Source organism: Balaenoptera ricei, chromosome 16 (assembly GCF_028023285.1).
Source record: "Balaenoptera ricei isolate mBalRic1 chromosome 16, mBalRic1.hap2, whole genome shotgun sequence".
In the NCBI taxonomy this organism is placed as follows: Eukaryota; Metazoa; Chordata; class Mammalia; order Artiodactyla; family Balaenopteridae; genus Balaenoptera; species Balaenoptera ricei.
In genome coordinates, this window is record NC_082654.1 from 86,257,567 (window position 1) to 86,386,200 (window position 128,634).

At 51.6% G+C, this 128,634-nt stretch overlaps 1 protein-coding gene across 1 annotated transcript; it reads left to right on the plus strand.

Moving 5' to 3' along the window:
* The first annotated feature begins 12,894 nt into the window (after positions 1-12,894).
* LOC132350457 (myosin-8-like) lies at positions 12,895-119,264 on the plus strand. Its single transcript, XM_059899642.1, has 11 exons — positions 12,895-13,004; positions 110,998-111,032; positions 113,230-113,277; positions 113,451-113,575; positions 114,353-114,661; positions 114,742-114,945; positions 116,556-116,681; positions 116,991-117,164; positions 117,349-117,453; positions 118,014-118,109; positions 119,115-119,264. Exons 1-11 carry the CDS (start codon positions 12,895-12,897, stop codon positions 119,262-119,264), a joined length of 1,482 nt encoding a protein of 493 aa, XP_059755625.1.
* Positions 119,265-128,634: the final 9,370 nt, after the last annotated feature.

The following is a 128,634-nucleotide window of genomic DNA, read 5'->3' on the forward strand; positions in this document are numbered from 1 at the left end:
ACCCTAACCCTAACCCTAACCCTAACCCTAACCCTAACCCTAACCCTAACCCTAACCCTAACCCTAACCCTAACCCTAACCCTAACCCTAACCCTAACCCTAACCCTAACCCTAACCCTAACCCTAACCCTAACCCTAACCCTAACCCTAACCCTAACCCTAACCCTAACCCTAACCCTAACCCTAACCCTAACCCTAACCCTAACCCTAACCCTAACCCTAACCCTAACCCTAACCCTAACCCTAACCCTAACCCTAACCCTAACCCTAACCCTAACCCTAACCCTAACCCTAACCCTAACCCTAACCCTAACCCTAACCCTAACCCTAACCCTAACCCTAACCCTAACCCTAACCCTAACCCTAACCCTAACCCTAACCCTAACCCTAACCCTAACCCTAACCCTAACCCTAACCCTAACCCTAACCCTAACCCTAACCCTAACCCTAACCCTAACCCTAACCTAACCCTAACCCTAACCCTAACCCTAACCCTAACCCTAACCCTAACCCTAACCCTAACCCTAACCCTAACCCTAACCCTAACCCTAACCCTAACCTAACCCTAACCCTAACCCTAACCCTAACCCTAACCCTAACCCTAACCCTAACCCTAACCCTAACCCTAACCCTAACCCTAACCCTAACCCTAACCCTAACCCTAACCCTAACCCTAACCCTAACCCTAACCCTAACCCTAACCCTAACCCTAACCCTAACCCTAACCCTAACCCTAACCCTAACCCTAACCCTAACCCTAACCCTAACCCTAACCCTAACCCTAACCCTAACCCTAACCCTAACCCTAACCCTAACCCTAACCCTAACCCTAACCCTAACCCTAACCCTAACCCTAACCCTAACCCTAACCCTAACCCTAACCCTAACCCTAACCCTAACCCTAACCCTAACCCTAACCCTAACCCTAACCCTAACCCTAACCCTAACCCTAACCCTAACCCTAACCCTAACCCTAACCCTAACCCTAACCCTAACCCTAACCCTAACCCTAACCCTAACCCTAACCCTAACCCTAACCCTAACCCTAACCCTAACCCTAACCCTAACCCTAACCCTAACCCTAACCCTAACCCTAACCCTAACCCTAACCCTAACCCTAACCCTAACCCTAACCCTAACCCTAACCCTAACCCTAACCCTAACCCTAACCCTAACCCTAACCCTAACCCTAACCCTAACCCTAACCCTAACCCTAACCCTAACCCTAACCCTAACCCTAACCCTAACCCTAACCCTAACCCTAACCCTAACCCTAACCCTAACCCTAACCCTAACCCTAACCCTAACCCTAACCCTAACCCTAACCCTAACCCTAACCCTAACCCTAACCCTAACCCTAACCCTAACCCTAACCTAACCCTAACCCTAACCCTAACCCTAACCCTAACCCTAACCCTAACCCTAACCCTAACCCTAACCCTAACCCTAACCCTAACCCTAACCCTAACCCTAACCCTAACCCTAACCCTAACCCTAACCCTAACCCTAACCCTAACCCTAACCCTAACCCTAACCCTAACCCTAACCCTAACCCTAACCCTAACCCTAACCCTAACCCTAACCCTAACCCTAACCCTAACCCTAACCCTAACCCTAACCCTAACCCTAACCCTAACCCTAACCCTAACCCTAACCCTAACCCTAACCCTAACCCTAACCCTAACCCTAACCCTAACCCTAACCCTAACCCTAACCCTAACCCTAACCCTAACCCTAACCCTAACCCTAACCCTAACCCTAACCCTAACCCTAACCCTAACCCTAACCCTAACCCTAACCCTAACCCTAACCCTAACCCTAACCCTAACCTAACCCTAACCCTAACCCTAACCCTAACCCTAACCCTAACCCTAACCCTAACCCTAACCCTAACCCTAACCCTAACCCTAACCCTAACCCTAACCCTAACCCTAACCCTAACCTAACCCTAACCCTAACCCTAACCCTAACCCTAACCCTAACCCTAACCCTAACCCTAACCCTAACCCTAACCCTAACCCTAACCCTAACCCTAACCCTAACCCTAACCCTAACCCTAACCCTAACCCTAACCCTAACCCTAACCCTAACCCTAACCCTAACCCTAACCCTAACCCTAACCCTAACCCTAACCCTAACCCTAACCCTAACCCTAACCCTAACCCTAACCCTAACCCTAACCCTAACCCTAACCCTAACCCTAACCCTAACCCTAACCCTAACCCTAACCCTAACCCTAACCCTAACCCTAACCCTAACCCTAACCCTAACCCTAACCCTAACCTAACCCTAACCCTAACCCTAACCCTAACCCTAACCCTAACCCTAACCCTAACCCTAACCCTAACCCTAACCCTAACCCTAACCCTAACCCTAACCCTAACCCTAACCCTAACCCTAACCCTAACCCTAACCCTAACCCTAACCCTAACCCTAACCCTAACCCTAACCCTAACCCTAACCCTAACCCTAACCCTAACCCTAACCCTAACCCTAACCCTAACCCTAACCCTAACCCTAACCCTAACCCTAACCCTAACCCTAACCCTAACCCTAACCCTAACCCTAACCCTAACCCTAACCCTAACCCTAACCCTAACCCTAACCCTAACCCTAACCCTAACCCTAACCCTAACCCTAACCCTAACCCTAACCCTAACCCTAACCCTAACCCTAACCCTAACCCTAACCCTAACCCTAACCCTAACCCTAACCCTAACCCTAACCCTAACCCTAACCCTAACCCTAACCCTAACCCTAACCCTAACCCTAACCCTAACCCTAACCCTAACCCTAACCCTAACCCTAACCCTAACCCTAACCCTAACCCTAACCCTAACCCTAACCCTAACCCTAACCCTAACCCTAACCCTAACCCTAACCCTAACCCTAACCCTAACCCTAACCCTAACCCCTAACCCCTAACCCCTAACCCCTAACCCCTAACCCCTAACCCCTAACCCTAACCCCTAACCCCTAACCCCTAACCCTAACCCTAACCCTAACCCTAACCCTAACCCTAACCCTAACCCTAACCCTAACCCTAACCCTAACCCTAACCCTAACCCTAACCCTAACCCTAACCCTAACCCTAACCCAACACTAACCCTAACCCTAAACCTAAACCCTAACCCTAAACCCTAACCCTAACACTTAACCCTAACCCAACCCTAAGCCTAACCCTAACCCCTAGCCCTAGCCCTAGCCCTAACCCTGACCCTAACCCCTAACCCTTAACCCCTAACCCTAACCAAGTTCACAAGTAAACTTCTCGCCCACCTGGAGAGAGTGATTTAATTTTAAAGAGTAAAGACACAATCAGCTCAGTAATTGGCCATGGGGGCTGGAGGGGCCAAGGCTAACCTGAGCTGGAGGAACGTGGGTGCCTGCCTGGATGCTCAGAGGCCAAGGGCTGTCCTGAGACCTGCTTGGACACCCGTGCAGATGGAACAAAGGATCCGTCCAGTCCCAAGAGGGCCCCACCAGCCCTCACGAACGCAACACCAGACTTCCCTGGTGGCGCAGTGGTTAAGAATCCACCTGCCAATGCAGGGGACACGGGTTTGAGCCCTGGTCCGGGAAGATCCCACATGCTGTGGAGCAACTAAACCCGGGCACCACAACTACTGAGCCTGCGCTCTAGAACCCGCGAGCCCCAACTGCTGAAGCCCACGCGCTTAGAGCCTGTGCTCTGCAACAAGAGAAGCCACCGCAATGAGAAGCCCTCAAATTATGAAAAATGTTGTTAAGAGGATGGATGGGAAAGGTGCTATCTTTGGAGCAACAGAATCATATTTTTTTTCTGGTATATTCTGAAAAATAATTCTATTGATATCCACAGTTTTTAGTACCCAAAATGGATTTAGCCCTATATATTACATAAGTACATGTATATGCAATGTAATAAAATGCCTATAAACGTACTGAAAAAGTTCAAATGGAATTTGTTGATTTGAGAATTTTCAGAAATTTCCTTGCGGCCCAGTCACGTCAAGAGCTGGGGATTCGAATTCCCTCGCCATTTCCGGCTTCAAGCCCTCCCACCACACGCACAGTTAAGCTCTGGAATCGCGGAGCTGACGAGAAACGCCTGCCTCTCTCACAAACTCCAAACGTACATTCACCAGCCAGGGGCCCTCACCATCTCCAGGCTGGTCCCAACCCTGGTGGAATCACTTCCAGCCTTTCCTTCCCCAGTGGCACACTCCTCCCATGATGCCCCGGGGCACACCCTTCCCATGATGCCCGGGGCACACCCTTCCCATGATGCCCCGGGGCACACCCTTCCCATGATGCCCCGGGGCACACCCCTCCCATGATGCCCCGGGGCGCACCGGAAGCAACTCCTTACCTCTCTGGGAAATTGAAACCGCCTTTCTTCTCGGTAGTTACCGGCTGTTTCCTTGGAAGTCCACGGCTGCTGATTTTTTCACGAGTTTTCAATACTGTGATCCACCCACCCTCCCCGAACTAGATGGTAAGCTGTTTGAGAGAACCAACTTCTAATCCCCAATGCCTGGAACGGTGTCTTTATAAGCCTTTTGCTAAATGAAGAGCAGCTAAACGTTTTGTTTGACAGAGTGAAGCAAAGCTGAGTAGAAAAACAGCAGATAACAGAGCCAACGCTCAGCAGAGAATATGGAAGAATAGCGTTACCTTTATAATAACAGCTGGCATTTAAAACCCTAAATCCTTACCTTAGTTTGCAAGGCTCTAAGCATCTGGCCCCTAGCCGCTTCTGCCACTTCATTCCTTGCTACTGTATCCCTGGCTCCTTTCATCCCTGCCCTACTGGCCTTTATTCTGTTCCTGTGCAGGCAAGTTCCCCTCCCAGAGCCTTTGCATTTGTTTCTGCTGCCTGGAATACTGTGCCCCGTTGATATTCTCCTGGCTTGCTCTTCCTCTAAGTGCTCAAATACCATCTCTTTAGAGAAACTTATCCTGATTGATCCATTTCAAACCCACACAGCCACTGTTTCCTTATCCTAATTTTCCTTTCCTTCAGAGAATTTATCACTAATTGACATTTGATATCTGTTTGTTTGTTGTCTGTCCCCACATACACACACACTAGAATAGAGTTTCCATGAGGGCAGAGACTTTGCCTGTTCTGTTCCCTAGTGCTTAAAATCTTCCCAGCATGTAGTAAGCCCTCAATGAATGTTTGATGAATAAACAATTGAATACGTGCATGCTCCCTGTTACCGGCTCTGTGCATTACAGCTTCAAAATTAGCAATTCCATATGTGAATTTCATCACCATCCTGGTTTTGTGAGAGATCTCAAGCTGGTTCCATCTAGCCCCATCTTGGTCAAGTTTGAGGATTCTGCCATCATACCCCCAACCACCTTTTGGGTAGGGTGATAAATTTATCTGGGTTTGCCCAGGATTGTCCTGATTTTAAAACTGAAGTCTCAGGAATCTCTTCAATTCCAAGCAAATTAGGAAGGTTGGTCACCCTGCTTTGAGGTATCTAGGCTCCATCTTCCTCGTCTTGTTTTATTGTTGAGAGTGTGTGGAATGAGGGGGTGGGGGGTGGGGGGTGGCCGTGACTTAAGAGTGTTCTGGGCCACCTGGAGAGGAAATTGGCTATATGTAGTGGGTAGAATGGGAGGGCTGGATGGCCAGTAGTGAGGTTGTGGTCAGCTGATGGGCCTTACCAAACAGCAACAAAAAAGAGGTGAAAGAACAACATAGAAGATGCTGTCCTGGCTTCCAGAGCCCTCTGGCACAGGCAATGGTTGGTACATTCTCTAGAGAAAGTTCCTGGCTTCTAAGTCTCAGGCTCTGCTGTTGACATGGCCTCACCCACTCCATGTCACTTTCAAAAAGTAGCCTATCATGCATTTATTAACTCAGTTGTCACAAGAACCCCATGAGTTAGGTATTGTTATTATCCCCATTTTACAGATGAAGAAACTGAGGCTCAGAAAAGTAGAATAAGTTGTGCAAATTCAAATAGTTTAAATAGTGAAGTCAGGATTTGAACCTCAGTATTCTGACTCTCAAAGTCCACTCTTAGTCACTACATTCTCATGCAGCTCTTAACAATGTAAGTATGCATTTGGGCTATGCCTAGCCAAGGGCATAAAATCTTTTTTTTTTTTTAAGGCTATGTTGTTTCATACCCCAACAGTTGAAATTAAAAGTAATTGATCACACGTTTCTTAGTTCTAATGAGGCTTTAAGCACTGAAGAAACCAAAAAAACCAACAAAAAAAATACAACTACTAGACAAAAAAGGGCAAATGACATGGACCCTAAGTCTCACAGGCATCAGTCAAGATTATGAGGTCAGATAAGAAAGTCTCCAGTTTACTGGACAGACCTAACTGGTAGAATTTCTACTCTGAACACAATGTTCCCAGGCCATGCACACACTCTCTCCATGATATTTTCAGAGAAGGATGCCTCGTTTGCGTGTAATTCTGAGAAGCATGTATAATTCTGAGAGCGTTAGTGTCTTAACAGGATCTTGCAAAGCCAGAAACAGCTGTCTTGTAGTGAAAACACAAACTGGACTTGGATTCAAACTAGACTTGTTCTAGCTCCCATTCTGCCACTTACTAGCTGTATGACTAGTCACTTAATCTTGCCAAGCCTCAGTTTTCAAACCTGTAAAACTGATAAATCTATGTCCTCACTGATTGAAGGAAAATCAGTTTAAATATTTCTCTGGATAATCCCCCATCAACTTTTTCCTTTGCAAAATTGTAGTGTAGAAATGCCAGCAGTATGGAAGTTTATGTATTGCACTTGAAAGAGTTCTGAACTAGCGCTCTTGGATCTGAGAGTAGAATGGGAAGGGGGTCTGTCTAATGAATTAGCATTAATTAGGTAACCTGTCCAGAACCTCAGTTTCTGATTCTGTAACATCAGGGTTAGATTAGGTAATATTCAAGGTTCCCCTCTAGTTCTGGATCTAATATTCTCACTCAATATTTTTAATTAGGCGATTCAATATAAATTTGTATCATTCACTAATATACCTGTCCTGTGACTTTTGCCCAGAAATTTCTGTTTCTGGCTGGGGAACTTCTTGCTGCTTTTGGAAATTTCATCTATTACATAGCTCTTAGATAGTCGTAACGGGTAAGGGATGATCCTCCTATCAGCACAATTAACTGCCCTTTCTTCTCAAGTAGCCCTCTGCGGAATGAACTTGATTACACTTGTTTCCTGGGCCTCTCTATTTGGCCCTGCTGCTGCTTTCTCCATCCAAATCTGCATTTCCTCTGAATGCGCCTTATATAGTGATTGGTGGAGAGATTTGCTCCCAGGGAAATCAGGAAAACTTTTTCCTCCTCCTTAACACCTGCTCACTCCTTAATCCTTGCCTTCAAAGCTTCCACCCCCACCATCCTGCTGACATTAATGTCAGGATCACCTCTCTGACTGACCCAATGCCCTTTTCATGGTCCTCCTTTTCTCCATCTTCCCTGTAGAGCTTTTTACTATATCCTCTCTCTTGAAAATACCACCCTCTCGAAGATACCACCTCCCTTGACTTCTTCTGACACTAATAATGAAGTTCCCATCACTTTAGAGTTGACAAAATGATTTTGTAACAAGACTGGAGAAAACCCTCATCGACAGAACTCCTCTCAGGGTTGGGAGAGATGGAATGATGGTGTGGGGTGTGAGCTGGGGACTACAGGGCATAGTGGTGGGATAAAGATGAAGCTCCCAAGGGGAATATGTGAGTAAAAATAGGTGATCACCAAACTTGCTAAGGATAAAAGTGGTGTTCTTTACTTGAGGACTTTTATTTTGTTGAGTAACCAGATGAGTAGGCATGCAGGTCAATGGCAGAGCTAAAGGGCCCCATGTAACAGAGGAACAACTGAGTACCCGTAGGGGTCGGGCAGACACCTCAGGGGAAGAAAGGAAATCAACCACCTGCATCAGTGTGACGGAAAATGGACTTCGTGGAAGTCATTGCTGATGGAAACTGAATACTTTAGGGGATGTAATATAATCCTCTTCTAGTCTGCTCTACAAAATCTTCAGTAAAGCCTGCATTGCTCACTTATGTTTTTTGTGCTAGTGGATTATTTGCCACGGTCTGTGTCAAGGTTGATACAGATTGAAGCATAGTGTTTGGCACTGGCTGGAAAGAGACTGCCTGCGGAGACAGCCACATCTTGACAGTATCTCATTTGATCCCCACGCTATCCCCATGACTTGGGCAGAAACAAAATTATGTTTCTGATTTTGCAGCGGAAGGAGAAAACATCACAGCTGCGAAGACAGGTGATGGGACTTGCCATTTATGGCAGTAAATGACAGAAGTAAAATATGGATCCACTTGGCTCTTTTGACTCCAGCAAGATCTCACTCAGGTATTTGTTTACCTGAAGAATAACCTTTTTTTTTTCCACTCTTTTTGTCTTCATTTCCGCCTCTCACCTCCTCAACATGCAGCCTTTCTCTGAGAACCCAGCTTCCTTAATAAGTTCAACTATCAACTGCATACAGGTGACACCCTCATACTCACAGGCCTACATCTTCAGTCTTAATGTCTCCTGTATGTAAACTTTGAATCCTTATCTCTACCTACTTAGCTGGATATCACCATCATCTCAATCTCAATCTGTCCAAAATCTAAATTGCTATTCCCCCCCCTTCACTCTTCCTCCTGGGCAGGTATCATGCCCCTAGATTTCTAGGCTGCAATGAGGGCTGGATGAAAGGTAGGATCCTCTGATTCCTTTTTCCTCCTCAAACACGGCATCATCAAAGTCTTGTGGATCCTGCCTTCAGGGTATCCCTTGGGTTTTCTCTTTCCTTTTACATCTCATTTCTGTACTGCTTAATCAAGGCCCTCTTCATTTTACACCATGATTATTTTTATATTCAATGCAAATAGATATTACTTGCATGTTTAATATTATGTTGAGAGGATTGTAATATATTAATGTGGGATAGGGCCTCGAAAAATACATCTAGAGGACTTCCCAGTGGTCCAGTGGGTAAGACTCCGTGCTCCCAATGCAGGGGGCCCGGGTTCGATCCCTGGTCGGGGAGCTAGATCCCACGTGCATGCCACAACTAAAGATCCCGCATGCCACAAAGAGGATCTCACATGCCGCAACTAAGACCTGGAGCAGCCTAAATAAATAAATAAATGTTAAAAATAATAATAATAAGTCTAGAGCTCAGAGAGGTCTTAAATGAGAGAAACATATTCCTTTCACCTCCTGGGGTTCTCTTTTTGCCAGGCCTAAATGGGACAGTGAGGCAGACAACTTCAAGCCCACACAATACTCTTCTTGAACCTACGGGATGGACCCGGAGATACCAGAGGACAATCACTGGGAAAGCCAGCCCTCTGGTGCTATGGAGAATTTTAACACACATCTGAATTTATAGGGTCATCCAGGGGTTAATTCTAACTGCCCACCTACTCCCATAAATCATATCAGAGCCTGTATAATCATCTTGGCAAGTTGTACACCAAGATTTTCTAAATAGTTGCTAAGTGGTTCTAGGACCTCAGGTACTCCCTCTCCATTATATCCTACCATCAGTTCTATACTAATCTTCAGATATATGTGTGTGTCTACACACACACACACACACACGTTCACTTTTCTGCTTAAAACCTTGAAAGGTTCCCCAGTGATCTCAGAATAATGTCCTGACTCCTTCCATGGGCATTGGGAGCCTATCACAGACAAGCCCAGCCCACTTCTCCAGCCTCACCTCCGTGTTACCCCCAACCCTTCCATCCAGGCTTGCCCATTCCACCTTCCTGAAACACACCCTGGGAAGTCTTGTTTCTAACCACAATCCCTACGTTCCCTAAGCCTGGAACCTCCTCCCTGTACTCTTAAAATCTGCCTCCTTTAAGAGAGAGTAGAGGATAGAGGAAAAGGCGAGGCTTTGGAATCAGCAACCTGGGATTCCAATTCTGGCTCCATTGCCTACTAGCTGTGAAGCCTTTTGGTCAATCCCTTAACTCCCTTAGGCTTCAGTTCCCCATATGGACAATGGGAATAATAAGAATATAAACAGTATAACCCCCTAAGGCTTGCAGAGAAAAATAAACATAATAAAATATACAAACGTGCTATGTAAACTGGAAAGAACTACAAAAAGCATTATTATTATTTTTTATTATTATTATTATTATCTCCACAGTCACCATCCCCTTCAGATCTCTCCTCCAAAGCAGTATCATTATCATTAATAACAATTCGAGAATATTTTACATACACAACATACCTTACGGGTTTTAAATACCTTGTCCATACATCTAGTCCACTGTGCATCTCACTCATCTTGGCACTTAACCTTGGAAAAGTAATTTATCTTTTCGTGTCTATGTACTCTCTTCCCATGTCCATTATCACCTGCTTTGGAGCAATGTCCCTATTTCATATCTCCTTTCCCCATTGCCAGCACTCAAAAGTGATGAGCTTGCAAAAGTGAAAGTTTATAGGCATTGGCTCTAGAGCCAGAGAGGATTTGAATCCCATTTCTGCCACTTACTAGTTATGTGGCCTTAGGCAGTTTATTTAAACTCTCAGTGGCCCAAATTTCTTCAGCCATAAAATGGGAATGATGTTAGCACCTACCCCACAAAATTATTATGATGCTTAAGTGAGCCGATATGGATAAAGCCTGGCACGTAGTGAGTTCTTAATAAATATAAACTATTACTATTAAGTGAGACTGAGTCTGATTCCATTCTTTTCTGCCTTATCACTTCAGCCCTCTTTCAACACAGATTCCCCATGAATCGTCCTTATTCATTTATACACAGGAACAAAATCTACTGAGCATCTGTTACATACAAAACACTGTCCCTTGGATAAAAGCAGCTGTGTTTATGCCTGATCACTCTCTGTTGCTTTCTCCTGGGCCAAATGGTACTAAGAATGAGACAAGTTCTCTGTGGATTGCAGCCTTCAGCCTTCTCCTCTTGTTTTCTCAAGCAGGGAGTAAGATGGTGTTCCAACATCAGATCACCAGGTACAAAAAAGTTCTTCATATTTTTTTACTGAAAGCCTTCTCAGGCCCCTTAACATGCTAGTATTTATGGTGAATCTCCAGCAACAGGGAATAGAGTTGGCCACATTTCCTGAACTCATTTAGCCACGGGAACTTTTATTTCACAGTTTCTCTCAGAATCAGCATTCTGTCAAATCTACTTTGGAAAATGCTACGTGGAAGTCCTATTCCTATCTGTTTCTCCTTTGTCCACAATTTCATTTTGACTAATGCAAACTGTCCTTGGAAATGCCTCACCTATATGAGACTACCCACTGGAAGACTAGAGAATCTTTTTTTCTTTTGAATTGAAGTATAGTTGATTTACAATATTGTGTTAGTTTCAGGTTTACGGAAAAGTGACTCAGTTTTATTGTTTTCAGATTATATTCCATTATAGGTTATTACAAAATATTGAGTATAATTCAGTACACATTGATCATATACAACATAAACAAGTCAGGCTGTATTGCTGTAAATGGCTCCAACTTCTAAAATGTATGGTAATTCCTACATAGTCAAACATTACTTATGTTTCAGCCAAAAAACAACCCCGAGCAACCATAAGACTTGTCACAAAGACCACGTATTTCCATTAGGACTTCTAGAACTTCCCATGGAACTTATGACTCCTTTTTTTTGTTTGTTTTTTCCTTTAGCTTGCTCATCTGTTTCCCATTCTATAGCAGATTAGAAAAAGGAAGATTGGGCTCACAGAGGCAAACACACTAACCACAGACAGAATACAGCTGAGTGCCTTGCCGTGAAGGTGTAGATATAAAAACTAGAAAGGTGACACAAAAATTCATTGCAACCTAGGAACAATTAGTGCAGGGTAACATCCGCGAAGAAACTATAATATCCCTGACGACTTTATTACATCACCTCCCAGGCCCCTGAGTGATCAAGGAAAAGTTGAAGTCTATTCAAGATACTAGATTAAATAAATCAAGATAATATATAATACATTTTAGAAAGTTTTCCATCTACAATGGATTTTTTAACAAAATAAATTAGTGGCTAAGAGTAGATGGGTTAGATGGACCTAGAGATTATCACACTAAGTGAAGTAAGCCAGACAAAGACAAATATACGATATTGCTTATATGTGGAATCTAAAAAAAAAAAAAATGATAGAAATGAACTTATTTACAAAACAGAAGTAGACCTACACATATAGAAAACAAATTTATGGTTACCTAATGGGAAACGGAGGTGGGGGATAAATTAGGAGTTTGGGATTAACACATACACACTACTATATATAAAATAGAAAAACAACAAGGACCTACTGTATAGCACAGGGAACTATACTCAGTATTTTGTAATAAGCTATAAGGGAAATGAATCTGAAAAAGAATATATAGATATATATGTGTGTGTGTGTGTGTGCGTGTGTGTGTGTGTATATATATATATATATATATATATATATATATATATATATATATATACACATACATGAATCTCTTTGCTGTACACCTGAAACTAACACAACATTGTAAATCAAATATACTTCAATTAAAAAATAATGTTTAAAAAAAAAGAATGGTTGTGTTAAATGGCCAATCTTATGTTTTCCGGAGATTTCTGAGAAGAGGCGCACACCATCTCATGTTTACGATGCTCGGTAAAGGAGACGTACTTAGTATCCATGCTATTGATCATCCATCGCTTGACAATTCACCCTGTGGCTCTGCCCTTCACTGACCTTCTTGGCACACTCTGCCCCAGTTCTGCTCGGCCTCTAGGACTCTCTAAGTCTCAAAGATCTGTGTCCAACGTCAAAATCCCTACGCAGCTAACTTGGCATTATACAGCCTCCGCTGGTCATTTATCCAAGTAACTTAACAAGAGTGAAAGATCAGGGCTACGATGCATTTACATCTAAGGAGTAAATGGTGATCCCCCAATACAGCCACGTTAGAGTGCTGGGCTTGCGCATTTGGGAGTATAAAGGGAGGTGGGGGCCACACTTTCGAAACTGCTTCGACCACAGCATCGCAAGGTAAGTGCTCACAAGTGCCCGCTTTTTTGCTCCATGTAGCTGTGATTATACCTGATCAGGTTACCTGGAGAGGAGAGAAGGCAACACAGCAGCCTTTGCTGAGGGCCTACTAAGCGTAAGGAACTGTGTTAAGGGCAATATGGGAGACAAGATGGCGAGGCCTTTCAAGAAGCTTCTACAAAGAGTAAAAAGACAAGAATATAAGCAATTATGACACCAAAAAAAAAAAAAAAAAACTAACCTGCAGGATATAAAGCTGAATATAATACGTGCTTACCCCTCTAATTGTTTAGGTCAGTATTATAATTGCAGTTAGCAAATAAACATGCTAATTTGTGATATCTCTTCTGTGATTGCCTTGAAGTATTATTTGAAATTTTTGTGGTTGGTTATGTAAAATTTTTCTTATGTCAGGATTTCTGGGAGATGATTGCGGGAAGAAATTCTCCCACGCATTTGATCCATCTCAGAATGCATCCTCGTTTGCTTATTAATGACCAGTGTCCAGACTGCTCATTCATGGCATGCCTTGTGGACGTCGGGCTGGGTCGTGTCTGACACTGCAGGAGCGTCCCTCAGAGGGGTTCTGTAGCTCTAGGAGCTTGCGATGCTTCGATTTCTGGCCACCATCTTCACCAGAATACCTTCTGTCAGACATTCACAGGGTTAAGAGAAACCTTGGGGATTTTCTGGTCCATCTGTCTCATTTACAGAAGGAAACCAAAGCTCAAGGAAATTACAACAGCTACTTTACAGAGCTGGCGTTAGAAAACCGAGGTTCTCCCTCCAAGTGTGATTTCGTTTAAACCAAGGATTCAGAATATGACACTTAATCATTTAATCTTTTCCTGAGAAAGTTGTGAGAAATTTAGGATATAGCTGGAGATTATTAGAGACTCATAAAAGGAAGAGACCAAGAATACACGACCAAAGTAGGAAAGCAAGTGTTGAAATGTCTCTTCCTGCCTAAATGGTATTTCACGACATGTTCCCCAGGTTCCATAAAAGTACTGTGTGGTAAATGGGAAGTTTAAGTTAAATTTGATATTGAAAATTATTCACACTCTTACGGTATCCTGAGATCATCATGTAGGTTATCAACTTCTGGACTGAGATTTCTTAGTCCCAAATAAGTTATCAGCTACCCTACCTTCATCTTCTCCAAGAGAATATAGGATATTTAAGAGCGTGCCCTTCCTAGACCTCTTAAAGAAGTCTTGCCCATAATTCACAACTTTTCTCTCATTGCCAAAGAATTCAACTTCTGGTCTAAAAGCATCCAAGTTACAATCCGGATCATTCCCCTCCCTCCTTCCTTTCTTTTTTGACCCCTCACGGCCCCCTACCCTCAGCCGGAAGCATCATCTCTCTATGTCCCCATAACACTTCATTTAGACGCTTACAGAATTTGTATCATTCTTCCTTGTTCAAAGATTTATTTGAGGGCTTCCCTGGTGGCGCAGGGGTTGAGAATCTGCCTGCCAATGCAGGGGACACGGGTTCGAGCCCTGGTCTGGGAAGATCCCACATGCCACGGAGCAACTGGGCCCGTGAGCCACAATTACTGAGCCTGCGCGTCTGGAGCCTGTGCTCTGCAACAAGAGAGGCCGCGATGGTGAGAGGCCCGCGCACCGCGATGAAGAGTGGCCCCCGCTTGCCGCAACTAGAGAAAGCCCTTGCACAGAAACGAAGACCCAACACAGCCAAAAATAAATAAATAAATAAATAAATAAATAAATAAATAAATAAATAAATAAATAAAAGAACGTGAATTAAAAAAAAAAAAAAAAAGATTTATTTGAGCATTTCTCTTAACTGTTCCTAAATTTTGCATTCCTTTAGGGTAGAGAGTGTCTTTATCCTTTTTTATACCCCCTTAAGGAGCTGACATGGTACTTTGCACACACAGAAGATACCCAAAAAAAATGTTAATCAGTGCTGTAATTACCCAATTATTTAAAGAATGATGACTTAACCGAAGGGAAAAATGGAAAATGTATTTCCATCCCACACCATCCACTGTGTACTATTTAAATGTAGCTAAACTTAGAAAAGTACAATTTCTAGATTTATTTAAACTCTTCATAGTTCATTTGTTCTTTGTTTTGTTTAGTTTTGATTTCTGGACTCACTCTCTCAGAAGCCACTTCATTCCTGAAGGACACTAACCATTGCTTTGGAAACCAAGAAGGTAAGAGTCACTTTCATCTTCATTGGGAATACAATAATTGAAATTAGCAAACAGTGTTTTACACATTCTCATTCTTGCCACACTCATAGGAATCTGAAACTGATGAAATTAAAATCCATTACTTAAGTATTTCTAAAGGCAGATTACAAAATATGCAGCTAAGGAAGCAGGGCTTCCCAAATTTGCTCATCACACTAACAGGAATAAAACACACTGCAGAACTTTGACACACAAGCTCCAGGTCAATATACTTAGGTTGGCCCCAAACATGATGTTCGTAGGCTCAAGATTCAGTCTTCACACAAGTCTAACTTTGCTGTTTTTTGAGCAGAGGCCGCACCCATGAATCCCCTCAGCTGTGTCTTTACTCACAAATGATGCTGAGAGAATAAGGAGAAATGGATTCAAACCTATGTCCACTGTAGTAATAAAAAAAAATTACTCCCCTACCTCAAGATTTGTGTTTATTGGAAGTAATTCTAGATGAATTAGGACCAAGGAAACCAAAGTATAATTAAGTCATGACCACACCATTGCTGACAAGATGCAGTAGCTGAGAAATTCCCAGGAGAGGGCTGAAAGTTGAGAGCAGTGTCATAGCGCACTGACAGCAGTAAGAGGGGTTGGGGAACACTCAGAAGGTGGTGCTGGAGGTCAGGGAGACTGGGATGGCCATCCCCATTGGAAGACCCCTAAAGACAGGAACAGAGGGGATGGTTGGAGGGACACAGCTGTGTAGGGCTGGAAGCAGGTCAAGCTCTCAAAACCAAGAAGCAGATAATTAGGGGACTTTCTGGGGGTAGAGTTTCCAGGGACACCATGAGTCATGCCAAGAGAGTTGGATGAGACCTAACAAGGGAAAGTTTTATCAGCCAAGAATACATGGTTTTAGCCCTGGGTCCCAGAGTACAGTGGTATAAATATGGGGACAAGATCTGACTTAGCAACCGGACGCACACAGCGTGCGTTGAGGGGCTTTGCTTGACAGTGAGTGGTGAGCCATCGGTGTGAGGAGGCTGCCAGAGGGCAGTCACCACCTCGGGCATGACACCTAGGTCAGGAGAGGTGAGGGCACATGCTGATGGAGGACAACATGTGGTCTGGATGTCACACTTAAGAGATTAACAGGAGTGAGCTCACTGTGATGGTAAAGGAGATGCAGAAGCACATCACGGAAGAAACAGATGAAGACAGCACTGGGGCTACTTAGCCTGGAAAAGAAAAAGCTAAGGAGGGACTTCCCTGGAGGTCCAGTGGTTAAGACTTCGCCTTCCAGGCTCAATCCCTGGTCGGGGAGCTAAGATCCTACATGCCTTGCAGCCAAAAAACCAAAACATAAAACAGAAGCAATACTGTAACAAATTCAATAAAGACTTGAAAAATGGTCCACATTAAAAAAAAAAAAAAAAAGCTAAGGAGAACCCAGAGCAGCCATCAAATGGGTGAAGAGTTGTCTTGTGGGGAGAAGGTTTGAACTCTTTCTGTTGTTACCAAGAGCCGAAAGGAGGATCAAACATCCTGAAGTCACAGAGAGCCAGATTTCAGTTTAAAGCAAGAAGTATCTTTGGCCTGCAGAAACTACCCCAAATGATTTTCCAAAATTTTCAAAAGGGAAAAAAGTCATCTTGAAGGCATTTGAATAGGCTGGACAACACATTTGCAAGAATATCGCTGAGACAACTCATGCATCATCTAGGCAGTAAAAGTAGGAGATACTGGATTCTGAGTCATGGTTAGAGCTGTGGGTGGAAGAAGAAAAATCTTCCCCTCAACACACGCAGTGACTTGAATCCCAGACGGAAAGTCTTGTTTTTCTAAGAGACCTAAAGGTATAGTTTGACCATGAGTCATTGTAGTCTTTCCCCAACTTCAGACTTCATTCTTATACTACTATCACAAATTTTGCAATACCCATTTAAGACCAGTACTGCTAATTCACTTAATATTTTGATTTACCTTGATTCCTTTTTCTTCTTAGATGTGTTTCTCAAAGTTACCCTATATGCTTGCTATGAAAGTCTGGACCGTCTATCTCAGCATCAGCTGAGACATTTAGATATTCAAAATCTCAAACTCTACTCCAGCTCTGCTGAATCAGAATATCTATTTCAACAAGATTCCCAGTTGGATTCCTATGCCCACCAAAGTTTGAGAAACACTGCTTTATATCACTACTATAAACAGATATTTCACTGTCTCTAAGTCGTTAGCACATATTATTCTATTTTATTCTAACTTTCTTCACATTTTCACAAAATATTATCTCTAAACTTGGGATGCATCTTATAATCAATGAAAGGAGTACTGTAATTAGCAGGGTGTTTTCCTTTATTAGTGGGACACAAAATAGGTTATCTTACAATCGATGGCATCTTACATTTTGCTAAAATAAGGTAATAGACTTTAATATAACTATTAAAATTAAGAAAGAGTTGCCTAAAATCATTTTGTATTGGACCATTGGGACTATGCCATGGTTTTGGAAAGAGTGGCTTTATAAAAGCAAAATAATGCTCCCAAACATCACTGTGTTTGAGGCCCTTGAGAACAATTCAGTTTCCTCAGTCCCAACCACAGAGATTCTGTTGCAGATGATTTTGATGTGGATCAACTTTCGACACTTTGGGTAGCAGGCTGAACACTAAGTCAAGCTAAATGACATCAGATCATACACTTGCAGCCTGATGAGATTCCCTCACACTATAGTGCAACCATTCTCAAACTGTGGCCCATGGATCCTTGGAGATTCCTAAGAACTTTTCAAGAGGTACATGAGGTCAAAACAATTTTCATAATACCCAGATGCCATGTGCTTTCTTCACTGTGTTGACTTAATGATGCAAAAGCAAGGATGGATAGACGATCTGACACTTTATTACAAATCAAGATATGGCACCAAGCTGTACTAATAGTCATAGTATTCTTCACAGCCATACACTGACAGTGAAAAAGAATTTTTTTTTAATTTAAAAAGCCAGCTTCAGGACTTCCCTGGTGGCACAGTGGCTAAGAATCCGCCTGCCAATGCAGGGGACACGGGTTCGAGCCCTGGTCTGGGAAGATCCCACATGCTGCGGAGCAACTAAGCCCGTGAGCCACAACCACTGAGCCCGTGTGCCACAACTACCGAAGCCCACACGCCTAGAGCCCGTGCTCCACAACAAGAGAAGCCACCGCAATTAGAAGCCCGCGCACCGCAACGAAGAGTAGCGCTCGCCGCAACTAGAGAAAGCCTGCACGCAGCAACAAAGACCCAACGCAGCCAAAAATAAATATAAATAAATAAATAATTTTTTTAAAAAGCCAGCTTCATTGAAAAATAACCTAAAATTTGCAGCAGTGGAGAGTATTAATTTGATTACATCTCAATTTTATCCACATCTTTATAATATTCTACATGATCAAACAGGAAGTCCATGAAAAGCACTCCTTTTGCACACTGGACTTTGACATTTGTCTCAAGGAAAAACACATGTGCAGTTGTCTGAGTTGCAAGATGAACCAGCCACTTGATTCATGAAGCACCATTTTTACTTGAAAGAATGACTAGAGGACAAACTATTGTTTCTCAGACTTGTATATCTGGCACACAGTTTCTCAAAAAGCAGTGAAGTGTGTTTATCCTTTCAAGGAAAACTACTGACAGTAATTTTTACTAATGATATAGTTGAGTTTTCAAGCAAAAATTAAAACTTTGGAAGACTTGTATCTACTATCATTAGCTTGACAACGTCCTAATATTTGAATTTTCTAATGAGATCAGTACTGATATTAATGATTGTGATTTTTTATACTGTATAATGAAACGTGCCAATATTTGGAAGTTCTGTATAATTCAGTGAACAATATTTTCCAAATGATCAATGTATGATGTTTACACATGGGTAAAAGTTTCATTCAAAGTTCAACACAGACCAACAGATCATAATGTTTGTTGATATGGTTTCAGATTCCACATTGCAACTAGCCTTTAAGGAACTACCACAGAAACTACCACGTGTCAAGTTTTGGTGTAGTATCTAAAAAGAATATCCGCAATTATTTGAAAGGGTAATTAAAATACTCTTTCCTTTTCCAAATTATATATCTGTGAAAGATTTTCTATATCTACTTTAACCAATAAACAAACAAACAAAAAAAACCAAAAAACCATACAGCAACAGACAGAATAGAGAAGCAGGCATGAAAATCCATCCATCTTCTACTCAGCAGACATTAAAGTGAGTTGCAAAAATGAAAAACAATGGTACTCTTGCCACTAATTTTTTTGTTTAGGAAAATATAGTCATTTTCATAAAAATATGTCATTAATGTTAACATGCAATGAATTTGATAGGAACTTTAAATGAATTAGATTTTCTCAATTTTGACTTCTAATACCATAAATATTGGTAGATATGACCTGCATAAACCAAACTCACTGGGTTCTCAATGGTTTTTAAGAGTGTGAAGGGGTTCTGAGAAAACAAAGCTTGAGAACTGCTGCTGTCGTAAAACTCACTTAAGCCACAAAAGTAGGGACTATCTTCACAGATGAGGAAACAATATGGATGAATTCTTCCTCTCCACCAGGCAGTAACTGAGAAAATTTAAACTGCATGAAGCCTGCAAGCCAGAGGTCCTCTTTGTGGTGCTATATTGAGTTCCAATCTCTTAACTATGAAAACTTAACCACGAGCACACAGATGGTTCAGCAGAGCCGCTGGCCAAAGTAAAATCGAAATGCAACTTATCCTGAATAAGATCCAGAGGGAAGCAGTTGCTCCTCTTTCTGTAGGACTAGATCCCCCCAGAATCTCAAGGAGGGATATTGAAACAACAGTCAGTTACCAATGAAGAGTAATTTCATAAAGTGTAAGATTGAGAGCGAGGGAAGTTCCAAGGGACAACCATAAAATGTTCAATTTTCCCACTTCTAATAGGAAACATAAAAGGCTTTATTCAAAACATATGACCTATTTCTTAAGAGAGATATGGGGATATATGTGTGTAATTGAACTCCATTTTATGGTCACTTACAGAAGAATGTATGGAAAAGAAAAAGCAGAGAAAGAGAGGGAGAAGGGGAAGAGTTGTGGGGAAAAGAAGTAGAGGGTCAGGAAGGATACGGGAAGAGGTCCAGAGGGAACAGGAAAAGCAAATGCAGATGAGGAAAAGGAACCAGAAAAGTCACACAACCTGCAGGGGCCTTAGAAATGAGCTAGGCTTGCTTCTTCATTTTAAGTGAGATTAGTGGCCCAAAGAAGTTAAGTGGTTTGACCAAGTTCAGTGCCGGGACTTTAAGCCAAATTTTCTAGCTTCTAAGCAAGGAAAACACATAAAGAGAAGGTCTGTGAAAGGGGATGGTTTGGAAAGAATTGACGGGGGGGATGAGCGGGAGGGTGGACAGAGAGAGAGAGGCAGAAAGATACATAAACACACCATACACGCACATGCACACACACACACACGCTAAGCAGTGAGTTCTAAAGCATTTATTTAATTAAACACTGTTTGTCACACCCCGACACTGCTACACATAACTAAAGTTTGGAGACCCCTGCCTTAAGCCCAGTACTTCTCAACTCTACTATGCCTAGAAATCACCTGGAGATCTTGTTAAAGTGCAGATTCTGGTTTTGTAATGCGGGGTGGTTCTGAGATTCTGAATGTCTAACAACTCCTCGGTGATGCTGATGCAACATGTTCAAGGACCACTCTTGGAGTCAGAAGGCCCTACACCAGCAGTTCTCAGAGTGTGGTCCCTGGACCACAATGATGAATTCACCATCAGCTGATGAATGCACCACGAGCATTGCCTAAGAACTTGCTAGAAATGCATATTCTCAGGCCCCATCCCATACCTACTGAATCAGAAGCTCTGGGGGTGAGGCCCAGAAATCTGTGTTTTAACAAGCTCTCCAGGTAATTCTGGTGCATATTAAAGTTTGGAACCATTGCACTAGGCCATAATGTCTCCTATCACCTTGTTGCCTGTAATTGACTAAACAAGTGTGGCAGTACTTTATGTTCAAGTCATTACTTTTCACTGGGCTATCTGAACTTTCTACTAGGAATTATCAACACTCACCAAGAGGAACATCTCAATCTTGCCAACTATTCAGTTGGATTTCATGTCTGATGTCTAAAGGAAAAGATTCTCCTTGGATACAGAGAGTCTAAATTATACTCCCAGTTAAATGCCACCCATATCCCACCCCACTCCGTTCCCACAATGATAAAAATCAGTGTTCCCAAATCTGAGTAGTTTAGAGGAATTTTAAGAATCATGATACGGAAATGAACAAACCAAAAAACCTCAGCTCTCCTATGTCAAAAGAAAACCAAACTTTCACTTCAGGGTTTGGAGGAAGCGGTTTAGAAAGGCCACCACTGACAAAACGGTGCACTGTTAGTGGAGATGTAAATTTGTGCAGCCACTACAGAAAACAGTATAGAGATTCCTTTAAAAATTAAAAATAGAACTACCATATGATCCAGCAATTCCGCTTCTGGGTATATACCCAAAGGAAATGAAATTACTATCCCAAAGAGATACTCCCACGTTCATTGTGGCATTATTTAGAATAGCCAAGACATGGAAACGATCTAAGTGTCCACTGATGGATAACTGGATAAAGAAAAGGTCATATATAATGGAATATTATTCAGCCATAGAAAAGACTGAAATCTTGCCATTGGCAACAGTGGACCTTGAGGGCATTATGCTATGTGAAATAAGTCAGACACAGAAAGACAGATCCTGTATAATCTCACGTATATGTGGAATCTTAAAAAACCAAACTCATAGCAACAGAGATCAGATCTGTGGTTGCCAGAGGTGGCGGGTGAGAGGTGGAAGAACTGGGTGAAAGGGGTTAAAAGGTACAAACTTCCAATTATGACATAAATAAGTTCCGTGGTTGTTAAGTACAGCATGGTAACTGTAGTTAATTACACTGTGTTGTATATTTGAAAGTTGCTAAGAGAGTAGAGCTTAAAAGCTCTCATCACAAGGGCTTCCCTGGTGGTGCAGTGGTTGAGAGTCTGCCTGCCAATGCAGGGGACACGGGTTCGAGCCTTGGTCTGGGAGGATCCCACAAGCCGCGGAGCAACTGGGCCCGTGAGCCACAACTCCTGAGCCTGCGCGTCTGGAGCCTGTGCTCGGCAACAAGAGAGGCCGCGATAATGAGAGGCCCGCGTGCCGCGATGAAGAGTGGCCCCCACTTGCCGCAACTAGAGAAAGCCCTCGCACAGAAACGAAGACCCAACACAGCCATAAAAAAAAAAAAAAAATCTCATCACAAGAAAAAGAAACTGTAAGTGAAGGGATAGATGTTAAGTAGACCTGATGCTGTGATCATTTTGCAATATATACATATATCAAATCATTATGTTGTACACCTTAAACATATACACTGTTATATGTCAGTTACATCTCAATAAAACTGGTGGGGCAGGTGGGTAGGAAAGGCCACCACTGTGTCCTCAGGACTCACTGGACACATCCTCTTGTGTCTGTCTCCAGGCGACGCCGGGGTGAGCAAGAAGGGCGGGAAGAAGAAGGGCTCCTCTTTCCAGACCGTGTCCGCTGTGTTCAGGTTTTGTTTTTTGGCAGCTTCCACATTCGGTTGTATTTCTGCCCAGTGCAACGGCGTTTGCTAAGGTTAATGTGCTTCTTCTGGTTTGTGTCTCAGGAAAATTTAAACAAATTGATGGCCAATTCAAGGAGCACTCATCCTCACTTTGTGCGATGTCTGATTCCCAATGAGACCAAGACTCCTGGTGAGTAAGAATCCATCAGAACAGGACTCCCTGAAACGTATGCAAAATTCTGTGGGTGTGGGTGTGCGTGCACACGTGAGTATGTACATGTGTCTGTGTGCACGTGCATGTGTGTTTCCCTGAGGACAGGCTCATGAGAGCCTTTATCACTTCTCAGTCTATGAAATAGGGCTGCCAGATTTGGCAAATTAAAACCACGAGACGCCCCATTAAATTCGAATTTCAGATGAGACAATGAAAAATTTCTTAGTATAAATATGACCCATGCAATATTTGGGATATACTTATACTAAAAAAAAAAAAAAAGCATTTACTGTTTCTCTGAAATTCAAATTCAACTGGGCATCCTGGGCATATTTTATCTGGCATCCCTACTATGAAATTATATCCAAAATATTATGTACATATATAGGTACATTAAATCCATACCTTTCATAAAATTCTTAAAAACCTTTCCCCCCAAAGTGAAGAGCCACTATATTTGGCAAACAATCAGCTTATGTGTTCCATAATAAAAACAGCATCAATAACAACTGTTTTCTGAGCCTAATGCAGTCCCATTATTATGTTATCTCTACTGTTTACAACACTTCACTGCAAGATAAGCATAATCATCTCCATTTTATAAATGAGAAAACTGAGAGTCAGAGACCAGGTATATAGACATAGAACACCATGTGGTACAGTAGACGTTTAACCATCACCAATCCTGGATTCACAAATATGGCTGAGTTTCAGGGCCATTTGTCACAAAGGAAAGAACAAACCATCACACAGACTGTGGCTATGAGGCAGCTCTCTCACCAGCCAAGCTGTTGAATCCCCAAAGGCTGGGCTTCTGGCATCAAGGTCCTGCTTCAGCAATGTTACAGGAGAGCAGAGGAATTAGATGATCAAGGAAAAGATCCCAGCTCCACCTATTACTGCCCAAGGGACCGCAGCTGAGTCCTTTAACTTTCTGGTCTATAAAAGGAGGATTAAAATGGCATTTTCTTTATGCATTCACTTAGTTATTAACTCATTTATTTATTGAGTGAGCACTTATAAAGTGTTGACTCATTTTGTAAATATTAACTCATTTAACCCGCCTTAGAGGGCTGTTGTGAGAATTAAATAAGCCAGTACACGTAAAGCATTTGAAACAGGTCCCATCACAAGAACAAAAAAATTGTAACTATGTATGTTGACGGAGGTTAACCAGACTTATTGTGGTGATCATCTCAAAATATATACAAATATCGAATCAATATGTTGTACACCTGAAACTAGTAAAATGTTATATGCCAATTACACCTCAGTTTTTTTTCACACACACACACTGTATTTTATTTTTACAAGAGATAAATAGACTGACACCAAGCATCGTACATGGATGACCACAACAAAAGCAACAATGATTGCAATTACCAAACATGAAACACACTCATACTATGTCATAATATTGACATTCAGTCCAGTAATCCTCCACTGTAACAGCTCCTTTACTTTGCAGTGAAAATTGATTTGTATATTCTTTGCCTCTGAGTCCTTGTGGGATTTTTTTTTAAATTCAGACAGAAAGTCACAAAAATTATACTCATCCTCATCTGTTCAGTCAGTCCCATGTAATTAATTTTTTTGTTCATCTTGATCTTTTGCTAGCACTTTTATGAGTTCATCAGTTTTTCATTAGAGTTCTGAAAATGCTTATTCATTCAGTTCAGCTGTACAGTCAGTTACCAGAAACCTGTACTTGTCAGAGTCTTTTCCATGAATTTCTTGAAGATGAAACCCTTTTATAGGAACATATTTGCAAAAGCATCAGAGTACACCCAGAACTGTCTGTAAATGACAAAAGACTTAAAAATGACCACAGTTAAAGATCTGATGAAAGTTCATAATAATGCAGTTGACAAGAAAATTAGTTATTTCTGAGATATACATTTTAAAGTAATAACTAGGATTATGACTTATAACATTATACCAGAACATATAAGATTTTTAGAAATTTCATGTGATGTCTGAAACATTTATATTAACATATTTCCATACAAATAACCCAATGAAAGTTTAGTATTAGTTGTTTTTTTTGTTTGTTTGTTTATACTGCAGGTTCTTATTAGGCATCAATTTTATACACATCAGTGTATACATGTCAATCCCAATCGCCCAATTCAGCACACCACCATCCCCACCCCACCGCAGTTTTCCCCCCTTGGTGTCCATATGTCCGTTCTCTACATCTGTGTCTCAACTTCTGCCCTGCAAACCGACTCATCTGTACCATTTTTCTAGGTTCCACATACATGCGTTAATATACGATATTTGTTTTTCTCTTTCTGACTTACTTCACTCTGTATGACAGTCTCTAGATCCATCCATGTCTCAACCAATGACTCACTTTCGGTCCTTTTTATGGCTGAGTAATATTCCATTGTATATATGTACCACACTTCTTTATCCATTCGTCTGTTGATGGGAATTTAGGTTGCTTCCATGACCTGGCTATTGTAAATAGTGCTGCAGTGAACATTCGGGTGCATGTGTCTTTTTGAATTACGGTTTTCTCTGGGTATATGCCCAGTAGTGGGATTGCTGGGTCATATGGTAATTCTAATTTTAGTTTTTTAAGGAACCTCCATATTGTTCTCCATAGTGGCTGTATCAATTTACATTCCCACCAACAGTGCAAGAGGGTTCCCTTTTCTCCACACCCTCTCCAGCATTTGTTGTTTGTAGATTTTCTGACGATGCCCATTCTAACTGGTGTGAGGTGATACCTCATTGTAGTTTTGATTTGCATTTCTCTAATAATTAGTGATGTTGAGCATCTTTTCATGTGCTTCGTGGCCGTCTGTATGTCTTCTTTGGAGAAATGTCTATTTAGGTCTTCTACACATTTTTGGATTGGGGTGTTTGTTTCTTTAATATTGAGCTGAATGAGATGTTTATATATTTTGGAGATTAATCCTTTGTCCGTTGATTCGTTTGCAAATATTTTCTCCCATTCTGAGGGTTGTCTTTTCGTCTTGTTTATGGTTTCCTTTGCTGTGCAAAAGCTTTGAAGTTTCATTAGGTCCCATTTGTTTATTTTTGTTTTTATTTCCATTACTCTAGGAGGTGGATCAAAAAATATCTTGCTGTGATTTATATCAAAGAGTGTTCTTCCTATGTTTTCCTCTAAGAGTTTTATAGTGTCCATTCTCACATTTAGGTCTCTAATCCATTTGGAGTTTATTTTTGTGTATGGTGTTAGGGAGTATTCTAATTTCATTCTTTTACATGTAGCTGTCCAGTTTTCCCAGCACCACTTATTGAAGAGACTGTCTTTTCTCCATTGTATATCTTTGCCTCCTTTGTCATAGATTAGTTGACCATAGGTGCATGGGTTTATCTCTGGGCTTTCTATCTTGTTCCATTGATCTATGTTTCTGTTTTTGTGCCAGTACCATATTGTCTTGATTACTGTAGCTTTGTAGTATAGTCTGAAGTCAGGGAGTCTGATTCCTCCAGCTCCATTTTTTTCCCTCAAGACTGCTTTGGCTATTACAGGTATGTGACATTCCCCATCTCTCCCGCCATCACAGGTGAGTGACAGTCCCCAGCTCTCTCCCCATCTCAGGTATGTGACAGCCCCCAGCTCTCTACTCATCACAGGTGTGTGAAGCCCCCAGCTCTCTTCCCATCACAGGTGAGTGACAGCCCCCAGCTCTCTCACCATCTCAGGTATGTGACAGCCCACAACTGTCTCCCCATCACAAGTATGCGACAGCCACTAGCTGTCTCCACATCCCAGATATGTGACAGCCGCCAGCTGTCTCCCCATCACAGGTGAATGAAAGCCCACAGCTGTCTCCCCATCACAGTTATGTGACAGCCCGCAGGTGTCTCCCCACTACAGGTATGTTATAGCCCACAGCCTTCCCCCCATCACAGGTATATGAAAAACCCCAAGCTCTCTCCCCATCACAGGTGTGTGAAAGCCCCCAGCTCTCTCCCCATCACAGGTGAGTGACAACTCCGATGTATCTCCCCATCACAGGTATGTGACAGCCAACAGCTATCTCAGCATCACAGGTATGGGACAAACCCAAGCTCTCTCCCCATCACAGGTGTGTGACGGCCCCCAGCTGTCTCCATATCACAGGTGCATGACAAAGCCCAGCTCCCTCCCCTTCACAGGTGGGTGACAGCCCACAGCTCTCTCCCAATCACAGGCATGTGAGAGCCACCAGCTGTCTCCCCATCACAGGTATGTGACAGCCACTAGCTGTCTCCGCATCCCAGTTATGTGACAGCCGCCAGCTGTCTCCACATCACAGGTATGTGACAGCCCCCAGCTCCCTCCCCATCTCAGGTGATAGACAGCCCCTATCTCTCCTCCCATCACAGGTGAGTAACAGCCCCAGCTCTCTCCCCATCACAGGTATGTGACAGCCCCCAGATCTCTCCGTATCATAGGTGTTTGAAAGTCCCCATCTCTCTCCACCTCACAGGTGCGTGACAGCACCCAACCTTCTACACATCACAGGTATGTGACAGCCCCCAATTGTCTCCCAATTATAGGTATGTAATAGAGCCCAGCTGTCTCCACATCACATGTATGTGACAAGCCCAAGGTCTCTCCCTATCACAGGTGTGTGACGTCCCGAGCTGTCTCCATATAACAAGTGCGTCAAAAAGCCCAAGTCTCTCCCATTCACAGGTGGGTGACAGCCCCCAGCTCTCTCCCCATCAGAGGTGAGAGACAGACCCCATCTCTCTCCCCATCACAGGTATGTGACAGCCCCCAGCTGTTTCCGCATCACAGGTGCCTGGCAGCCCCCAACTCTCTCTCCATCACAGGTATATGATAGGCCCCAGCTGTCTCCACATCACAGGTATGTGACAGCCAGGACTTGTCTCCGCATCACTTATATGTGGTGAGCCACAGCTGACTTCCCATCACAGGTGTTTGAGAGTCCCCATCCATATCCCCTTTACAGGTGTGTGACAGCCCCCAGCTACCTGCCCATCACAGGTGAGTGACAGCCCCCAGCTCTCTCCCCATCAAAGGTATGTGACAGCCCCCAGCTTTTTCCGCATCACAGGTGCCTGAAAGCCCTCAACTCTCTCCCCATCACAGGTGTGTGACCGTCCCCTGCTGTCTCCATATCACAGTTGAGTGACAGTCCCCAGCTCGCTCCCCTTCACAGGTGATTGACAGCCCCATCTCTCATCCCATTACAGGTGAGTAACAACCCCCAGCGCTCTCCCCATCACAGGTATGTGACAGCCCCCAGCTGTCTCCACCTCAGAGGTGCGTGACAGCCCCCAACTCTCTCCCCATCAGAGGTATATGACAGGCTCCAGCTGTCTCCACATCACAGGTATATGACAGCACCCAGCTGTCTCCCCATTATAGGTGACAGCCCCCAGCTGTCTCCACATAACAGGTATGTGACAACCCCAAGCTCTCTCCCCATCACAGGTGTGTGACCTTTCCCAGCTGTCTCCATATCACAGGTGCGTGACAACGCCCAGCTCGCTTCCCTTCACAGGTGAGTAACAACCCCCAGCGCTCTCCCCATCACAGGTATGTGACAGCCCCCAGCTTTTTCCGCATCACAGGTGCCTGAAAGCCCCCAACTCTCTCCCCATCACAGGTGTGTGACCGTCCCCAGCTGTCTCCATATCACAGGTGTGTGACAGCCCCAGCTCTCTCCCCATCACAGGTATGTGACAGCCCCCATCTCTCTCCCCATCACAGGTGTTTGACATTCCCCATCTCTTTCCTCATCACAGGTGTGTGACAGCCCCCAGCTCTCTCCCCATTACAGGTGAGTAACAACTCCCAGCGCTCTCCCCATCACAGGTATGTGACAGCCCCCAGCTGTCTCCACCTCAGAGGTGCGTGACAGCCCCCAACTCTCTCCCCATCACAGGTATATGACAGGCTCCAGCTGTCTCCACATCACAGGTATATGACAGCACCCAACTGTCTCCCCATTATAGGTGACAGCCCCCCGCTGTCTCCACATAACAGGTATGTGACAACCCCAAGCTCTCTCCCCATCACAGGTGTGTGACCTTTCCCAGCTGTCTCCATATCACAGGTGCGTGACAACGCCCAGCTCTCTTCCCTTCACAGGTGTGTGACAGCCCCCAGCTCTCTGCCCATTACAGGTGAGTGACAGCCCCCAGCTCTCTCCCCATCACAGGTGTGTGACAGCCCCAGGTCTCTCCCCATGACAGGGGAGTGACAGCCCCCAGGTATCTCCCCATCATAGGTATGTGAAAGCCCCCAGCTGTCTCCGCATCACAGGTGCGTGACAGCCCATTACTCTCTCCCCATCACAGGTATGTGACAGCCCCCAGCTCTCTCCATATCATAGGTGTTTGACAGTCCCCATCTCTCTCCAACTCACAGGTGCGTGACAGCCCCCAACTCTCTCCCCATCACAGGTATGTGACAGCCCCCAATTGTCTCCCCATTATAGGTATGTAATAGACCCCAGCTGTCTCCACATCACATGTATGTGACAAGCCCAAGTTCTCTCCCCATCACAGGTGTGTGACGCCCCGAGCTGTCTCCATATAACAGGTGCGTCACAAAGCCCAAGTCTCTCCCATTCACAGGTGGGTGACAGCCCCCAGCTCTCTCCCCATCACAGGTGAGAGACAGACCCCATCTCTATCCCCATCACAGGTATGTGACAGCCCCCAGGTGTCTCCACATCATAGGTGACCGAGAGCCTCCAACTCTCTCCCCATCACAGGTGTGTGACCGTCCCCAGCTGTCTCCGTATCACAGGTGTGTGACAGCCCCAGCTCTCTCCCCATCACAGGTATGTGACAGCCCCCATCTCTCTCCCCATCACAGGTGTTTGACATTCCCCATCTCTTTCCTCATCACAGGTGTGTGACAGCCCACAGCTCTCTCCCCATTACAGGTGAGTAACAACTCCCAGCGCTCTCCCCATCACAGGTATGTAAAAGCCCCCAGCTGTCTCCACCTCAGAGGTGCGTGACAGCCCCCAACTCTCTCCCCATCACAGGTATATGACAGGCTCCAGCTGTCTCCACATCACAGGTATATGACAGCACCCAGCTGTCTCCCCATTATAGGTGACAGCCCCCAGATGTCTCCACATAACAGGTATGTGACAACCCCAAGCTCTCTCCCCATCACAAGTGTGTGACCTTTCCCAGCTGTCTCCATATCAAAGGTGCGTGACAACGCCCAGCTCTCTTCCCTTCACAGGAGTGTGACAGCCCCAGGTCTCTCCCCATCACAGTTGTGTGACAGCCCCAGGTCTCTCCCCATGACAGGGGAGTGACAGCCCCCAGGTCTCTCCCCATCATAGGTATGTGACAGCCCCCAGCTGTCTCCGCATCACAGGTGCCTGACAGCCCATAACTCTTTCCCCATCACAGGTATGTGACAGCCCCCAGCTCCCTCCCCATCACAGGTGATAGACAGCCCCTATCTCTCCTCCCATCACAGGTGAGTAACAGCCCCCAGCTCTCTCCCCATCACAGGTATGTGACAGCCCCCAGCTCTCTCCATATCATAGGTGTTTGACAATCCCCATCTCTCTCCACCTCACAGGTGCGTGACAGCCCCCAACTCTCTCCCCATCACAGGTATGTGACAGCCCCCAATTGTCTCCCCATTATAGGTATGTAATAGACCCCAGCTGTCTCCACATCACATGTATGTGACAAGCCCAAGGTCTCTCCCCATCACAGGTGTGTGACGTCCCGAGCTGTCTCCATATAACAGGTGCGTCACAAAGCCCAAGTCTCTCCCATTCACAGGTGGGTGACAGCCCCCAGCTCTCTCCCCATCACAGGTGAGAGACAGACCCCATCTCTCTCCCCATCACAGGTATGTGACAGCCCCCAGGTGTCTCCACATCATAGGTGCCCGAGAGCCCCCCCTCTCTCCACATCACAGGTATGAGACAGCCCCCAGCTTTTTCCGCATCACAGGTGCGTGAAAGCCCCCAACTCTCTCCCCATCACAGGTGTGTGACCGTCCCCTGCTGTCTCCATATCACAGTTGAGTGACAGTCCCCAGCTCGCTCCCCTTCACAGGTGATTGACAGCCCCATCTCTCATCCCATTACAGGTGAATAACAACCCCCAGCGCTCTCCCCATCACAGGTATGTGACAGCCCCCAGCTGTCTCCACCTCAGAGGTGCGTGACAGCCCCCAACTCTCTCCCCATCACAGGTATATGACAGCACCCAGCTGTCTCCCCATTATAGGTGACAGCCCCCAGCTGTCTCCACATAACAAGTATGTGACAACCGCAAGCTCTCTCCCCATCACAGGTGTGTGACCTTTCCCAGCTGTCTCCATATCACAGGTGCGTGACAACGCCCAGCTCTCTTCCCTTCACAGGTGGGTGACAGCACCCAGCTCTCTCCCCATCCCAGGTATATGACAGGCTCCAGCTGTCTCAGCGACACAGGTATGTGACAGTCCCCATCTCTCTCCCCATCCCAGGTGAGTTAGAGACCCCATCTTTCTCCCCATCACAGGTGAGTGGCAGCCTCCAGCTCTATCCCCATCACAGGTATGTGACAAAGCCCAGCTGTCTCAGCGACACAGGTAAGTGACAGTCCCCATCCCTCTCCCCATCTCAGGTATCTGACAGCCCCCATCTCTCTCCCCATCACAAGTGAGTGACAGTCCACAGCTCTCTCCCCATCACAGGTGACTGACAGCCCCATCTCTCATCCCATTACAGGTGAGTAACAACCCCCAGCGCTCTCCCCATCACAGGTATGTGACAGCCCCCAGCTTTTTCCGCATCACAGGTGCCTGAAAGCCCCCAACCCTCTCCCCATCACAGGTGTGTGACCGTCCCCAGCTGTCTCCATATCACAGGTGTGTGACAGCCCCTGCTCTCTCCCCATCACAGGTATGTGACAGCCCCCATCTCTCTCCCCATCACAGGTGTTTGACATTCCCCATCTCTTTCCTAATCACAGGTGTGTGACAGCCCCCAGCTCTCTCCCCATTACAGGTGAGTAACAACCCCCAGCGCTCTCCCCATCATAGGTATGTGACAGCACCCAGCTGTCTCCGCATCACAGGTGCCTGACAGCCCATAACTCTCTCCCCATCACAGTTATGTGACAGCCCCCAGCTCCCTCCCCATCACAGGTGATAGACAGCCCCTATCTCTCCTCCCATCACAGGTGAGTAACAGCCCCCAGCTCTCTCCAACTCACAGGTGCGTGACAGCCCCCAACTCTCTCCCCATCACAGGTATGTGACAGCCCCCAATTGTCTCCCCATTATAGGTATGTAATAGACCCCAGCTGTCTCCACATCACATGTATGTGACAAGCCCAAGGTCTCTCCCCATCACAGGTGTGTGACGTCCCGAGCTGTCTCCATATAACAGGTGCGTCACAAAGCCCAAGTCTCTCCCATTCACAGGTGGGTGACAGCCCCCAGCTCTCTCCCCATCACAGGTGAGAGACAGACCCCATCTCTCTCCCCATCACAGGTATGTGACAGCCCCCAGGTGTCTCCACATCATAGGTGCCCGAGAGCCCCCCCTCTCTCCCCATCACAGGTATGTGACAGCCCCCAGCTTTTTCCGCATCACAGGTGCGTGAAAGCCCCCAACTCTCTCCCCATCACAGGTGTGTGACCGTCCCCTGCTGTCTCCATATCACAGTTGAGTGACAGTCCCCAGCTCGCTCCCCTTCACAGGTGATTGACAGCCCCATCTCTCATCCCATTACAGGAGAATAACAACCCCCAGCGCTCTCCCCATCACAGGTATGTGACAGCCCCCAGCTGTCTCCACCTCAGAGATGCGTGACAGCCCCCAACTCTCTCCCCATCACAGGTATATGACAGGCTCCATCTGTCTCCACATCACAGGTATATGACAGCACCCAGCTGTCTCCCCATTATAGGTGACAGCCCCCAGCTGTCTCCACATAACAGGTATGTGACAACCCCAAGCTCTCGCCCCATCACAGGAGTGTGACCATTCCCAGCTGTCTCCATATCACAGGTGCGTGACAACGCCCAGCTCTCTTCCCTTCACAGGTGGGTGACAGCACCCAGCTCTCTCCCCATCCCAGGTATATGACAGGCTCCAGCTGTCTCAGCGACACAGGTATGTGACAGTCCCCATCCCTCTCCCCATCTCAGGTATGTGACAGCCCCCAGCTCTTTCCGCATCACAGGTGCCTGGCAGCCCCCAACTCTCTCTCCATCACAGGTCTATGATAGGCCCCAGCTGTCTCCACATCACAGGTATGTGACAGCCAGGACTTGTCTCCGCATCACTTATATGTGTTGAGCCACAGCTCACTTCCCATCACAGGTGTTTGAGAGTCCCCATCCATATCCCCTTTACAGATGTGTGACAGCCCCCAGCTATCTGCCCATCACAGGTGAGTGAGAGCCCCCAGCTCTCTCCCCATCACAGGTATGTGACAGCCCCCAGCTTTTTCCGCATCACAGGTGCCTGAAAGCCCCCAACTCTCTCCCCATCACAGGTGTGTGACCGTCCCCTGCTGTCTCCATATCACAGTTGAGTGACAGTCCCCAGCTCTCTCCCCTTCACAGGTGATTGACAGCCCCATCTCTCATCCCATTACAGGTGAGTAACAACCCCCAGCGCTCTCCCCATCACAGGTATGTGACAGCCCCCACCTTTTTCCGCATCACAGGTGCCTGAAAGCCCCCAACTCTCTCCCCATCACAGGTGTGTGACCATCCCCAGCTGTCTCCATATCTCAGGTGTGTGACAGCCCCAGCTCTCTCCCCATTACAGGTGAGTAACAACCCCCAGCGCTCTCCCCATCACAGGTATGTTACAGCCCCCAGCTGTCTCCACCTCAGAGGTGCGTGACAGCCACCAACTCTCTCCCCATCACAGGTATATGACAGGCTCCAGCTGTCTCCACATCACAGGTATATGACAGCACCCAGCTGTCTCCTCATTATAAGTGACAGCCCCCAGCTGTCTGCACATAACAGGTATGTGACAACCCCAAGCTCTCTCCCCATCACAGGTGTGTGACCTTTCCCAGCTGTCTCCATATCACAGGTGCGTGAAAACGCCCAGCTCTCTTCCCTTCACAGGTGTGTGACAGCCCCCAGCTCTCTGCCCATTACAGGTGAGTGACAGCCCCCAGCTCTCTCCCCATCACAGGTGTGTGACAGCCCCAGGTCTCTCCCCATGACAGGGGAGTGACAGCCCCCAGGTCTCTCCCCATCATAGGTATGTGACAGCCCCCAGCTGTCTCCGCATCACAGGTGCCTGACAGCCCATAAATCTCTCCTCATCACAGGTATGTGACAGCCCCCAGCTCCCTCCCCATCAAAGGTGATAGACAGCCCCTATCTCTCCTCCCATCACAGGTGAGTAACAGGCCCCAGCTCTCTCCCCATCACAGGTATGTGACAGCCCCCAGCTCTCTCCATATCATAGGTGTTGGACAGTCCCCATCTCTCTCCACCTCACAGGTGCGTGACAGCCCCCAACTCTCTCCCCATCACAGGTATGTGACAGCCCCCAACTGTCTCCCCATTATAGGTATGTAATAGACCCCAGCTGTCTCCACATCACATGTATGTGATAAGCCCAAGGTCTCTCCCCATCACAGGTGTGTGACGTCCCGAGCTGTCTCCATATAACAGGCGCGTCACAAAGCCCAAGTCTCTCCCATTCACAGGTGGGTGACAGCCCCCATCTCTCTCCCCATCACAGGTGAGAGACAGACCCCATCTCTCTCCCCATCACAGGTATGTGACAGCCCCCAGCTGTTTCCGCATCACAGGTGCCTGGCAGCCCCCAACTCTCTCTCCATCACAGGTCTATGATAGGCCCCAGCTGTCTCCACATCACAGGTATGTGACAGCCAGGACTTGTCTCCGCATCACTTATATGTGTTGAGCCACAGCTCACTTCCCATCACAGGTGTTTTTGAGTCCCCATCCATATCCCCTTTACAGGTGTGTGACAGCCCCCAGCTATCTGCCCATCACAGGTGAGTGACAGCCCCCAGGTCTCTCCCCATCACAGGTATGTGACAGCCCCCAGCTGTCTCCGCATCACAGGTGCCTGACAGCCCATAACTCTCTCCCCATCACAGGTGAGAGACAGACCCCATGTCTCTCCCCATCACAGGTATGTGACAGCCCCCAGGTGTCTCCACATCATAGGTGCCCGAGAGCCCCCAACTCTCTCCCCATCACAGGTGAGTGACAGCCCCCAGCTCTCTCCCCATCACAGGTATGTGACAGCCCCCAGCTTTTTCCGCATCACAGGTGCCTGAAAGCCCCCAACTCTCTCCCCATCACAGGTGTGTGACCGTCCCCAGCTGTCTCCATATCACAGGTGTGTGACAGCCCCAGCTCTCTCCCCATCACAGGTATGTGACAGCCCCCATCTCTCTCCCCATCACAGGTGTTTGACATTCCCCATCTCTTTCCTCATCACAGGTGTGTGACAGCCCCCAGCTCTCTCCCCATTACAGGTGAGTAACAACCCCCAGCGCTCTCCCCATCACAGGTATGTGACAGCCCCCAGCTTTTTCCGCATCACAGGTGCCTGAAAGCCCCCAACTCTCTCCCCATCACAGGTGTGTGACCGTCCCCTGCTGTCTCCATATCACAGTTGAGTGACAGTCCCCAGCTCGCTCCCCTTCACAGGTGATTGACAGCCCCATCTCTCATCCCATTACAGGTGAGTAACAGCCCCCAGCGCTCTCCCCATCACAGGTATGTGACAGCCCGCAGCTGTCTCCACCTCAGAGGTGCGTGACAGCCCCCAACTCTCTCCCCATCACAGGTATATGACAGGCTCCAGCTGTCTCCACATCACAGGTATATGACAGCACCGAGCTGTCTCCCCATTATAGGTGACAGCCCCCAGCTGTCTCCACTTAACACGTATGTGACAACCCCAAGCTCTCTCCCCATCACAGGTGTGTGACCTTTCCCAGCTGTCTCCATATTACAGGTGCGTGACAACGCCCAGCTCTCTTCCCTTCACAGGTGGGTGACAGCACCCAGCTCTCTCCCCATCCCAGGTATATGACAGGCTCCAGCTGTCTCAGCGACACAGGTATGTGACAGTCCCCGTCTCTCTCCCCATCCAAGGTGAGTTAGAGACCCCATCTTTCTCCCCATCACAGGTGAGTGGCAGCCTCCAGCTCTATCCCCATCACAGGTATGTGACAAACCCCAGCTGTCTCAGCGACACAGGTAAGTGACAGTCCCCATTCCTCTCCCCATCTCAGGTATCTGACAGCCCCCATGTCTCTCCCCATCACAGGTGAGTGACAGTCCACAGCTCTCTCCCCATCACAGGTGATTGACAGCCCCATCTCTCATCCCATTACAGGTGAGTAACAACCCCCAGCGCTCTCCCCATCACAGGTATGTGACAGCCCCCAGCTGGCTCCACCACAGAGGTGCGTGAAAGCCCCCAACTCTCTCCCCATCACAGGTATATGACAGGCTCCAGCTGTCTCCACATCACAGGTATATGACAGCACCCAGCTGTCTCCCCATTATAGGTGACAGCTCCCAGCTGTCTCCACATAACAGGTATGTGACAACCCTAAGCTCTCTCCCCACCACAGGTGTGTGACCTTTCCCAGCTGTCTCCATATCACAGGTGCGTGACAACGCCCAGCTCTCTTCCCTTCAAAGGTGGGTGACAGCACCCAGCTCTCTCCCCATCCCAGGTGAGTTAGAGACCCCATCTTTCTCCCCATCACAGGTGAGTGGCAGTCTACAGCTCTCTCCCCATCACAGGTATGTGACAACCCCCAGCTGTCTCAGTGACACAGGTATGTGACAGTCCCCATCTCTCTCCCCATCCCAGGTGAGTTAGAGACCCCATCTTTCTCCCCATCACAGGTGAGTGGCAGTCTCCAGCTCTCTCCCCATCACAGGTATGTGACAACCCCCAGCTGTCTCAGTGACACAGGTTTGTGACAGTCCCCATCTCTCTCCCCATCTCAGGTATCTGACATCCCCCTTCTTTCTCCCCATCACAGCTTAGTGGCAGCCTCCAGCTCTCTCCTCATCACAGGTATGTGACAACCCCCAGGTGTCTCAGCGACACAGGTATGTGACAGTCCCCATCTCTCTCCCCATCTTAGGTATCTGACAGCCCCCAGCTGTCTCCTCGTCACAGGTGCCTGACAGGCCCCACCTTTCTCCCCATCACAGGTATGTGTCAGCCCCCAACTGTCTCCACATCACAGGTATCTGAAAGACACCAGCTGTCTCCGCATCACATGTATGTGACAGCCCCCAGCTCCCTCCCCATCACAGGTGATACACAGCCACTATCTCTCCTCCCATCACAGGTGAGTAACAGCCCCCAGCTCTCTCCCCATCACAGGTATGTGACAGCCCCCAGATCTCTCCGTATCATAGGTGTTTGAAAGTCCCCATCTCTCTCCACCTCACAGGTGTGTGACAGCCCCCAACTCTCTCCCCATCACAGGTATGTGACAGCCCCCAATTGTCTCCCAATTATAGGTGTGTAATAGACCCCAGCTGTCTCCACATCACATGTATGTGACAAGCCCAAGGTCTCTCCCCATCACAGGTGTGTGACGTCCCCAGCTGTCTCCATGTAACAGGTGCGTCACAAAGCCCAAGTCTCTCCCATTCACAGGTCGGTGACAGCCCCCAGCTGTCTCCCCATCACAGGTGAGAGACAGTCCCCATCCCTCTCCCCATCTCAGGTATGTGACAGCGCCCAGCTGTTTCCGCATCACAGGTGCCTGGCAGCCCCCAACTCTCTCTCCATCACAGGTATATGATAGGCCCCAGCTGTCTCCACATCACAGGTATGTGACAGCCAGGACTTGTCTCCGCATCACTTATATGTGTTGAGCCACAGCTCACTTCCCATCACAGGTGTTTGAGAGTCCCCATCCATATCCCCTTTACAGGTGAGTGACAGCCCCCAGCTATCTGCCCATCACAGCTGAGTGACAGCCCCCAGCTCTCTCCCCATCACAGGTATGTGAGAGCCCCCAGCTTTTTCCGCATCACAGGTGCCTGAAAGCCCCCAACTCTCTCCCCATCACAGGTGTGTGACCGTCCCCTGCTGTCTCCATATCACAGTTGAGTGACAGTCCCCAGCTCTCTCCCCTTCACAGGTGATTGACAGCCCCATCTCTCATCCCATTACAGGTGAGTAACAACCCCCAGCGCTCTCCCCATCACAGGTATGTGACAGCCCCCAGCTTTTTCCGCATCACAGGTGCCTGAAAGCCCCCAACTCTCTCCCCATCACAGGTGTGTGACCGTCCCCAGCTGTCTCCATATCACAGGTGTGTGACAGCCCCAGGTCTCTCCCCATCACAGGTATGTGACAGACCCCATCTCTCTCCCCATCACAGGTGTTTGACATTCCCCATCTCTTTCCTCATCACAGGTGTGTGACAGCCCCCAGCTCTCTCCCCATTACAGGTGAGTAACAACTCCCAGCGCTCTCCCCATCACAGGTATGTGACAGCCCCCAGCTGTCTCCACCTCAGAGGTGCGTGACAGCCTCCAACTCTCTCCCCATCACAGGTATATGACAGGCTCCAGCTGTCTCCACATCACAGGTATGTGACAACCCCAAGCTCTCTCCCCATCACAGGTGTGTGACCTTTCCCAGCTGTCTCCATATCACAGGTGCGTGAAAACGCCCAGCTCTCTTCCCTTCACAGGTGTGAGACAGCCCCCAGCTCTCTGCCCATTACAGGTGAGTGACAGCCCCCAGCTCTCTCCCCATCACAGTTGTGTGACAGCCCCAGGTCTCTCCCCATGACAGGGGAGTGACAGCCCCCAGGTCTCTCACCATCATAGGTTTGTGACAGCCCCCAGCTGTCTCCGCATCACAGGTGCCTGACAGCCCATAACTCTCTCCCCATCACAGGTATGTGACAGCCCCCAGCTCCCTCCCCATCACAGGTGATAGACAGCCCCTATCTCTCCTCCCATCACAGGTGAGTAACAGCCCCCAGCTCTCTCCCCAGCACAGGTATGTGACAGCCCCCAGCTCTCTCCATATCATAGGTGTTTGACAATCCCCATCTCTCTCCACCTCACAGGTGCGTGACAGCCCCCAACTCTCTCCCCATCACAGGTATATGACAGGCTCCAGCTGTCTCCACATCACAGGTATATGACAGCACCCAGTTGTCTCCCCATTATAGGTGAGAGCCCCCAGCTGTCTCCACATAACAGGTATGTGACAACCCCAAGCTCTCTCCCCATCACAGGTGTGTGACCTTTCCCAGCTGTCTCCATATCACAGGTGCGTGACAACGCCCAGCTCTCTTCCCTTCACAGGTGTGTGACAGCCCCCAGCTCTCTGCCCATTACAGGTGAGTGACAGCCCCCAGCTCTCTCCCCATCACAGGTGTGTGACAGCCCCAGGTCTCTCCCCATGACAGGGGAGTGACAGCCCCCAGGTCTCTCCCCATCACAAGTATGTGACAGCCCCCAGCTCCCTCCCCATCAAAGGTGATAGACAGCCCCTATCTCTCCTCCCATCACAGGTGAGTAACAGCCCCCAGCTCTCTCCCCATCACAGGTATGTGACAGCCCCCAGCTCTCTCCATATCATAGCTGTTTGACAGTCCCCATCTCTCTCCACCTCACAGGTGCGTGACAGCCCCCAACTCTCTCCCCATCACAGGTATGTGACAGCCCCCAATTGTCTCCCCATTATAGGTATGTAATAGACCCCAGCTGTCTCCACATCACATGTATGTGACAAGCCCAAGGTCTCTCCCCATCACAGGTGTGTGACGTCCCGAGCTGTCTCCATATAACAGGTGCGTCACAAAGCCCAAGTCTCTCCCATTCACAGGTGGGTGACAGCCCCCAGCTCTCTCCCCATCACAGGTGAGAGACAGACCCCATCTCTCTCCCCATCACAGGTATGTGACAGCCCCCAGGTGTCTCCACATCATAGGTGCCCGAGAGCCCCCAACTCTCTCCCCATCACAGGTATGTGACAGCCTCCAGCTGTTTCCGCATCACAGGTGCCTGGCAGCCCCCAACTCTCTCTCCAACACAGGAATATGATAGGCCCCAGATGTCTCCACATCACAGGTATGTGACAGCCAGGACTTGTCTCCGCATCACTTATATGTGTGAGCCCTAGCTCACTTCCCATCACAGGTGTTTGACAGTCCCCATCCATATCCCCTTTACAGGTGTGTTACAGCCCCCAGCTCTCTGCCCATTACAGGTGAGTGACAGCCCCCAGCTCTCTCCCCATCACAGTTGTGTGACAGCCCCAGGTCTCTCCCCATGACAGGGGAGTGACAGCCCCCAGGTCTCTCCCCATCATAGGTATGTGACAGCCCCCAGCTGTCTCCGCATCACAGGTGCCTGACAGCCCATAACTCTCTCCCCATCACAGGTATGTGACAGCCCCCAGCTCCCTCCCCATCACAGGTGATAGACAGCCCCTATCTCTCCTCCCATCACAGGTGAGTAACAGCCCCCAGCTCTCTCCCCATCACAGGTATGTGACAGCCCCCAGCTCTCTCCATATCATAGGTGTTTGACAGTCCCCATCTCTCTCCACCTCACAGGTGCGTGACAGCCCCCAACTCTCTCCCCATCACAGGTATGTGACAGCCCCCAATTGTCTCCCCATTATAGGTATGTAATAGACCCCAGCTGTCTCCACATCACATGTATGTGACAAGCCCAAGGTCTCTCCCCATCACAGGTGTGTGACGTCCCGAGCTGTCTCCATATAAGAGGTGCGTCACAAAGCCCAAGTCTCTCCCATTCACAGGTGGGTGACAGCCCCCAGCTCTCTCCCCATCACAGGTGAGAGACAGACCCCATCTCTCTCCCCATCACAGGGATGGGACAGCCCCCAGGTGTCTCCACATCATAGGTGCCCGAGAGCCCCCCCTCTCTCCCCATCACAGGTATGTGACAGCCCCCAGGTTTTTCCGCATCACAGGTGCGTGAAAGCCCCCAACTCTCTCCCCATCACAGGTGTGTGACCGTCCCCTGCTGTCTCCATATCACAGTTGAGTGACAGTCCCCAGCTCGCTCCCCTTCACAGGTGATTGACAGCCCCATCTCTCATCCCATTACAGGTGAATAACAACCCCCAGCGCTCTGGCCATCACAGGTATGTGACAGCCCCCAGCTGTCTCCACCTCAGAGGTGCGTGACAGCCCCCAACTCTCTCCCCATCACAGGTGTGTGACCGTCCCCAGCTGTCTCCATATCACAGGTGTGTGACAGCCCCAGCTCTCTCCCCATCACAGGTGTTTGACATTCCCCATCTCTTTCCTCATCACAGGTGTGTGACAGCCCCCAGCTCTCTCCCCATTACAGGTGAATAACAACTCCCAGCGCTCTCCCCATCACAGGTATGTGACAGCCCCCAGCTGTCTCCACCTCAGAGGTGCGTGACAGCCTCCAACTCTCTCCCCATCACAGGTATATGACAGGCTCCAGCTGTCTCCACATCACAGGTATATGACAGCACCCAGCTGTCTCCCCATTATAGGTGAGAGCCCCCAGCTGTCTCCACATAACAGGTATGTGACAACCCCAAGCTCTCTCCCCATCACAGGTGTGTGACCTTTCCCAGCTGTCTCCATATCACAGGTGCGTGAAAACGCCCAGCTCTCTTCCCTTCACAGGTGTGTGACAGCCCCCAGCTCTCTGCCCATTACAGGTGTGTGACAGCCCCAGGTCTCTCCCCATGACAGGGGAGTGACAGCCCCCAGGTCTCTCCCCATCATAGGTATGTGACAGCCCCCAGCTGTCTCCGCATCACAGGTGCCTGACAGCCCATAACTCTCTCCCCATCACAGGTATGTGACAGCCCCCAGCTGTTTCCGCATCACAGGTGCCTGGCAGCCCCCAACTCTCTCTCCAACACAGGAATATGATAGGCCCCAGATGTCTCCACATCACAGGTATGTGACAGCCAGGACTTGTCTCCGCATCACTTATATGTGTGAGCCCCAGCTCACTTCCCATCACAGGTGTTTGACAGTCCCCATCCATATACCCTTTACAGGTGTGTGACAGCCCCCAGCTATCTGCCCATCACAGGTGAGTGATAGCCCCCAGCTCTCTCCCCATCACAGGTATGTGACAGCCCCCAGCTTTTTCCGCATCACAGGTGCCTGAAAGCCTCCAACTCTCTCCCCATCACAGGTGTGTGACCGTCCCCTGCTGTCTCCATATCACAGTTTAGTGACAGTCCCCAGCTCGCTCCCCTTCACAGGTGATTGACAGCCCCATCTCTCATCCCATTACAGGTGAGTAACAACCCCCAGCGCTCTCCCCATCACAGGTATGTGACAGTCCCCATCTCTCTCCACCTCACAGGTGCGTGACAGCCCCCAACTCTCTCCCCATCACAGGTATGTGACAGCCCCCAATTGTCTCCCCATTATAGGTATGTAATAGACCCCAGCTGTCTCCACATCACATGTATGTGACAAGCCCAAGGTCTCTCCCCATCACAGGTGTGTGACGTCCCGAGCTGTCTCCATATAAGAGGTGCGTCACAAAGCCCAAGTCTCTCCCATTCACAGGTGGGTGACAGCCCCCAGCTCTCTCCCCATCACAGGTGAGAGACAGACCCCATCTCTCTCCCCATCACAGGGATGGGACAGCCCCCAGGTGTCTCCACATCATAGGTGCCCGAGAGCCCCCCCTCTCTCCCCATCACAGGTATGTGACAGCCCCCAGGTTTTTCCGCATCACAGGTGCGTGAAAGCCCCCAACTCTCTCCCCATCACAGGTGTGTGACCGTCCCCTGCTGTCTCCATATCACAGTTGAGTGACAGTCCCCAGCTCGCTCCCCTTCACAGGTGATTGACAGCCCCATCTCTCATCCCATTACAGGTGAATAACAACCCCCAGCGCTCTGGCCATCACAGGTATGTGACAGCCCCCAGCTGTCTCCACCTCAGAGGTGCGTGACAGCCCCCAACTCTCTCCCCATCACAGGTGTGTGACCGTCCCCAGCTGTCTCCATATCACAGGTGTGTGACAGCCCCAGCTCTCTCCCCATCACAGGTGTTTGACATTCCCCATCTCTTTCCTCATCACAGGTGTGTGACAGCCCCCAGCTCTCTCCCCATTACAGGTGAATAACAACTCCCAGCGCTCTCCCCATCACAGGTATGTGACAGCCCCCAGCTGTCTCCACCTCAGAGGTGCGTGACAGCCTCCAACTCTCTCCCCATCACAGGTATATGACAGGCTCCAGCTGTCTCCACATCACAGGTATATGACAGCACCCAGCTGTCTCCCCATTATAGGTGAGAGCCCCCAGCTGTCTCCACATAACAGGTATGTGACAACCCCAAGCTCTCTCCCCATCACAGGTGTGTGACCTTTCCCAGCTGTCTCCATATCACAGGTGCGTGAAAACGCCCAGCTCTCTTCCCTTCACAGGTGTGTGACAGCCCCCAGCTCTCTGCCCATTACAGGTGTGTGACAGCCCCAGGTCTCTCCCCATGACAGGGGAGTGACAGCCCCCAGGTCTCTCCCCATCATAGGTATGTGACAGCCCCCAGCTGTCTCCGCATCACAGGTGCCTGACAGCCCATAACTCTCTCCCCATCACAGGTATGTGACAGCCCCCAGCTGTTTCCGCATCACAGGTGCCTGGCAGCCCCCAACTCTCTCTCCAACACAGGAATATGATAGGCCCCAGATGTCTCCACATCACAGGTATGTGACAGCCAGGACTTGTCTCCGCATCACTTATATGTGTGAGCCCCAGCTCACTTCCCATCACAGGTGTTTGACAGTCCCCATCCATATACCCTTTACAGGTGTGTGACAGCCCCCAGCTATCTGCCCATCACAGGTGAGTGATAGCCCCCAGCTCTCTCCCCATCACAGGTATGTGACAGCCCCCAGCTTTTTCCGCATCACAGGTGCCTGAAAGCCTCCAACTCTCTCCCCATCACAGGTGTGTGACCGTCCCCTGCTGTCTCCATATCACAGTTTAGTGACAGTCCCCAGCTCGCTCCCCTTCACAGGTGATTGACAGCCCCATCTCTCATCCCATTACAGGTGAGTAACAACCCCCAGCGCTCTCCCCATCACAGGTATGTGACAGCCCCCAGCTGGCTCCACCACAGAGGTGCGTGACAGCCCCCAACTCTCTCCCCATCACAGGTATATGACAGGCTCCAGCTGTCTCCACATCACAGGTATATGACAGCACCCAGCTGTCTCCCCATTATAGGTGACAGCTCCCAGCTGTCTCCACATAACAGGTATGTGACAACCCCAAGCTCTCTCCCCATCACAGGTGTGTGACCTTTCCCAGCTGTCTCCATATCACAGGTGCGTGACAACGCCCAGCTCTCTTCCCTTCAAAGGTGGGTGACAGCACCCAGCTCTCTCCCCATCCCAGGTGAGTTAGAGACCCCATCTTTCTCCCCATCACAGGTGAGTGGCAGTCTCCCGCTCTCTCCCCATCACAGGTATGTGACAACCCCCAGCTGTCTCAGTGACACAGGTATGTGACAGTCCCCATCTCTCTCTCCATCCCAGGTGAGTTAGAGACCCCATCTTTATCCCCATCACAGGTGAGTGGCAGCCTCCAGCTCTCTCCCAATCACAAGTATGTGACCGTCCCCAGCTGTCTCAGCGACACAGGTTTGTGACAGTCCCCATCTCTCTCCCCATCTCAGGTATCTGACATCCCCCTTCTTTCTCCCCATCACAGCTTAGTGGCAGCCTCCAGCTCTCTCCTCATCACAGGTATGTGACAACCCCCAGGTGTCTCAGCGACACAGGTATGTGACAGTCCCCATCTCTCTCCCCATCTTAGGTATCTGACAGCCCCCAGCTGTCTCCTCGTCACAGGTGCCTGACAGGCCCCACCTTTCTCCCCATCACAGGTATGTGTCAGCCCCCAACTGTCTCCACATCACAGGTATCTGAAAGACACCAGCTGTCTCCGCATCACATGTATGTGACAGCCCCCAGCTCCCTCCCCATCACAGGTGATAGACAGCCCCTATCTCTCCTCCCATCACAGGTGAGTAACAGCCCCCAGCTCTCTCCCCATCACAGGTATGTGACAGCCCCCAGATCTCTCCGTATCATAGGTGTTTGAAAGTCCCCATCTCTCTCCACCTCACAGGTGCGTGACAGCCCCCAACTCTCTCCCCATCACAGGTATGTGACAGCCCCCAATTGTCTCCCCATTATAGGTATGTAATAGAGCCCAGCTGTCTCCACATCACATGTATGTGACAAGCCCAAGGTCTCTCCCCATCACAGGTGTGTGACGTCCCCAGCTGTCTCCATGTAACAGGTGCGTCACAAAGCCCAAGTCTCTCCCATTCACAGGTGCGTGACAGCCCCCAGCTCTCTCCCCATCACAGGTGAGAGACAGACCCCATCTCTCTCCCCATCACAGGTATGTGACAGCCCCCAGCTGTTTCCGCATCACAGGTGCCTGGCAGCCCCCAACTCTCTCTCCATCACAGGTCTATGATAGGCCCCAGCTGTCTCCACATCACAGGTATGTGACAGCCAGGACTTGTCTCCGCATCACTTATATGTGTTGAGCCACAGCTCACTTCCCATCACAGGTGTTTTTGAGTCCCCATCCATATCCCCTTTACAGGTGTGTGACAGCCCCCAGCTATCTGCCCATCACAGGTGAGTGACAGCCCCCAGCTCTCTCCCCATCACAGGTATGTGACAGCCCCCAGCTTTTTCCGCATCACAGGTGCCTGAAAGCCCCCAACTCTCTCCCCATCACAGGTGTGTGACCGTCCCCAGCTGTCTCCATATCACAGGTGTGTGACAGCCCCAGCTCTCTCCCCATCACAGGTATGTGACAGCCCCCATCTCTCTCCCCATCACAGGTGTTTGACATTCCCCATCTCTTTCCTCATCACAGGTGTGTGACAGCCCCCAGCTCTCTCCCCATTACAGGTGAGTAACAACCCCCAGCGCTCTCCCCATCACAGGTATGTGACAGCCCCCAGCTGGCTCCACCACAGAGGTGCGTGACAGGCCCCAACTCTCTCCCCATCACAGGTATATGACAGGCTCCAGCTGTCTCCACATCACAGGTATATGACAGCACCCAGTTGTCTCCCCATTATAGGTGAGAGCCCCCAGCTGTCTCCACATAACAGGTATGTGACAACCCCAAGCTCTCTCCCCATCACAGGTGTGTGACCTTTCCCAGCTGTCTCCATATCACAGGTGCGTGACAACGCCCAGCTCTCTTCCCTTCACAGGTGTGTGACAGCCCCCAGCTCTCTGCCCATTACAGGTGAGTGACAGCCCCCAGCTCTCTCCCCATCACAGGTGTGTGACAGCCCCAGGTCTCTCCCCATGACAGGGGAGTGACAGCCCCCAGGTCTCTCCCCATCACAAGTATGTGACAGCCCCCAGCTCCCTCCCCATCAAAGGTGATAGACAGCCCTTATCTCTCCTCCCATCACAGGTGAGTAACAGCCCCCAGCTCTCTCCCCATCACAGGTATGTGACAGCCCCCAGCTCTCTCCATATCATAGCTGTTTGACAGTCCCCATCTCTCTCCACCTCACAGGTGCGTGACAGCCCCCAACTCTCTCCCCATCACAGCTATGTGACAGCCCCCAATTGTCTCCCCATTATAGGTATGTAATAGACCCCAGCTGTCTCCACATCACATGTATGTGACAAGCCCAAGGTCTCTCCCCATCACAGGTGTGTGACGTCCCGAGCTGTCTCCATATAACAGGTGCGTCACAAAGCCCAAGTCTCTCCCATTCACAGGTGGGTGACAGCCCCCAGCTCTCTCCCCATCACAGGTGAGAGACAGACCCCATCTCTCTCCCCATCACAGGTATGTGACAGCCCCCAGGTGTCTCAACATCATAGGTGCCCGAGAGCCCCCAACTCTCTCCCCATCACAGGTATGTGACAGCCTCCAGCTGTTTCCGCATCACAGGTGCCTGGCAGCCCCCAACTCTCTCTCCAACACAGGAATATGATAGGCCCCAGATGTCTCCACATCACAGGTATGTGACAGCCAGGACTTGTCTCCGCATCACTTATATGTGTGAGCCCTAGCTCACTTCCCATCACAGGTGTTTGACAGTCCCCATCCATATCCCCTTTACAGGTGTGTTACAGCCCCCAGCTCTCTGCCCATTACAGGTGAGTGACAGCCCCCAGCTCTCTCCCCATCACAGTTGTGTGACAGCCCCAGGTCTCTCCCCATGACAGGGGAGTGACAGCCCCCAGGTCTCTCCCCATCATAGGTATGTGACAGCCCCCAGCTGTCTCCGCATCACAGGTGCCTGACAGCCCATAACTCTCTCCCCATCACAGGTATGTGACAGCCCCCAGCTCCCTCCCCATCACAGGTGATAGACAGCCCCTATCTCTCCTCCCATCACAGGTGAGTAACAGCCCCCAGCTCTCTCCCCATCACAGGTATGTGACAGCCCCCAGATCTCTCCGTATCATAGGTGTTTGAATGTCCCCATCTCTCTCCACCTCACAGGTGCGTGACAGCCCCCAACTCTCTCCCCATCACAGGTATGTGACAGCCCCCAATTGTCTCCCCATTATAGGTATGTAATAGAGCCCAGCTGTCTCCACATCACATGTATGTGACAAGCCCAAGGTCTCTCCCCATCACAGGTGTGTGACGTCCCCAGCTGTCTCCATGTAACAGGTGCGTCACAAAGCCCAAGTCTCTCCCATTCACAGGTGCGTGACAGCCCCCAGCTCTCTCCCCATCACAGGTGAGAGACAGACCCCATCTCTCTCCCCATCACAGGTATGTGACAGCCCCCAGCTGTTTCCGCATCACAGGTGCCTGGCAGCCCCCAACTCTCTCTCCATCACAGGTCTATGATAGGCCCCAGCTGTCTCCACATCACAGGTATGTGACAGCCAGGACTTGTCTCCGCATCACTTATATGTGTTGAGCCACAGCTCACTTCCCATCACAGGTGTTTTTGAGTCCCCATCCATATCCCCTTTACAGGTGTGTGACAGCCCCCAGCTATCTGCCCATCACAGGTGAGTGACAGCCCCCAGCTCTCTCCCCATCACAGGTATGTGACAGCCCCCAGCTTTTTCCGCATCACAGGTGCCTGAAAGCCCCCAACTCTCTCCCCATCACAGGTGTGTGACCGTCCCCAGCTGTCTCCATATCACAGGTGTGACAGCCCCAGCTCTCTCCCCATCACAGGTATGTGACAGCCCCCATCTCTCTCCCCATCACAGGTGTTTGACATTCCCCATCTCTTTCCTCATCACAGGTGTGTGACAGCCCCCAGCTCTCTCCCCATTACAGGTGAGTAACAACCCCCAGCGCTCTCCCCATCACAGGTATGTGACAGCCCCCAGCTGGCTCCACCACAGAGGTGCGTGACAGGCCCCAACTCTCTCCCCATCACAGGTATATGACAGGCTCCAGCTGTCTCCACATCACAGGTATATGACAGCACCCAGTTGTCTCCCCATTATAGGTGAGAGCCCCCAGCTGTCTCCACATAACAGGTATGTGACAACCCCAAGCTCTCTCCCCATCACAGGTGTGTGACCTTTCCCAGCTGTCTCCATATCACAGGTGCGTGACAACGCCCAGCTCTCTTCCCTTCACAGGTGTGTGACAGCCCCCAGCTCTCTGCCCATTACAGGTGAGTGACAGCCCCCAGCTCTCTCCCCATCACAGGTGTGTGACAGCCCCAGGTCTCTCCCCATGACAGGGGAGTGACAGCCCCCAGATCTCTCCCAATCACAAGTATGTGACAGCCCCCAGCTCCCTCCCCATCAAAGGTGATAGACAGCCCCTATCTCTCCTCCCATCACAGGTGAGTAACAGCCCCCAGCTCTCTCCCCATCACAGGTATGTGACAGCCCCCAGCTCTCTCCATATCATAGCTGTTTGACAGTCCCCATCTCTCTCCACCTCACAGGTGCGTGACAGCCCCCAACTCTCTCCCCATCACAGCTATGTGACAGCCCCCAATTGTCTCCCCATTATAGGTATGTAATAGACCCCAGCTGTCTCCACATCACATGTATGTGACAAGCCCAAGGTCTCTCCCCATCACAGGTGTGTGACGTCCCGAGCTGTCTCCATATAACAGGTGCGTCACAAAGCCCCAGTCTCTCCCATTCACAGGTGGGTGACAGCCCCCAGCTCTCTCCCCATCACAGGTGAGAGACAGACCCCATCTCTCTCCCCATCACAGGTATGTGACAGCCCCCAGGTGTCTCCACATCATAGGTGCCCGAGAGCCCCCAACTCTCTCCCCATCACAGGTATGTGACAGCCTCCAGCTGTTTCCGCATCACAGGTGCCTGGCAGCCCCCAACTCTCTCTCCAACACAGGAATATGATAGGCCCCAGATGTCTCCACATAACAGGTATGTGACAGCCAGGACTTGTCTCCGCATCACTTATATGTGTGAGCCCTAGCTCACTTCCCATCACAGGTGTTTGACAGTCCCCATCCATATCCCCTTTACAGGTGTGTTACAGCCCCCAGCTCTCTGCCCATTACAGGTGAGTGACAGCCCCCAGCTCTCTCCCCATCACAGTTGTGTGACAGCCCCAGGTCTCTCCCCATGACAGGGGAGTGACAGCCCCCAGGTCTCTCCCCATCATAGGTATGTGACAGCCCCCAGCTGTCTCCGCATCACAGGTGCCTGACAGCCCATAACTCTCTCCCCATCACAGGTATGTGACAGCCCCCAGCTCCCTCCCCATCACAGGTGATAGACAGCCCCTATGTCTCCTCCCATCACAGGTGAGTAACAGCCCCCAGCTCTCTCCCCATCACAGGTATGTGACAGCCCCCAGCTCTCTCCATATCATAGCTGTTTGACAGTCCCCATCTCTCTCCACCTCACAGGTGCGTGACAGCCCCCAACTCTCTCCCCATCACAGCTATGTGACAGCCCCCAATTGTCTCCCCATTATAGGTATGTAATAGACCCCAGCTGTCTCCACATCACATGTATGTGACAAGCCCAAGGTCTCTCCCCATCACAGGTGTGTGACGTCCCGAGCTGTCTCCATATAACAGGTGCGTCACAAAGCCCAAGTCTCTCCCATTCACAGGTGGGTGACAGCCCCCAGCTCTCTCCCCATCACAGGTGAGAGACAGACCCCATCTCTCTCCCCATCACAGGGATGTGACAGCCCCCAGGTGTCTCCACATCATAGGTGCCCGAGAGCCCCCCCTCTCTCCCCATCACAGGTATGTGACAGCCCCCAGCTTTTTCCGCATCACAGGTGCGTGAAAGCCCCCAACTCTCTCCCCATCACAGGTGTGTGACCGTCCCCTGCTGTCTCCATATCACAGTTGAGTGACAGTCCCCAGCTCGCTCCCCTTCACAGGTGATTGACAGCCCCATCTCTCATCCCATTACAGGTGAATAACAACCCCCCGCGCTCTGCCCATCACAGGTATGTGACAGCCCCCAGCTGTCTCCACCTCAGAGGTGCGTGACAGCCTCCAACTCTCTCCCCATCACAGGTATATGACAGGCTCCAGCTGTCTCCACATCACAGGTATATGACAGCACCCAGCTGTCTCCCCATTATAGGTGAGAGCCCCCAGCTGTCTCCACATAACAGGTATGTGACAACCCCAAGCTCTCTCCCCATCACAGGTGTGTGACCTTTCCCAGCTGTCTCCATATCACAGGTGCGTGAAAACGCCCAGCTCTCTTCCCTTCACAGGTGTGTGACAGCCCCCAGCTCTCTGCCCATTACAGGTGAGTGACAGCCCCCAGCTCTCTCCCCATCACAGGTGTGTGACAGCCCCAGGTCTCTCCCCATGACAGGGGAGTGACAGCCCCCAGGTCTCTCCCCATCATAGGTATGTGACAGCCCCCAGCTGTCTCCGCATCACAGGTGCCTGACAGCCCATAACTCTCTCCCCATCACAGGTATGTGACAGCCCCCAGCTCCCTCCCCATCACAGGTGATAGACAGCCCCTATCTCTCCTCCCATCACAGGTGAGTAACAGCCCCCAGCTCTCTCCCCATCACAGGTATGTGACAGCCCCCAGCTCTCTCCATATCATAGGTGTTTGACAGTCCCCATCTCTCTCCACCTCACAGGTGCGTGACAGCCCCCAACTCTCTCCCCATCACAGGAATGTGACAGCCCCCAATTGTCTCCCCATTATAGGTATGTAATAGACCCCAGCTGTCTCCACATCACATGTATGTGACAAGCCCAAGGTCTCTCCGCATCACAGGTGTGTGACGTCCCGAGCTGTCTCCATATAACAGGTGCGTCACAAAGCCCAAGTCTCTCCCATTCACAGGTGGGTGACAACCCCCAGCTCTCTCCCCATCACAGGTGAGAGACAGACCCCAAATCTCTCCCCATCACAGGTATGTGAAAGCCTCCAGCTGTTTCCGCATCACAGGTGCCTGGCAGCCCCCAACTCTCTCTCCAACACAGGAATATGATAGGCCCTAGATGTCTCCACATCACAGGTATGTGACAGCCAGGACTTGTCTCCGCATCACTTATATGTGTGAGCCCCAGCTCACTTCCCATCACAGGTGTTTGACAGTCCCCATCCATATCCCCTTTACAGGTGTGTGACAGCCCCCAGCTATCTGCCCATCACAGGTGAGTGATAGCCCCCAGCTCTCTCCCCATCACAGGCATGTGACAGCCCCCAGCTTTTTCCGCATCACAGGTGCCTGAAAGCCCCCAACTCTCTCCCCATCACAGGTGTGTGACCGTCCCCTGCTGTCTCCATATCACAGTTGAGTGACAGTCCCCAGCTCGCTCCCCTTCACAGGTGATTGACAGCCCCATCTCTCATCCCATTACAGGTGAGTAACAACCCCCAGCGCTCTCCCCATCACAGGTATGTGACAGCCCCCAGCTGGCTCCACCACAGAGGTGCGTGACAGCCCCCAACTCTCTCCCCATCACAGGTATATGACAGGCTCCAGCTGTCTCCACATCACAGGTATATGACAGCACCCAGCTGTCTCCCCATTATAGGTGACAGCTCCCAGCTGTCTCCACATAACAGGTATGTGACAACCCCAAGCTCTCTCCCCATCACAGGTGTGTGACCTTTCCCAGCTGTCTCCATATCACAGGTGCGTGACAACGCCCAGCTCTCTTCCCTTCAAAGGTGGGTGACAGCACCCAGCTCTCTCCCCATCCCAGGTGAGTTAGAGACCCCACCTTTCTCCCCATCACAGGTGAGTGGCAGCCTCCAGCTCTCTCCCCATCACAAGTATGTGACCGTCCCCAGCTGTCTCAGCGACACAGGTTTGTGACAGTCCCCATCTCTCTCCCCATCTCAGGTATCTGACATCCCCCTTCTTTCTCCCCATCACAGCTTAGTGGCAGCCTCCAGCTCTCTCCTCATCACAGGTATGTGACAACCCCCAGGTGTCTCAGCGACACAGGTATGTGACAGTCCCCATCTCTCTCCCCATCTTAGGTATCTGACAGGCCCCAGCTGTCTCCTCGTCACAGGTGCCTGACAGGCCCCACCTTTCTCCCCATCACAGGTATGTGTCAGCCCCCAACTGTCTCCACATCACAGGTATCTGAAAGACACCAGCTGTCTCCGCATCACATGTATGTGACAGCCCCCAGCTCCCTCCCCATCACAGGTGATAGACAGCCCCTATCTCTCCTCCCATCACAGGTGAGTAACAGCCCCCAGCTCTCTCCCCATCACAGGTATGTGACAGCCCCCAGATCTCTCCGTATCATAGGTGTTTGAAAGTCCCCATCTCTCTCCACCTCACAGGTGCGTGACAGCCCCCAACTCTCTCCCCATCACAGGTATGTGACAGCCCCCAATTGTCTCCCCATTATAGGTATGTAATAGAGCCCAGCTGTCTCCACATCACATGTATGTGACAAGCCCAAGGTCTCTCCCCATCACAGGTGTGTGACGTCCCCAGCTGTCTCCATGTAACAGGTGCGTCACAAAGCCCAAGTCTCTCCCATTCACAGGTGCGTGACAGCCCCCAGCTCTCTCCCCATCACAGGTGAGAGACAGACCCCATCTCTCTCCCCATCACAGGTATGTGACAGCCCCCAGCTGTTTCCGCATCACAGGTGCCTGGCAGCCCCCAACTCTCTCTCCATCACAGGTCTATGATAGGCCCCAGCTGTCTCCACATCACAGGTATGTGACAGCCAGGACTTGTCTCCGCATCACTTATATGTGTTGAGCCACAGCTCACTTCCCATCACAGGTGTTTTTGAGTCCCCATCCATATCCCCTTTACAGGTGTGTGACAGCCCCCAGCTATCTGCCCATCACAGGTGAGTGACAGCCCCCAGCTCTCTCCCCATCACAGGTATGTGACAGCCCCCAGCTTTTTCCGCATCACAGGTGCCTGAAAGCCCACAACTCTCTCCCCATCACAGGTGTGTGACCGTCCCCAGCTGTCTCCATATCACAGGTGTGTGACAGCCCCAGCTCTCTCCCCAACACAGGTATGTGACAGCCCCCATCTCTCTCCCCATCACAGGTGTTTGACATTCCCCATCTCTTTCCTCATCACAGGTGTGTGACAGCCCCCAGCTCTCTCCCCATTACAGGTGAGTAACAACCCCCAGCGCTCTCCCCATCACAGGTATGTGACAGCCCCCAGCTGGCTCCACCACAGAGGTGCGTGACAGGCCCCAACTCTCTCCCCATCACAGGTATATGACAGGCTCCAGCTGTCTCCACATCACAGGTATATGACAGCACCCAGTTGTCTCCCCATTATAGGTGAGAGCCCCCAGCTGTCTCCACATAACAGGTATGTGACAACCCCAAGCTCTCTCCCCATCACAGGTGTGTGACCTTTCCCAGCTGTCTCCATATCACAGGTGCGTGACAACGCCCAGCTCTCTTCCCTTCACAGGTGTGTGACAGCCCCCAGCTCTCTGCCCATTACAGGTGAGTGACAGCCCCCAGCTCTCTCCCCATCACAGGTGTGTGACAGCCCCAGGTCTCTCCCCATGACAGGGGAGTGACAGCCCCCAGGTCTCTCCCTATCACAAGTATGTGACAGCCCCCAGCTCCTTCCCCATCAAAGGTGATAGACAGCCCCTATCTCTCCTCCCATCACAGGTGAGAGACAGACCCCATCTCTCTCCCCATCACAGGGATGTGACAGCCCCCAGGTGTCTCCACATCATAGGTGCCCGAGAGCCCCCCCTCTCTCCCCATCACAGGTATGTGACAGCCCCCAGCTTTTTCCGCATCACAGGTGCGTGAAAGCCCCCAACTCTCTCCCCATCACAGGTGTGTGACCGTCCCCTGCTGTCTCCATATCACAGTTGAGTGACAGTCCCCAGCTCGCTCCCCTTCACAGGTGATTGACAGCCCCATCTCTCATCCCATTACAGGTGAATAACAACCCCCCGCGCTCTGCCCATCACAGGTATGTGACAGCCCCCAGCTGTCTCCACCTCAGAGGTGCGTGACAGCCTCCAACTCTCTCCCCATCACAGGTATATGACAGGCTCCAGCTGTCTCCACATCACAGGTATATGACAGCACCCAGCTGTCTCCCCATTATAGGTGAGAGCCCCCAGCTGTCTCCACATAACAGGTATGTGACAACCCCAAGCTCTCTCCCCATCACAGGTGTGTGACCTTTCCCAGCTGTCTCCATATCACAGGTGCGTGAAAACGCCCAGCTCTCTTCCCTTCACAGGTGTGTGACAGCCCCCAGCTCTCTGCCCATTACAGGTGAGTGACAGCCCCCAGCTCTCTCCCCATCACAGGTGTGTGACAGCCCCAGGTCTCTCCCCATGACAGGGGAGTGACAGCCCCCAGGTCTCTCCCCATCATAGGTATGTGACAGCCCCCAGCTGTCTCCGCATCACAGGTGCCTGACAGCCCATAACTCTCTCCCCATCACAGGTATGTGACAGCCCCCAGCTCCCTCCCCATCACAGGTGATAGACAGCCCCTATCTCTCCTCCCATCACAGGTGAGTAACAGCCCCCAGCTCTCTCCCCATCACAGGTATGTGACAGCCCCCAGCTCTCTCCATATCATAGGTGTTTGACAGTCCCCATCTCTCTCCACCTCACAGGTGCGTGACAGCCCCCAACTCTCTCCCCATCACAGGAATGTGACAGCCCCCAATTGTCTCCCCATTATAGGTATGTAATAGACCCCAGCTGTCTCCACATCACATGTATGTGACAAGCCCAAGGTCTCTCCGCATCACAGGTGTGTGACGTCCCGAGCTGTCTCCATATAACAGGTGCGTCACAAAGCCCAAGTCTCTCCCATTCACAGGTGGGTGACAGCCCCCAGCTCTCTCCCCATCACAGGTGAGAGACAGACCCCAAATCTCTCCCCATCACAGGTATGTGAAAGCCTCCAGCTGTTTCCGCATCACAGGTGCCTGGCAGCCCCCAACTCTCTCTCCAACACAGGAATATGATAGGCCCTAGATGTCTCCACATCACAGGTATGTGACAGCCAGGACTTGTCTCCGCATCACTTATATGTGTGAGCCCCAGCTCACTTCCCATCACAGGTGTTTGACAGTCCCCATCCATATCCCCTTTACAGGTGTGTGACAGCCCCCAGCTATCTGCCCATCACAGGTGAGTGATAGCCCCCAGCTCTCTCCCCATCACAGGCATGTGACAGCCCCCAGCTTTTTCCGCATCACAGGTGCCTGAAAGCCCCCAACTCTCTCCCCATCACAGGTGTGTGACCGTCCCCTGCTGTCTCCATATCACAGTTGAGTGACAGTCCCCAGCTCGCTCCCCTTCACAGGTGATTGACAGCCCCATCTCTCATCCCATTACAGGTGAGTAACAACCCCCAGCGCTCTCCCCATCACAGGTATGTGACAGCCCCCAGCTGGCTCCACCACAGAGGTGCGTGACAGCCCCCAACTCTCTCCCCATCACAGGTATATGACAGGCTCCAGCTGTCTCCACATCACAGGTATATGACAGCACCCAGCTGTCTCCCCATTATAGGTGACAGCTCCCAGCTGTCTCCACATAACAGGTATGTGACAACCCCAAGCTCTCTCCCCATCACAGGTGTGTGACCTTTCCCAGCTGTCTCCATATCACAGGTGCGTGACAACGCCCAGCTCTCTTCCCTTCAAAGGTGGGTGACAGCACCCAGCTCTCTCCCCATCCCAGGTGAGTTAGAGACCCCACCTTTCTCCCCATCACAGGTGAGTGGCAGCCTCCAGCTCTCTCCCCATCACAAGTATGTGACCGTCCCCAGCTGTCTCAGCGACACAGGTTTGTGACAGTCCCCATCTCTCTCCCCATCTCAGGTATCTGACATCCCCCTTCTTTCTCCCCATCACAGCTTAGTGGCAGCCTCCAGCTCTCTCCTCATCACAGGTATGTGACAACCCCCAGGTGTCTCAGCGACACAGGTATGTGACAGTCCCCATCTCTCTCCCCATCTTAGGTATCTGACAGGCCCCAGCTGTCTCCTCGTCACAGGTGCCTGACAGGCCCCACCTTTCTCCCCATCACAGGTATGTGTCAGCCCCCAACTGTCTCCACATCACAGGTATCTGAAAGACACCAGCTGTCTCCGCATCACATGTATGTGACAGCCCCCAGCTCCCTCCCCATCACAGGTGATAGACAGCCCCTATCTCTCCTCCCATCACAGGTGAGTAACAGCCCCCAGCTCTCTCCCCATCACAGGTATGTGACAGCCCCCAGATCTCTCCGTATCATAGGTGTTTGAAAGTCCCCATCTCTCTCCACCTCACAGGTGCGTGACAGCCCCCAACTCTCTCCCCATCACAGGTATGTGACAGCCCCCAATTGTCTCCCCATTATAGGTATGTAATAGAGCCCAGCTGTCTCCACATCACATGTATGTGACAAGCCCAAGGTCTCTCCCCATCACAGGTGTGTGACGTCCCCAGCTGTCTCCATGTAACAGGTGCGTCACAAAGCCCAAGTCTCTCCCATTCACAGGTGCGTGACAGCCCCCAGCTCTCTCCCCATCACAGGTGAGAGACAGACCCCATCTCTCTCCCCATCACAGGTATGTGACAGCCCCCAGCTGTTTCCGCATCACAGGTGCCTGGCAGCCCCCAACTCTCTCTCCATCACAGGTCTATGATAGGCCCCAGCTGTCTCCACATCACAGGTATGTGACAGCCAGGACTTGTCTCCGCATCACTTATATGTGTTGAGCCACAGCTCACTTCCCATCACAGGTGTTTTTGAGTCCCCATCCATATCCCCTTTACAGGTGTGTGACAGCCCCCAGCTATCTGCCCATCACAGGTGAGTGACAGCCCCCAGCTCTCTCCCCATCACAGGTATGTGACAGCCCCCATCTCTCTCCCCATCACAGGTGTTTGACATTCCCCATCTCTTTCCTCATCACAGGTGTGTGACAGCCCCCAGCTCTCTCCCCATTACAGGTGAGTAACAACCCCCAGCGCTCTCCCCATCACAGGTATGTGACAGCCCCCAGCTGGCTCCACCACAGAGGTGCGTGACAGGCCCCAACTCTCTCCCCATCACAGGTATATGACAGGCTCCAGCTGTCTCCACATCACAGGTATATGACAGCACCCAGTTGTCTCCCCATTATAGGTGAGAGCCCCCAGCTGTCTCCACATAACAGGTATGTGACAACCCCAAGCTCTCTCCCCATCACAGGTGTGTGACCTTTCCCAGCTGTCTCCATATCACAGGTGCGTGACAACGCCCAGCTCTCTTCCCTTCACAGGTGTGTGACAGCCCCCAGCTCTCTGCCCATTACAGGTGAGTGACAGCCCCCAGCTCTCTCCCCATCACAGGTGTGTGACAGCCCCAGGTCTCTCCCCATGACAGGGGAGTGACAGCCCCCAGGTCTCTCCCTATCACAAGTATGTGACAGCCCCCAGCTCCTTCCCCATCAAAGGTGATAGACAGCCCCTATCTCTCCTCCCATCACAGGTGAGAGACAGACCCCATCTCTCTCCCCATCACAGGGATGTGACAGCCCCCAGGTGTCTCCACATCATAGCTGTTTAACAGTCCCCATCTCTCTCCAACTCACAGGTGCGTGACAGCCCCCAACTCTCTCCCCATCACAGGTATGTGACAGCCCCCAATTGTCTCCCCATTATAGGTATGTAATAGACCCCAGCTGTCTCCACATCACATGTATGTGACAAGCCCAAGGTCTCTCCCCATCACAGGTGTGTGACGTCCCGAGCTGTCTCCATATAACAGGTGCGTCACAAAGCCCAAGTCTCTCCCATTCACAGGTGGGTGACAGCCCCCAGCTCTCTCCCCATCACAGGTGAGAGACAGACCCCATCTCTCTCCCCATCACAGGTATGTGACAGCCCCCAGGTGTCTCCACATCATAGGTGCCCGAGAGCCCCCAACTCTCTCCCCATCACAGGTATGTGACAGCCTCCAGCTGTTTCCGCATCACAGGTGCCTGGCAGCCCCCAACTCTCTCTCCAACACAGGAATATGATAGGCCCCAGATGTCTCCACATAACAGGTATGTGACAGCCAGGACTTGTCTCCGCATCACTTATATGTGTGAGCCCTAGCTCACTTCCCATCACAGGTGTTTGACAGTCCCCATCCATATCCCCTTTACAGGTGTGTTACAGCCCCCAGCTCTCTGCCCATTACAGGTGAGTGACAGCCCCCAGCTCTCTCCCCATCACAGTTGTGTGACAGCCCCAGGTCTCTCCCCATGACAGGGGAGTGACAGCCCCCAGGTCTCTCCCCATCATAGGTATGTGACAGCCCCCAGCTGTCTCCGCATCACAGGTGCCTGACAGCCCATAACTCTCTCCCCATCACAGGTATGTGACAGCCCCCAGCTCCCTCCCCATCACAGGTGATAGACAGCCCCTATCTCTCCTCCCATCACAGGTGAGTAACAGCCCCCAGCTCTCTCCCCATCACAGGTATGTGACAGCCCCCAGCTCTCTCCATATCATAGCTGTTTGACAGTCCCCATCTCTCTCCACCTCACAGGTGCGTGACAGCCCCCAACTCTCTCCCCATCACAGGCATGTGACAGCCCCCAATTGTCTCCCCATTATAGGTATGTAATAGACCCCAGCTGTCTCCACATCACATGTATGTGACAAGCCCAAGGTCTCTCCCCATCACAGGTGTGTGACGTCCCGAGCTGTCTCCATATAACAGGTGCGTCACAAAGCCCAAGTCTCTCCCATTCACAGGTGGGTGACAGCCCCCAGGGCTCTCCCCATCACAGGTGAGAGACAGACAACATCTCTCTCCCCATCACAGGGATGTGACAGCCACCAGGTGTCTCCACATCATAGGTGCCCGAGAGCCCCCCCTCTCTCCCCATCACAGGTATGTGACAGCCCCCAGCTTTTTCCGCATCACAGGTGCGTGAAAGCCCCCAACTCTCTCCCCATCACAGGTGTGTGACCGTCCCCTGCTGTCTCCATATCACAGTTGAGTGACAGTCCCCAGCTCGCTCCCCTTCACAGGTGATTGACAGCCCCATCTCTCATCCCATTACAGGTGAATAACAACCCCCAGCGCTCTGCCCATCACAGGTATGTGACAGCCCCCAGCTGTCTCCACCTCAGAGGTGCGTGACAGCCCCCAACTCTCTCCCCATCACAGGTATATGACAGGCTCCAGCTATCTCCACATCACAGGTATATGACAGCACCCAGCTGTCTCCCCATTATAGGTGAGAGCCCCCAGCTGTCTCCACATAACAGGTATGTGACAACCCCAAGCTCTCTCCCCATCACAGGTGTGTGACCTTTCCCAGCTGTCTCCATATCACAGGTGCGTGACAACGCCCAGCTCTCTTCCCTTCACAGGTGTGTGATAGCCCCCAGCACTCTGCCCATTACAGGTGAGTGACAGCCCCCAGCTCTCTCCCCATCACAGGTGTGTGACAGCCCCAGGTCTCTCCCCATGACAGGGGAGTGACAGCCCCCAGGTCTCTCCCCGTCATAGGTATGTGACAGCCCCCAGCTGTCTCCGCATCACAGGTGCCTGACAGCCCATAACTCTCTCCTCATCACAGGTATGTGACAGCCCCCAGCTCCCTCCCCATCAAAGGTGATAGACAGCCCCTATCTCTCCTCCCATCACAGGTGAGTAACAGCCCCCAGCTCTCTCCCCATCACAGGTATGTGACAGACCCCAGCTCTCTCCATATCATAGGTGTTTGACAGTCCCCATCTCTCTCCACCTCACAGGTGCGTGACAGCCCCCAACTCTCTCCCCATCACAGGTATGTGACAGCCCCCAATTGTCTCCCCATTATAGGTATGTAATAGACCCCAGCTGTCTCCACATCACATGTATGTGACAAGCCCAAGGTCTCTCCGCATCACAGGTGTGTGACGTCCCGAGCTGTCTCCATATAACAGGTGCGTCACAAAGCCCCAGTCTCTCCCATTCACAGGTGGGTGACAGCCCCCAGCTCTCTCCCCATCACAGGTGAGAGACAGACCCCATCTCTCTCCCCATCACAGGTATGTGACAGCCCCCAGGGGTCTCCACATCATAGGTGCCCGAGAGCCCCCAACACTCTCCCCATCACAGGTATGTGACAACCCCCAGCTGTCTCAGTGACACAGGTATGTGACAGTCCCCATCTCTCTCCCCATCCCAGGTGAGTTAGAGACCCCATCTTTATCCCCATCACAGGTGAGTGGCAGCCTCCAGCTCTCTCCCCATCACAGGTATGTGACCGTCCCCAGCTGTCTCAGCGACACAGGTTTGTGACAGTCCCCATCTCTCTCCCCATCTCAGGTATCTGACATCCCCCTTCTTTCTCCCCACACAGCTTAGTGGCAGCCTCCAGCTCTCTCCTCATCACAGGTATGTGACAACCCCCAGGTGTCTCAGCGACACAGGTATGTGACAGTCCCCATCTCTCTCCCCATCTTAGGTATCTGACAGCCCCCAGCTGTCTCCTCGTCACAGGTGCCTGACAGGCCCCACCTTTCTCCCCATCACAGGTATGTGTCAGCCCCCAACTGTCTCCACATCACAGGTATCTGAAAGACACCAGCTGTCTCCGCATCACATGTATGTGACAGCCCCCAGCTCCCTCCCCATCACAGGTGATAGACAGCCCCTATCTCTCCTCCCATCACAGGTGAGTAACAGCCCCCAGCTCTCTCCCCATCACAGGTGAGAGACAGACCCCATCTCTCTCCCCATCACAGGTATGTGACAGCCCCCAGCTGTTTCCGCATCACAAGTGCCTGGCAGCCCCCAACTCTCTCTCCATCACAGGTATATGATAGGCCCCAGCTGTCTCCACATCACAGGTATGTGACAGCCAGGACTTGTCTCCGCATCACTTATATGTGTTGAGCCACAGCTCACTTCCCATCACAGGTGTTTGAGAGTCCCCATCCATATCCCCTTTACAGGTGTGTGACAGCCCCCAGCTATCTGCCCATCACAGGTGAGTGACAGCCCCCAGCTCTCTCCCCATCACAGGTATGTGACAGCCCCCAGCTTTTTCCGCATCACAGGTGCCTGAAAGCCCCCAACTCTCTCCCCATCACAGGTGTGTGAACGTCCCCAGCTGTCTCCATATCACAGGTGTGTGACAGTCCCCACCTCTCTCCCCTTCACAGGTGATTGACATTCCCCATCTCTTTCCTCATCACAGGTGTGTGACAGCCCCCAGCTCTCTCCCCATTACAGGTGAGTAACAACCCCCAGCGCTCTCCCCATCACAGGTATGTGACAGCCCCCAGCTCTCTCCATATCATAGGTGTTTGACAGTCCCCATCTCTCTCCACCTCACAGGTGCGTGACAGCCCCCAACTCTCTCCCCATCACAGGTATGTGACAGCCCCCAATTGTCTCCCCATTATAGGTATGTAATAGACCCCAGCTGTCTCCACATCACATGTATGTGACAAGCCCAAGGTCTCTCCCCATCACAGGTGTGTGACGTCCCGAGCTGTCTCCATATAACAGGTGCGTCACAAAGCCCAAGTCTCTCCCATTCACAGGTGGGTGACAGCCCCCAGCTCTCTCCCCATCACAGGTGAGAGACAGACCCCAAATCTCTCCCCATCACAGGTATGTGAAAGCCTCCAGCTGTTTCCGCATCACAGGTGCCTGGCAGCCCCCAACTCTCTCTCCAACACAGGAATATGATAGGCCCCAGATGTCTCCACATCACAGGTATGGGACAGCCAGGACTTGTCTCCGCATCACTTATATGTGTGAGCCCCAGCTCACTTCCCATCACAGGTGTTTGACAGTCCCCATCCATATCCCCTTTACAGGTGTGTGACAGCCCCCAGCTATCTGCCCATCACAGGTGAGTGATAGCCCCCAGCTCTCTCCCCATCACAGGCATGTGACAGCCCCCAGCTTTTTCCGCATCACAGGTGCCTGAAAGCCCCCAACTCTCTCCCCATCACAGGTGTGTGACCGTCCCCTGCTGTCTCCATATCACAGTTGAGTGACAGTCCCCAGCTCGCTCCCCTTCACAGGTGATTGACAGCCCCATCTCTCATCCCATTACAGGTGAGTAACAACCCCCAGCGCTCTCCCCATCACAGGTATGTGACAGCCCCCAGCTGGCTCCACCACAGAGGTGCGTGACAGCCCCCAACTCTCTCCCCATCACAGGTATATGACAGGCTCCAGCTGTCTCCACATCACAGGTATATGACAGCACCCAGCTGTCTCCCCATTATAGGTGACAGCTCCCAGCTGTCTCCACATAACAGGTATGTGACAACCCCAAGCTCTCTCCCCATCACAGGTGTGTGACCTTTCCCAGCTGTCTCCATATCACAGGTGCGTGACAACGCCCAGCTCTCTTCCCTTCAAAGGTGGGTGACAGCACCCAGCTCTCTCCCCATCCCAGGTGAGTTAGAGACCCCACCTTTCTCCCCATCACAGGTGAGTGGCAGCCTCCAGCTCTCTCCCCATCACAAGTATGTGACCGTCCCCAGCTGTCTCAGCGACACAGGTTTGTGACAGTCCCCATCTCTCTCCCCATCTCAGGTATCTGACATCCCCCTTCTTTCTCCCCATCACAGCTTAGTGGCAGCCTCCAGCTCTCTCCTCATCACAGGTATGTGACAACCCCCAGGTGTCTCAGCGACACAGGTATGTGACAGTCCCCATCTCTCTCCCCATTTTAGGTATCTGACAGGCCCCAGCTGTCTCCTCGTCACAGGTGCCTGACAGGCCCCACCTTTCTCCCCATCACAGGTATGTGTCAGCCCCCAACTGTCTCCACATCACAGGTATCTGAAAGACACCAGCTGTCTCCGCATCACATGTATGTGACAGCCCCCAGCTCCCTCCCCATCACAGGTGATAGACAGCCCCTATCTCTCCTCCCATCACAGGTGAGTAACAGCCCCCAGCTCTCTCCCCATCACAGGTATGTGACAGCCCCCAGCTCTCTCCATATCATAGCTGTTTGACAGTCCCCATCTCTCTCCACCTCACAGATCCGTGACAGCCCCCAACTCTCTCCCCATCACAGGTATGTGACAGCCCCCAATTGTCTCCCCAATATAGGTATGTAATAGACCCCAGCTGTCTCCACATCACATGTATGTGACAAGCCCAAGGTCTCTCCCCATCACAGGTGTGTGACGTCCCGAGCTGTCTCCATATAACAGGTGCGTCACAAAGCCCAAGTCTCTCCCATTCACAGGTGGGTGACAGCCCCCAGCTCTCTCCCCATCACAGGTGAGAGACAGACCCCATCTCTCTCCCCATCACAGGTATGTGACAGCCCCCAGGTGTCTCCACATCATAGGTGCCCGAGAGCCCCCAACTCTCTCCCCATCACAGGTATGTGACAGCCTCCAGCTGTTTCCGCATCACAGGTGCCTGGCAGCCCCCAACTCTCTCTCCAACACAGGAATATGATAGGCCACAGATGTCTCCACATCACAGGTATGTGACAGCCAGGACTTGTCTCCGCATCACTTATATGTGTGAGCCCCAGCTCACTTCCCATCACAGGTGTTTGACAGTCCCCATCCATATCCCCTTTACAGGTGTGTGACAGCCCCCAGCTCTCTGCCCATTACAGGTGAGTGACAGCCCCCAGCTCTCTCCCCATCACAGTTGTGTGACAGCCCCAGGTCTCTCCCCATGACAGGGGAGTGACAGCCCCCAGGTCTCTCCCCATCATAGGTATGTGACAGCCCCCAGCTGTCTCCGCATCACAGGTGCCTGACAGCCCATAACTCTCTCCCCATCACAGGTATGTGACAGCCCCCAGCTCCCTCCCCATCACAGGTGATAGACAGCCCCTATCTCTCCTCCCATCACAGGTGAGTAACAGCCCCCAGCTCTCTCCCCATCACAGGTATGTGACAGCCCCCAGGTCTCTCCATATCATAGCTGTTTGACAGTCCCCATCTCTCTCCACCTCACAGGTGCGTGACAGCCCCCAACTCTCTCCCCATCACAGGCATGTGACAGCCCCCAATTGTCTCCCCATTATAGGTATGTAATAGACCCCAGCTGTCTCCACATCACATGTATGTGACAAGCCCAAGGTCTCTCCCCATCACAGGTGTGTGACGTCCCGAGCTGTCTCCATATAACAGGTGCGTCACAAAGCCCAAGTCTCTCCCATTCACAGGTGGGTGACAGCCCCCAGCTCTCTCCCCATCACAGGTGAGAGACAGACAACATCTCTCTCCCCATCACAGGGATGTGACAGCCCCCAGGTGTCTCCACATCATAGGTGCCCGAAAGCCCCCCCTCTCTCCCCATCACAGGTATGTGACAGCCCCCAGCTTTTTCCGCATCACAGGTGCGTGAAAGCCCCCAACTCTCTCCCCATCACAGGTGTGTGACCGTCCCCTGCTGTCTCCATATCACAGTTGAGTGACAGTCCCCAGCTCGCTCCCCTTCACAGGTGATTGACAGCCCCATCTCTCATCCCATTACAGGTGAATAACAACCCCCAGCGCTCTGCCCATCACAGGTATGTGACAGCCCCCAGCTGTCTCCACCTCAGAGGTGCGTGACAGCCCCCAACTCTCTCCCCATCACAGGTATATGACAGGCTCCAGCTATCTCCACATCACAGGTATATGACAGCACCCAGCTGTCTCCCCATTATAGGTGAGAGCCCCCAGCTGTCTCCACATAACAGGTATGTGACAACCCCAAGCTCTCTCCCCATCACAGGTGTGTGACCTTTCCCAGGTGTCTCCGTATCACAGGTGCGTGACAACGCCCAGCTCTCTTCCCTTCACAGGTGTGTGATAGCCCCCAGCACTCTGCCCATTACAGGTGAGTGACAGCCCCCAGCTCTCTCCCCATCACAGGTGTGTGACAGCCCCAGGTCTCTCCCCATGACAGGGGAGTGACAGCCCCCAGGTCTCTCCCCATCATAGGTATGTGACAGCCCCCAGCTGTCTCCGCATCACAGGTGCCTGACAGCCCATAACTCTCTCCTCATCACAGGTATGTGACAGCCCCCAGCTCCCTCCCCATCAAAGGTGATAGACAGCCCCTATCTCTCCTCCCATCACAGGTGAGTAACAGCCCCCAGCTCTCTCCCCATCACAGGTATGTGACAGCCCCCAGCTCTCTCCATATCATAGGTGTTTGACAGTCCCCATCTCTCTCCACCTCACAGGTGCGTGACAGCCCCCAACTCTCTCCCCATCACAGGTATGTGACAGCCCCCAATTGTCTCCCCATTATAGGTATGTAATAGACCCCAGCTGTCTCCACATCACATGTATGTGACAAGCCCAAGGTCTCTCCCCATCACAGGTGTGTGACGTCCCGAGCTGTCTCCATATAACAGGTGCGTCACAAAGCCCAAGTCTCTCCCATTCACAGGTGGGTGACAGCCCCCAGCTCTCTCCCCATCACAGGTGAGAGACAGACCCCAAATCTCTCCCCATCACAGGTATGTGAAAGCCTCCAGCTGTTTCCGCATCACAGGTGCCTGGCAGCCCCCAACTCTCTCTCCAACACAGGAATATGATAGGCCCCAGATGTCTCCACATCACAGGTATGTGACAGCCAGGACTTGTCTCCGCATCACTTATATGTGTGAGCCCCAGCTCACTTCCCATCACAGGTGTTTGACAGTCCCCATCCATATCCCCTTTACAGGTGTGTGACAGCCCCCAGCTATCTGCCCATCACAGGTGAGTGATAGCCCCCAGCTCTCTCCCCATCACAGGCATGTGACAGCCCCCAGCTTTTTCCGCATCACAGGTGCCTGAAAGCCCCCAACTCTCTCCCCATCACAGGTGTGTGACCGTCCCCTGCTGTCTCCATATCACAGTTGAGTGACAGTCCCCAGCTCGCTCCCCTTCACAGGTGATTGACAGCCCCATCTCTCATCCCATTACAGGTGAGTAACAACCCCCAGCGCTCTCCCCATCACAGGTATGTGACAGCCCCCAGCTGGCTCCACCACAGAGGTGCGTGACAGCCCCCAACTCTCTCCCCATCACAGGTATATGACAGGCTCCAGCTGTCTCCACATCACAGGTATATGACAGCACCCAGCTGTCTCCCCATTATAGGTGACAGCTCCCAGCTGTCTCCACATAACAGGTATGTGACAACCCCAAGCTCTCTCCCCATCACAGGTGTGTGACCTTTCCCAGCTGTCTCCATATCACAGGTGCGTGACAACGCCCAGCTCTCTTCCCTTCAAAGGTGGGTGACAGCACCCAGCTCTCTCCCCATCCCAGGTGAGTTAGAGACCCCACCTTTCTCCCCATCACAGGTGAGTGGCAGCCTCCAGCTCTCTCCCCATCACAAGTATGTGACCGTCCCCAGCTGTCTCAGCGACACAGGTTTGTGACAGTCCCCATCTCTCTCCCCATCTCAGGTATCTGACATCCCCCTTCTTTCTCCCCATCACAGCTTAGTGGCAGCCTCCAGCTCTCTCCTCATCACAGGTATGTGACAACCCCCAGGTGTCTCAGCGACACAGGTATGTGACAGTCCCCATCTCTCTCCCCATTTTAGGTATCTGACAGGCCCCAGCTGTCTCCTCGTCACAGGTGCCTGACAGGCCCCACCTTTCTCCCCATCACAGGTATGTGTCAGCCCCCAACTGTCTCCACATCACAGGTATCTGAAAGACACCAGCTGTCTCCGCATCACATGTATGTGACAGCCCCCAGCTCCCTCCCCATCACAGGTGATAGACAGCCCCTATCTCTCCTCCCATCACAGGTGAGTAACAGCCCCCAGCTCTCTCCCCATCACAGGTATGTGACAGCCCCCAGATCTCTCCGTATCATAGGTGTTTGAAAGTCCCCATCTCTCTCCACCTCACAGGTGCGTGACAGCCCCCAACTCTCTCCCCATCACAGGTATGTGACAGCCCCCAATTGTCTCCCCATTATAGGTATGTAATAGAGCCCAGCTGTCTCCACATCACATGTATGTGACAAGCCCAAGGTCTCTCCCCATCACAGGTGTGTGACGTCCCCAGCTGTCTCCATGTAACAGGTGCGTCACAAAGCCCAAGTCTCTCCCATTCACAGGTGCGTGACAGCCCCCAGCTCTCTCCCCATCACAGGTGAGAGACAGACCCCATCTCTCTCCCCATCACAGGTATGTGACAGCCCCCAGCTGTTTCCGCATCACAGGTGCCTGGCAGCCCCCAACTCTCTCTCCATCACAGGTCTATGATAGGCCCCAGCTGTCTCCACATCACAGGTATGTGACAGCCAGGACTTGTCTCCGCATCACTTATATGTGTTGAGCCACAGCTCACTTCCCATCACAGGTGTTTTTGAGTCCCCATCCATATCCCCTTTACAGGTGTGTGACAGCCCCCAGCTATCTGCCCATCACAGGTGAGTGACAGCCCCCAGCTCTCTCCCCATCACAGGTATGTGACAGCCCCCAGCTTTTTCCGCATCACAGGTGCCTGAAAGCCCACAACTCTCTCCCCATCACAGGTGTGTGACCGTCCCCAGCTGTCTCCATATCACAGGTGTGTGACAGCCCCAGCTCTCTCCCCAACACAGGTATGTGACAGCCCCCATCTCTCTCCCCATCACAGGTGTTTGACATTCCCCATCTCTTTCCTCATCACAGGTGTGTGACAGCCCCCAGCTCTCTCCCCATTACAGGTGAGTAACAACCCCCAGCGCTCTCCCCATCACAGGTATGTGACAGCCCCCAGCTGGCTCCACCACAGAGGTGCGTGACAGGCCCCAACTCTCTCCCCATCACAGGTATATGACAGGCTCCAGCTGTCTCCACATCACAGGTATATGACAGCACCCAGTTGTCTCCCCATTATAGGTGAGAGCCCCCAGCTGTCTCCACATAACAGGTATGTGACAACCCCAAGCTCTCTCCCCATCACAGGTGTGTGACCTTTCCCAGCTGTCTCCATATCACAGGTGCGTGACAACGCCCAGCTCTCTTCCCTTCACAGGTGTGTGACAGCCCCCAGCTCTCTGCCCATTACAGGTGAGTGACAGCCCCCAGCTCTCTCCCCATCACAGGTGTGTGACAGCCCCAGGTCTCTCCCCATGACAGGGGAGTGACAGCCCCCAGGTCTCTCCCTATCACAAGTATGTGACAGCCCCCAGCTCCTTCCCCATCAAAGGTGATAGACAGCCCCTATCTCTCCTCCCATCACAGGTGAGTAACAGCCCCCAGCTCTCTCCCCATCACAGGTATGTGACAGCCCCCAGATCTCTCCATATCATAGCTGTTTGACAGTCCCCATCTCTCTCCAACTCACAGGTGCGTGACAGCCCCCAACTCTCTCCCCATCACAGGTATGTGACAGCCCCCAATTGTCTCCCCATTATAGGTATGTAATAGACCCCAGCTGTCTCCACATCACATGTATGTGACAAGCCCAAGGTCTCTCCCCATCACAGGTGTGTGACGTCCCGAGCTGTCTCCATATAACAGGTGCGTCACAAAGCCCAAGTCTCTCCCATTCACAGGTGGGTGACAGCCCCCAGCTCTCTCCCCATCACAGGTGAGAGACAGACCCCATCTCTCTCCCCATCACAGGTATGTGACAGCCCCCAGGTGTCTCCACATCATAGGTGCCCGAGAGCCCCCAACTCTCTCCCCATCACAGGTATGTGACAGCCTCCAGCTGTTTCCGCATCACAGGTGCCTGGCAGCCCCCAACTCTCTCTCCAACACAGGAATATGATAGGCCCCAGATGTCTCCACATCACAGGTATGTGACAGCCAGGACTTGTCTCCGCATCACTTATATGTGTGAGCCCTAGCTCACTTCCCATCACAGGTGTTTGACAGTCCCCATCCATATCCCCTTTACAGGTGTGTTACAGCCCCCAGCTCTCTGCCCATTACAGGTGAGTGACAGCCCCCAGCTCTCTCCCCATCACAGTTGTGTGACAGCCCCAGGTCTCTCCCCATGACAGGGGAGTGACAGCCCCCAGGTCTCTCCCTATCATAGGTATGTGACAGCCCCCAGCTGTCTCCGCATCACAGGTGCCTGACAGCCCATAACTCTCTCCCCATCACAGGTATGTGACAGCCCCCAGCTCCCTCCCCATCACAGGTGATAGACAGCCCCTATCTCTCCTCCCATCACAGGTGAGTAACAGCCCCCAGCTCTCTCCCCATCACAGGTATGTGACAGCCCCCAGCTCTCTCCATATCATAGCTGTTTGACAGTCCCCATCTCTCTCCACCTCACAGGTGCGTGACAGCCCCCAACTCTCTCCCCATCACAGGCATGTGACAGCCCCCAATTGTCTCCCCATTATAGGTATGTAATAGACCCCAGCTGTCTCCACATCACATGTATGTGACAAGCCCAAGGTCTCTCCCCATCACAGGTGTGTGACGTCCCGAGCTGTCTCCATATAACAGGTGCGTCACAAAGCCCAAGTCTCTCCCATTCACAGGTGGGTGACAGCCCCCAGGGCTCTCCCCATCACAGGTGAGAGACAGACAACATCTCTCTCCCCATCACAGGGATGTGACAGCCACCAGGTGTCTCCACATCATAGGTGCCCGAGAGCCCCCCCTCTCTCCCCATCACAGGTATGTGACAGCCCCCAGCTTTTTCCGCATCACAGGTGCGTAAAAGCCCCCAACTCTCTCCCCATCACAGGTGTGTGACCGTCCCCTGCTGTCTCCATATCACAGTTGAGTGACAGTCCCCAGCTCGCTCCCCTTCACAGGTGATTGACAGCCCCATCTCTCATCCCATTACAGGTGAATAACAACCCCCAGCGCTCTGCCCATCACAGGTATGTGACAGCCCCCAGCTGTCTCCACCTCAGAGGTGCGTGACAGCCCCCAACTCTCTCCCCATCACAGGTATATGACAGGCTCCAGCTATCTCCACATCACAGGTATATGACAGCACCCAGCTGTCTCCCCATTATAGGTGAGAGCCCCCAGCTGTCTCCACATAACAGGTATGTGACAACCCCAAGCTCTCTCCCCATCACAGGTGTGTGACCTTTCCCAGCTGTCTCCATATCACAGGTGCGTGACAACGCCCAGCTCTCTTCCCTTCACAGGTGTGTGATAGCCCCCAGCACTCTGCCCATTACAGGTGAGTGACAGCCCCCAGCTCTCTCCCCATCACAGGTGTGTGACAGCCCCAGGTCTCTCCCCATGACAGGGGAGTGACAGCCCCCAGGTCTCTCCCCATCATAGGTATGTGACAGCCCCCAGCTGTCTCCGCATCACAGGTGCCTGACAGCCCATAACTCTCTCCTCATCACAGGTATGTGACAGCCCCCAGCTCCCTCCCCATCAAAGGTGATAGACAGCCCCTATCTCTCCTCCCATCACAGGTGAGTAACAGCCCCCAGCTCTCTCCCCATCACAGGTATGTGACAGCCCCCAGCTCTCTCCATATCATAGGTGTTTGACAGTCCCCATCTCTCTCCACCTCACAGGTGCGTGACAGCCCCCAACTCTCTCCCCATCACAGGTATGTGACAGCCCCCAATTGTCTCCCCATTATAGGTATGTAATAGACCCCAGCTGTCTCCACATCACATGTATGTGACAAGCCCAAGGTCTCTCCGCATCACAGGTGTGTGACGTCCCGAGCTGTCTCCATATAACAGGTGCGTCACAAAGCCCCAGTCTCTCCCATTCACAGGTGGGTGACAGCCCCCAGCTCTCTCCCCATCACAGGTGAGAGACAGACCCCATCTCTCTCCCCATCACAGGTATGTGACAGCCCCCAGGGGTCTCCACATCATAGGTGCCCGAGAGCCCCCAACACTCTCCCCATCACAGGTATGTGACAACCCCCAGCTGTCTCAGTGACACAGGTATGTGACAGTCCCCATCTCTCTCCCCATCCCAGGTGAGTTAGAGACCCCATCTTTATCCCCATCACAGGTGAGTGGCAGCCTCCAGCTCTCTCCCCATCACAGGTATGTGACCGTCCCCAGCTGTCTCAGCGACACAGGTTTGTGACAGTCCCCATCTCTCTCCCCATCTCAGGTATCTGACATCCCCCTTCTTTCTCCCCACACAGCTTAGTGGCAGCCTCCAGCTCTCTCCTCATCACAGGTATGTGACAACCCCCAGGTGTCTCAGCGACACAGGTATGTGACAGTCCCCATCTCTCTCCCCATCTTAGGTATCTGACAGCCCCCAGCTGTCTCCTCGTCACAGGTGCCTGACAGGCCCCACCTTTCTCCCCATCACAGGTATGTGTCAGCCCCCAACTGTCTCCACATCACAGGTATCTGAAAGACACCAGCTGTCTCCGCATCACATGTATGTGACAGCCCCCAGCTCCCTCCCCATCACAGGTGATAGACAGCCCCTATCTCTCCTCCCATCACAGGTGAGTAACAGCCCCCAGCTCTCTCCCCATCACAGGTGAGAGACAGACCCCATCTCTCTCCCCATCACAGGTATGTGACAGCTCCCAGCTGTTTCCGCATCACAAGTGCCTGGCAGCCCCCAACTCTCTCTCCATCACAGGTATATGATAGGCCCCAGCTGTCTCCACATCACAGGTATGTGACAGCCAGGACTTGTCTCCGCATCACTTATATGTGTTGAGCCACAGCTCACTTCCCATCACAGGTGTTTGAGAGTCCCCATCCATATCCCCTTTACAGGTGTGTGACAGCCCCCAGCTATCTGCCCATCACAGGTGAGTGACAGCCCCCAGCTCTCTCCCCATCACAGGTATGTGACAGCCCCCAGCTTTTTCCGCATCACAGGTGCCTGAAAGCCCCCAACTCTCTCCCCATCACAGGTGTGTGACCGTCCCCAGCTGTCTCCATATCACAGGTGTGTGACAGCCCCAGCTCTCTCCCCATCACAGGTATATGACAGCCCCCATCTCTCTCCCCATCACAGGTGTTTGACATTCCCCATCTCTTTCCTCATCACAGGTGTGTGACAGCCCCCAGCTCTCTCCCCATTACAGGTGAGTAACAACCCCCAGCGCTCTCCCCATCACAGGTATGTGACAGCCCCCAGCTGGCTCCACCACAGAGGTGCGTGACAGCCCCCAACTCTCTCCCCATCACAGGTATATGACAGGCTCCAGCTGTCTCCACATCACAGGTATATGACAGCACCCAGCTGTCTCCCCATTATAGGTGAGAGCCCCCAGCTGTCTCCACATAACAGGTATGTGACAACCCCAAGCTCTCTCCCCATCAAAGGTGTGTGAACTTTCCCAGCTGTCTCCATATCACAGGTGCGTGAAAACGCCCAGCTCTCTTCCCTTCACAGGTGTGTGACAGCCCCCAGCTCTCTGCCCATTACAGGTGAGTGACAGCCCCCAGCTCTCTCCCCATCACAGGTGTGTGACAGCCCCAGGTCTCTCCCCATGACAGGGGAGTGACAGCCCCCAGGTCTCTCCCCATCATAGGTATGTGACAGCCCCCAGCTGTCTCCGCATCACAGGTGCCTGACAGCCCATAACTCTCTCCCCATCACAGGTATGTGACAGCCCCCAGCTCCCTCCCCATCAAAGGTGATAGACAGCCCCTATCTCTCCTCCCATCACAGGTGAGTAACAGCCCCCAGCTCTCTCCCCATCACAGGTATGTGACAGCCCCCAGCTCTCTCCATATCATAGCTGTTTGACAGTCCCCATCTCTCTCCACCTCACAGATCCGTGACAGCCCCCAACTCTCTCCCCATCACAGGTATGTGACAGCCCCCAATTGTCTCCCCAATATAGGTATGTAATAGACCCCAGCTGTCTCCACATCACATGTATGTGACAAGCCCAAGGTCTCTCCCCATCACAGGTGTGTGACGTCCCGAGCTGTCTCCATATAACAGGTGCGTCACAAAGCCCAAGTCTCTCCCATTCACAGGTGGGTGACAGCCCCCAGCTCTCTCCCCATCACAGGTGAGAGACAGACCCCATCTCTCTCCCCATCACAGGTATGTGACAGCCCCCAGGTGTCTCCACATCATAGGTGCCCGAGAGCCCCCAACTCTCTCCCCATCACAGGTATGTGACAGCCTCCAGCTGTTTCCGCATCACAGGTGCCTGGCAGCCCCCAACTCTCTCTCCAACACAGGAATATGATAGGCCACAGATGTCTCCACATCACAGGTATGTGACAGCCAGGACTTGTCTCCGCATCACTTATATGTGTGAGCCCCAGCTCACTTCCCATCACAGGTGTTTGACAGTCCCCATCCATATCCCCTTTACAGGTGTGTGACAGCCCCCAGCTCTCTGCCCATTACAGGTGAGTGACAGCCCCCAGCTCTCTCCCCATCACAGTTGTGTGACAGCCCCAGGTCTCTCCCCATGACAGGGGAGTGACAGCCCCCAGGTCTCTCCCCATCATAGGTATGTGACAGCCCCCAGCTGTCTCCGCATCACAGGTGCCTGACAGCCCATAACTCTCTCCCCATCACAGGTATGTGACAGCCCCCAGCTCCCTCCCCATCACAGGTGATAGACAGCCCCTATCTCTCCTCCCATCACAGGTGAGTAACAGCCCCCAGCTCTCTCCCCATCACAGGTATGTGACAGCCCCCAGCTCTCTCCATATCATAGCTGTTTGACAGTCCCCATCTCTCTCCACCTCACAGGTGCGTGACAGCCCCCAACTCTCTCCCCATCACAGGTATGTGACAGCCCCCAATTGTCTCCCCATTATAGGTATGTAATAGACCCCAGCTGTCTCCACATCACATGTATGTGACAAGCCCAAGGTCTCTCCGCATCACAGGTGTGTGACGTCCCGAGCTGTCTCCATATAACAGGTGCGTCACAAAGCCCCAGTCTCTCCCATTCACAGGTGGGTGACAGCCCCCAGCTCTCTCCCCATCACAGGTGAGAGACAGACCCCATCTCTCTCCCCATCACAGGTATGTGACAGCCCCCAGGGGTCTCCACATCATAGGTGCCCGAGAGCCCCCAACACTCTCCCCATCACAGGTATGTGACAACCCCCAGCTGTCTCAGTGACACAGGTATGTGACAGTCCCCATCTCTCTCCCCATCCCAGGTGAGTTAGAGACCCCATCTTTATCCCCATCACAGGTGAGTGGCAGCCTCCAGCTCTCTCCCCATCACAGGTATGTGACCGTCCCCAGCTGTCTCAGCGACACAGGTTTGTGACAGTCCCCATCTCTCTCCCCATCTCAGGTATCTGACATCCCCCTTCTTTCTCCCCACACAGCTTAGTGGCAGCCTCCAGCTCTCTCCTCATCACAGGTATGTGACAACCCCCAGGTGTCTCAGCGACACAGGTATGTGACAGTCCCCATCTCTCTCCCCATCTTAGGTATCTGACAGCCCCCAGCTGTCTCCTCGTCACAGGTGCCTGACAGGCCCCACCTTTCTCCCCATCACAGGTATGTGTCAGCCCCCAACTGTCTCCACATCACAGGTATCTGAAAGACACCAGCTGTCTCCGCATCACATGTATGTGACAGCCCCCAGCTCCCTCCCCATCACAGGTGATAGACAGCCCCTATCTCTCCTCCCATCACAGGTGAGTAACAGCCCCCAGCTCTCTCCCCATCACAGGTGAGAGACAGACCCCATCTCTCTCCCCATCACAGGTATGTGACAGCTCCCAGCTGTTTCCGCATCACAAGTGCCTGGCAGCCCCCAACTCTCTCTCCATCACAGGTATATGATAGGCCCCAGCTGTCTCCACATCACAGGTATGTGACAGCCAGGACTTGTCTCCGCATCACTTATATGTGTTGAGCCACAGCTCACTTCCCATCACAGGTGTTTGAGAGTCCCCATCCATATCCCCTTTACAGGTGTGTGACAGCCCCCAGCTATCTGCCCATCACAGGTGAGTGACAGCCCCCAGCTCTCTCCCCATCACAGGTATGTGACAGCCCCCAGCTTTTTCCGCATCACAGGTGCCTGAAAGCCCCCAACTCTCTCCGATTCACAGGTGTGTGACCGTCCCCTGCTGTCTCCATATCACAGTTGAGTGACAGTCCCCACCTCTCTCCCCTTCACAGGTGATTGACAACCCCATCTCTCATCCCATTACAGGTGAGTAACAACCCCCAGCGCTCTCCCCATCACAGGTATGTGACAGCCCCCAGCTTTTTCCGCATCACAGGTGCCTGAAAGCCCCCAACTCTCTCCCCATCACAGGTGTGTGACCGTCCCCAGCTGTCTCCATATCACAGGTGTGTGACAGCCCCAGCTCTCTCCCCATCACAGGTATATGACAGCCCCCATCTCTCTCCCCATCACAGGTGTTTGACATTCCCCATCTCTTTCCTCATCACAGGTGTGTGACAGCCCCCAGCTCTCTCCCCATTACAGGTGAGTAACAACCCCCAGCGCTCTCCCCATCACAGGTATGTGACAGCCCCCAGCTGGCTCCACCACAGAGGTGCGTGACAGCCCCCAACTCTCTCCCCATCACAGGTATATGACAGGCTCCAGCTGTCTCCACATCACAGGTATATGACAGCACCCAGCTGTCTCCCCATTATAGGTGAGAGCCCCCAGCTGTCTCCACATAACAGGTATGTGACAACCCCAAGCTCTCTCCCCATCAAAGGTGTGTGAACTTTCCCAGCTGTCTCCATATCACAGGTGCGTGAAAACGCCCAGCTCTCTTCCCTTCACAGGTGTGTGACAGCCCCCAGCTCTCTGCCCATTACAGGTGAGTGACAGCCCCCAGCTCTCTCCCCATCACAGGTGTGTGACAGCCCCAGGTCTCTCCCCATGACAGGGGAGTGACAGCCCCCAGGTCTCTCCCCATCATAGGTATGTGACAGCCCCCAGCTGTCTCCGCATCACAGGTGCCTGACAGCCCATAACTCTCTCCCCATCACAGGTATGTGACAGCCCCCAGCTCCCTCCCCATCAAAGGTGATAGACAGCCCCTATCTCTCCTCCCATCACAGGTGAGTAACAGCCCCCAGCTCTCTCCCCATCACAGGTATGTGACAGCCCCCAGCTCTCTCCATATCATAGCTGTTTGACAGTCCCCATCTCTCTCCACCTCACAGATCCGTGACAGCCCCCAACTCTCTCCCCATCACAGGTATGTGACAGCCCCCAATTGTCTCCCCAATATAGGTATGTAATAGACCCCAGCTGTCTCCACATCACATGTATGTGACAAGCCCAAGGTCTCTCCCCATCACAGGTGTGTGACGTCCCGAGCTGTCTCCATATAACAGGTGCGTCACAAAGCCCAAGTCTCTCCCATTCACAGGTGGGTGACAGCCCCCAGCTCTCTCCCCATCACAGGTGAGAGACAGACCCCATCTCTCTCCCCATCACAGGTATGTGACAGCCCCCAGGTGTCTCCACATCATAGGTGCCCGAGAGCCCCCAACTCTCTCCCCATCACAGGTATGTGACAGCCTCCAGCTGTTTCCGCATCACAGGTGCCTGGCAGCCCCCAACTCTCTCTCCAACACAGGAATATGATAGGCCACAGATGTCTCCACATCACAGGTATGTGACAGCCAGGACTTGTCTCCGCATCACTTATATGTGTGAGCCCCAGCTCACTTCCCATCACAGGTGTTTGACAGTCCCCATCCATATCCCCTTTACAGGTGTGTGACAGCCCCCAGCTCTCTGCCCATTACAGGTGAGTGACAGCCCCCAGCTCTCTCCCCATCACAGTTGTGTGACAGCCCCAGGTCTCTCCCCATGACAGGGGAGTGACAGCCCCCAGGTCTCTCCCCATCATAGGTATGTGACAGCCCCCAGCTGTCTCCGCATCACAGGTGCCTGACAGCCCATAACTCTCTCCCCATCACAGGTATGTGACAGCCCCCAGCTCCCTCCCCATCACAGGTGATAGACAGCCCCTATCTCTCCTCCCATCACAGGTGAGTAACAGCCCCCAGCTCTCTCCCCATCACAGGTATGTGACAGCCCCCAGCTCTCTCCATATCATAGCTGTTTGACAGTCCCCATCTCTCTCCACCTCACAGGTGCGTGACAGCCCCCAACTCTCTCCCCATCACAGGCATGTGACAGCCCCCAATTGTCTCCCCATTATAGGTATGTAATAGACCCCAGCTGTCTCCACATCACATGTATGTGACAAGCCCAAGGTCTCTCCCCATCACAGGTGTGTGACGTCCCGAGCTGTCTCCATATAACAGGTGCGTCACAAAGCCCAAGTCTCTCCCATTCACAGGTGGGTGACAGCCCCCAGCTCTCTCCCCATCACAGGTGAGAGACAGACAACATCTCTCTCCCCATCACAGGGATGTGACAGCCCCCAGGTGTCTCCACATCATAGGTGCCCGAGAGCCCCCCCTCTCTCCCCATCACAGGTATGTGACAGCCCCCAGCTTTTTCCGCATCACAGGTGCGTGAAAGCCCCCAACTCTCTCCCCATCACAGGTGTGTGACCGTCCCCTGCTGTCTCCATATCACAGTTGAGTGACAGTCCCCAGCTCGCTCCCCTTCACAGGTGATTGACAGCCCCATCTCTCATCCCATTACAGGTGAATAACAACCCCCAGCGCTCTGCCCATCACAGGTATGTGACAGCCCCCAGCTGTCTCCACCTCAGAGGTGCGTGACAGCCCCCAACTCTCTCCCCATCACAGGTATATGACAGGCTCCAGCTATCTCCACATCACAGGTATATGACAGCACCCAGCTGTCTCCCCATTATAGGTGAGAGCCCCCAGCTCTCTCCACATAACAGGTATGTGACAACCCCAAGCTCTCTCCCCATCACAGGTGTGTGACCTTTCCCAGGTGTCTCCGTATCACAGGTGCGTGACAACGCCCAGCTCTCTTCCCTTCACAGGTGTGTGATAGCCCCCAGCACTCTGCCCATTACAGGTGAGTGACAGCCCCCAGCTCTCTCCCCATCACAGGTGTGTGACAGCCCCAGGTCTCTCCCCATGACAGGGGAGTGACAGCCCCCAGGTCTCTCCCCATCATAGGTATGTGACAGCCCCCAGCTGTCTCCGCATCACAGGTGCCTGACAGCCCATAACTCTCTCCCCATCACAGGTATGTGACAGCCCCCAGCTCCCTCCCCATCAAAGGTGATAGACAGCCCCTATCTCTCCTCCCATCACAGGTGAGTAACAGCCCCCAGCTCTCTCCCCATCACAGGTATGTGACAGCCCCCAGCTCTCTCCATATCATAGCTGTTTGACAGTCCCCATCTCTCTCCACCTCACAGATCCGTGACAGCCCCCAACTCTCTCCCCATCACAGGTATGTGACAGCCCCCAATTGTCTCCCCAATATAGGTATGTAATAGACCCCAGCTGTCTCCACATCACATGTATGTGACAAGCCCAAGGTCTCTCCCCATCACAGGTGTGTGACGTCCCGAGCTGTCTCCATATAACAGGTGCGTCACAAAGCCCAAGTCTCTCCCATTCACAGGTGGGTGACAGCCCCCAGCTCTCTCCCCATCACAGGTGAGAGACAGACCCCATCTCTCTCCCCATCACAGGTATGTGACAGCCCCCAGGTGTCTCCACATCATAGGTGCCCGAGAGCCCCCAACTCTCTCCCCATCACAGGTATGTGACAGCCTCCAGCTGTTTCCGCATCACAGGTGCCTGGCAGCCCCCAACTCTCTCTCCAACACAGGAATATGATAGGCCACAGATGTCTCCACATCACAGGTATGTGACAGCCAGGACTTGTCTCCGCATCACTTATATGTGTGAGCCCCAGCTCACTTCCCATCACAGGTGTTTGACAGTCCCCATCCATATCCCCTTTACAGGTGTGTGACAGCCCCCAGCTCTCTGCCCATTACAGGTGAGTGACAGCCCCCAGCTCTCTCCCCATCACAGTTGTGTGACAGCCCCAGGTCTCTCCCCATGACAGGGGAGTGACAGCCCCCAGGTCTCTCCCCATCATAGGTATGTGACAGCCCCCAGCTGTCTCCGCATCACAGGTGCCTGACAGCCCATAACTCTCTCCCCATCACAGGTATGTGACAGCCCCCAGCTCCCTCCCCATCACAGGTGATAGACAGCCCCTATCTCTCCTCCCATCACAGGTGAGTAACAGCCCCCAGCTCTCTCCCCATCACAGGTATGTGACAGCCCCCAGCTCTCTCCATATCATAGCTGTTTGACAGTCCCCATCTCTCTCCACCTCACAGGTGCGTGACAGCCCCCAACTCTCTCCCCATCACAGGCATGTGACAGCCCCCAATTGTCTCCCCATTATAGGTATGTAATAGACCCCAGCTGTCTCCACATCACATGTATGTGACAAGCCCAAGGTCTCTCCCCATCACAGGTGTGTGACGTCCCGAGCTGTCTCCATATAACAGGTGCGTCACAAAGCCCAAGTCTCTCCCATTCACAGGTGGGTGACAGCCCCCAGCTCTCTCCCCATCACAGGTGAGAGACAGACAACATCTCTCTCCCCATCACAGGGATGTGACAGCCCCCAGGTGTCTCCACATCATAGGTGCCCGAAAGCCCCCCCTCTCTCCCCATCACAGGTATGTGACAGCCCCCAGCTTTTTCCGCATCACAGGTGCGTGAAAGCCCCCAACTCTCTCCCCATCACAGGTGTGTGACCGTCCCCTGCTGTCTCCATATCACAGTTGAGTGACAGTCCCCAGCTCGCTCCCCTTCACAGGTGATTGACAGCCCCATCTCTCATCCCATTACAGGTGAATAACAACCCCCAGCGCTCTGCCCATCACAGGTATGTGACAGCCCCCAGCTGTCTCCACCTCAGAGGTGCGTGACAGCCCCCAACTCTCTCCCCATCACAGGTATATGACAGGCTCCAGCTATCTCCACATCACAGGTATATGACAGCACCCAGCTGTCTCCCCATTATAGGTGAGAGCCCCCAGCTGTCTCCACATAACAGGTATGTGACAACCCCAAGCTCTCTCCCCATCACAGGTGTGTGACCTTTCCCAGGTGTCTCCGTATCACAGGTGCGTGACAACGCCCAGCTCTCTTCCCTTCACAGGTGTGTGATAGCCCCCAGCACTCTGCCCATTACAGGTGAGTGACAGCCCCCAGCTCTCTCCCCATCACAGGTGTGTGACAGCCCCAGGTCTCTCCCCATGACAGGCGAGTGACAGCCCCCAGGTCTCTCCCCATCATAGGTATGTGACAGCCCCCAGCTGTCTCCGCATCACAGGTGCCTGACAGCCCATAACTCTCTCCTCATCACAGGTATGTGACAGCCCCCAGCTCCCTCCCCATCAAAGGTGATAGACAGCCCCTATCTCTCCTCCCATCACAGGTGAGTAACAGCCCCCAGCTCTCTCCCCATCACAGGTATGTGACAGCCCCCAGCTCTCTCCATATCATAGGTGTTTGACAGTCCCCATCTCTCTCCACCTCACAGGTGCGTGACAGCCCCCAACTCTCTCCCCATCACAGGTATGTGACAGCCCCCAATTGTCTCCCCATTATAGGTATGTAATAGACCCCAGCTGTCTCCACATCACATGTATGTGACAAGCCCAAGGTCTCTCCGCATCACAGGTGTGTGACGTCCCGAGCTGTCTCCATATAACAGGTGCGTCACAAAGCCCAAGTCTCTCCCATTCACAGGTGGGTGACAGCCCCCAGCTCTCTCCCCATCACAGGTGAGAGACAGACCCCATCTCTCTCCCCATCACAGGTATGTGACAACCCCCAGCTGTCTCAGTGACACAGGTATGTGACAGTCCCCATCTCTCTCCCCATCCCAGGTGAGTTAGACACCCCATCTTTATCCCCATCACAGGTGAGTTGCAGCCTCCAGCTCTCTCCCCATCACAGGTATGTGACCGTCCCCAGCTGTCTCAGCGACACAGGTTTGTGACAGTCCCCATCTCTCTCCCCATCTCAGGTATCTGACATCCCCCTTCTTTCTCCCCATCACAGCTTAGTGGCAGCCTCCAGCTCTCTCCTCATCACAGGTATGTGACAACCCCCAGGTGTCTCAGCGACACAGGTATGTGACAGTCCCCATCTCTCTCCCCATCTTAGGTATCTGACAGCCCCCAGCTGTCTCCTCGTCACAGGTGCCTGACAGGCCCCACCTTTCTCCCCATCACAGGTATGTGTCAGCCCCCAACTGTCTCCACATCACAGGTATCTGAAAGACACCAGCTGTCTCCGCATCACATGTATGTGACAGCCCCCAGCTCCCTCCCCATCACAGGTGATAGACAGCCCCTATCTCTCCTCCCATCACAGGTGAGTAACAGCCCCCAGCTCTCTCCCCATCACAGGTATGTGACAGCCCCCAGATCTCTGCGTATCATAGGTGTTTGAAAGTCCCCATCTCTCTCCACCTCACAGGTGCGTGACAGCCCCCAACTCTCTCCCCATCACAGGTATGTGACAGCCCCCAATTGTCTCCCAATTATAGGTATGTAATAGAGCCCAGCTGTCTCCACATCACATGTATGTGACAATCCCAAGGTCTCTCCCAATCACAGGTGTGTGACGTCCCCAGCTGTCTCCATGTAACAGGTGCGTCACAAAGCCCAAGTCTCACCCATTCACAGGTGCGTGACAGCCCCCAGCTCTCTCCCCATCACAGGTGAGAGACAGACCCCATCTCTCTCCCCATCACAGGTATGTGACAGCCCCCAGCTGTTTCCGCATCACAGGTGCCTGGCAGCCCCCAACTCTCTCTCCATCACAGGTCTATGATAGGCCCCAGCTGTCTCCACATCACAGGTATGTGACAGCCAGGACTTGTCTCCACATCACTTATATGTGTTGAGCCACAGCTCACTTCCCATCACAGGTGTTTTTGAGTCCCCATCCATATCCCCTTTACAGGTGTGTGACAGCCCCCAGCTATCTGCCCATCACAGGTGAGTGACAGCCCCCAGCTCTCTCCCCATCACAGGTATGTGACAGCCCCCAGCTTTTTCCGCATCACAGGTGCCTGAAAGCCCCCAACTCTCTCCCCATCACAGGTGTGTGACCGTCCCCAGCTGTCTCCATATCACAGGTGTGTGACAGCCCCAGCTCTCTCCCCATCACAAGTATGTGACAGCCCCCAACTCTCTCCCCATCACAGGTGTTTGACATTCCCCATCTCTTTCCTCATCACAGGTGTGTGACAGCCCCCAGCTCTCTCCCCATTACAGTTGAGTAACAACCCCCAGCGCTCTCCCCATCACAGGTATGTGACAGCCCCCAGCTGTCTCCACCTCAGAGGTGCGTGACAGCCCCCAACTCTCTCCCCATCACAGGTATATGACACGCTCCAGCTGTCTCCACATCACAGGTATATGACAGCACCCAGCTGTCTCCCCATTATAGGTGACAGCTCCCAGCTGTCTCCACATAACAGGTATGTGACAACCCCAAGCTCTCTCCCCATCACAGGTGTGTGACCTTTCCCAGCTGTCTCCATATCACAGGTGCGTGACAACGCCCAGCTCTCTTCCCTTCAAAGGTGGGTGACAGCACCCAGCTCTCTCCCCATCCCAGGTGAGTTAGAGACCCCATCTTTCTCCCCATTACAGGTGAGTGGCAGTCTCCCGCTCTCTCCCCATCACAGGTATGTGACAACCCCCAGCTGTCTCAGTGACACAGGTATGTGACAGTCCCCATCTCTCTCTCCATCCCAGGTGAGTTAGAGACCCCATCTTTATCCCCATCACAGGTGAGTGGCAGCCTCCAGCTCTCTCCCCATCATAAGTATGTGACCGTCCCCAGCTGTCTCAGCGACACAGGTTTGTGACAGTCCCCATCTCTCTCCCCATCTCAGGTATCTGACATCCCCCTTCTTTCTCCCCATCACAGCTTAGTGGCAGCCTCCAGCTCTCTCCTCATCACAGGTATGTGACAACCCCCAGGTGTCTCAGCGACACAGGTATGTGACAGTCCCCATCTCTCTCCCCATCTTAGGTATCTGACAGCCCCCAGCTGTCTCCTCGTCACAGGTGCCTGACAGGCCCCACCTTTCTCCCCATCACAGGTATGTGTCAGCCCCCAACTGTCTCCACATCACAGGTATCTGAAAGACACCAGCTGTCTCCGCATCACATGTATGTGACAGCCCCCAGCTCCCTCCCCATCACAGGTGATAGACAGCCCCTATCTCTCCTCCCATAACAGGTGAGTAACAGCCCCCAGCTCTCTCCCCATCACAGGTATGTGACAGCCCCCAGCTCTCTCCATATCATAGGTGTTTGACAGTCCCCATCTCTCTCCACCTCACAGGTGCGTGACAGCCCCCAACTCTCTCCCCATCACAGATATGTGACAGCCCCCAATTGTCTCCCCATTATAGGTATGTAATAGACCCCAGCTGTCTCCACATCACATGTATGTGACAAGCCCAAGGTCTCTCCGCATCACAGGTGTGTGACGTCCCGAGCTGTCTCCATATAACAGGTGCGTCACAAAGCCCAGGTCTCTCCCCTTCACAGGTGGGTGACAGCCCCCAGCTCTCTCCCCATCACAGGTATGTGACAGCCCCCAGCTCTCTCCATATCATAGCTGTTTGACAGTCCCCATCTCTCTCCACCTCACAGGTGCGTGACAGCCCCCAACTCTCTCCCCATCACAGGTATGTGACCGCCCCCAATTGTCTCCCCATTATAGGTATGTAATAGACCCCAGCTGTCTCCAAATCACATGTATGTGACAAGCCCAAGGTCTCTCCGCATCACAGGTGTGTGACGTCCCGAGCTGTCTCCATATAACAGGTGCGTCACAAAGCCCAAGTCTCTCCCATTCACAGGTGGGTGACAGCCCCCAGCTCTCTCCCCATCACAGGTGAGAGACAGACCCCATCTCTCTCCCCATCACAGGTATGTGACAGCCCCCAGGTGTCTCCACATCATAGGTGCCCGAGAGCCCCCAACTCTCTCCCCATCACAGGTATGTGACAGCCTCCAGCTGTTTCCGCATCACAGGTGCCTGGCAGCCCCCAACTCTCTCTCCAACACAGGAATATGATAGGCCCCAGCTGTCTCCACATCACAGGTATGTGACAGCCAGGACTTGTCTCCGCATCACTTCTATGTGTGAGCCCCAGCTCACTTCCCATCACAGGTGTTTGACAGTCCCCATCCATATCCCCTTTACAGGTGTGTGACAGCCCCCAGCTATCTGCCCATCACAGGTGAGTGATAGCCCCCAGCTCTCTCCCCATCGCAGGTATGTGACAGCCCCCAGCTTTTTCCGCATCACAGGTGCCTGAAAGCCCCCAACTCTCTCCCCATCACAGGTGTGTGACCGTCCCCTGCTGTCTCCATATCACAGTTGAGTGACAGTCCCCAGCTCGCTCCCCTTCACAGGTATATGACAGCCCCCAGCTGGCTCCACCACAGAGGTGCGTGACAGCCCCCAACTCTCTCCCCATCACAGGTATATGACACGCTCCAGCTGTCCCCACATCACAGGTATATGACAGCACCCAGCTGTCTCCCCATTATAGGTGACAGCTCCCAGCTGTCTCCACATAACAGGTATGTGACAACCCCAAGCTCTCTCCCCATCACAGGTGTGTGACCTTTCCCAGCTGTCTCCATATCACAGGTGCGTGACAACGCCCAGCTCTCTTCCCTTCAAAGGTGGGTGACAGCACCCAGCTCTCTCCCCATCCCAGGTGAGTTAGAGACCCCATCTTTCTCCCCATCACAGGTGATTGGCAGTCTCCCGCTCTCTCCCCATCACAGGTATGTGACAACCCCCAGCTGTCTCAGTGACACAGGTATGTGACAGTCCCCATCTCTCTCTCCATCCCAGGTGAGTTAGAGACCCCATCTTTATCCCCATCACAGGTATCTGACATCCCCCTTCTTTCTCCCCATCACAGCTTAGTGTCAGCCTCCAGCTCTCTCCTCATCACAGGTATGTGACAACCCCCAGGTGTCTCAGCGACACAGGTATGTGACAGTCCCCATCTCTCTCCCCATCTTAGGTATCTGACAGCCCCCAGCTGTCTCCTCGTCACAGGTGCCTGACAGGCCCCACCTTTCTCCCCATCACAGGTATGTGTCAGCCCCCAACTGTCTCCACATCACAGGTATCTGAAAGACACCAGCTGTCTCCGCATCACATGTATGTGACAGCCCCCAGCACCCTCCCCATCACAGGTGATAGACAGCCCCTATCTCTCCTCCCATCACAGGTGAGTAACAGCCCCCAGCTCTCTCCCCATCACAGGTATGTGACAGCCCCCAGATCTCTGCGTATCATAGGTGTTTGAAAGTCCCCATCTCTCTCCACCTCACAGGTGCGTGACAGCCCCCAACTCTCTCCACATCACAGGTATGTGACAGCCCCCAATTGTCTCCCAATTATAGGTATGTAATAGAGCCCAGCTGTCTCCACATCACATGTATGTGACAAGCCCAAGGTCTCTCCCCATCACAGGTGTGTGACGTCCCCAGCTGTCTCCATGTAACAGGTGCGTCACAAAGCCCAAGTCTCACCCATTCACAGGTGCGTGACAGCCCCCAGCTCTCTCCCCATCACAGGTGAGAGACAGACCCCATCTCTCTCCCCATGACAGGTATGTGACAGCCCCCAGCTGTTTCCGCATCACAGGTGCCTGGCAGCCCCCAACTCTCTCTCCATCACAGGTCTATGATAGGCCCCAGCTGTCTCCACATCACAGGTATGTGACAGCCAGGACTTGTCTCCGCATCACTTATATGTGTTGAGCCACAGCTCACTTCCCATCACAGGTGTTTTTGAGTCCCCATCCATATCCCCTTTACAGGTGTGTGACAGCCCCCAGCTATCTGCCCATCACAGGTGAGTGACAGCCCCCAGCTCTCTCCCCATCACAGGTATGTGACAGCCCCCAGCTTTTTCCGCATCACAGTTGCCTGAAAGCCCCCAACTCTCTCCCCATCACAGGTGTGTGACCGTCCCCAGCTGTCTCCATATCACAGGTGTGTGACAGCCCCAGCTCTCTCCCCATCACAGGTATGTGACAGCCCCCAACTCTCTCCCCATCACAGGTGTTTGACATTCCCCATCTCTTTCCTCATCACAGGTGTGTGACAGCCCCCAGCTCTCTCCCCATTACAGTTGAGTAACAACCCCCAGCGCTCTCCCCATCACAGGTATGTGACAGCCCCCAGCTGTCTCCACCTCAGAGGTGCGTGACAGCCCCCAACTCTCTCCCCATCACAGGTATATGACACGCTCCAGCTGTCTCCACATCACAGGTATATGACAGCACCCAGCTGTCTCCCCATTATAGGTGACAGCTCCCAGCTGTCTCCACATAACAGGTATGTGACAACCCCAAGCTCTCTCCCCATCACAGGTGTGTGACCTTTCCCAGCTGTCTCCATATCACAGGTGCGTGACAACGCCCAGCTCTCTTCCCTTCAAAGGTGGGTGACAGCACCCAGCTCTCTCCCCATCCCAGGTGAGTTAGAGACCCCATCTTTCTCCCCATTACAGGTGAGTGGCAGTCTCCCGCTCTCTCCCCATCACAGGTATGTGACAACCCCCAGCTGTCTCAGTGACACAGGTATGTGACAGTCCCCATCTCTCTCTCCATCCCAGGTGAGTTAGAGACCCCATCTTTATCCCCATCACAGGTGAGTGGCAGCCTCCAGCTCTCTCCCCATCATAAGTATGTGACCGTCCCCAGCTGTCTCAGCGACACAGGTTTGTGACAGTCCCCATCTCTCTCCCCATCTCAGGTATCTGACATCCCCCTTCTTTCTCCCCATCACAGCTTAGTGGCAGCCTCCAGCTCTCTCCTCATCACAGGTATGTGACAACCCCCAGGTGTCTCAGCGACACAGGTATGTGACAGTCCCCATCTCTCTCCCCATCTTAGGTATCTGACAGCCCCCAGCTGTCTCCTCGTCACAGGTGCCTGACAGGCCCCACCTTTCTCCCCATCACAGGTATGTGTCAGCCCCCAACTGTCTCCACATCACAGGTATCTGAAAGACACCAGCTGTCTCCGCATCACATGTATGTGACAGCCCCCAGCTCCCTCCCCATCACAGGTGATAGACAGCCCCTATCTCTCCTCCCATAACAGGTGAGTAACAGCCCCCAGCTCTCTCCCCATCACAGGTATGTGACAGCTCCCAGCTCTCTCCATATCATAGCTGTTTGACAGTCCCCATCTCTCTCCACCTCACAGGTGCGTGACAGCCCCCAACTCTCTCCCCATCACAGGTATGTGACAGCCCCCAATTGTCTCCCCATTATAGGTATGTAATAGACCCCAGCTGTCTCCACATCACATGTATGTGACAAGCCCAAGGTCTCTCCGCATCACAGGTGTGTGACGTCCCGAGCTGTCTCCATATAACAGGTGCGTCACAAAGCCCAAGTCTCTCCCCTTCACAGGTGGGTGACAGCCCCCAGCTCTCTCCCCATCACAGGTATGTGACAGCCCCCAGCTCTCTCCATATCATAGGTGTTTGACAGTCCCCATCTCTCTCCACCTCACAGGTGCGTGACAGCCCCCAACTCTCTCCCCATCACAGGTGCGTGAAAGCCCCCAACTCTCTCCCCATCACAGGTGTGTGACCGTCCCCTGCTGTCTCCATATCACAGTTGAGTGACAGTCCCCAGCTCTCTCCCCTTCACAGGTGATTGACAGCCCCATCTCTCATCCCATTACAGGTGAGTAACAACCCCCAGCGCTCTCCCCATCTCAGGTATGTGACAGCCCCCAGCTGGCTCCACCACAGAGGTGCGTGACAGCCCCCAACTCTCTCCCCATCACAGGTATATGACAGGCTCCAGCTGTCTCCACATCACAGGTATATGACAGCACCCAGCTGTCTCCCCATTATAGGTGACAGCCCCCAGCTGTCTCCACATAACAGGTATGTGACAACCCCAAGCTCTCTCCCCATCACAGGTGTGTGACCTTTCCCAGCTGTCTCCATATCACAGGTGCGTGAAAACTCCCAGCTCTCTTCCCTTCACAGGTGTGTGACAGCCCCCAGCTCTCTGCCCATTACAGGTGAGTGACAGCCCCCAGCTCTCTCTCCATCACAGGTGTGTGACAGCCCCAGGTCTCTCCCCATGACAGGGGAGTGACAGCCCCCAGGTTTCTCCCCATCATAGGTATGGGACAGCCCCCAGCTGTCTCCGCATCACAGGTGCCTGACAGCCCATAACTCTCTCCCCATCACAGGTATGTGACAGCCCCCAGCTCCCTCCCCATCAAAGGTGATAGACAGCCCCTATCTCTCCTCCCATCACAGGTAACAGCCCCCAGCTCTCTCCCCATCACAGGTATGTGACAGCCCCCAGCTCTCTCCATATCATAGCTGTTTGACAGTCCCCATCTCTCTCCACCTCACAGGTGCGTGACAGCCCCCAACTCTCTCCCCATCACAGGTATGTGACAGCCCCCAATTGTCTCCCCATTATAGGTATGTAATAGACCCCAGCTGTCTCCACATCACATGTATGTGACAAGCCCAAGGTCTCTCCGCATCACAGGTGTGTGACGTCCCGAGCTGTCTCCATATAACAGGTGCGTCACAAAGCCCAAGTCTCTCCCATTCACAGGTGGGTGACAGCCCCCAGCTCTCTCCCCATCACAGGTGAGAGACAGACCCCATCTCTCTCCCCATCACAGGTATGTGACAGCCCCCAGGTGTCTCCACATCATAGGTGCCCGAGAGCCCCCAACTCTCTCCCCATCACAGGTATGTGACAGCCTCCAGCTGTTTCCGCATCACAGGTGCCTGGCAGCCCCCAACTCTCTCTCCAACACAGGAATATGATAGGCCCCAGCTGTCTCCACATCACAGGTATGTGACAGCCAGGACTTGTCTCCGCATCACTTCTATGTGTGAGCCCCAGCTCACTTCCCATCACAGGTGTTTGACAGTCCCCATCCATATCCCCTTTACAGGTGTGTGACAGCCCCCAGCTATCTGCCCATCACAGGTGAGTGATAGCCCCCAGCTCTCTCCCCATCGCAGGTATGTGACAGCCCCCAGCTTTTTCCGCATCACAGGTGCCTGAAAGCCCCCAACTCTCTCCCCATCACAGGTGTGTGACCGTCCCCTGCTGTCTCCATATCACAGTTGAGTGACAGTCCCCAGCTCGCTCCCCTTCACAGGTGATTGACAGCCCCACCTCTCATCCCATTACAGGTGAGTAACAACCCCCAGCGCTCTCCCCATCACAGGTATATGACAGCCCCCAGCTGGCTCCACCACAGAGGTGCGTGACAGCCCCCAACTCTCTCCCCATCACAGGTATATGACACGCTCCAGCTGTCCCCACATCACAGGTATATGACAGCACCCAGCTGTCTCCCCATTATAGGTGACAGCTCCCAGCTGTCTCCACATAACAGGTATGTGACAACCCCAAGCTCTCTCCCCATCACAGGTGTGTGACCTTTCCCAGCAGTCTCCATATCACAGGTGCGTGACAACGCCCAGCTCTCTTCCCTTCAAAGGTGGGTGACAGCACCCAGCTCTCTCCCCATCCCAGGTGAGTTAGAGACCCCATCTTTCTCCCCATCACAGGTGATTGGCAGTCTCCCGCTCTCTCCCCATCACAGGTATGTGACAACCCCCAGCTGTCTCAGTGACACAGGTATGTGACAGTCCCCATCTCTCTCTCCATCCCAGGTGAGTTAGAGACCCCATCTTTATCCCCATCACAGGTATCTGACATCCCCCTTCTTTCTCCCCATCACAGCTTAGTGGCAGCCTCCAGCTCTCTCCTCATCACAGGTATGTGACAACCCCCAGGTGTCTCAGCGACACAGGTATGTGACAGTCCCCATCTCTCTCCCCATCTTAGGTATCTGACAGCCCCCAGCTGTCTCCTCGTCACAGGTGCCTGACAGGCCCCACCTTTCTCCCCATCACAGGTATGTGTCAGCCCCCAACTGTCTCCACATCACAGGTATCTGAAAGACACCAGCTGTCTCCGCATCACATGTATGTGACAGCCCCCAGCTCCCTCCCCATCACAGGTGATAGACAGCCCCTATCTCTCCTCCCATCACAGGTGAGTAACAGCCCCCAGCTCTCTCCCCATCACAGGTATGTGACAGCCCCCAGATCTCTCCGTATCATAGGTGTTTGAAAGTCCCCATCTCTCTCCACCTCACAGGTGCGTGACAGCCCCCAACTCTCTCCCCATCACAGGTATGTGACAGCCCCCAATTGTCTCCCCATTATAGGTATGTAATAGAGCCCAGCTGTCTCCACATCACATGTATGTGACAAGCCCAAGGTCTCTCCCCATCACAGGTGTGTGACGTCCCCAGCTGTCTCCATGTAACAGGTGCGTCACAAAGCCCAAGTCTCTCCCATTCACAGGTGCGTGACAGCCCCCAGCTCTCTCCCCATCACAGGTGAGAGACAGACCCCATCTCTCTCCCCATCACAGGTATGTGACAGCCCCCAGCTGTTTCCGCATCACAGGTGCCTGGCAGCCCCCAACTCTCTCTCCATCACAGGTCTATGATAGGCCCCAGCTGTCTCCACATCACAGGTATGTGACAGCCAGGACTTGTCTCCGCATCACTTATATGTGTTGACCCACAGCTCACTTCCCATCACAGGTGTTTTTGAGTCCCCATCCATATCCCCTTTACAGGTGTGTGACAGCCCCCAGCTATCTGCCCATCACAGGTGAGTGACAGCCCCCAGCTCTCTCCCCATCACAGGTATGTGACAGCCCCCAGCTTTTTCCGCATCACAGGTGCCTGAAAGCCCACAACTCTCTCCCCATCACAGGTGTGTGACCGTCCCCAGCTGTCTCCATATCACAGGTGTGTGACAGCCCCAGCTCTCTCCCCATCACAGGTATGTGACAGCCCCCATCTCTCTCCCCATCACAGGTGTTTGACATTCCCCATCTCTTTCCTCATCACAGGTGTGTGACAGCCCCCAGCTCTCTCCCCATTACAGGTGAGTAACAACCCCCAGCGCTCTCCCCATCACAGGTATGTGACAGCCCCCAGCTGGCTCCACCACAGAGGTGCGTGACAGGCCCCAACTCTCTCCCCATCACAGGTATATGACAGGCTCCAGCTGTCTCCACATCACAGGTATATGACAGCACCCAGTTGTCTCCCCATTATAGGTGAGAGCCCCCAGCTGTCTCCACATAACAGGTATGTGACAACCCCAAGCTCTCTCCCCATCACAGGTGTGTGACCTTTCCCAGCTGTCTCCATATCACAGGTGCGTGACAACGCCCAGCTCTCTTCCCTTCACAGGTGTGTGACAGCCCCCAGCTCTCTGCCCATTACAGGTGAGTGACAGCCCCCAGCTCTCTCCCCATCACAGGTGTGTGACAGCCCCAGGTCTCTCCCCATGACAGGGGAGTGACAGCCCCCAGGTCTCTCCCTATCACAAGTATGTGACAGCCCCAAGCTCCTTCCCCATCAAAGGTGATAGACAGCCCCTATCTCTCCTCCCATCACAGGTGAGTAACAGCCCCCAGCTCTCTCCCCATCACAGGTATGTGACAGCCCCCAGCTCTCTCCATATCATAGCTGTTTGACAGTCCCCATCTCTCTCCAACTCACAGGTGCGTGACAGCCCCCAACTCTCTCCCCATCACAGGTATGTGACAGCCCCCAATTGTCTCCCCATTATAGGTATGTAATAGACCCCAGCTGTCTCCACATCACATGTATGTGACAAGCCCAAGGTCTCTCCCCATCACAGGTGTGTGACGTCCCGAGCTGTCTCCATATAACAGGTGCGTCACAAAGCCCAAGTCTCTCCCATTCACAGGTGGATGACAGCCCCCAGCTCTCTCCCCATCACAGGTGAGAGACAGACCCCATCTCTCTCCCCATCACAGGTATGTGACAGCCCCCAGGTGTCTCCACATCATAGGTGCCCGAGAGCCCCCAACTCTCTCCCCATCACAGGTATGTGACAGCCTCCAGCTGTTTCCGCATCACAGGTGCCTGGCAGCCCCCAACTCTCTCTCCAACACAGGAATATGATAGGCCCCAGATGTCTCCACATCACAGGTATGTGACAGCCAGGACTTGTCTCCGCATCACTTATATGTGTGAGCCCTAGCTCACTTCCCATCACAGGTGTTTGACAGTCCCCATCCATATCCCCTTTACAGGTGTGTTACAGCCCCCAGCTCTCTGCCCATTACAGGTGAGTGACAGCCCCCAGCTCTCTCCCCATCACAGTTGTGTGACAGCCCCAGGTCTCTCCCCATGACAGGGGAGTGACAGCCCCCAGGTCTCTCCCCATCATAGGTATGTGACAGCCCCCAGCTGTCTCCGCATCACAGGTGCCTGACAGCCCATAACTCTCTCCCCATCACAGGTATGTGACAGCCCCCAGCTCCCTCCCCATCACAGGTGATAGACAGCCCCTATCTCTCCTCCCATCACAGGTGAGTAACAGCCCCCAGCTCTCTCCCCATCACAGGTATGTGACAGCCCCCAGCTTTTTCCGCATCACAGGTGCGTAAAAGCCCCCAACTCTCTCCCCATCACAGGTGTGTGACCGTCCCCTGCTGTCTCCATATCACAGTTGAGTGACAGTCCCCAGCTCGCTCCCCTTCACAGGTGATTGACAGCCCCATCTCTCATCCCATTACAGGTGAATAACAACCCCCAGCGCTCTGCCCATCACAGGTATGTGACAGCCCCCAGCTGTCTCCACCTCAGAGGTGCGTGACAGCCCCCAACTCTCTCCCCATCACAGGTATATGACAGGCTCCAGCTATCTCCACATCACAGGTATATGACAGCACCCAGCTGTCTCCCCATTATAGGTGAGAGCCCCCAGCTGTCTCCACATAACAGGTATGTGACAACCCCAAGCTCTCTCCCCATCACAGGTGTGTGACCTTTCCCAGCTGTCTCCATATCACAGGTGCGTGACAACGCCCAGCTCTCTTCCCTTCACAGGTGTGTGATAGCCCCCAGCACTCTGCCCATTACAGGTGAGTGACAGCCCCCAGCTCTCTCCCCATCACAGGTGTGTGACAGCCCCAGGTCTCTCCCCATGACAGGGGAGTGACAGCCCCCAGGTCTCTCCCCATCATAGGTATGTGACAGCCCCCAGCTGTCTCCGCATCACAGGTGCCTGACAGCCCATAACTCTCTCCTCATCACAGGTATGTGACAGCCCCCAGCTCCCTCCCCATCAAAGGTGATAGACAGCCCCTATCTCTCCTCCCATCACAGGTGAGTAACAGCCCCCAGCTCTCTCCCCATCACAGGTATGTGACAGCCCCCAGCTCTCTCCATATCATAGGTGTTTGACAGTCCCCATCTCTCTCCAACTCACAGGTGCGTGACAGCCCCCAACTCTCTCCCCATCACAGCTATGTGACAGCCCCCAATTGTCTCCCCATTATAGGTATGTAATAGACCCCAGCTGTCTCCACATCACATGTATGTGACAAGCCCAAGGTCTCTCCCCATCACAGGTGTGTGACGTCCCGAGCTGTCTCCATATAACAGGTGCGTCACAAAGCCCAAGTCTCTCCCATTCACAGGTGGGTGACAGCCCCCAGCTCTCTCCCCATCACAGGTGAGAGACAGACCCCATCTCTCTCCCCATCACAGGTATGTGACAGCCCCCAGGTGTCTCCACATCATAGGTGCCCGAGAGCCCCCAACTCTCTCCCCATCACAGGTATGTGACAACCCCCAGCTGTCTCAGTGACACAGGTATGTGACAGTCCCCATCTCTCTCCCCATCCCAGGTGAGTTAGAGACCCCATCTTTATCCCCATCACAGGTGAGTGGCAGCCTCCAGCTCTCTCCCCATCACAGGTATGTGACCGTCCCCAGCTGTCTCAGCGACACAGGTTTGTGACAGTCCCCATCTCTCTCCCCATCTCAGGTATCTGACATCCCCCTTCTTTCTCCCCACACAGCTTAGTGGCAGCCTCCAGCTCTCTCCTCATCACAGGTATGTGACAACCCCCAGGTGTCTCAGCGACACAGGTATGTGACAGTCCCCATCTCTCTCCCCATCTTAGGTATCTGACAGCCCCCAGCTGTCTCCTCGTCACAGGTGCCTGACAGGCCCCACCTTTCTCCCCATCACAGGTATGTGTCAGCCCCCAACTGTCTCCACATCACAGGTATCTGAAAGACACCAGCTGTCTCCGCATCACATGTATGTGACAGCCCCCAGCTCCCTCCCCATCACAGGTGATAGACAGCCCCTATCTCTCCTCCCATCACAGGTGAGTAACAGCCCCCAGCTCTCTCCCCATCACAGGTGAGAGACAGACCCCATCTCTCTCCCCATCACAGGTATGTGACAGCCCCCAGCTGTTTCCGCATCACAAGTGCCTGGCAGCCCCCAACTCTCTCTCCATCACAGGTATATGATAGGCCCCAGCTGTCTCCACATCACAGGTATGTGACAGCCAGGACTTGTCTCCGCATCACTTATATGTGTTGAGCCACAGCTCACTTCCCATCACAGGTGTTTGAGAGTCCCCATCCATATCCCCTTTACAGGTGTGTGACAGCCCCCAGCTATCTGCCCATCACAGGTGAGTGACAGCCCCCAGCTCTCTCCCCATCACAGGTATGTGACAGCCCCCAGCTTTTTCCGCATCACAGGTGCCTGAAAGCCCCCAACTCTCTCCGATTCACAGGTGTGTGACCGTCCCCTGCTGTCTCCATATCACAGTTGAGTGACAGTCCCCACCTCTCTCCCCTTCACAGGTGATTGACAACCCCATCTCTCATCCCATTACAGGTGAGTAACAACCCCCAGCGCTCTCCCCATCACAGGGATGTGACAGCCCCCAGCTTTTTCCGCATCACAGGTGCCTGAAAGCCCCCAACTCTCTCCCCATCACAGGTGTGTGACCGTCCCCAGCTGTCTCCATATCACAGGTGTGTGACAGCCCCAGCTCTCTCCCCATCACAGGTATATGACAGCCCCCATCTCTCTCCCCATCACAGGTGTTTGACATTCCCCATCTCTTTCCTCATCACAGGTGTGTGACAGCCCCCAGCTCTCTCCCCATTACAGGTGAGTAACAACCCCCAGCGCTCTCCCCATCACAGGTATGTGACAGCCCCCAGCTGGCTCCACCACAGAGGTGCGTGACAGCCCCCAACTCTCTCCCCATCACAGGTATATGACAGGCTCCAGCTGTCTCCACATCACAGGTATATGACAGCACCCAGCTGTCTCCCCATTATAGGTGAGAGCCCCCAGCTGTCTCCACATAACAGGTATGTGACAACCCCAAGCTCTCTCCCCATCAAAGGTGTGTGACCTTTCCCAGCTGTCTCCATATCACAGGTGCGTGAAAACGCCCAGCTCTCTTCCCTTCACAGGTGTGTGATAGCCCCCAGCACTCTGCCCATTACAGGTGAGTGACAGCCCCCAGCTCTCTCCCCATCACAGGTGTGTGACAGCCCCAGGTCTCTCCCCATGACAGGGGAGTGACAGCCCCCAGGTCTCTCCCCATCATAGGTATGTGACAGCCCCCAGCTGTCTCCGCATCACAGGTGCCTGACAGCCCATAACTCTCTCCCCATCACAGGTATGTGACAGCCCCCAGCTCCCTCCCCATCACAGGTGATAGACAGCCCCTATCTCTCCTCCCATCACAGGTGAGTAACAGCCCCCAGCTCTCTCCCCATCACAGGTATGTGACAGCCCCCAGCTCTCTCCATATCATAGCTGTTTGACAGTCCCCATCTCTCTCCACCTCACAGGTCCGTGACTGCCCCCAACTCTCTCCCCATCACAGGTATGTGACAGCCCCCAATTGTCTCCCCAATATAGGTATGTAATAGACCCCAGCTGTCTCCACATCACATGTATGTGACAAGCCCAAGGTCTCTCCGCATCACAGGTGTGTGACGTCCCGAGCTGTCTCCATATAACAGGTGCGTCACAAAGCCCAAGTCTCTCCCATTCACAGGTGGGTGACAGCCCCCAGCTCTCTCCCCATCACAGGTGAGAGACAGACCCCATCTCTCTCCCCATCACAGGTATGTGACAGCCCCCAGGTGTCTCCACATCATAGGTGCCCGAGAGCCCCCAACTCTCTCCCCATCACAGGTATGTGACAGCCTCCAGCTGTTTCCGCATCACAGGTGCCTGGCAGCCCCCAACTCTCTCTCCAACACAGGAATATGATAGGCCACAGATGTCTCCACATCACAGGTATGTGACAGCCAGGACTTGTCTCCGCATCACTTATATGTGTGAGCCCCAGCTCACTTCCCATCACAGGTGTTTGACAGTCCCCATCCATATCCCCTTTACAGGTGTGTGACAGCCCCCAGCTCTCTGCCCATTACAGGTGAGTGACAGCCCCCAGCTCTCTCCCCATCACAGTTGTGTGACAGCCCCAGGTCTCTCCCCATGACAGGGGAGTGACAGCCCCCAGGTCTCTCCCCATCATAGGTATGTGACAGCCCCCAGCCTTCTCCGCATCACAGGTGCCTGACAGCCCATAACTCTCTCCCCATCACAGGTATGTGACAACCCCCAGCTCCCTCCCCATCACAGGTGATAGACAGCCTTTATCTCTCCTCCCATCACAGGTGAGTAACAGCCCCCAGCTCTTTCCCCATCACAGGTATGTGACAGCCCCCAGCTCTCTCCATATCATAGGTGTTTGACAGTCCCCATCTCTCTCCACCTCGCAGGTGCGTGACAGCACCCAACTCTCTCCCCATCACAGGTGCGTGAAAGCCCCAAACTCTCTCCCCATCACAGGTGTGTGACCGTCCCCTGCTGTCTCCATATCACAGTTGTGTGACAGTCCCCAGCTCGCTCCCCTTCACAGGTGATTGACAGCCCCATCTCTCATCCCATTACAGGTGAGTAACAACCCCCAGCGCTCTCCCCATCACAGGTATGTGACAGTCCCCATCGCTCTCCACCGCACAGGTGCTTGACAGCCCCCAACTCTCTCCCCATCACAGGTATGTGACAGCCCCCAATTGTCTCCCCATTATAGGTATGTAATAGACCCCAGCTGTCTGCACATCACATGTATGTGACAAGCCCAAGGTCTCTCCGCATCACAGGTGTGTGACGTCCCGAGCTGTCTCCATATAACAGGTGCGTCACAAAGCCCAAGTCTCTCCCCTTCACAGGTGAGTGACAGCCCCCAGCTCTCTCCCCATCACAGGTGAGAGACAGACCCCATCTCTCTCCCCATCACAGGTATGTGACAGCCCCCAGGTGTCTCCACATCATAGGTGCCCGAGAGCCCCCAACTCTCTCCCCATCACAGGTATGTGACAGCCTCCAGCTGTTTCCGCATCACAGGTGCCTGGCAGCCCCCAACTCTCTCTCCAACACAGGAATATGATAGGCCCTAGATGTCTCCACATCACAGGTATGTGACAGCCAGGACTTGTCTCCGCATCACTTATATGTGTGAGCCCCAGCTCACTTCCCATCACAGGTGTTTGACAGTCCCCATCCATATCCCCTTTACAGGTGTGTGACAGCCCCCAGCTATCTGCCCATCACAGGTGAGTGATAGCCCCCAGCTCTCTCCTCATCACAGGTATGTGACAACCCCCAGGTGTCTCAGCGACACAGGTATGTGACAGTCCCCATCTCTCTCCCCATTTTAGGTATCTGACAGGCCCCAGCTGTCTCCTCGTCACAGGTGCCTGACAGGCCCCACCTTTCTCCCCATCACAGGTATGTGTCAGCCCCCAACTGTCTCCACATCACAGGTATCTGAAAGACACCAGCTGTCTCCGCATCACATGTATGTGACAGCCCCCAGCTCCCTCCCCATCACAGGTGATAGACAGCCCCTATCTCTCCTCCCATCACAGGTGAGTAACAGCCCCCAGCTCTCTCCCCATCACAGGTATGTGACAGCCCCCAGATCTCTCCGTATCATAGGTGTTTGAAAGTCCCCATCTCTCTCCACCTCACAGGTGCGTGACAGCCCCCAACACTCTCCCCATCACAGGTATGTGACAGCCCCCAAGTGTCTCCCAATTATAGGTATGTAATAGACCCCAGCTGTCTCCACATCACATGTATGTGACAAGCCCAAAGTCTCTTCGCATCACAGGTGTGTGACGTCCCCAGCTGTCTCCATGTAACAGGTGTGTCACAAAGCCCAAGTCTCTCCCATTCACAGGTGGGTGACAGCCCCCAGCTCCCTCCCCATCACAGGTGAGAGACAGACCCCATCTCTCTCCCCATCACAGGTATGTGACAGCGCCCAGCTGTTTCCGCATCACAGGTGCCTGGCAGCCCCCAACTCTCTCTCCATCACAGGTATATGATAGGCCCCAGCTGTCTCCACATCACAGGTATGTGACAGTCAGGACTTGTCTCCGCATCACTTATATGTGTTGAGCCACAGCTAACTTCCCATCACAGGTGTTTAAGAGTCCCCATCCATATCCCCTTTACAGGTGTGTGACAGCCCCCAGCTATCTGCCCATCACAGGTGAGTGACAGCCCCCAGCTCTCTCCCCATCACAGGTGATTTTAAGCCCCCAGCTCTCTCCCCATCACAGGTGATTTTAAGCCCCCAGCTCTCTCCCCATCACAGGTATGTGACAGCCTCCGGGTGTTTCCACATCATACGTGCCCGAGAGCCCCCAACTCTCTCCCCATCACAGGTATGTGACAGCCCCCAATTGTCTCCCCATTATAGGTATGTAATAGACCCCAGCTGTCTCCACATCACATGTATGTGACAAGCCCAAGGTCTCTCCCCATCACAGGTGTGTGCCGTCTCCAGCTGTCTCCATATAACAGGTGCGTGACAAAGCCCAAGTCTCTCCCCTTCACAGGTGGGTGACAGCACCCAGCTCTCTCCCCATCCCAGGTGAGTGAGAGCCCCCATCTCTCTCCCCATTACAGGTGAGTGACAGCCCCCAGCTCTCTCCCCATCATAGGTATGTTACAGCTCCCAGCTGTCTCCACATCACAGGTATGAAACTGCCACCAGCTCTCTCCGCATCACGGGTATGTCACAGCCCCCAGCTCTCTCCCCATCATAGGTGATTGACAGTCCCCAGCTCTCTCCCCATCATAGCTGTATGAGAGCCCCCATCTCTCTCCCCATCATAGCTGTGTGACAGCCCCCTGGTCATTCCCGATCACAGGTGTGTGACAGGCCCCAGCTGTCTCCCCATCACAGGTGCCCGACAACCCCCAACTCTCTCCCCATCACAGGTGTGTGACCGTCCCCTGCTGTCTCGTTATCACAGTTGAGTGACAGTCCCCAGCTCTCTCCCCTTCACAGGTGATTGACAGCCCCAACTCTCATCCCATTACAGGTGAGTGACAGCCCCCAGGTCTCTCCCCGTCATAGGTATGAGACAGCCCCCAGCTGTCTCCGCATCACAGGTGCCTGACAGCCCATAACTCTCTCCCCATCACAGGTATGTGACAGCCCACAGCTCCCTCCCCATCAAAGGTGATAGACAGCCCCTATCTCTCCTCCCATCACAGGTGAGTAACAGCCCCCAGCTCTCTCCCCATCACAGGTATGTGACGGCCCCCAGCTCTCTCCATATCATAGGTGTTTGACAGCCCCCAACTCTCTCCCCATCACAGGTATGTGACAGCCCCCAATTGTCTCCCCATTATAGGTATGTAATAGACCCCAGCTGTCTCCACATCACATGTATGTGACAAGCCCAAGGTCTCTCCCCATCACAGGTGTGTGACGTCCCCAGCTGTCTCCATGTAACAGGTGCGTCACAAAGCCCAAGTCTCTCCCGTTCACAGGTGGGTGACAACCCCAAGCTCTCTCCCCATCACAGGTGAGAGACAGACCACATATCTCTCCCCATCACAGGTATGTGACAGCCCCCAGGTGTCTCCACATCATAGGTGCCCGAGAGCCCCCAACTCTCTCCCCATCACAGGTATGTGACAGCCTCCAGCTGTTTCCGCATCACAGGTGCCTGGCAGCCCCCAACTCTCTCTCCAACACAGGAATATGATAGGGTCCAGATGTCTCCACATCACAGGTATGTGACAGCCAGGACTTGTCTCCGCATCACTTATATGTGTGAGCCCCAGCTCACTTCCCATCACAGGTGTTTGACAGTCCCCATCCATATCCCCTTTACAGGTGTGTGACAGCCCCCAGCTATCTACCCATCACAGGTGAGTGACAGCCCCCAGCTCTCTCCCCATCACAGGTATGTGAAAGCCCCCAGCTTTTTCTGCATCACAGGTGCCTGAAAGCCCCCAACTCTCTCCCCATCACAGGTGTGTGACCGTCCCCTGCTGTCTCCATATCACAGTTGAGTGACAGTCCCCAGCTCTCTCCCCTTCACAGGTGATTGAAAGCCCCATCTCTCATCCCATTACAGGTGAGTTACAACCCCCAGCGCTCTCCCCATCACAGGTATGTGACAGCCCCCATCTCTCTCCCCATCACAGATGTTTGACATTCCCCATCTGTTTCCTCATCACAGGTGTGTGACAGCCCCCAGCTCTCTCCCCATCACAGGTATATGACAGGCTCCAGCTGTCTCCACATCACAGGTATATGACAGCACCCAGCTGTCTCCCCATTATAGGTGACAGCCCCCAGCTGTCTCCACATAACAGGTATGTGACAACCGCAAGCTCTCTCCCCATCACAGGTGTGTGACCTTTCCCAGCTGTCTCCATATCACAGGTGCGTGACAACGCCCAGCTCTCTTCCCTTCACAGGTGGGTGACAGCACCCAGCTCTCTCCCCATCCCAGGTATATGACAGGCTCCAGCTGTCTCAGAGACACAGGTATGTGACAGTCCCCATCTCTCTCCCCATCCCAGGTGAGTTAGAGACCCAATCTTTCTCCCCATCACAGGTGAGTGGCAGCCTCCAGCTCTATCCCCATCACAGGTATGTGACAGCCCCCAGCTGTCTCCACCTCAGAGGTGCTTAACAGCCCCCAACTCTCTCCGCTTCACAGGTATATGACAGGCTCCAGCTGTCTCCACATCACAGGTATATGACAGCACCCAGCTGTCTCCCCATTATAGGTGACAGCCCTCAGCTGTCTCCACATGTATGTGACAAGCCCAAGGTCTCTCCCCATCACAGGTGTGTGCCGTACCCAGCTGTCTCCATATAACTGGTGCGTGACAAAGCCCAAGTCTCTCCCCTTCACTGGTGGGTGACAGCCCCCAGCTCTCTCCCCATCACAGGCGAGAGACAGACCCCATCTCTCTCCCCATCACAGGTATGTGACAGCACCCAGCTGTTTCCGCATCACAGGTGCCAGGCAGCCCCCAACTCTCTCTCCATCACAGGTATATGATAGACACCAGCTGTCTCCACATCACAGGTATGTGACAGCCAGGACTTGTCTCCGCATCACTTATATGAGTGAGCCCCAGCTCACTTCCCATCACAGGTGTTTGACAGTTCCCATCCATATCCCCTTTACAGGTGTGTGACAGCGCCCAGCTATCTGCCCATCACAGGTGAGTGACAGCCCCCAGTTCTCTCCCCATCACAGTTATGTGACAGCCCCCAGCTTTTTCCGCATCACAGGTGCCTGAAAGCCCCCAACTCTCTCCCCATCACAGGTGTGTGACCGTCCCCAGCTGTCTCCATATCACAGGTGCGTAACAGCCCCAGCTCTCTCCCCATCACAGGTCTGTGACAGCCCCCATCACTCTCCCCATCACAGGTGAGTGACAGTCCTCAGCTCTCTCCCCATCACAGGTGATTGACAGCCCCTTCTCTCATCCCATTACAGGTGAGTAACAACCCCCAGCGCTCTCCCCATCACAGGTATGTGACAGCCCCCAGCTGTCTCCACCTCAGAGGTGCGTGACAGTCCCCAACTCTCTCCCCATCTCAGGTATATGACAGGCTCCAGCTATCTCCACATCACAGGTATATGACAGCACCCAGCTGTCTCCCCATTATAGGTGACAGCCCCCAGCTGTCTCCACATAATAGGTATGTGACAACCCCAAGCACTCTCCCCATCACAGGTGTGTGACCTTTCCCAGCTGTCTCCATATCACAGGTGCGTGACAACGCCCAGCTCTCTTCCCTTCACAGGTGGGTGACAGCACCCAGCTCTCTCCCCATCCCAGGTGAGTGAGAGCCCCCATCTTTCTCCCCATCACAGGTGAGTGGCAGTCTCCAGCTCTCTCCCCATCACAGGTATGTGACTACCCCCAGCTGGCTCAGCGACACAGGTATGTGACACTCCCCATCTCTCTCCCCATCTCAGGTATCTGACAGCCCCCAACAGTCTCCACATCACAGGTATCTGAAAGACACCAGCTGTCTCCGCATCACAGGTTTGTGACAGCACCCAGGTCTCTCCCCATCACAGGTGTTTGACATTCCCCATCTCTTTCCCCATTACAGGTATGTGACAGCCCCCAGCTCCCTCCTCATCACAGGTGATAGACAGCCCCTATCTCTACTCCAATCAAAGGAGAGTAACAGCCCCCATCTCTCACCCCATCACAGGTATGTGACAGACCCCAGCTCTCTCCATATCATAGGTGTTTGACAGTCCCCATCTCTCTCCACCTCACAGGTGCGTGACAGCCCCCAACTCTCTCCCCATCACAGGTATGTGACAGCCCCCAATTGTCTCCCCATTATAGGTATGGAATAGACCCCAGCTGTCTCCACATCACAAGTATGTGACAAGCCCAAGGTCTCTCCCCATCACAGGTGTGTGCCGTCCCCAGCTGTCTCCATATAACAGGTGCGTGACAAAGCCCAAGTCTCTCCCCCTCAGAGGGTGGTGACAGCCCCCAGCTCTCTCCCCATCACAGGTGAGAGACAGACCCCATCTCTCTCCCCATCACAGGTATGTGACAGCCCCCAGGTATCTCCACATCATAGGTGCCCGAGAGCCCCCAACTCTCTCCCCATCACAGGTATGTGACAGCCCCCAGCTGTTTCCGCATCACAGGTGCCTGGCAGCCCCCAACTCTCTCTCCATCACAGGTATATGTTACGCCCCAGCTGTCTCCACATCAGAGGTATATGACAGCCAGGACTTGTCTCCGCATCACTTATATGTGTGAGCCCCAGCTCAATTCCCATCACAGATGTATGACAGTCCCCATCCATATCGCCTTTACAGGTGTGTGACAGCCCCCAGGTCTCTCCCCATCACAGGTGTTTGACATTCCCCATCTCTTTCCCCATCACAGGTATGTGACAGCCCCCAGCTCCCTCCCCATCACAGGTGATAGACAGCCCCTATCTCTCCTCCCATCACAGGAGAGTAACAGCCCCCAGCTCTCACCCCATCACAGGTATGTGACATCCCCCAACTCTCTCCCCATCACAGGTATGTGACAGCCCCCAATTGTCTCCCCATTATAGGTATGTAATAGACCCCAGCTGTCTCCACATCACATGTATGTGACAAGCCCAAGGTCTCTCCCCATCACAGGTGTGTGCCGTCCCCAGCTGTCTCCATATAACAGGTGCGTGACAAAGCCCAAGTCTCTCCCCTTCACAGGTGGGTGACAGCACCCAGCTCTCTCCCCATCCCAGGTGAGTGAGAGCCCCCATCTCTCTCCCCATTACAGGTGAGTGACAGCCCCCAGCTCTCTCCCCATCATAGGTATGTTACAGCTCCCAGCTGTCTCCACATCACAGGTATGAAACTGCCACCAGTTCTCTCCGCATCACGGGTATGTGACAGCCCCCAGCTCTCTCCCCATCATAGGTGTTTGACAGTCCCCAGCTCTCTCCCCATCATAGCTGTATGAGAGCCCCCATCTCTCTCCCCATCATAGCTGTGTGACAGCCCCCTGGTCATTCCCCATCACAGGTGTGTGACAGGCCCCATCTGTCTCCCCATCACAGGTGCCCGACAGCCCACAACTCTCTCCCCATCACAGGTATATGATATGCCCCAGCTGTCTCCACATCACTGGTATGTGACAAACCCCAGCTGTCTCAGCGACACAGGTATGTGACAGTCCCCATCTCTCTCCCCATCTCAGGTATATGACATCCCCCAACTCTTTACCCATCACAGGTGAGTGACAGTCCCCAAATCTCTCCCCATCACAGGTGATTGACAGCCCCATCTCTCATCCCATTACAGGTGAGTAAAAACCCCCAGCGCTCTCCCCATCACAGGTATGTGAAAGCCCCCAGCTGTCTCCACCTCAGAGGTGCGTGACAGCCCCCAACTCTCTCCCCATCACAGGTATATGACAGGCTCCAGCTGTCTCCACATCACAGGTATATGATAGCACCCAGCTGTCTCCCCATTATAGGTGACAGCCCCCAGCAGTCTCCACATAACAGGTATGTGACAACCCCAAGCTCTCTCCCCATCACAGGTGTGTGACCTTTCCCAGCTGTCTCCATATCACAGGTGCGTGACAACGCCCAGATCTCTTCCCTTCACAGGTGGGTGACAGCACCCAGCTCTCTCCCCATCCCAGGTGAGAGAGAGCCCCCATTTTTCTTCCCATCACAGGTGAGTGACAGTCTCCAGCTCTCTCCCCATCACAGGTATGTGACAACCTCCAGCTGTCTCAGCGACACTGGTATGTGACAGTCCCCATCTCTCTCCCATCTCAGGTATCTGACAGCCCCCAGCTGTCTCCTCTTCACAGGTGCCTGACAGGCCCCAACTTTCTCCCCATCACAGGTATGTGTCAGGCCCCAACTGTCTCCACATCACAGGTATCTGAAAGACACCAGCTGTCTCCGCATCATATGTATGTGACAGCCCCCAGCTCCTTCCCCATCACAGGTGATAGACAGCCCCTATCTCTTCTCCCATCACAGGTGAGTAACAGTCCCCAGCTCTCTCCCCATCACAGGTATGTGACAGCCCCCAGCTCTCTCCATATCATAGGTGTTTGACAGTCCCCATCTCTCTCCACCTCACAGGTGCGTGACAGCCCCCAACTCTCTCCCCATCACAGGTATGTGACAGCCCCCAATTGTCTCCCCATTATAGGTATGTAATAGAGCCCAGCTGTCTCCACATCACATGTATGTGACAAGCCCAAGGTCTCTCCCCATCACAGGTGTGTGCCGTCCCCAGCTGTCTCCATATAACAGGTGCGTGACAAAGCCCAAGTCTCTCCCCTTCACAGGTGGGTGACAGCCCCCAGCTCTCTCCCCATCACAGGTGAGAGACCGACCCCATCTCTCTCCCCATCACAGGTATGTGACAGCCCCCAGGTGTCTCCACATCATAGGTGCCCGAGAGCCCCCAACTCTCTCCCCATCACAGGTATGTGACACCACACAGCTCTTTCCGCATCACAGGTGCCTGGCAGCCCCCAACTCTCTCTCCATCACAGGTATATGATAGGCCCCAGCTGTCTCCACATCACAGGTATGTGACAGCCAGGACTTGTCTCCGCATCACTTATATGTGTGAGCCCCAGCTCACTTCCCATCACAGGTGTTTGACAGTCCCCATCCATATCCCCTTTACAGGTGTGTGACAGCCCCCAGCTATCTGCCCATCACAGGTGAGTGACAGCCCCCAGCTCTCTCCCCATCACAGGTATGTGACAGCCCCCAGCTTTTTCCGCATCACCGGTGCCTGAAAGCCCCCAACTCTCTCCCCATCACAGGTGTGTAACCGTCCCCAGCTGTCTCCATATCACAGGTGCGTGACAGCCCCAGCTCTCTCCCCATCACAGGTATGTGACAGCCCCCATCTCTCTCCCCATCACAGGTGAGTGACAGTCCCCAGCTCTCTCCCCATCACAGGTGATTGACAGCCCCATCTCTCATCCTATTACAGGTGAGTAACAACCCCCAGCGCTCTCCCCATCACTGGTATGTGACAGCCCCCAGCTGTCTCCACCTCAGAGGTGCGTGACAGCCCCCAACTCTCTCCCCATCCCAGGTATAAGACAGGCTCCAGCTGTCTCCACATCACAGGTATATGACAGCACCCAGCTGTCTCCCCATTATAGGTGACAGCCCCCAGCTGTCTCCACATTACAGGTATGTGACAACCCCAAGCTCTCTCCCCATCACAGGTGTGTGACCTTTCCAAGCTGTCTCCATATCGCAGGTACATGACAACGCCCAGCTCTCTTCCCTTCACAGGTGGGTGACAGCACCCAGCTCTCTCCCCATCCCAGGTGAGTGAGAGCCCCCATGTTTCTCCCCATCACAGGTGCGTGGCAGTCTCCAGCTCTCTCCCCATCACAGGTATGAGACAACCCCCAGCTTTCTCAGCGACTCAGGTATGTGTCAGTCCCCATCTCTCTCCCCATCCCAGGTGAGTTAGAGACCCCATCTTTCTCCCCATCACAGGTGAGTGGCAGCCTCCAGCTCTTTCCCCATCACAGGTATGTGACAACCCCCAGCTGTCTCAGCGACACAGGTATGTGACAGCCCCCAGGTCTCTCCCCATCACAGGTGTTTGACATTCCCCATCTCTTTCCCCATCACAGGTATGTGACAGCCCCCAGCTCCCTCCTCATCACAGGTGATAGACAGCCCCTATCTCTCCTCCCATCACAGGAGAGTAACAGCCCCCAGCTCTCACCCCATCACAGGTATGTGACAGCCCCCAGCTCTCTCCATATCATAGGTGTTTGACAGTCCCCATCTCTCTCCACCTCACAGGTGCGTGACAGCCCCCAACTCTCTCCCCATCACAGGTATGTGACAGCCCCCAGGTGTCTCCACATCATAGGTGCCCGAGAGCCCCCAACTCTCTCCCCATCACAGGTATGTGACAGCCCCCCGCTGTCTCCACCTCAGAGGTGCGTGACAGCCCCCAACTCTCTCCCCATCACACGTATATGACAGGCTCCAGCTGTCTCCACATCACAGGTATATGACAGCACCCAGCTGTCTCCCCATTACAGGTGACAGGCTTCAGCTGTCTCCACATAACAGGTATGTGACAACCCCAAGCTCTCTCCCCATCACAGGTGTGTGACCTTTCCCAGCTGTCTCCATATCACCGGTGCGTGACAACGCCCAGCTCTCTTCCCTTCTCAGGTGGGTGACAGCACCCAGCTCTCTCCTCATCCCAGGTATATGACAGGCTCCAGCTGTCCCCACATCACAGGTATTTGACAGCCCCCAGCTGTCTCCCCATTACAGGTGCCCGACAGCCCCCAACTGTCTCCCCATCACAGGTGTGTGCCATCCCCAGCTGTCTCCACATCACAGGTGCGTGACAAAGCCCAAGTCTCTCCCCTTCACAGGTGGGTGACAGCCCCCAGCTCTCTCCCCATCACAGGTGAGAGACAGACCCCATCTCTCTCCCCATCACAGGCATGTTACAGCCCCCAGGTGTCTCCACATCATAGGTCCCCGAGAGCCCCCAAATCTCTTCCCATCACAGGTATGTGACAGCCCCCAGCTGTTTCCGCATCACAGGTGCCTGGCAGCCCTCAACTCTCTCTCCATCACAGGTATATGATAGGCCCCATCTATCTCCACATCACAGGTATGTGACAGCCAGGACTTGTCTCCGCATCACTTATATGTGTGAGCCCCAGCTCACTTCCCATCACAGGTGTTTGACAGTCCCCATCCATATCCCCTTTGCAGGTGTGTGACAGCCCCCAGCTATCTGCCCATCACAGGTGAGTGACAGCCCCCAACTCTCTCCCCATCACAGGTATGTGACAGCCCCCAGCTTTTTCCGCATCATAGGTGCCTGAAAGCCCCCAACTCTCCCCTTCACAGGTATATGACAGCACCCAGCTGTCTCTCCATTATAGGTGACAGCCCCCAGCTGTCTCCACATAACTGGTATGTGACAACCCCAAGCTCTCTCCCCATCACAGGTGTGTGACGTTTCCCAGCTGTCTCCATATCACAGGTGCGTGACAACGCCCAGCTCTCTTCCCTTCACAGGTGGGTGACAGCACCCAGCTCTCTCCCTATCCCAGGTGAGTGAGAGCCCCCATCTTTCTCCCCATCACAGGTGAGTGGCAGTCTCCAGCTCTCTCCCCATCACAGGTATGTGACAATCCCCAGCTCTCTCAGCGACACAGGTATGTGACAGTCCCCATCTCTCTCCCCCTCCAGGTGAGTTAGAGACCCCCTCTTTCTCCCCATCACAGGTGAGTGGTAGCCTCCAGCTCTCTCCCCATCACAGGTATGTGACAACCCCCAGCTGTCTCCGCATCACAGGTATGTGACAATCTCCATCTGTCTCCTCATCACAGGTGTTTGACATTCCCCATCTCTTTCCCCATCACAGGTGTGTGACAGCCCCCAACTCTCTCCCCATTACAGGTGAGTGACAGCCCCCAGGTCTCTCCCCATGACAGGGGAGGGACAGCCCCCAGCTCCTTCCCCATCATAGGTATGTGACAGACGCCAGCTGTCTCCGCATCACAGGTGCCTGACAGCCCCCAACTCTCTCCCAATCACAGGTATGTGACAGCCCCCAGCTCTCTCCGCATCACAGGAGCCTGACAGCCTCCAAGTCTCTCCCCATCAAAGGTATGTGACAGCCCCCATTTTCTCCACATCACAGGTATGTGACAACCACTAGCTCTCTTCCGATCACAGGTGTTTGAGAGTCCCCATCTCTCTCACCATTAGAGGTGTGTGACAGCCCCCAGCTCTCTCCCCATCACAGGTGAGTGACAGCCCCAAGCTCTCTCCCATCACAGGTGTGCAACTACCCCCAGCTCTCTCCCTATCACAAGTGAGTGACAGCCCCCTGCTTTCTCCCCATCACAGGTATGTGTCAGCCCCCAACTGTCTCCACTTCACAGGTATCTGAAAGACACCAGCTGTCTCCACATCACAGGTATGTGACAGCCCCCAGGTCTCTCCCCATCACAGGTGTTTGACAGTCGTCATCTCTTTCCACATAACAGGTGTGTGACATCCCCCAGCTGTCTCCCCATTACAGGTGAGTGACAGCCCCCAGCTCTCTCCCCATCACAGGTGTGTTACAGCCCCATGGTCTCTCCCCATTACAGGGGAGTGACAGCCCCCAACTCTCTCCCCATCATAGCTATGTGACAGCCGCCATCTGTCTCTGCATCACAGGTGCCTGACAGCCCCCAACTCTCTCTGCATCACAGGTATGTTACAGCACACAGCTGTCTCCACATCACAGGTATGAAACTGCCACCAGCTCTCTCGCCATCACAGGTGAGTGACAGCCCCCAGCTCTCTCCCCATCAGAGGTATTTGACAGCCCCTAGCTGTCACCACATCACAGGTGAAAGCCCCAATATCTCTCCACATCACTTTTTATGTGACAGCACCCAGCTCTGTCCCCATCACAGGTGTTTGACAGTCCCCATCTATTTCCCCGTCACACCTATGTGACCGCCCCCAGCTCTCTCGCCATTATAGATTAGTGACAGCCCCAAGCTCTATCCCCATCACAGGTGTGTGACAGCCCCCAACTCTCTCCCTATCACAGGTGAGTGACCGTCCCCAGCTGTCTCCATACCACAGGTGTGTGACATTCCCAGCTCTCTCCCCATCACACGTATGTGACAGCCCCCATCTCTCTCCCCAGATTGAGACCCCCCATCTCTCTTCCCTTCACGGGTGAGTAACATCCCCCAGCTCTCTCTCCATCACAGGTATGTGACAGCCCCCATCTCTCTCAGCATCAAAGGTATGTGACAGTCCCCATCTTTCTCCCAATCACAGGTGTGTCACAGTCCCCATCTCCCTCCCCATCACAGGTGAGTGACAGCCCCCATCTCTCTCCCCATTACAGGTGAGTGACAGCCCCCGCTCTCTCCACAACACAGGTGAGTACCAGCCCCCAGCTCTCTCCCAATCACACGTATGTGACAGCCCCCATTCTCTCCACATCACAGATATGTGACAGCCCACAGCTGTCTCCCCATCACATGTATGTGACAGCCCGCAGCTGTCTCCGCATCACAGGTGCCTGACAGCCCCCAACTTTCTCCGCATCACATGTATGTGTCTGCCCCCTGCTGTCACCACGTCACAGTTATGTGAAAGGCACCAACTGTCTCCGTATCACAGGTATGTTACAGCCCCCAGGTCTCTCCCCATCACTGGTGTTTGACAGTCCCCAGCTCTCTCCCCATCACAGGTGAGAGACAGCCCCCAACACTCTCCCCATCACAGGTATGTGACAGGCACCAGCTGTCTCCGCATCACAGGTGTTTGACAGTTCCCAAATCTCTGCCCATCACAGGTGTGTGACAGCCCCAGCTCTGTCCCCATCACAGGTGTTTTACAGTCCCCATCTCTCTCACCATCACAGGTGTGTGACAACCCCCAGCTGTCTCCGCATCACAGGTGCGTGACAGCCCCCAACTCTCTCCCCATCACAGGTATATGACAGGCCCCAGCTGTCTCCACATCACAGGTATGTGACTGCCCCCAGCTGTCTCCCCATCATAGGTGACAGGCCCCAGCTGTCTGCACATAACAGTTATGTGACAACCCCAAGGTGTCTTCCCATCACAGGTGTGTGACCTTCCCCGGCTGTCTCCATATCACAGGTGCGTGATAACGCCCAGCTCTCTTCCCTTCACAGGTGGGTGACAGCACCCAGCTCTCTCCCCATCCCAGGTGAGTGAGAGCCCCCATCTCTCTCCCCATTACAGGTGAGTGACAGCCCCCAGGTCCCTCCCCATCACAGGTGAGTGGCAGCCTCCAGCTCTCTCCCCATCATATGTATGTGACAATCACCAGCTGTCTCAGCGACACAGGTATGTGACAGTCCACATCTCTCTCCCCATCACAGGTATCTTACAGCCCCCAGCTGTCTCTGCATCACAGGAGCCTGACAGCCCCCAACTCTCTCCCCATCACAGTTATGTGACAGCCCCCAGCTGTCTCCACATCACAGGAGCCTGACAGCCCCCAACTCTCTCCCCATCACAGGTATGTGACAGCCACCGGCTTTCTCCGCATCAGAGGTGAGTGACAGCCCCCAGCACCCTTCCCAGTCACATGTATGTGACAGCCTCCAGCTCTCTCCCCATCACAGATGATTGACAGCCCCCATCTCTCTCCCCATCACAGGTAAGTGACAGCCCCAATATCTCTCCACATCACTTTTGTGTGACAACCCCCAGCACTCTCCCCATCATAGGTTTGTGACAGCCCCCAGCTCTCTCCCCATCACAGGTGATTGACCGCCCCCATCTCTCTTCCCATTACAGGTGAGTAAAAACCCCCAGCCCTCTCCCCATCACAGGTATATGACCGGCCCCAGCTCTCTCCCCGTCACAGGTATCTGACAGCCCCCAGCTGTCTCCGCATTACAGGAGCCTGACAGCCCCCAACTCTCTCCCCATCACAGGTATGTGACAGCCCCCATTTTCTCCACCTCACAGGTATGTGACAACCACTAACTCTCTTCCCATCACAGGTGATTGAGAGTCCCCATCTCTCTCACCATCAGAGGTGTGTGACAGCCCCCAGCTCTCTCCCCATCACAGGTGAGTGACAGCCCCAAGCTCTCTCCCATCACAGGTGTGCAACTACCCCCAGCTCTCTCCCTATCACAAGTGAGTGACAGCCCCCTGCTTTCTCCCCATCACAGGTATGTGCCAGCCCCCAGTTGTCTCCTCGTCACAGGTGCCTGACAGCCCCCAACTGTCTCCCCATCACAGGTATGTGACAGCCTCCAGCTTTCTCCACATCACAGATATGTGACAGCCCCCAGGTCTCTCCCCATCACAGGTGTGTGACAGCCCCCAGCTCTCTCCCCATTACAGGTGAGTGACAGCCCCCTGCTCTCTCCCCGTCACAGCTGTGTGACATCCCCCAGGTCTCTCCCCATGACAGGGGAGTTACAGCCCCCAACTCTCTCCCCATCACAGTTATGTTACAGCCCCCAGCTGTCTCCACATCACAGGTATGAAACAGCCACCAGCTCTCTCCGCATCACAGGTATGTGACAACCCCCATGTCTCTCCCCATCATAGGTGTTTGACAGTCCCCAGGTCTCTCCCCATCACAGCTGTGTGACAGCCCCCAGCTCTCTCACCATCACAGGTGAGTGACAGCCCCCAGCTGTCTCCCCATCAAAGGTATGTGACAGGCCCCATCTGTCTCCGCGTCAGAGGTCCCTGACAGCCTCCAACTCTCTCCCCATCACAGGTATGTGACAGCCCCCAGCTGTCTCCACATCACAGGTATGTGACAGCCCCCATCTGTCTCCCCATTATAGGTATGTAACAGCCCCCAGCTGTCTCCCCATCACAGGTGTGTGACCGTCCCCATCTGTCTCCATATCACAGGTGTGTGACAGCCCCCAGCCCTCTCCCCTTCTCATTTGGGTGACAGCCCTCAGCTCTCTACCCATCACTGGTATGTGACAACCCCAAGCTGTCTCCATATCACAGGTGCGTGACAGCCCCCAGCTCTCTCCCCATCACAGGTAGGTGGCAGCCCCCATCTCTCTCCCCATCACAGGTGAGTCACAGCCCCCACCTCTCTCCCCATCACAGGTGAGTCACAGCCCCCAGCTGTCTCCCCATCACAGGTATGTGACAGCCCCCAGCTCTCTCTGCACCACAGGTGCCTGACAGCCCCCAACTCTCTCCGCATCACAGGTACGTGACAGCCCCCAACCATCTCCACATCACAGGTATGTGACTGCCCCCAACTGTCTCCCCATCACAGGTATGTCACAGCCCCCAGCTGTCTTCCCGTCACAGGGGTGTGACAGCCCCCAGCTCTCTCCCTATCACAGCTGTGTGACAGCCCCCCTTCTCTTCTGGCCACCACTCCCCCATTTGGCCACAGCCTCCTCCTTCCCGATGCCCCACAAATCCTCACATCTATTCACTTTACCCTGGGACCCAAACTTCCCCAATGTAAGGCATAGTCACAGCCAAGCCTTGTTCTCGAGAACAGAGGGTTCGCTGGGCTGCTAAGCTCCGTGCTCTTCTACAGAACATATCTTCCATGGATTCTGTCTCTACATGGCTTTGTGTCCTTGATCCTGTCACTAGATCCCTTAGGATCTCAGACTGCTGTCCTACAAAACTAGACCAGACCCAATGGCCTCTAAAGCCCCTTCTATTTCTGAGACCATGATTCTGTGTTTTCTCCACAGTAGTCTCCCCCGGTCCTCTCTGTGACCCTTTTGTGTACCGTGTGAAGGTTCAGGGTCATACAGGTGTTCTGTTGTTCCTCCCTCTGCATCTTCAGGTGAGGCCACACACCTGTGTCTTGTCGACACCTCCCCCGAAAGGTTTCCCTGTCTTTGTCCTCTCCTATATGAAGGTCATGAATGAATCACCAATCCCCAAATTCCCTGGCAAATGCCGGTGCTATCAGACAGAGCCTGTGAAAACAGCCTAAATCAAGCTTGTGCTTTGCAGAAGAGATTTCCGACTTAACCATGCAGATTGCGGAAATGAGCAAGAATCTTCAGGAATTGGAGAAGACCAGGAAGCGAGTGCAGCAAGAAAAGTCAGACCTCCAGGCTGCCCTGGAAGAGGTGGAGGCACGTGTCTGAGATGTGAAAGAGGGCGGGGCGCTGAGGAAGGGGACTAGACCACCCCCAGGGGCCCTTCCTGCAGGAGGCACTGGGGCTCCAATGGGAAGAATCCAGCCCCACCCCCGCCCTGGGGGGGGACCAGCTGCTCTCTGCTGCCTCGCCTCATGAGTGTTTCTAGTCCATCGTATTTCTCCTATTGAATAAATAAACTTGTTCATTATGTCCTCAACGTCTTCCTCTCAGAAAGCAAGAACTCAATCACCAAACATCCTGAGAGCCAGCTCAGAATCCCTTAGTTTTAACAGAGAGTTATACACGGTCATCTTTGGCTGCTGGGAATTCTGTGTGGTCCAAAGAGTGCAGGATCCTGATGCAATCCCCAGCTGTGGCCAGTGAGGGGCGGATGCTTAAGAGGGTCTAGGGAAATTTGCACTATGCAGGATAACAGGAGAGCAATTCCTCTGTCTTTCTCTGTCTTTTTTGAGCAGAGGTTGGCTCCTGACTTATGGTCAGTATTTAAAAAGACACAGTAATCAAAATTTTTATTAATTGAAAACGATGCTCTGTCCTTCTCAAGACATAAGATTGTTAACAACAAAGCTTCAGTTCTAGTTTCATTACTAGTAACTATTTGGGAGCAAACTGTTTGACCTTTTTGAGTACTGTTCTATTTATTTGTAAAATGAGCCTAATAATACCCTTTTTATCCTAATGGGAATGAAAAACCTCATTCAAGAAGGTGGCTGCCCCCGGCAATCCCAATCACTCCTTTACTTTTATCAGGGTTCCTTGAAGCATGAAGAGGGCAAGATTTTGCGTGTCCAGCTAGAGTTGAACCAGCTGAAATCTGAGCTTCACCGCAAGATCACTGAGAAGGAAGAAGAAATCCAGCAGCTGAAAAGAAAGAGCCAGCGGGCAGCAAAGGCCATGCAAAGCGTGCTGGATGCTGAGATCTGGAGCCGGAATGTTGCTCTGAGGCTGAAGAAGAAGATGGAGAGAGACCTCAGTGAGATGGAGATTCAGCTGGGCCACTCCAACCGCCAGGTGGCAGAGACCCAGAAACACCTGTGCTCAGTCCAGAGCCAGCTCAAGGTGAGTGCACGGCCCCTGGAGGACCTGGCGGGACCTCAGCCTGCCCTGGGCTCCGGTCTCACCACTGGTTTCTCGTGAACGACTCCCAGCTGCATCTGGATGACGCCCTGAGGAGCAGCGAGGACCTCAAGGAGCAGCTGGCCCTCGTGGAGTGCAGGAATGGCCTCTCGCTGGAGGAGCCGGAGGAGAGGAAGGTGGCCCTGGCACGGACGGAGCGCACCCGCAAGCTGGAGGAGCACGAGCTGCTGGAGGCCAGCGACCGCGTGCAGCTCCTTCACTCCCACGTGTGTCCGTCCTCACTCCACTCTGGGTCCACCCTGGAGGCAGGCAGGACCCAGGCTTGATGGAGAGGAGTTCCCACCGCTCCTTCCAGGCTAGTGGTCAAGACAAACTTTCATTAGGCCTAGTTCTTGGAATAACTTGGTCTCTAGATGGACAGATTGCTGAGCTTTCTTTTATCTGAAGATAAAAGATCATGGGGAAATCAGAGCAAGGCATGACAAATTATTGCATAAAAGGGCTGGAAAAGGCTTCACAGAGGCAGTAACATTTAAGCTGCAAGCTTAGAAAATTAGGATTGTCTTTTGAAATAATTACTTTTAGGAAAGTTCAAGAATTCCTTGTTTCATTTCTTATTTTTTTGGACCACACCACATGGCATACGGGATCTTAGTTCCCCAACCAGAGATTGAACCTGCGCCCTGCGCGGTGGAAACACAAAGCCCTAATCACTGGACTGCCAGGGAATTCCCCCAAAATTCCTTGCTTTAAAAACTATTTTTTGAATTAGCCAAAAAACTAGAAAAATACCAACCATATTGTTAGCATTTTGGGATCTCCTATTCTAGGCTCTTGTTTCTATACATAAATATGATATTTTTCGTAAACGTGATCAATCCTTTTGCAACTTTTTTTCATTTAACAACGTGTTGTGAACATATTTCTATATTTTAAAATAGTTTTCTATGATACAGTTTTTTAATGGCAGAAAAGCAGTCCATTTTAGTTGTGTATTATGGCACATTTACTTAATCAGTCTTCTACGGTTGGATATTTTTAGACTGTTCCCAATAAAAATTTTTATGATTAGAAGATTGTATGACTAACTTCTTCATAACTAAATTTTCACATATATCCATGATTACTATTTCCTTAATATTCCTAAAAGTAAGTAAATTCCTGGAAGTATATATTCATGGTCAAAACAGCAAAGACATTTTTGATATGTTGTAAATTGGTCTTTAACAAAGTTGTCCCAATTTTTACTCCCATGGGGAAAATAAGTGAGAGTGCTTAGCTATTATTATTTTTTTAATCTTCACCGATTTTATGGTTGAAAATGCCTCATTTTAAAAATTCTTATTTCTTTGATTACTAATGAGGTGGAACATTTTGTCGTATTTGTTGGCTATTTGTATTTCTTCTGGTGTGTCTTAGCTATTTGTACTTTTGCCCTTTTTTCGTAATGATTTGTCTTTTTTACATATTAAGGAAGGAACTATTTTTTCAGTAATGCACATTGCAAATGTTTCCTCGTTTGTCATCATCCTAACAACTCTGTACAATGTTTTGATCATGAGAATTATTTTTCATTTCACATAGTTATGTCAACCATTTCCTTGTTCCAGCACCTTTAACTAAATAATTTATCCTTCCTCAAATATTTGAATGTCCACATTTATCATTTACTCAATTCTTTTATGTACAATTCTCGGGCCTGTTTTGGGATATCTGTCTATCAAATAGGAAAGTCTTTTTAATTTTTTTCACCTGTGTGAAAAATAAGAAATGGAACGTTCTCGAGCTTGACTTCTTTCCCCACCCAACCCTCTCCCTTCCAATCGTTGTAAGTGCCCAAATGTAGCCCGAACCTCTTATCTAATTTTTCTTGTAGAACACGTGCCTGATAAATACCAAGAAAAAACTGGAAGCCGACATAGCCCAATGCCAGGCAGAGGTGGAGAAGTCTATCCAGGAGTCCAAAAATGCAGAGGAGAAGGCCAAGAAGGATGTCACGGATGTGCGCTCCATTCTTTCTTATCAGAGATGCTGTCTGGAGATAAGAAAGGGGCTTCTACGCCGCCCCTTTGGGACCTGCAAGTAGGTTTCCTCTCCTCACCCCTGCATTCAGTCAGTGGTGGCTTCCCGGAGAGACGGAAGGAGACGGAGCCTCAGCAGAGGCAAAGTGGGAGGGGAACCATGCAGCATCAGTGGTGGCTGCGGCAAGGAGGAAAGCATCAGCGTGCCTAGTACCAGCCTCACAGCACCCTCCGTGTGCCCGCATAGGAGGGGTGGGTGGCCCACTGATGCCTCTTGTGAACTTAACCAGGCGACCATGATGACCGAGGAGCTGACAGAGATGGAGCAGGACACCAGCGCCCACCTGGAGCGGACGAAGAAGAACCTGGAGCAGACGGTGAAGGACCTGCAGCACCGCCTGGACGAGGCTGAGCAGCTGGCCCTGAAGGGTGGCAAGAAGCACATCCAGAAGCTGGAGGCCAGGGTGGGTCTCTCAATCTCTCTGAATCCGGAAAGTGAAAACGGCACTCCCCGATCCTTCTCTCTTCTTGTATATTGACTCCCATCCTTATCCTGTGGCTGGGGACAGCCACCCAATATCGTCAGTAGGTCCTGAGTTAATTAACATCCCCCAAGACTGACTATATAAGTATCTTTCTTGATTGTAGGTACGTGAGCTTGAAGGAGAGGTTGAAAGTGAGCAGAAACGTAATACTGAGGCTGTTAAAGGTTTGCGGAAACATGAGAGAAGAGTAAAGGAACTCACCTACCAGGTAAGGGGAAGAGCTTTCTAGAATATCCAGACTTCCTGCACAAAGGGAAATTGAAAACCTGGTGACTATGTGGTACTCACAAATAGCTACATGTTAACTCGATATACATAAGGGGCAAATGACACAATCACCTATCACAGACCCTTTCCTAAGCTAGGAAAATCAGGAAGGCCTTTAGAAAATCATGTAAGTGAGGAAAGAATACAGGTTTCAAAGACAGATAAACTGGTATTAGTCCTAGTTTGGCCTCTTACTTTTTAAACTCGGATAGGTTACCTAACACTCTCAACCTTAATTCATCACCTGTAAAATAGAATAAAAACATCTACTCACCAGAGTAGGGAGGTAAGGATTAGAGACATGTATAACTCTCCAATATAGTGCCTGCACACAGTGGACATTTAACAAGAGTGGCTACTGTTAATACTATGAAGGAAGCCTCAGAGTTGACCACATTTACCCCAGGCCCACCTGCCATCATATCAAAGTGATTTACTTCACCACCTGTAGTCGGTTTATTTTGTTGGATTCAATGCAGACCATTTTTTTCAAACTTCCAGACTGAGGAAGACCGCAAGAATGTTCTCAGGCTGCAAGACCTGGTAGATAAATTACAGGCAAAGGTGAAATCATACAAAAGACAAGCTGAGGAGGCTGTAAGTATCTTTAAGCCCTTGAGGGAAGAAGAAAACGTCTTTGGGGGTAGAAAGTATATTAAGAGAATGTGTTAATGAGAAAGAAAGAGACCAAGTAAGAATATGTCATTCTTATTTTAAGAGAGATGATATAAATATGAATTTTCCCCCAAATCCTAATTATAGAATAAGACCTCAAGACGAGATATTTTTATTATTAAGCAATTTGTAGGGGTTGGGGGAAAAAAAGAAAATTCCAAATAACCCACCTTACTTGATAGCTGCAAAGAATATCCAGCAGAAAATCTAACACCATGATAAATATTCCTCTCCCTCTAGAAATGCACAAAATCAATTGTTCCCAAAAGCCAAACAGAAATCTTTTACCCCAGCTGACTCCTTCCCTCACTACCACTGTCATCAGCAGGGACTTATCCCTGCACATTCGCTGTAGCAAATTAGGATGTGTTGGGAGATTCTCCAGCTTCACTTTTCCTGGTTGTTCCCCACTCTTCCAGACACAATGTAGTGGGTAAGAGGTAAGAAAAGGGAACACGAAAGGGAGAGGCACGAATGGTAGTAAGTGCAACCAACAAAGGGCATACTTTCTTCCTATCCCCATCCCCCCACCCGCAGCATCTCTGTATACCAGAGTCAAAATATATGGCAAAAACACTTCAACTGGGATTTTCCCAAAGTTAGAATTTGACCTTACATTTACTGTCTAACCTCTGTGAGCGAGCGCACGTGGGTCTCTTCCTCCTTTCCACTCAGTCCATACATCGTAAATAGACTGCACGTATACATGGGTTTGACATAATGAGCTCGTCTCTTCCATTTCAAAACTATTTCTTCTTTCATTCTTTAGAGTAAAAAATGTAACTGAAGTTACAAGTTCTGTCTGGATTTGAAATCCGATATGACAAACAAACCGTAAGAAGGAAATATCTGAGTTGAGGAAATAATCCTGTTTGTGACAAGTGCAATGAGAACCACAAAGTCTAACTCTCACAACTTTATTCTTAGGAGGAACAATCCAATGCTAATCTTGCCAAATTCCGCAAGCTCCAGCACGAGCTGGAGGAGGCCGAGGAAGGGGCTGACATTGCCGAGTCCCAGGTCAACAAGCTGCGGGTGAAGAGCCGGGAGATTCACACACAAGTCGGTGCAGAGTGAACACATCTGCCTGATGCTGCCAAGGGGCTGAAGAAATGCACAAAATGTGCCATTTTGGGTCACTTGCTTTGTGATGTTTTTCTCCTCATGTTGAATAAATAAAAACTACAGTGAACTGATAAACTGAACCAGACTCATTTACTTCCAAAATTACTTATTCTCAAACACAGTTCTCACCTAGCTATTATTATTCTAACATTATATATGGCTTTGTGGAACATTCAATATCTGTACCTCCCTCACCACCCCGCATCCCCTTTCCCATCTCCAGCTCCACCACACACCCACACACACAATTATCTTTTACTGGACTTAATTTTATTAAGTCTCTCTAGACTGTTACAAATGACTAAGGAAACCACTCACTGAGGTTACGCCTTCAGACAGGACACACTCATGCACCCACTCCACAGGTGGTTACTGAGCATCTACTATGCGCCGGGCCCTGCTCTCAGTACTATGGGAATAGCAGTGAACAAAGCATAGTTCCCTCCCTCTGGGAACTTATATTCTGCAAGGAAAGAAAGGCAGTCAACAAATAAGAAGCTGTGTCTACTATATTTAAAATAGATAATCAACAAGAACCTAGTGTATAGCACAGGGAACTCGGCTCAGTATTCTGTAATAACCTAAACGGGAAAAGAATTTGAAAAAGAATGGATACTTGTATGGGTATAAGTGAATCACTCTGCTGTACACCTGTAACTAACACATCATTGTTAATCAACTACACTCCAACATAAAATTTTTGTAAAAAGATCTACAAAAAAAATAAGAAGCTGCGTAATGTGTCAGGTAAGTGCTCATGAGAAATAAAAAAAGTGAGAGGGAGGCAGTTAGTACTATGTAGAGAGGAGTCAAGCAAGGCCTCTCTAAGAAAAACACATTTGAGCTGAGACCTGAAGGAAGCAAGAGTATTCCAGGCAGAGGGAACAAAAGAAAATGCAAAGGCCCTGAGGCAGGGGCAGTTTGGCATGGCCCAGGGACAGGAAGGAGGCCAGCAGGGCTAGAGGAGAATGAGCAAGATAGTCACGGCATAAGAGAGGAACCTGGGACCCCAGGGATCATGTAGGGCTTCAGGGCCACCTGAGGACTTTTCTCTTCACTCAGAGTGAGATGGGAAGTCTTTGGAGTGTTTTGAGCAGAGGAGTGATATTAACACACATTCTAAAAGAATCACTCTGGGGACTTCCCTGGTGGCGCAGTGGTTGAGAATCTGCCTGCCAATGCAGGGGACACGGGTTCGAGCCCTGGTCCTGGAAGATCCCACATGCCGCGGAGCAACTAAGCCCATGCACCACAACTACTAAGCCTGTGCTCTAGAGCCTGCAAGCCACAACTACTGAGCCCGCATGCTGCAACTACTGAAGCCCTCATACCTAGAGCCCGTGCTCTGCAACAAGAGAAGCCACAGCAATGAGAAGCCTCTGCACAGCAAGGGAGAGTAGCCCCCTCTCGCCGCAACTAGAGAAAGCCCGTGCGCAGCAAAGAAGACCCAACACAGCCAAAATGAATAAATAAATAAGTCTTTAAAAAAAAAAAAAAGAATCACTCTGCTGCATTGAGAATACACTGAAGGGGGCAGAGGTCGAAACTGTGAGACCAGTTAGGAGCCTACTGCAAAATAAAAGATAAAAAATGACAGTGGCTTAGACCAGAGAGATAGGCACTGGGAGATGACGAGAAGCAGATGGATTCTAGATGTACTGTGAAGGTAGCGCACATAGGGTTTTCTGACAGATTGGATGGATGAGTGGGTGAGAGAGAGAGAGAGAAAGGACTTATGAAAAGAGGAAGAATAAAACAAGATAGATTTAGTGCAGTATAAACATGAGGAGTTTGGTATCTAGAAAGAGAGAAAGCAGTAGAACAAAAATGCAATCTAGACAAAAATTGTACTTTATGCACTCCTGTCCCTCTTCCACCTTCTACCATCCACACTCACTTGCCTCCCAACCCCTATCAGCCTCACTCCTTTACAGTATAAACTGCACAGGCCTCAATCGCAAAAATGTCTAAAATTAATAACAGTTTAAAACAAAAAAATTCAAAATACTCTCCTAAATTAAATTTTGGATCAAAGAGGAAACCAAAAGTAGAATCACAAAAACTTGTAGAAGTAAACATAAGAGTAAATCTTTGTGACCTTGGTTTACACAAAGATTTCTTAGATGCCAACACCAAAAGCACAAGCCATGAGAGAAAAAATTGATAAACTGGATTTCATCAAAATTCAGTTTCTGCACTTTGAAAAACACTGTTAAACAGAATGAAAGGACAAGCCACCGACTGAGAAAAAGTATTTGCAAATTATACCCCTGATAAAGGACTTGTGTCTAGAATACATACAGAAATCTATATCTTCACTAAAAAGAAAACAAATCACCCAATTTTTAAAGAGCCAAAAGATTTAAACAAACATTTCACCAAAGAAGATATACACAGAGCACATGAAAAATGCTCATCATGAATCATTAGGGGACTAATAATTAAAACATAATGAGATATCACAACACACCTATTACAATGACTAAAAGTCCAAGTGTTGGCCAAGAGGTGGAGGTACTGGACCTCTCACACCAGCTAGTGGTCATGTAAAACAGCATAACCATTTTGGAAACTAGTTTGGCAGCCTCTTAAAAAGTTAATAAATTACCCATTTGTTCCAGTCGTTCCACTTCTAGGTATTTACTCAAGAGAAATGAAAACGTATGTCCACACAAATATTCACAGCATATTTATCTGTAATAGCCCCAAACTGAAAACCACCCAAATGGCCATTAACAGGTGAATGGATAAACACATTGTGGTAAATCCATATAATGTAATACTACAAAATGATAAAAAATAAACTATTGGGCTTCCCTGGTGGCGCAGTGGTTAAGAATCCGCCTGCCAATGTAGGGGACACGGGTTCGAGCCCTGGTCCAGGAAGATCCCACATGCCGTGGAGCAACTAAGTCCATGCACCACAACTACTGAGCCTGCGCTCTAGAGCCCGAGAGCCACAACTACTGAAGCCCACGCACCTAGAGCCCGTGCTCCACAACAAGAGAAGCCACCGCAATAAGAAGCCCGCACACCGCAACGAAGAGTAGCCTCAGCTCGCCGCAACCAGAGAAAAGCCCGGCCGCGGCAACGAAGACCAAATGCAGCCAGAAACAATAAATAAATAAAATAATAAAATAAATAATTTTTTTTAAAAAAAATGATAAAAATAAACTATTAACACACACAAAAACATGGATGGATCTCAAAATAATAATGCTGATGGAAAGTAGCCAGACCAAAAAAGTGTAGACTCTATTATTCCATTTATATAAAATTCTAGGGGAAAAAAATGAATCTATAGTGACTGAAAGCTGACTAGTGGTTGCCTAGGGATAGAGAGGCAGGATTTATGGGAGGCACAGAAGGACAGTAGGATGTATTACAAAGGACCAGGAGGAAACTTTGCGGGTGATGGACATGTTCATTATCTTGATTCAGATGATGGTGTCACAGTGTCTACATATGTCGAGACTCTTTAAATATGTACAGTTCGTTATACATCAATTATATCCCCATAAAGCTGTTAAAATTTTTCATTGGGGGAAATACTACAATTATAGTGCTTTGGGAAAATAATAATTAGGATACTGTATGTCCAACTTTAAAGCCAGAGTTATAATTTTTGATAGGAATTACATTAAATCTATTTACCAGTTTGGGGAAAATTAGCTTACTATATTGATTCTTCCAATTCGTGAATAAAGTATGTTTTTCCATTTATTCAGATCGTCTTCAATTTCTGTCTTCCTTGTTTTACAGTTTCCAGCATACAAGTCCTGTACATGTTTTGTTAGATTTACACCTAAATTCTTTTTCTTTCTTTTTGTTTTTAAGTAATTGTAAATTGCATTGTACTTCTTGTTTTTTTTTTTTTTTTTTTTTTTTGGCTGCATTGGGCCTTTGTTGCTGCACGCAGGCTTTCTCTAGTTGCAGCGAGCGGGGGCTGCTCTTCATTGCGATGCGCAGGCTTCTCACTGCGGTGGCTTCTCTTGTTGTGGAGCACGGGCTCTAGGCACACGGGCTTCAGTAGTTGTGGCTCTCGGGCTCTAGAGCATAGGCTCAGTTGTTGTGGTGCACGACCTGAGTTGCTCCATGGCGTGTGGGATCTTCCCGGACCAGGGATCAAACCTGTGTCCCCTGCATTGGCCAGCAGATTTTTAACCACTGCGCCACCAGGGAAGTCCCTGTATTTCTAATTTTGGTGTCCACATGTTCACTGCTAGCATACAGCCTAAAGAAATACAACTGATTTTTGTATGTTTATGTTATACCCTGAAACCCTACTGAACTCACTTCATAGTTCTGAGTTTGGGGGGAAATTCTTTGGGATTTTCTACATCAACAATCATGTAGCTCAGAAAACAACCACTTAAGGTGAATCGAAATTAATTAAAATGAAGTCCAAAATTACACAGTAAATTGTGGGGAAAAAGTCTGATTGGGATTTTATCATAAAAATCAAGCCAGAACCACTGAAATAAATTTATTTTCTCTTATACTTCACAAGATTTACGTTACAACTGCATCTCTGTTAATTCTTAGAACAAAGAATGAATCAATGTTGGAGTTGGGAGGAAAGGAACATCCTTCTCACAATCTTGTATGATGTGGCACCCTTTATGTTTAACTTTTGCAATGCAATCATAAAGAATGCCCTTTTTTGCAAAAACTGTATGATGTCTTCATTGATATTTTAAGGGTCTTCCTAATCCTTTGATCCTAAACTCACTCCCTTGAAGCACTTATTGGATCATCATTGTCCATGTTCAGAATTTTATAATTATTAACTAGTTCAGTGCTGCTGCATCACCCTGGCCAGTGGCTTTGCAAAATTTAAGCAGGTTTCTAATACCACTTTCATCAACTTCATTAAATTCTGAAAATTTTGCAGTATTTGTCATTTTATTTTGCAGTCATGTTGCACTGACTATTGCATATTTACAACACCTGATAATCAGTATGCTCATGTACTAGGGAATAACAAAACTGACTCCATATCAGATCTGTTTCTTTTACTTTAACCTTTGTACTTTGTTTTTGCTACAACTTAATGTTGCCTATAGCCTGAAATATACAGGATAGCCAATTCTCAAGGCTCTGGCCTTTACAGGTGTAACACTTTTCCATTCATAGAGAGATAAAAAGTTGCAGAACAGAGAATAACGTTTGTCTTGTTGGGAGGTTTACAGGAACAGCATGACCTGACCTAAGTGGACAGCTACAAGAACAAAGGATTCCGACACCAAGTTTGCAACAGCTAACAACACTCCCTCCCCTTTTAGTATAAAAAAAGCCTGAATTCTACCTCGGGGAAGATGGTTCTAGCCCATCTTACCTGAGGACCCTAGCCCACCATCTTCTCGGTCTGCTGGCTTTCCGAATAAAGTCACTATTCCTTGCCCCAACCACTCGTCTCTCGATTTGTTGACCTGTTGTGTGGCAAGCAATATGAGCTTGGGCTCCGTAACGATCATTAGAGAATACTTATTGTTTTCTTATGCCACATCACTACTGTGGAGACTCTAATAACAGGCATTGTACTACTGCAAACCTTAAAACAGTCATACCCTTTGCCCAGAAAGTCTATTCTATAAATATCGTCAAGATATGCATAAACATATGCACACATATGTTTACAGGAATATTTAAAAGAAAAAAAAATTAGCGCACCCTAAGTGCCCCAAAATAGAAAACTGAGTACAGTCATAGGATGGAACGATATGTAACTAGTAAAAATCATGATGTAGAAGAAGAGTTAATATCATGGTAAAATTTCCCATAATCTGTTAAGTTGCAAAGGCAGAATACAAAACCATGCTTACGCTTACAGGCTGATACCCTAATTGTGTATTTGTTTAAAGCACGTGTTTAAAAAAAAAAAAAAACAAAACTGTGTGTGTATTTACAAACATAAAAAAAAGTGTAAAAGGACTTAATCCAAACTCCGGTAGAGATTACTTCTATGCTAAAATCTTAGGAGTGATTTAAATTTTTCCTTCAGTATGTTTGATTATGTTTTTCAATCTTTCTACAATGTGTACCTCACTTTGGGAATTTTTTTAAAGGCTCGTATTTTTTAAATACAATAAATAAAAGGAACGTGCTTCTTAAGAGGACTTCATACCCAATTCTCATCAAAGACATGGGTATAACTGACAAGAGAAAGGTGAAGAGGAGAGGGTCATTTGATGGACGAGACCATTAGCACAACTACTAAAAGCTGTTGCCTTTCAGCCCAGTTTTCCATAAGCATTACCATTCCAGGGCTAACACAGCAGCTGTCGGTGAGCAAACTTAAATTCTGCCTCCTGGCTGTGACAGAGGTTTGGGCACATGTTACATTGACACCAGTGTCCCCAGGCACCTTCACTGCGGACTTAGTCGGTCCCATTTTCCTAAGTGGGAAGCTGAAGAATCAGCTGTGGGCAGATGCAAAGAACCTTACTTCCTTAAGGATGGAATTTACCAGCCTGATTCCTCCCTCCTGGCTCCAAGCGCCACCAAGATGCTGCTTCCGGAGCCCACGAGAGAAAAAGAAAGCCTCTTCGCTGATGAAGGAGAAAAACATTCCCCTTGGGGAACACACCCAAAACAGGGCTTTTCTTATATTATAGTAGCCTGACCTTCCCAAGAGGGCGGGCTATTTTCTCAGCTCCTCACAGAAACAACGGCTTATGGCTCTCTCTCGGGGAAACTGAGGTACAACACAGGGGGAGCCCTCAAATTATGAAAAATGTTGTTAAGAGGATGGATGGGAAAGGTGGTATCTTTGGAGCAACAGAATCATATTTTTTTCCGGTATATTCTGAAAAATAATTCTATTGATATCCACAGTTTTTAGTACCCAAAAATGGATTTAGCCCTATATATTACATAAGTACATGTATATGCAATGTAATAAAATGCCTTTAAACGTACTGAAAAACTGCAAATGGAATTTGTCGATTTGAGAATTTTCAGAAATTTCCTTGCGGCCCAGTCACGTCAAGAGCCGGGGGTTCGAATTCCCTCGCCACTTCCGGCTTCACACCCTCCCACCACACGCACAGTTAAGCTCTGGAATGGCGGAGCTGACGAGAAACGCCTGCCTCTCTCACAAACTCCAAACGTACACTCACCGGCCAGGGCCCCTCACCATCTCCAGGCTCGTCCCAACACTGGCGGAATCACTTCCAGCCTTTCCTTCCCCGGTGGCGCACTCCTCCCATGATGCCCTGGGGCGCACCCCTCCCATGATGCCCCGGGGCACACCCCTCCCATGATGCCCCGGGGCACACCCCTCCCATGATGCCCCGGGGCCCACCGGAAGCAACTCCTCACCTCTCTGGGAAATTGAAACCGCCTTTCTTCTCGGTAGTTACCGGCTGTTTCCTTGGAAGTCCACGGCTGCTGATTTTTTCACGTGTTTTCAATACTGTGATCCACCCACCCTCCCCGAACTAGATGGTAAGCTGTTTGAGAGAACCAACTTCTAATCCCCAATGCCTGGAACGGTGTCTTTATAAGCCTTTTGCTAAATGAAGAGCAGCTAAACGTTTTGTTTGACAGAGTGAAGCAAAGCTGAGTAGAAAAACAGCAGATAACAGAGCCAACGCTCAGCAGAGAATATGGAAGAATAGCGTTACCTTTATAATAACAGCTGGCATTTAAAACCCTAAATCCTTACCTTAGTTTGCAAGGCTCTAAGCATCTGGCCCCTAGCCGCTTCTGCCACTTCATTCCTTGCTACTGTATCCCTGGCTCCTTTCATCCCTGCCCTACTGGCCTTTATTCTCTTCCTGTGCAGGCAAGTTCCCCTCCCAGAGCCTTTGCATTTGTTTCCTCTGCCTGGAATACTGTGCCCCGTTGATATTCTCCTGGCTTGCTCTTCCTCTAAGTGCTCAAATATCATCTCTTTAGAGAAACTTATCCTGATTGATCCATTTCAAACCCACACAGCCACTGTTTCCTTATCCTAATTTTCCTTTCCTTCAGAGAATTTATCACTAATTGACATTTGATATCTGTTTGTTTGTTGTCTGTCCCCACATACACACACACTAGAATAGAGTTTCCATGAGGGCAGAGACTTTGCCTGTTCTGTTCCCTAGTGCTTAAAATCTTCCCAGAATGTAGTAAGCCCTCAATGAATGTTTGATGAATAAACAATTGAATACGTGCATGCTCCCTGTTACCGGCTCTGTGCATTACAGCTTCAAAATTAGCAATTGCATATGTGAATTTCATCACCATCCTGGTTTTGTGAGAGATCTCAAGCTGGTTCCATCTAGCCCCATCTTGGTCAAGTTTGAGGACTTTGCCATCATACCCCCAACCACCTTTTGGGTAGGGTGATAAATTTATCTGGGTTTGCCCAGGATTGTCCTGATTTTAAAACTGAAGTCTCAGGAATCTCTTCAATTCCAAGCAAATTAGGAAGGTTGGTCACCCTGCTTTGAGGTATCTAGGCTCCATTTTCCTCGTCTTGTTTTATTGTTGTGAGAGTGTGGAATGAGGGGGTGGGGGGTGGGGGGTGGCGGTGACTTAAGAGTGTTCTGGGCCACCTGGAGAGGAAATTGGCTATATGTAGTGGGTAGAATGGGAGGGCTGGATGGCCAGTAGTGAGGCTGTGGTCAGCTGATGGGCCTTACCAAACAGCAACAAAAAAGAGATGAAAGAACAACATAGAAGATGCTGTCCTGGCTTCCAGAGCCCTCTGGCACAGGCAATGGTTGGTACATTCTCTAGAGAAAGTTCCTGGCTTCTAAGTCTCAGGCTCTGCTGTTGACATGGCCTCACCCACTCCATGTCACTTTCAAAAAGTAGCCTATCATGCATTTATTAACTCATTTGTCACAAGAACCCCATGAGTTAGGTATTGTTATTATCCCCATTTTACAGATGAAGAAACTGAGGCTCAGAAAAGTAGAATAAGTTGCGCAAATTCAAATAGTTTAAATAGTGAAGTCAGGATTTGAACCTCAGTATTCTGACTCTCAAAGTCCACTCTTAGTCACTACATTATCATGCAGCTCTTAACAATGTAAATATGCATTTGGGCTATGCCTAGCCAAGGGCATAAAATCTTTTTTTTTTTTTTAGGCTATGTTGTTTCATACCCCAACAGTTGAAATTAAAAGTAATTGATCACGCGTTTCTTAGTTCTAATGAGGCTTTAAGCACTGAAGAAACCAACAAAAAAAATACAACTACTAGACAAAAATGGGCAAATGACATGGACCCTAAGTCTCACAGGCATCAGTCAAGATTATGAGGCCAGATAAGAAAGTCTCCAGTTTACTGGACAGACCTTACTGGTAGAATTTCTTCTCTGAACACA

Coding starts and splice junctions, on each gene's coding strand:
- LOC132350457 (XM_059899642.1), top strand. CDS start 12,895: ATGGTGATCCCCCAATACAGCCACGTTAGAGTGCTGGGCTTGCGCATT. Junction 114,662..114,741: donor CAGTCCAGAGCCAGCTCAAG/GTGAGTGCACGG, acceptor TTTCTCGTGAAC/GACTCCCAGCTGCATCTGGA. Junction 114,946..116,555: donor TGCAGCTCCTTCACTCCCAC/GTGTGTCCGTCC, acceptor TTTTTCTTGTAG/AACACGTGCCTGATAAATAC.